Raw genomic sequence first — 111,504 nt, forward strand, 5'->3', positions numbered from 1 at the left:
CTACCCTGTCACTACCCTGCCACTCCTATTAATCCCCTTTGTTTCTCACAGTTTTTCAGTCTTACTTCCCTGTCATTTGCACATGTGTCACTCTATGTACCTACAAAGATTAGGATCAATAACTGAGAGAAAAAGTGAAACCTGTCTGATCCTGCCTTGATTTGTTGTGTACAGTGATCTCTACTTGCGCCTGTTTTCCTACAAACAATATAACTTTATTGGTCTTTATGGCTCAAAACATTGTATGTGTATGGGTGGTCCTTTCTTTATCCTTGATCTCAAGGCTTTACAAAGACTCCACTCTTAGTGAGCAAAACTAACACTTTCCAGGGTTTAACTGCACCCTGCCTGGCTTGACTTTCGGTTTCTGAGAGCAAAGGGTGGTTTAGTGGGAATCTGAAGATAAATGTGCCTGCTCGGCGTCAGTGCTGATATGAAAGGTGAGGAAGACAGTGGCAGGTGTTACCTAGAGCTGACCTTTACCCCAGGACTCCCACTTGGCCTGATCTCCTATGCCCAGCTGGCCAGCTCTGTATCTACCCCTTGCCCTCCTTCCACATCACACCCCCCTTCATGCCAGGTACAGGAGCCACCTCCCTCACTGGTGGTGGTGAAGGACAACCTCCCTTTTCTTTTGTTTAGCTCTGTTGCCTCGGAGATGCTTATAAACACTTGTTATCTGGCTGCGCTCTCTCTGCCTGGCTCAGGGACTTCATAAGGATGGTGGGCATAATTTCCTTCTTGGGAAGGGGATGTTGTGATGCTGTGTCTTCTGGGCTTTGGAGTGGGCTACTGGCTCCTCCTCCAGGAAGGTTTTAGTCCAGAGGTCCCATGGCCCAGCCTTCTCTGTACTTTCTAGCAGCCTTGCTGCCTGGAACACTCCAGGCTCCCCACCTGGCTTCCAAGTACTTGTATCAGCTGCTGCAGTAAGATCCTTTTTAATTGGAAGCATAGTCAATGATGAGCAGTGGCAGGAAACCCTGGGTTTCCTCTCCCATCCCTAGATTAATTACTCTTGGCCCAGGGCAAACGAGGTCCCTTTCTTATGCTTCCTGGTAAGCCTATTCAGCAGGAGATGTCCTGCTGAACATCAGGGCCTAAGCCCTAATTTCTGATAAGGCTCTAGCCATTTTATGCCAGGCATCCATCTTGGTACCCATCAGCTGTTTGTCTCTGACTCCAGTCCCTGGAAGATAAGTTCCCAGTAACTCAGACTCAATGACCCCTGCTCAAAACTGTACTGCCATGACTGTCTATTTGTTATGATAATAGGACTAGCTGCTTTTGTTTTTGTTTGTTTTTTTTGTTTTTTGTTTTGTTTTTTGTTTTTTTGTTTTGTTTTGTTTTTTGCTTCTGTACCTTTCTTACAGATACCCAAAGAGTGTTTTTGAGTTGCCTTGATCACTTAACTTGGCGGAAAAGAACAGTTTGTCCTTGCTTGCATAGATACTGAAGATTGTCCTATGGTTTTTCTTTTTAAAAGTCTTTCCTTTAGATATTGAAGATTGTCCTGTGGTTTTTCCCTATAAAAGTCCTTCCTCATACCCCTTCTTCATGGCAATCTCAAAGATAGCTCAGAGATTGTTGTCCTGCTAGCAATTAATAAACCTTTTCATTATAATTGGATTGAGTCTGTGTGTTTTTTCCCAGGGGTCACAAACTCCATAACACTTCATCTTGCTTGATGGCAGCCATGGCTTCCCATGCTTAGAGTAACATCATGCCTAGCACCATGGGGCACTGACGGATACATTCCCAAGGTCAGGGGAACATTCTAGAGCCCCTTGCTTTCCTGGCCATGCTATCGTGTGTTGCACAGCCAGACTTGAAGGTGATCAGGTAGGAACCAGGGGTATTTCTTCTAAGAAAGTTTGCCTACTGTGGCCAGCACCTCGCCAAGATACCAGATACAAAAACATCACTAAGAAGGAAGGAAAGTAAGAAGACCACGAGATCGCAGTGTTCAGCAATCGAGTCCATACAGTTTGGCAGTGCACAGTGATCCTCTGGAGAACATGGTACTAGGTGGAGATGTTTATACAAATGTGAACCTGTCATTACTAACCCTGTCACCTGCCTGCACTTGGTGTTGTCAGAAGCCCCACCCTTATGTTGGGTTTGTTCTCCCTTCCCTGGAAATGTCCTCTTTGGGACAGGAGCTGGACTCCTACTGAATCCAAAGGATGGAGTCAGGTCAGGGCAGGGATGGAAGCTTCTACTGTCTTTGCTGCTCACTCCGACTGGGCTGGGCCACCAACACTCTGCCTTCCCCCACTCCATCCCTCAGGATACAGTCTCTACTAGGAACAGGTGGGTGCTGAATAGGGAACAGATCTAGAGACACACAGAAAAAAAGAATATCTGGCAATGCACTCCAGTCTTCAAAAGGCTTAGCTTTGGTGTTCTGTGTTCCTCTCTTCCTACTCAATCGGCTGTAGACTCATGGCCACAGATTACTCTAGTGTTGATATTTAAAGTTACGCAGCATAACTGGGCTACATACTAAGAAATGTGTAACTGAGATATTGTCACTGACAAAGGAGATTTGGGGAGCTGGAGTTGTAAGATCAGAACAGCACAGTAGCTTGGAGAATAGGCAGCCCGGGTCCCTCTCAGGACTGCTCCCAAGAGGCAGACCACAAGAGGACATCTTCTTTCTCCTGAGAAATGTCTTTATCTGGGATATCAGGCAGAAGGTCACTTATGGTCCCAAGAATGAACACAGAACTGAGCTCTAGATGGAATAGGTGGGACCTCTCTGAAGCTAAATGTGTATTGATACACATCAAAAAGAGGGAGGCCTCTAGGTTTTTTCCATGCCTCACCTCTACTCTTCTTTAGCCTGGGAGGTTATCTGTAAGTGTTAGGATCTGAGGGGAAAGGTGTCCTGGCAATAAGGAGCCAAAGAATACCACAAAGTAACACAGCACAACAAGCCTTAAACAAGAGGAACGACACAAGAGGATGGCTACCTCTGCTTGGCAAGAAGCAGGAAGGAGCTGAGCAGAAGGCGGGGTTTATATAGGGTTGAGGGGGTGAAGGGCAGAGTTTCTAGGATGGCCTGGGATTTGGTGGTATTCAGTGACCTGATCTTGGGGCAAGCTCAGGGATTGGTGGGTTTTTTTTTTCATGAATTGGAGGTATTCTTTTCCTTGTCCCTGGTCTTGGGACAAGTCAGGGTTAGGGTGTTACTTCCTTGGTCCTTTTATCCAAAGTGCCCATTCAACTTCTGTTGTTTAATGTCCAAATTCTGCCATATGTAAGCAGTCCCTCTGAGACCTTGCCCTGGGAGAAGGAAGGTGCAAGAGTTTCTGTGGTGCTTGATAGATGAGAGCCGTGCTCCATCCCCCATGGATGAAGGACAGTGGCCTCAGCTTGCTGCTGTTCTGCTCAGCACTGTCCAAGCCAATGCATCAATGAGAAATGGCCATTGACCTGAAAGTCTGGCCTCTTGGCCCTGAGCCAACTCACAGTCACCAACCTTATCTCTATTCTCAGCTAATTAGGAGCTCACAGTCCAGTACTAGTTGCACAACTTGAAGCTTTTTAAGCTAAATCAATAGGGAACCATAAAATACAGTCTCCAGCTATGAATTTGACCCTGGGAGATGTGAGAGCAGGTGTGTGATAGGATGGAAGTGATGGAGGGCACATTATGAAATGCCACAAGGTGGCAATGCCAAGATTCTTCTTTGGAAGGCAAGACTCAAGCTGACTCTTTGAAAAGGCCTTCGTTCTATTTGGCGGGGGCAAGAGGGTATACAGCACATTTTGGCTGCTGTCTCATCATCTTGAGCAATTGAACAGGAATGGAGATAAGCTTCATCATTAGGGACCCATGATATCTTCACTCAGCATCTCCTGCGAGTGTGGCAAGTCTACTCTCAGCTCATGTTTCTATGACCCAGGAAATGTTTTGTCAACTTACTTTGAACACTGGAAGTTCCATCTGAGTCTCTGCTGGTCTCTGTAACTACAGATGCCCTTTCTCAGTTGGTCACCTCTATGACTGTTAGGTGTTCCTCCTAATTTCTTCCACACCCCAGCTTCTGAGGCACATGTACAACCCTGTTCCTTTCCTGTAACCCACACCTTCTTCAAAACTCTGCACACTGTCTTCCCTGGGAGGGGGAACTTGGCACCTGAACTTTGAAAGAATGTGTTTAAAATCTGGATGACTAGAGGAAGTGTGAGTCCTTCTAGCTTAGCCTTTCTCTCCACTGTAAATAAGAAGGCTGCTAAGCTATGCCCTAACAAGAGGCTGGCCTAAAAATAAATAGACGGTGTGTGTGTGTGTGTGTGTGTGTGTGTGTGTGTGTGTGTGTGTTAGGGGGAGTGAAATTACAGAGGGACACATCAGGTCCCTTCTAAGCAGAGAAGTTAATAGACTCTAGGGAGAAAGCAAAGGATGGGAGAGAGAATGATGCTGGGGATTTGCCCCAAGCAACAATGGAGGATGGTAGCCACACACTACAGGACAATTCCTATACTTTTTAACTTTCAAGTACTCTAAACTGTTCTGCAGCTTACCCCAGGCACAGCTGCATTACAAACTCCTTCCCTTCCTTTCCCTACCAACCAGAAGTTCAGGAAAAACTCTTCTCACAGTATCTCTCTCTAGAAGATCAGGAAGTGCAGTACACTTGACTTCATGCCAAGATACTATTTACAGTGTATTAATTGCCAGGCAATGGTCCTCTGGGCTATAAAAGTGACCGGGAGGCAGAGAAAGTCCTCCTTTCATCCTTTCTCTAGGTGAGATTGCTTCCTCTCCAGCTCAAGGCCATTCTTTCAGAAGAGCAGGGATTCTTCTTGGTGAGTATTTCTAGTGTGGGCTGTGACACCTGGTAGTGGAAGCCATCCATTAGGGGGAAGGTGACTTAGAAAGTGGTGAAGCCATGTCATTAGCTAAGGGTCTGATTGCTCTTGAGCACCATGGCCCAGAAATTTGTAGTACACACAGAACCTCCACCTGTTCTCCAGAGGAGTTGTTTCTTGACTTGGCCATGTCAACTGTGGAAGGGGATCTAGTGCCTTCCAGTCCCATGAAAGAATTCCTCCTAATTGAAAGTCCTTTCCTGGAATCCATCCCAATGCCCCATGCCTGGATAAAGGATATGGAGTCTTTTCCAGTTTTGCATCCTTCCAAATGGCCACATCTAGCATAAAACCAGTGTTTGATAAATTTGGGCTTTCAGAAAGGATGAATGAAGGGTGAATGATTGATTGATTGATTGATTGATTGAATACATGGACAAAGAACACAGTCTAGTATGTGGACTGCTGGATTACAAGTCTGAGCCCCATTCCTCTGATCCCATTGTTCTTACTTGCGTCTCCTGCAGTGTTCACAAGCTTCACCATGGGCTGGTCCTCCATCCTGAAGAGCCTCCTCACAGTTTTTGTCCTTAGCATCTTAGCTGTCTGCTCTGTAGGTAAGAGTAAACAAAGCAATGCAAAGGGGAGGTAAGCAGTCATGTACCTGGGGGAGGTAGCCAACCCCATGAGACTCCAGTAGTCTGTTTATCCTCCCATGGCTTCTTGACTCCTAAGCAACATCCACTACAAGGCTTTGGGATTCCCCTTTAAATGATGTGCATTTCCTCCTTACAGAGAGTTACACGTGTATAAAAGCTTCGTGTGAAAATGGAAATTGTCAAGGGGGTCCAAGTACCTGTTCAAACCCTTATAGCTGCTTCAGCCAAATACAGAAACTGGAAACACCATGTAAGCCAACCCTTGCTACCTTGAGCAACCTCCAATTCATCCTTGCCTCCTTTCCAGGATGAGACTAGGAGCTGGGTGGAGATGGAGCATGTGCTTGCTGTAGGCCCTAGACTCTACATGATCAGGACCATTTGGGAGTGACTGCACTCTTTTACTGTGTCAGGGATCAAACTCAGGGCATCATGCTTGCTAAGTGAGTACCTTACCACCAGTCACTCCCTTTGTAGCAAGTGGTCCATGCTCTGTTGGTTTGTTCTCGAGAGACCAGTGCAGAGAGACTCTTGAGAGAGTACAACACTCAAGAGAGGGAATGAAGGAACAGATTATTTACCACTAGTTTAGGAGGAAAATTTACTCGGTGGTTCAATTTTCTGCAGCTCCAGATACAAACCTAGTACTTGAGCAAAAAGGGTGTGCTTCGTATCAAAACCCATGTGCCTTGGAGTTTTCAGCAACACTGGGGAATCGACAGAAATTTAGATACAAGACCCAGTGCTGCACTGGTGAGCAGTGCAACAAAGAAATCCCCACTCGTGAGTATACCCCCTGTCTGTGTCCCAACACATGAACACAGCTCGGGTCTGTGCACCACCACCTGCTCAGGGTTCCTCTACCTTCCATGGGTCTATCTCTGTGCTTATGGGTGGCAGCAGTGATGCCTGTCCTTCACATTTTGCTTGACGCCTTTATTTGTAAGGGCCTGGGTTGGATATAAGCCCTGCTCTTGAGATATGTGTGCACACACTTGCGTTTGCAAACTGAGAGACAGCGAGGCAGCAAAAATTGGTCCGGGGTCTACGCTCTAAGTAGGTTCAGTGAATCTATAGGTTTAAGTGCTCTGCTCTGTTCTCTCTCCTCTCTCTGCTCTGCTCTGCTCTCTCTGCTCTGCTCTCTGCTCTGCCCTGCTCTACTCTGCTCTCTCTGCTCTGCTCTCTCTACTCTGCTCTCTCTGCTTTGCTCTCTCTACTCTGCTCTCTCTGCTCTGCTCTGCTCTGCTCTGCTCTGCTCTGCTCTCTGCTTCTCTCTGCTCTCTGCTCTCTGCTCTCCTCTGCTCTGCTCTCTGCTCTGCTCTCTGCTTCTCTCTGCTTCTCTCTGCTCTCTGCTCTCTGCTCTCTGCTCTCTGCTCTCTGCTCTCTGCTCTGCTCTGCTCTGCTCTGATCTGCTCTGATCTGATCTGCTCTGCTCTGATCTGATCTGATCTGCTCTGCTCTCTCTGCTCTGCTCTCTGCTTCTCTCTGCTCTGCTCTCTGCTCTGCTCTCTCTGCTCTGCTCTGCTCTGCTCTCTGCTCTCTCTGCCCTGCTCTCTCTGCTTTGCTCTCTCTGCTCTGCTCTCTGCTCTGCTCTCTCTGCTCTGCTCTGCTCTGCTCTCTGCTCTGCTCTCTGCTCTGTTCTGCTCTGCTCTCTCTGCTCTGCTCTCTGCTCTGCTCTCTCTGCTCTGCTCTCTCTACTCTGCTCTCTCTCTCTACTCTGCTCTCTCTCTCTGCTCTGCTCTGATCTCTCTGCTCTGCTCTCTGCTCCTCCTGTCAAGAGACTTTCCTCATCTACTTCATTACTCATCTTGGATTTTGTATTGTTGAAATGGAGTCTTGCTATGCATCCAGGCTTGCATTATATTACTGGGATGAAGTAATCCTCCTGCCTCAGCCTCCAAAGTTGCAGTAGCTGGGAGCACAAGTCTGTGTGGACCACAACTTGGTCATCTCTCACTCTTTGAACAGCATACTTTTAGAAAACAGATCCTCTCCTCTCCCATTATCTAGGACTTTTCCTCCAAGGCAGAGAGTAGAGTAACTGATGAAGGTGAGGATGGCTCTGAATTCCCATGAGGTCCTACCTGGCACTCACACCCCAGTGCCTTCTCCTGAGCCTCCTCCCAGCTCATCCTCACTGCAACGCTTTTTGGTAGAATCGTGGAAAAACCCTGTCTTAGATGAGCAGTAGATAGACATGTTCTCAGCTGTTTCTTCTTTCTATTTACCAAGATGAAAACGTTTTTCTCTCCATTCAGTGCCTCCATTATCTTCAGAAGTCAATGGTGTTGAATGTCCTGCCTGCTACAATAATAAAACCAATACGTGCTCCACAACAACTCCCCTAAAGTGCACAGGGGCAGAGAAAAGGTGTATTGAGGTTACCAGCAGAGGTATGAGTGTATTATTATTATTATTATTACTTGTTACTTTAAAATGTGGATGGTCTGTGTATCCAAAGCTTAGCAGCTAAAAAGTAGCAAATATGAATCCCAGTTTCTGCAGGTCTAGAATCTGAGCTCGTCACTGGCACTGGTTGTGGCTCAGGGTGTCTCCTAGGACTGTGTGAGCTGTCAGCAGGGGCTGAGGTCCTTCAGATGTGGGATCTACTTTCCACTTCCTTCCTGATTTGGGTAGTGTCAGCTCCTTTTCATGAAGTGGCCTCATGGTCTATCAGCTGACTTCCATCAGTACTAGTGATCAGATAGAGAGAGGCAGACTGATAGGGGGAGCTATAGGCTTTAATAGTCTAATCTCAAAAGTGACATCATTTCTGCTCCTGTTTTTTTTTTGTATATTTTTTATACATTTTTTAAAAGATTTATTTATTTATTATATGTAAGTACACTGTAGCTGTCTTCAGACACTCCAGAAGAGGGCGCCAGATCTCGTTACAGATGGTTGTGAGCCACCATGTGGTTGCTGGGATTTGAACTCTGGACCTTCGGAAGAGCAGTCGGGTGCTCTTACCCACTGAGCCATCTCACCAGCCCTTTTTTTGTATATTTTTAAATTAAAACTTCAAAGAACTTACAAACATCATAGCGTGAGAATATTCAGACCCAAAGATCATCCATCTCCAATCTGAAGAAGTAGAGATTGGGATTGAATTTTACACTTTCATTGTCAACTATAGTTTTATGCGCTTGTCCTCCATATAAGTATATGCACACACACACACACACACACACACACACACACACAGACACAACAAGCAAGCAAACAACAAAAACAAAATCCAGGGCAGAATCAAAACTAAGAATGCAATTAGTTCCTAATCCTCTCATGTCTTGCGTGTCCATTACTTCCACCCCATTCTTCCTCATCACCTAATGTGACAGACCCCGCTCAAGAGTCAAATCTCTCCCCTCATCTCTACTTCTGTCTCAATACAATCCTTATACAGTGAATCCTGATACAACATGAATAGGGCCTACAGAAAACCACTCGGCCAGTAGTTGGAGAGTGGGGGAGGGGTCCTCTTAGAAGGTAGTTTCCTCACAGAGCAAAGGGCAAGGTAGAGCCAAGCAAGCTCTTGATTATCTCTCCAAGATCTAGAGGGAGTCATTTGCTGACAGTTGAAGAGATGTGAATGTGTGTGTGTGTGTGTGTGTGTGTGTGTGTGTGTGTGTGAGTGTGTGTGGTGGATGTAGGGGGTAGTAAGGGAAAGAAATCTAAATGCTTGCACCTGCCTTGCTGTGATATCCTGCAATGGGGCCTTAGCTCATTGACAACACAGTAGGTGACTTCCTGCAATGGGGCCTTAGCTCATTGACAACACAGTAGGTGACTTCCTGCAATGGGGCCTTAGCTCATTGACAACACAGTAGGTGACTTCATTTCTGGATGTCACATAGGTGAGCACTTGAGCTTTTCATAGACCGCTGTGAATTTAGTAAAAGATTTATGATTTTTCCCTGAATGATCAGAACAATGTATTGTTGTATAGGGTGCATATATCACTCAGGTAGGAGCCAGAAAAGCAACTGTGGGATTTTCTCTGTGCACTATATAACGGGAGGGAGGCGGTGGCAACTCTTTTCTGATCAGGACCTGAAATACTTCATGGAATTCTGGAACTGAGAACTTGATTAGTTGAAGACAAGTCAGGCCTTATATCTGGAATCATCTTGAAGGATGGTCTAGTGTGCAGAGGGAAAGGATCTTCGTGGAGGAGGGTTAAGATGAACAGGGACAATGGGATGTCACATAGGATACAGAGGGTGGCTGAAGCCATCCACAGCAGGGCAGCCTTCTAGTTCAGTTTCCATGGGAAATGGAGACATGTATTTCCATAGTGGTGATTCCTCATGGAACTCAGAGGTCTTGAAAGAAGGCCTTGAGCGCCAGAGCATCGACAACATTTCCCTCCATCTTCCACAGTGAAGTTAGGATGGAGCACAGACACAATTTAAAATTTATCCAAACACTTGCAGTCTTTCAGCTAGTGTCCTTCTTGTGGATATTAAGTTCATTCCTTGTAATGAAAGAGTTCTGAACACTGATGTTGGTAAGCATGCCTTAAGCAGAGGCCCAGCCTATGCATGGAGCTGTTTGTATGTTTATCACCCAGAGACAGAGGTTACATAATTAAGATCATTCTGCGCACATTTCTTTCCCCAGAGACCATGGGTGAGGAAGAGTGGAGAAAACTAACTGCTGGCTCTTTCTTTCAACAGACCCATCTTCTAATATAGTACTGTATGGAAAAGGCTGTGCAACAGAAACTGCCTGTGCACTGGATATGACTGTCTTCAATTACGTACAAATTAAAACCTCGTGCATTTCGACCAATGGAAGCCCTGCCCTCAAATCCGCTGCATCACTCCCAGTTATTCTGCTTCTCCAGAAAATCTTTCTTTGATCACCCAGGCACCGGCAATCCCACAATCCTGTGTACATAGGCCCATTGGTACACTTGGATGGTTATTTCCAAAACATGGAACAAATAAAGACTGGTGATTACTTCTCTATTCTTTATGTAAAAACTTAAGGCCATTTTTTTTGTAGTATCAGGAAATTTACAGAGAGGACTATTTCTGCATGTCCCACTAGAAGTTCTAGCCAGAATAATTAAACCAATCAAAGCAGTAAGCAAGTAAAATTAAATCTGAAAGCAAGAATAAAGTGGCAAGCTGGGGCCTAGCAAACACAGAAGTGGATGCTCACAGTCAGCTATTGCATGGATCACAGGGCCCCCAATGGAGAAGCTAGAGAAACTAACCAAGGAGCTAAAGGGATCTGCAACCCTATAGGCAGAACAACAATATGAACTAACCAGTACCCCCTGGAGCTCGTGTCTCTAGCTGCATATGTATCAGAAGATGGCCTAGTCAGACTAGGCCATCAGTGAAAGAGAGGCCCATTGGTCATGCAAACTTTATATGCCTCAGTACAGGGGAACGCCGGGGCCAAGAAGTGGGAGTGGGAGGGTGGGGGAGTGTGTGGGGGAGCATGTGGGGGACTTTTGGGATAGCATTGGAAATGTAAATGAAATAAATACCTAATTTAAAAAAAAGGAAGGGGAAGGAAGTGAATGTATTCATATTGGAAAGAAATTTGTAAAACTACTAGAAGAAAACATTTGTGTGTGTATGCACATGTATGGATCTGGTGCTGGAAAGAACTTTTGAACATTGATCTAAGTATTATTCTACGTTGGTGTTTCTAACAACTCGGTGAGGAAAGGGTTTATTTCAGCTTACAACTCTCAAATCACACGCCATTACTTTTGCATAATTTGTATTAAAACTTTGGCTGACCAAAACGTGCTGGTTGTTTTGGTTTTGTTTTGTTTTGTTTTTTGTTGTTCTCAACTCAACCCAAACCTAGACATATGTGGAGAAAGGGAGTTTCAATGAGGAATTGTCTCTATCAGATTGGCCTGTAGACAGGACTGTGGGGTTATTTCTCTTGAATAATGTTTGATGAGGAGGAACGCCTCAGATTACTGAGGGCAGTGCCAGCCCTGGCAAGTGGTCATGGATGATGTAAGAAAGCAGGCTGAGCAAGCCACAGAGGGAATGTCAGGAAGCAATGTTCTTCTGCTTCACTTCTTGCCTTTATGTTCCTACTAAGATTCTTGCCCTGACTTCCTTCATTGGATCGTGGTACTGAAGAGTCAAGTGTTCTCTTAACGCTTAAAACCATGCACTGGTGCTAGCCTTCCATCTGGCTCGGCATCATTCTAGGACCCAATGCCACAGTCAGGAGGCAGATACGGAGCTTCTAAGAATAAGTCTCTATACATGAAAAGCACCCTAGATCATTCCGGAAAGGGCCAAGTCAAACTGACCCAAAGAGGCCACCTCTGGCCCTCCCCTTGGCCTTCTCACATGAATGCCTCTGTGCTCTTAGGACCTGGTGATGCTCTTTGCTGTCTCTAACGCTTCTCAGTCTTTTCCTCTCCAAAGGAGCAGAAGGGACCTGTGATGAAGACGCTAGAGAGCAAAACACTGGGAGCGAAGCACAAGAGTGGGGAGGCTCTACACTAGGGCCTTCATCCTACTCGGTAGTAGCCACGGAAACTGGCATAAAATGGCACAATGTTTGGTGCCGTGTACCTGCAGGTCCCATGGGAGCATGGGGCAGATGAGCTTCTGAGAGCAACAGAACCCTGCATAGCTCCTCACTGTCACACTGTATGGCCGATAGCCAGGAGTAGAGGAGATTAGGTGCGACTCAGGGGTTCTTCTCCTAAGAAGTTGACCAGCTGTGTAAGTGCCAATACCAAATGTGACTGAGAAGGAAGCACTTGAGGAGACCACGTATCATAGAGTCCTTATCTGTGACCATGACACAGCTCAGCAATGTTTGCTGAGTTTGGATGGCAGGTGTTGGGTGAGGATGTTTACTCCCGAGTTAGCCTGACATCATCAGCCTTCACCTGCCTGCACCTGCCCTTGCCAGAAGCCCCACCTTGATGTTGGGCTTATTCCCTGTGTCCTAAGGATCCGCAGCATCTGGTTACCAGGTCAGGAAGGGTGGTCTACTGTCTTTGCTGTATACTCTGACTGGGCTGGGTTTCATCCGTCTGCTTTCTCTCTTTCACCCACATCCTTTATGTAGTGACTGAGAAGGATCCTTCAGAAGATGGAGAAACATACAGGTAAACATGGCAGGACTGTATGAGGTCCTCACTGAGCAGCTCTGGGGAACCCAAATTGTGTGAGAGGAGACGAGTTTACCAGTAGCCTGAGGAACAGGCAGTGTGTTCCTCCAAGAACTGATCCCATGTGGAAGACTAACAGGAAGATGGTCACTCTGCCCCCAAGAAGGGATTTTATGGCACGTGTAGCAGGATATTGTTTCTGTCCTAAGAATGAAAAGAGAGTGGAATGCTCTCCAGAGGTCTTGTGGGACCAATATAAAGACAGATGTGTATGAGATACACATCAAGGAACAGGGACCCCTGACATCACCCCAAGTATTTTGGACATTGTTTTTTGACATCAGAAGGGTGTCCCACCAACAGGTTCTACCAGCTTCCCCAGAGAGACCCCAGGCTACTACATATCTGAATAGTTCTTCCCACGGAGCTTTTGCTGAGGCCTTGCCCCAGGAGCAGGAAATTGACAGAGACAAGTGACTTCCGTCCACCTGGGCCCATCCTCTGTTCTCTAGGGATGAGTGACAGCAACCAGCATTTTCTTCCTAAAGTGACATAACCTGTCCTAAAGTGACTCTGACCTGTTCTGCAGGCTCTAGGCCAGTGTCATCTGAGGGGAGAGCAACTGAGGTAATCTTGCCCCAGACTCTGCTATAAATATGACCTCTTGGATCTTGCACCTACTTTGCCAGGAACTCTCCTTATCTCGGACTCATTAATCACCTTGGAATTCATGGTCCAGTATCAATAGTACAAAGAGAGATGGGTTAGTTAGCTGAGCAGATAAGAGAACAGTGAAATGTACAGCCATGGACTGTGACTTTGAACCTTAGGAGAAGACGTGAAGGAAAGTGGGGTGGCATTGGGGTGCTGTGGGAACTCCCACAGGGTGGGAAGGCTGGCTTCCTTCCACTGTAAAGAGAAGTGTCCCCAGCCATGGTTGAGAGTAGCCTGGGTCTGTCTGCTCCAGGAACTGAGTTTTAGCTGTTCTCGTTTGTTTTTTACTTTGACTGGAAAAAGCAGAGGTAACAACAAAAAGCAGAAGCAGACAAGGGGAGGTTTTTGTTTGAAGGTCAGATGTCCTGCCCAGTAGAGGAAGCAGTGAACCAACAGACTATGGCATATTCTAGGCAGTGAGAGGGAAATCCTTGCAAAGTGTAGACTTGTGACAGGGTCACGACTCCCGACACGTCAGCTCGAAGGTGACAGTCTCCCTTTAGGCTGGACAAAAGGCCTGAACAACTTTTCACAGCAAGCAGACAGGGGGGACAAAGTACAGGAACACAGACTAAACAAGATCAACAGTGTGAACAGAAACTATGGACAAATCCCTGTGAGAGTCCAAGTCAGGTCTCTAAGTGTGATTGTGGGTGAGGAGAAAACACAGCCGACAGGTATCACCAAGAATGCTCAAAAAGGGGACTCATGCAAACTGTTGGTGGGAAAGCAAATAACTCAGATATTATGAAAAGAATAGGATCAACTCCTCAAACACCAAAAAGAAGAGTGTGAGGTTTGGGCTACTCAGGCCACACTCACGTCTCCTCTCTGTCCCATCACTAGAGAGAAATGGCAGGAGCCTCAGAATACAGTTTGCCTGTGAGTCCCCAAAGGAGGCTTACCCTAACTGACCAGGAGCTTCGAGTGGTTCATCCGCCATGATGTTACACACAGTAACTAAAGGGCTAAAACTTTGTCCTCCCTCTGCCATTCAGGAGTCAAAGAAAACCTGACTGCCAGCTCATTGTGTTGATAATAATGGACTGAGCCTCAGAACCTATAATCCAAGCCCAATTAAATGCTCTCCTTTCTAAGAGTTGCTTTGGTCATGGTGTCTCTTCACAGCAATGGAAACCCTAACTAAGACACCTGTCAAATCTAACTTCTAAAATTAAGAAAATATAATCATAAAATATTTTTTAAGATGAAAGAAGAAATATAAAAATATATATTTTGTGAGTGATGGAACATTAATGTTAAACCTAAAAATTGTGAAGCGAAGACAAAGCCCAAGATTGTCTAATTGAAGTAAGCTTTATTTTAGGGGTGTACCTGGGACTAGCCACCTATCTGTGTGTGTCTTACCCTAAGGTGAGATTTTTTAAGGTCCCTTTTGTTAGGTCTCAAACCTAACAAATGGCCTAGGCACTGATTTAACTTCTCAAAGTGAGCCTGGCCCTAGGTTTCCCAGCTCCCTCCATCTCCATCTGTTACAAGGTCCTTCTGGCTAGCACACCCCACTGGCTGCCCTAACCTTCTCTAGCCCAGGGGCTAGGCTGCCCTTCCCTATATAATCCAGATATAATTATGGTTACCTGATCTTTTGTCTACCCTTTACCCTTCTGGTCTCTTGGCCAGTCTCTAGGCCCAGGCCACCCCTCTTGGTTGGTGGCTTCCCTCCTCTCTTCCTCTCCTCACATGGCCCAGATCAGAGTCATGTCCACTCTGGACTCTCCCAGAAGTCTCTTTCTCTGGCTATGTTCTCGCATGCCTAGGAGCAGTCACGTTCTTTTCTTTTTCTTTCTGTTTTTATTCACCTTTTAATAGGGAGAAATAAAAAATTAGCAGCTCTAGGCATGCTTACAGGGGCAGGAGAATTGTCTGTTAAAGGTAGAAAACACAATGAAAGTGAAAGACAAGAATATATATTAAGTAAACATTATCACAACCTCCTGCAGAGAAGATAGGGTTGCCATTTCCTGGAACAGACAGTACAGGGCCATGTGTAGCTAAGGTTACGGGGTTTGGAGGGGGGAGGTACAGCCCAAACCTCAAGAAACAGGGGTTTAATCATAAACAGGAGTGAACCTAGTTTGTCTTTACTATAAAATGCCTTTTAAGCCTAAATGGAGGCAGGCTGGTTCTTCACTGTAGGATTGACACTGTAGCTGGCATGCCTTCAAGAAACAGGGACATTTCTTTAGTTGTAAACTCCATACACTTTTGTTTAAAGGATTTCGCATGGGATTCTCTCTCTGACCATTAAGGTCACTGAAGTTCAACATTCCTTTCTTTCTGTTTTCTTTTTTCTTAAGACAGATGATGAATCAGCCTGCCTTAACTGGAAATGGCTCTGTACTGCCTATTCCAGGAAACGCAACCTTGCCTTTGTCTCAAAGAGTTACTATGGATGCCTGTTGTCATGCCTACCTTCCAATCACATCTTTGTTTCAAGAAGTTGTAATGGCCATCTTGCAACTCTACCTTTGCCTCAAAATGTTGTTATGACTGCCTTGTTTTGACCACCTTGTTGCTTTCTGCTCCTGTAACCTTCTCTGTTTTGCCCTACAAATTCTCCATTTAAAAGTCCCTTACCCTGGAGCTATAAAAACCTTGTCTTCCTCACATCCAATGCTGACTTCTTGAATCCTGCATTAGAGGGAGGCAGCTCTCGTATAGGAATTAAAAGGCTGCTTTAACTGATTGCTTGTTTTGGTTAATTTGGCTGTCATGATTTGGCTGGGTGGTCTTTCTCCTCCCATCTTCTGGATTAACAGCAGGATATCTCTACATACACCTGACTGTTCTGAAACTCTCTGTAGACCAAACCAGCCTCACAGAAATCCACCGGCCTCTTTCTCCTGAAGCTGTGATTAAAGGCTTATATCGCTACACTCTGCTGAAAGTTCAAGATTCCTAAAGACAGCATTTTCTCAAAGAACTGATGTTCAATCCAAATCTGGCTGTTCTATCTGTTCAGAAGTCTTTGGTATCTAATTTCTTCAAACAATTTACTTGGGGAACTCATGAGTTCTGGTAGTTTCCTGCTAAAAGACTACATTTCCCAGCTTCCCCTGTGGATCACACAAGTCATCAGCCCCCCAATAAAAGACAGCATTCCACCTCCCCCTGTAGGTATTTCTGGCCAGTTTGTACCTGCAGGTGACAAAATGGTCCCACCTTGAGTAAACATGATCCCACCTACGGTCAGGCAGAGCCTCTCTTTCTTCCTCTCTTCTCTCTCTCTATAGCTGCTTTTATATGAACTAACAGGTTCAGCTCATATTCGTTCCTGACATGCCCAGCACAGTGTGGAATCGTATGCAAGAAGTGCTAGTGTTACATTGAAACAAGCAGGATCAACATCCCTTTGTGGTGTCTTATGAACCATGTTCCTTCTTGTTTGTACAAGAAACTCACACTGAACAGTGAGTGAGCTCTAGTGGCCTTCGTTCACCAGTTGAACAAAAACCCACACAGTTACCAGTTTGTTTTTTCACTGTGTATCCCTGGCTGGACTAGAACTGACTATGTAGACTAAGCTAGGTTCAAAGACACAGAAATCTGCCTGACTCTGCCTCCTCAGGGCTGTAATTAAATGAGTACACTACCCAGAGTGGGAGCATTCCTTAAATACTGTCTCTCACTCTGGCTATCTGGGCTGTTAAAACAAGACACCCTCAACAGCAAGGTCCCCATGTCTGACTTAGGCTCAGAAACAGCCTTCTGCAACATTGAGATTGGGGATGGTGCCCCAGACTGAAAAGATGGCCCAGTGGTTAATAGCATTTTCCTTCAAGTCTGACTACTTGAATTTGATTCCCAGGGCCCACATGGTGGAAAGAGAGAACTGACTCCTGAAAGTTGCCCTCAGAGCGCTCTCTCTCTCTCTCTCTCTCTCTCTCTCTCTCTCTCTCTCTCTCTCTCTCTCTCTGTCTCTCTCTCTCTCATAATAAAAATAAGTCTTAAAAAAACATTATGGTCTTTTTTTGTGTAATTCCATTAAGATTTCTGGGAAGATCATGCAATCATTACTTGAGTGGAAACTTTCTCCTAATTAATCCCCAGGAGAGTGAGTTCACTCTGCACCCTCTCATCAAGTCTCTCCGCGGTTTCTGTTCTGGTCCTTGTTTTCCACTACCGACCTGTTTGCTAAACTGATTAAGAATTTGTCTTCACATTTTGTCTCTAGCTAAATCCAAAACTTATTTTTGACATGGTACACTATTTGGTCTAAACAAACGTGATAATGAGTTAATTTTTATAGGATGAAGTACAAACTCCAGAACCTTCTCAAATGCATTAGCAGTCAATATAAGAATTTGAATTGATTTAGGGGCCAGAGCGTTGGCTCAGTGGTTAAGGGCACTGGCTGCTTCTGCAGAGGACCTGGGGTCAATTCTCAGCACCCACATTGTGGCTCACAGCCATCTGTAACTCCAGGCCCAGGAGATCTGATGTCTTCTTCTTCTCTCCATGACACCAGGCATGCACATGGTATGCAGACTTACAGGCAGGTAAAATACCCATGCCCATAAAATGAAAATAAATAAACCTTTTAGAAAAAAAGAATTTGAATTGGATTTTTGAATTGTTCTTTATTTGAAGTTAGGAAACTAAGAGGCACAGAGAACTGGAAAGCTGTTGAATCTGTGCTCTAAATGTTTGGCTCCATTGGAACAAAACAGGTTGACCCCTGAAGAACTCCACAAAAGAATCACTTGGGCTGAGCTCAGGCTGTGCCCTATTCTAAATTGCTTCACATTGTGTAAAACAGTGGTCTTTCCAGCTGCGCATTGCCCTAGGAGACTCCACTTTTTCCAGCTGTGCATGGCCTCATACCAACCTATCATCTGATACCTGTTGTGTGTCAGGAGCAGGGGGCTCCACAAATGCCCCTGGATCTTCCTGTTGGTTGGGTGCCTGCTATTGATGAGACTGCTTGACCTGCCTGCCAGCCCACCTGTTTGTCCACCTGGACCTGAGCCACTGTCCCCTGCTCCTGACATGCTTCCTGCTATGACCAGGTTTGGTATTTGGCTTCAAGCTGAACTGGGCAGAGTCTCCCTCAAATCTGACTCCGGCAGCTCTAGCAGCAGCCCCCTCTCAGCCCTGGTCTGACCCATCATCGTATGAACACAGACTCTGCCAACTTGTGAAATCCCACTAACTCTTAGCCTCTTTGCACTATACTTATTCTGTAACCCATAGCTGTACCCGTAGATATAGATATATTTACTGTGGAATTTAGGTGGAACAACAATATGAACTAACCAGTACCCCCAGAGCTCATGTCTCTAGCTGCATATGTAGCAGAAGATGGCCTAGTGATCTATCACTGGGAAGAGAGGCCCCTAGGTCTTGCAAACTTTATATGCCCCAGTATAGGGGAACCCCAGGGCCAAGAAGTGGAAGTGGGTGGGTAGGACAGCAGGGCTGGGGAGGGCATAGGGAACTTTCAGGATAGCATTTAAAATGTAAATAAAGAAAATATCTAATAAAGATTTTTTTAAAGGATGAACATAAATGTGTGTGTATGTGTGTGTGTGTGCCCGTGCGCGCGTGTGTGCGCATGTGGGCACGCACACACGTGTATATTCTTTTGAGACAGGACCTTACCACATAGCCCTGGTTGTCCTAGAACTCCTTATGTAGACTAGGCTAGCCTTGAGCTTGCATAAGTCCACCTGCCTCTGTCTCCAAGTTCTGGAAAGTGCCTCTGTCTCACTCCACTGTTGCCTTCTGTCTCTGTTTTTCTGTCACTGTACATAAAAATAGAACAAATACTCTCATACACACAAAGCAAGGCTCTTGGGTATTTTAGTCCTTGATCTCTTCCCAGAAAACTAAAGTCCATCCAGAAGGGAGATGCTGCCAGTTCACCACTGCAGGCATACAGTAGTCTCACTGGAGATACTGAGTTCCTTAGGCTTTGTATTTAACTACCGTGTGATAAGATCTCTCATTAATGCACTCCCAGCCTGTGAAAAGGACTACTCACTAGTGTGGAAGCACCAACAGCCAACAGCGACTAGTAAGTCAGTAGACAGGGGACAAGGCGACTTCAGAATGATAACAGCACATGTTTACCTTATAAAGGATATGCTCATCTGCACGGGTGCCCGCCTTCCTGAATTTTCAAATAGAAATCTTTGCACAAAGAGTTCCTAAGCCTGGAATTAACTGTACACTTCATCTCTAAAAGTAGCACCCTGACAATGCCTTTATATGGCCTTCTAAAGTGTGCACTTGTTAATGTACGTATATATAAGTAAATTAATAAAATTACTGTTATTTGTTTTTGTCCCACTGCCTGTCTCCTGGGGGTGCTATGGCTGCTCAGGGGAGGCAGAAGGGAGAAAGTGATAGGGGTCTCCAGGTGAAGCCCGTGAAGGGCAGGTAGCCAGGTCCTGGGTATCTCCCACTATGCCAGCAACAGTTTTCATTAGTTTTAATTCTCATAGAGCTGAGCTTTGCCTTTATTTTGAGTTCTTCAACGAAGTGCTGCCGATTAGGAACCAGGAGCCCAGCATTCGTCATGATCTGAGGTCTTATGACTGGATAGAAAGCCGAGGCAACTCCAAGTGTGGCAGCACTCAAGGTCAGCCTGAGCTACAAGGGTGGGCCAGTGTCTCACACAAAACCAAAATGGGGGGGGGAGGGAAAGGGACATGTGAGTTCACATATTCACATATACTCTTGGTTCTATTATCCCCATTTGATTGAGCTGACAGATGACATATTGACTCCTAATTAATACACATCAGTATTTACTCATAAAGACAACAAACATGAAAGAAAAATGTCTGTGTGTTAGGGGCAGTGGGGAGGAGTTCTGAGAAGTTGAAATTGTGACCAGGTTCATTTCTGGGTCTTCAATTCTATTCCATTGGTCTATTTGTCTGTCACTATACCAGTACCATGCAGTTTTTAATCACAATTGCTCTGTAGTAAAGCTTTAGGTCCGGCATGGTGATTCCACCAGAGGTTCTTTTATCCTTGAGAAGAGTTTTTGCTATCCTAGGTTTTTTGTTATTCCAGATGAATTTGCAGATTGCACTTTCTAATTCGTTGAAGAATTGATTTGGAATTTTGATGGGGATTGCATTGAATCTGTAGATTGCTTTTGGCAAGATAGCCATTTTTACAATGTTGATCCTGCCAATCCATGAGCATGGGAGATCTTTCCATCTTCTGAGATCTTCTATAATTTCTTTCTTCAGAGACTTGAAGTTTTTATTATACAGATCTTTCACTTCCTTAGTTAGAGTCACGCCAAGATATTTTATATTATTTGTGACTATTGAGAAGGGTGTTGTTTCCCTAATTTCTTTCTCAGCCTGTTTATTCTTTGTGTAGAGAAAGGCCATTGATTTGTTTGAGTTAATTTTATATCCAGCTACTTCACCGAAGCTGTTTATCAGGTTTAGGAGTTCTCTGGTGGAATTTTTAGGGTCACTTATATATACTATCATATCATCTGCAAAAAGTGATATTTTGACTTCATCTTTTCCAATTTGTATCCCTTTGATCTCCTTTTGTTGTCGAATTGCTCTGGCTAGGACTTCAAGTACAATGTTGAATAGGTATGGAGAAAGTGGACAGCCTTGTCTAGTCCCTGATTTTAGAGGGATTGCTTCAAGCTTCTCACCATTTACTTTGATGTTGGCTACTGGTTTGCTGTAGATTGCTTTTATCATGTTTAGGTATGGATGAAAGGATGGACCATTTAGAGACTGCCGTATCCAGGGATCCATCCCATAATCAGCTTCTAAACGCTGACACCATTGCATACACTAGCAAGATTTTGCTGAAAAGACCCAAATATAGCTGTCTCTTGTGAGACGATGCCGGGGCCTAGCAAACACAGGAGTGGATGCTCACAGTCAGCTATTGGATGTATCACAGGGCTCCCAATGGAGAAGCTAGAGAAAATACCCAAGGAGCTAAAGGGATCTGCAACCCTATTGTTGGAACAACATGATGTACTAACCAGAACCCCGGAGCTCTTGTCTCTAGCTGCATATGTATCGAAAGATGGCCTAGTCGGCCATCACTGGAAAGAGAGGCCCATTGGACTTGCAAACTTTATATGCCCCAATATAGGGGAATGCCAGGGCCAAAAGAATGGGAATGGGTGGGTAGGGAAGTGGGGGGCGCTATGGGGGACTTTTGGGATAGCATTGGAAATGTAATTGAGGAAAATATGTAATAAAAATATTAAAAATTTAAAAAAAAAGAAATTGTGACCAGGAAGGTTGAGTCTCACAGACTCTGGGCTTGAACCTGTTAAAATGTTGGTAAATGAATACAGGACTCAGCTGGAATCCTGAAGATTCTAGAAAGCAATTCTTGGGCTTTTCTTGTATCTCTCCACCACTCTCCTCACAGCGCCCTGCACTTCCTTGTTCCGCAGGCTGTAGATGAATGGATTCAGTGCAGGTCCGATGACCGCATAGAACACAGAGATCAGTTTGTCTCCCTCGGCGGAGTAAAGGGACTTGGGCCTCAAGTACCTGATCAGCCCCGTTCCGTAATAGATGGTCACCACAGCCAAGTGCGAAGCACAGGTTGAAAAGGCCTTCTTTCTCCCCTCAGCCGAGTCTATTCTTATCACTGTCACCAGGATGCGAAGGTAGGAGAGAGCAATCAGGAGGAAGGGAACCAGTACAGTGCCAGCCCCTCCAACGGCCATCATGGCCTCCTGCAGAGACGTATCTGCACAGAACAGGTGCAGAAGGATGGGCAGCTCGCAGAAAAGATAATCAACAATGTAAGGGCCACAGAGTGGGAGGATCATGAAGCAGAGAGGTATAACCGAGGCACAAAAGCCTGTGACCCACACGGCCACTGCCAGTGCTATGCACACTGCCCAGCTCATGATGAGAAGGTACCTCAGTGGGTAGCAGATGGCCACGTAGCGATCTATGGCCATCACGGCAAGGAGAAAGCACTCAGTCGACTCCAAGAACAGGGTGAGGTAGGTCTGAGCCAGGCAGAATGGGTAAGATATGACCTTCCTGCTTGCAAGGAAATTGAAGAGCATCTTTGGAGTCACAACCGTGCTGAAGAATCCATTGAGGAAAGCTAGGTGGCAGAGGAAGAAATACATGGGTGTCTGCAGAGAGACATCGAGAGCCACTAATATGACCACAGCTGTATTCCCCAAACAGCTGGCTAGGTAGACCAGAGAGAAGAAGATGAAGAGAGGAATCTCAGTCTGGGGTTGATCAGAAAACCCGACAAGGACTAGCTCGGTGATGGTGCTGGAATTCTCCGGGCTCAGGCCTGTGGCTGAGCCATACCTGTCCAAACGAGAAGAAATCAAAGGCCCCCACATGAAAACTCTTAGGTCAGATCAGCACCCCCGTCCTGCTTACAGTTGTTTTAATGCTGATGGTAACCGTACCCTAAATTTCAAGGTCTTGAGACCTTTTCAGACACATAGTTAATAACTCTGAGTGACTGTTTTTGGCGAATGACACCAGGTCTCATAGATTCACAGGAATAATTTTGCCATCCTCACATTATGTCAAACAGACAGAGGGCACTCCTCTGTGCTTTGCTAACTGCATGTTTTAATTATCTGTCTCTTAAAAGTGTGCTGTAACTCCAGTTTTAGAAAAAAATGACTTGTCTGACGTCACTAGTAAAAATATGAAATTTGAAATAATTGCATTCTGCTTCAACTAGGGTGGTCGTTGATATGACTGGGCTCATTTAACCGAACAAACTACTCAACATTCCCAGACCCTACAGGATAGACTGTTGGTCTCTCCAGGTGGAAAGAGACGGGTGGTATTTAAACTGATTAAACAAGTCAGCATTCTCAAAAGCAATGCAACTAAGTCACCCAGATTTCTGGCTTTCAGATTTCTGGTCATGGTCTCAGAGACTAGAACTGTTTTCAAAGCCAGCATTTTCTTATTATTTTTAAGTTAGCATGCAGTGAGATGTGTTTCACTAGGCATCTTCACACACCCTTTACTCCTACTCACTCCCTACCTCTCTCCCTCCTGTACACATAGTCCTGCTTTTGCCCATGTCACACAGAGCTCACTCTCCACCCCTCTCCCTTCTCCCTACACAGTCCTGCTTTTGCCTGGGTCCATTAGCCTCTCTTTTGCTCTCACTGCCTGAAGATCTCGTCTCCCCTTCTGCCACGGTCCATGGTCCCCTTTCTAGTTTCATAACCACATCTATAGACTATATACAACTTTAAACCAAAGGTCTGCACATGAAAGAATGTGTGTGGCATTTGTCTTTCAGAATCTCAACACCAAGATGTTTTTATTGTATTAAACAGAGTGTGAAACACTCTTCACAGCCCCCCCCCATACACACCTAGAAGCCTACACTTTAAGAAATTATGAATTACATTTTTGAATGTGCTGAAATGGCAGGTCTCGGCTGGCTCCATCACATGTAGAATATCACACACACAGATGCAAATACTAGCTTTTGTTGGCACAGCAACAAAACAATAAACAAAATCAAATGATGCTTTTGAGGATGTTTCCAACGTAGAGGTCTGTCAGTCATAAGACACAGAGCCCAGTCTCCAGTCAGCTACATCCTCCTACCTTAACACGGCCCCGGTCTCCATTAACTCCTGGGCACTGTCGCCTCTTCATCTAGTTAGAATTTCTGTTTTCTCATTTCCTTGTTTAATTCCACATAGAATACTTTTCTAGTTTTTATTTTTTAAAAAAATCACTCTCTCCTCAATGATTTTTTTTTGTCATTTAAACAATTTATATCAGTATATCAGTCAGTAACTAGAGTGTATGACACATAGTAATAGTAGGAGACAGGGAGAAGAGGAGGGAGAGGAAGACACACACACACACACAGAGAGAGAGAGAGAGAGAGAGAGAGAGAGAGAGAGAGAGAGAGAGAGAGGCAGTTGACAAACCTGCCCAGCTTCCTGATTCTGGGAAGCATCAGCTTGTGTTTGATACTGGTAAACTGTAAATGGATTTTCCTGAAAAGGACCAGTACCTTGACTCCATCTATAAAGAACGCAGCATCAGGACCACAGTCACTTGCCAGCATGGGAGCGCACACGTGACATCCCCGGCCTCTCTTCTCTCTTCATAGTGCACTGCTCAGCTGTGAACGCAAATGCACGAGTCTTGTTCCCGAGCTCCCGTGATTTCATCATGATGGCTCTCCACGTTCCCTAAACATTTCCATACTCATCTCAGCTTCATGCTTACCAGGATTTTCCTGAGATGAAAATAAATGATACTAGTGTCTAGATATAAATCCAGACTGGAGACTTTACTGAGTTTTGAAAAACCCCATTAAGGAAGCAAAGTTTTAGGTGGGTCCCAAGGGACCCAGTTAACTTCAAGCCTGAAAAACAAAAGTCAAAAATTAATTATTTTCCCACTTACTGTCAGTGTCTAAAAGTTCATTAATACAACTTATAATCTCCCATTCGTGGCGACATTAGGAAGCTGCACCACTTCTGTGAGAAAAGCATCTCAGCTTGGATGCTTAAGTGGAAAACAACTAAAAGTAATGTGTCTTGACACGCTCTTTTGCTTACTTATAATTTTGTTCTTACTGTACTTACTCAATTGTATTTCCTGCAGGGAATCTGTGGGTTTTACTGTGATCCGACCTGACATGCATACACTCTGCTGTGAACACAGACATCCTCTCCTGCCCTCTTTCTCCTTCCCTTCCCTTCATTCCTCTGGCCCCCTTTCACTTACTTAACCATCCATCTTCTATATTCAATGGGTCCACAGTTTCTAAGTCTAGCTCCCTTCACTGACAACTTCAATTACATCAAAATGTCTACATCTAAGATTTGACTCTTCATGGATGAATGGCCCACAGACTGTATATACACCACATGCCATTATCCATACATCAGCGGACAGACATCTAGTCTGGTTCCAAATGTCTATTGTGAGCAGTGCTGCGGTAATCACACATGTGTGCACCTTCATGCCTGTAGCTATGTCCCCAGGAGAGCTACAGCCTGATCAGAGGGTAGTTCTAGTTTCAGTGTTTACAGGAACCTTGACCTTACTGCTTGTTATATGATGGCTGCGCTGGTTCCTTCTGCCTTGTGGATGCTTATGTTCGGTCACTTCGTGTTCGCCAAGAGTTCTGGAGAGAGGCAGCCATGCTCACTATTTTCCCTCTTTAAAAATTTTACTTATTTTAGTATTTCAAATACCTTATTTAGTTGTGTGTGTTCGTGTGTGTGTGTGTATGTGTGTGTATGTGTGTATATATGTGTATATGTGTGTGTGTATGTGTGTATGTGTGTATATTGTGTGTGTGTGTGTGTGTGTGTGTGTGTGTGTGTGAAGAGGAAGGCATTAGATTCCCTGGAACTAGAGTTACAGGTAAGTTGTGAGATGCCTACTGTGCATGCTGGAAACAAGCTAGGATCTGGAAGAGCAGCAGTCGTCTTAGTATCTGGACCATCTCTCCTTTGTTGACCCCCCCACCCAACCCCGGTCCTTTACAGACATTTGAATGCACTATTTCCAGCCCTTTCCCTCTATCCTTGATATTCCTTCTTCTGCTTGGTCTTGGCAACTAGAAATGCGTCCCATTGTGTTTTATTTAGCTAATTAACTCATTTGTATTTATTTAATTTTCCCATATCTCTTTTTTTTTTCTGAGTTTCTAGTCATGGTGCTGACTTCATCATCTGAGATGCTGACTTCAGCATCAGTAGTCCTGACTTCGCCATCCTCGTGCCGTGTTGACTTCATCGGTGATGGTGACTCTCCTCATCTATGTTATGGCTTTTTCATGCGTTTCTGACTTTCTTCTCCAGACCCTGAACTGATTTCCTTACTCCATTCTTCATTTCATTGTATCCTCTATGGAATAACTGGCTAGTTTTTCATTTTCATGTGACTTTTGATTCTTCACCTGATATTTTACACACGTCAGTAATGAAAGAGTTAAGATGTTTTTGAGGAGTCCTGTTGTCTTGGTTTTTTGTTTGCTTGTTTGTTTCGTCTTTTTTGGTTTTGTTTGTTTGTTTCTTGTTTTCCTGTGTGATGGTTTGCATATATATTGGCTTTGTTATTTACAGATTTTGAGTAATTATGTTTTTTATCAAGGAGTCTCCTCTTAAGGTCTCAACTCTCAGGACCACCCAGAGAGGGAAAGCAAATGGCTACGACAGCAACAATGTCAAGCTGGACAGTGTATAAAAATCCACTGACAATTAATCCCTTCCCAGTAACACTGTAGAACTCAATAACTCTAGAGCTCAAATGGTGGACACGAATGAACGCGATTCTATGATGTTAGAAGCCGTGTAGGGTGAATGAAGAAACAGATGCAGGACTGAGAGTGTGGAGAAAGCACGGAGGGGCAAGGGAAAGGGCAGACGGTGGCTTTTATTTTTAAGTTTTATTTTATTAGGATGATTTTATGTTTTATTTTCTCCTTCCTAAAAGGAAGGGAAGAAGGAGAAAATAAGCAACAAGGAATAAAAATGAACAAAATCTCCAATAATAAGCCAAGGGCATAAGCAAAGCTAGATGCATGTAAGGAAGAGAATACATTTTAAAAACGAATTTTTAAAAATAAATCTTCCTTTAACAGATTAATATGGGGCCATAAGAATTGCTGACCCTATAAAGGAAATGCACTGGCTGCCAAGGCTGATTTCATGTGTTTGATTTCTGGGACCCACAAGTAGAAAGAGAACTGACTTCCACACATGTACTATGGCCCATACATGCACCATTCCCAGCACACAATAAATAATCACAAACCATTTAAAAATAAGATAAAATAAATATACTAGTAGAAGTATGACTGTGTATGGAAACCCATCGCCAATATGATCCTCAATGGCAGAAGACCGAAAACTTTTCTGGTAAGATCAGAAGCAAGATAAGACTCCAGATGGAAACAAATTAGGAACATCTCTGCCAGCAGCCAACTGAAATGAGATAAGCTGAATTAGCTATTTTTCTTGTTGCTTTACTCTGAAGTGAGAAAAACGTCCGACAAAAGCCACTGAAAATGAAGGATTTACTTTGCTTAAAGTCCAACGTGAGGCCGTCTCTCACATGGTAGACAGAGTACAGTCACAGGAACACTACAGAGTTGTTCATACTGCATCCCAAACCAGGAAGCCACAAACTGACAGGAAGTGGGTCAGCTGGACTGTCAAACTTCAAGGCCTGCCCCCAATGTCCCATTTCCTCCAGCAAGGCTCTACCTCTGCAAGGTTCCACAACAGCTATTTAGGATCCCTTAAGATGTCTTTCTTAGTTAGGGTTTCTATTGTTACAACAAAAACACCATGGCCAAAATGCAAGTTGGGAAAGAAATGGTTTATTTAGTTTATACTTCCATCTCACTGTTCATCACTGAAGGAAAGAAGTCAGCACAGGAACTCATGCAGGGGAGGGACCTGGAGGCAGGAGCTGATGCAGAGGCCATGCAGGAGTGCTGCTTACTGGCTTGCTTCCCATGGCTTGCTCAGCCTGCTCTCTTATAGAACCTGGGGCCACCATCCCAGGGATGGCGCCTCCCACAATGAACTAGGCTTTCTCATATTGATCATTAATTGAGAAAAATGCCTGACAACTAGATAATATGGAGTCAGTTTCTCAGTTGGCGTTCCCTCCTTTTAGATAACTCTAGTTCATGCGTCAGGCCAGCATAGACTAACCATCACAATGTCCATATGTGTTTTGGCATATATTTTTCTACTTCTGATAAACCCCACTGAGATTTTTACCAGGGATTTCATTACATGTTAGGTAGCACTGAGATTTAAACATAGCAACTCCTTCCTGAATAAGTACGGATGCTCATAATTGTCTGTTCTCTTTAACCTACATCCACAGTGTTATGTAGTTTTTGGTACAGAGTTCTTCCATTTCTTGGAGCTAATTGATCCCTAAGCATTTTATTTCTGTGTTGTCAAGGGCATTGTTTGCTTATTTTCTGCATTACTCATTGACAGAGTATGAAATCCTACCAATTACAATGTGTTAACTTTGTATCCTGCAGTTTTTCTGGATTTGTTGACGTTAAGAATTTGATGTGATTGCTAGTACACACTAGAAAACACAGAAGCCCTTATGATTTGACTGGGAATTCCATGGACTCATACTGGATCCTCAGCTAGTGGCTCTGTCTTGAAAAGTTGTGGAACCTTTAGGTTGCAGGAAATTGGGCTTTATTTATTAAGGTTTGCTTTGTGGCCTATAATGCCATCAATTGTGTAGAAGGTTCTAGGTGCCATTGATAAGAATGTATATTCCCTATCTCCTGGTATCTGTGTGAACTCTGTCCCCCTATCTGATATAACAGTAACCCTGTTATGATTAGTTTTAAAACCTTCTTTATCATATATAAGAATAGCTACCCCAGAGTGACTGTGGCCTCTCTTTGCCTATCTTAATTTCTAACCTTTGATTCTTGGTTTATAGATGCCATTCCTACCCGTGTGTGTTTCTTTTTTAATTAATTTATTTACTTTATATTCTGACCAAAGCTTTCCCTCTGTCTCCTTCCTCCCAGTCCCTCCCTCTCACCTTCCTGCTCCCTCCCCCTCTCTTTCTACTCAGCAAAGGGGAGGAGTCCTACGGTTATCAATCCACCTTGAAGTATCAAGTTGGATATTCCAACCTAAATAGGACTAGGTACATCTTTCCTTACTGAGGTTAGACAAGGCAGCCTACTTAGGGGATAGGGGTCCAAAAGCAGGCAACAGAGTCAGAGACAGTCCCTGCTCCAGTTATTAGGAGTCCCACATGAAGACCAAGTTGCAAACCTGTTACATATGTGTAGAGAGCCTAGGTTTGTCCCATGCATGCTCTTTGATTGGTGGTTCAGTTTCTGTGAGCTCCTCTGGTCCCAGGTTAGTTGACTCTGTAGGTCTTCTTGTGGTGCCCTTGACCCCTCTGGCTCCTGCAATCTTTCCTCCCCTCTTCCACATGATTCCCCAAGCTCTCCCTAATGTTTGGCTGTGGGTCTCTGCATCTGTTTCCATCAGCTGCTGGGTGGAGACTCTCAGAAGACATTTGTGCTTCCTTCTTCAAGCTTAGTAGAGTATTATCAATAGTGTCTGGGGTGGGCTCTCTCTCATGGCATGGGTCTCAAGTTGGGCCAGTCATTGCCACAGGTTTGTTTTTACCATATTTTGGGGGCTGGTTTATAGAAATTTTTATTTGTCATTTTCACAGAGAATTGTACTGTTGATTTCACAGAGAAGTTGATTACCACCATGGAAAATGGATCATGGGGAAGGACTGGGACCACACACTTGTACATTGTGGGTTAAACTAAAGGGACAACAAACTTCATTGAGATGGAAATGAACCCAATGTGATGCAGCCAAGATGCAGTCACTGCTAAGTCTGATAGATCCTGACAAGTTACAGAATGTTAGCAAATGTGTGTGTGTGTGTGTGTGTGTGTGTGTGTGTGTGTGTGTGTGTGTGTTGGGGGGACCCAAATGAAGACCAAGATGCACATCTGCTACATGCAGAGGGCTGTGCAGAGGGTCTAAGTCCAGCCCATGTGTGCTCTTTGACTGGTGGCTTAGTTTTTGAGAGCCCCCCAAATAGACCACATTGTTAAAATCCAATTAGTCTGCATCTTTTTATCAATCAGTTAAGTCTGTTTGCATCCGAGGCTGCAATTGAGAATGGCTTGCAAATGCTGGGATTTTACTGTTTGCTGTTCTGATTAATGGGTCCTTTTCTCCCATCCCTGGTAACTAATGTTGGTTGCCTTCTAGTCTGCAGTGTCAGATATAATTGGCTATTTTCCCATCTGCTCTTCTACTGCCGGCATGGGTTGCATTCTTCCCTGTGTTCTTATGTGAGAAACTTTCTCCCTCTTCCTCTATGGTCAGTATTCTTGTAAGAGTATTCTGCAGTGCTAGCTTGGTTCTCAGGAGTTCCCTTAACTTCTGCTTGTCTTAAACTAATTTTTACTTCTCTATCTATTTTAATACATAGGTTTGCCGGATAAACTTTCCATGATGGAAGTGACATTTAATCTGAACAGATACAGAGTACAAGAATTAAGCCTAAAGCCATTTGTTTAAAGACCTTAAAGATAAATCCCAAGTCTGGCTCTAATGACAATAGAATAATGTGACTTTATCATTAGAATTACTATTGTTATCTTCTTGTTATTGTTACATATCATATCTGTATCCATGTGTCTCCTACTTATATTTCAATGTGTAATAAAGTGTGAAATACTAAAGGGAGAAAACTGAAGACCCAGGCAAAAAGGCCCTGCTACCGGGTCAGAGAAGACATCACACAGCTGTGATTCCAAGTATGGCCAGCAGAGGGCAGAAATCCCCCCAAAAGGGGATCATGAAATCCACAGAGATGTCTCTCTTATTCATGTGACAAGGAAAGAATGAAAGGGGTGAGGACACTGTGGTTAGCGAAGAAGTCGATCAGGAGGGTCCCTTGGTGGAGGACACCCTTAGGACAGCGTAGCAGGAGGCTTGAGCTGTAAGATGTGTGCTATGCACAGGGAGCAAAGTAGATTTGCTCTGCTCCTGAATGTTCAGGCATGATCGGTCACTCACTAGTCTGCTGCTCTGCCCTGGGAGAGTAGAGGCTGGTGAGGCAGCCAGGAGTGGGAAAGCCTGATAACAACAGGCCTTGAGGTGTGGACTTAATCAGAGGTTTGTGGAAGGAAACAGACCTACCCCTAGGCAAGGTTTTAAACTAGGTCTGAACAGCACTAGGTTTTGTTTTGTTGTTGTTGTTGTTGTTTTTAAAGCAACATTGTATAAACAAAGCAAGAATGTAGGGTGAGTAGTGTGAAAACCCAGACTCGCCCCATTTCCTCCCTTCACCTCTGCTTGTTTTCTCTATGAGCCCCATGAGTCAAGCTTGATTTGTGACTGCCCCAATGGTCCATATATAGTAGTCTAACAAAACATTTGAGGGAACGGCCAACCAGTGACCAGCCTAACTGGAGAGAGACTTGACACTAGTAATGATGCTCCACTATGCTTGCAGACAGGAGCCCAGTAACTGTCTCCACAGAGGCTTCATCAAGCAGCCCATGGAAACAGACATAGAGACTCACAGCCAAACATCAGGTGGAGCTCAGGGAGCCTTGTGCAAGAGGCGGGGATAAGATGGAGGGAGCCAAGGAGCCAAGGATGCCACAAGATGATCTATAGAGTGAACTAACCTGGGCCCATGGGGGCTCACAGAGACTGAACTACCAACCAAAGGGCTTACAGGGGCTGGACCTAGCCCCCCTACACTTTTGTAGCAAATGCCCAGCTTGGTCTTTATGTGGGTTCCCTAACAATTGGAACTGGAGCTATCCTGACTCTGGTGCCTGCCATTGGATCGCCTTCCCCTACCTGGACGGCCTTGTTAGGTAGGCTGCAGTGGGAGAGGTTGTGCCTAGTCCCACTCTGACTTGTTGTCCCAGGCAGAGTGGAACCCAAGTGTGTGTGTGTGTGGGGGGGTCCTTCCCCTTCTCTGAGGATAAGAGGGAGTAATGGAAGGAGGGGCTAGTGAGGATGGGAGGCAGCAGTAGCAACCGACACGACAGGAAGAAGGGTTTGCAGGGCACATACCTCCATGCCTTCTACTTCCTCCCATAAGGTCCCCAGCCCATGTCAGAGTGCTGCCCACATTCCGGGGATTGTCCCACCCCGTTCCCAAGCTAGCATCTGTCATGTCAGCCTCTCATGGCCAGCATCTCAGCCTTTCACATTCTGAGAGTGAGTAACACATTGTGCATGTGTCAACAAACATCACACTGCCCGTGGCTCAAACAAAGCAATGGATATCCCAAGGTTCCCACATCTCACAACAGACAAGGAGGAGGAGGATCAATTCCAACTGCTCTGATCCGTGGGGACATCATGCATGTGCACTACAATACTGGCTATGAAGAGGGAGGGGATAGTTACAGTGGCCTCACACACTGAGACATTGATCACCCAGATCCCCTCATGCCAGCACAGTCTCCTCATGGATGTGTAGGGAAGAGTGAGGAGAGACATAGTCAATGGGGAGCAGGATGTAAATGGCTGAAGGAAGCAAGCAGCATGGGGGAAGCCACATCCTCCCCAGCCACAGTCCACTCCCTTGAGAAAGGTCCTCCCAAGTGGAACCCCGCCCACCCCACTTCAGCTCTCCTGTCCTATACCTCTTTGCTGGGAAGTAAATGCCTAATCCAGAGTTCATCGCTGATTTCATGGGCCCAGCTCAAAACTATTATGACTCAATCACATCCCTAGAGTGGACGGACTGACACATCAGTAGTGCATCTTGAAGTCATCACATCCTGGATTCCCATTGTCCTTCTGTGTTCCCCTGGCCTTCTTTCCATCCTCTGAGATCTGTGCCTCTCCCCGCAGAGCCTGGCTGAACCCCTGTGTCTACATCTGAACTCTTCCTTTCAGTCACACCATACTGGGATCAGGTGTCTAGCACAGTTTTTGCTGTGGCAACCACTCAGCAAGATTCTAGTTTCCAACATCTGGTTCCAGCCCTAGACTGCAGTCTGAAAGCATCATTGAAATTATAGTTGGTTTTGAGAATGTTCATTGTTGTAGTAATTTCCAATCCTAATAAGTCCGTATAAAAACACACACAATCTAGTTATTATATTTATAAGCTATAAGCCTTGATTGGGCAGGTCTAGTATTATACTAACTTATTCCCAAGATATAAGACTCTTTGATACTTGTGGTTTCACCTGGCCACATGGTTCTGATCCATCATGGCTTCTTCCTCCTTCTCTCCTTCCCTTCTCATTCTCCTCCAACTACCTTTCCTGCCCTCACTCTCCAAAAGAAGTCCCACCTTTCCCTTCCACTCCCCAATCACAGGCTTTAGACTTTATTGACCAGTTAGAATGGGAGAAGGTTCACATGAGGTCACCCGAATAAGTGACTGACTTTTCTTTATTGGGGGGTGCTCTTGAGAAAGTAGAATTAGCATCAGGGTACAACAGAATACAAACAGCATTGGGCAGTCCACAACAGTTCACAATTTGAAATGCCTCTATTTGCTAAATACCTATTTATCTAGTGAAGCTGCCCCTTTCCCTGCTCCCTTTGACAGGACAGTTTGATGACTCATTTAACCATTTTATTGTTGCTGTTAGGATCATGTTTCTATTCCTTCTGGACTCCATCTCAGTAGTTATCCAGGAATTTACTAAGTCCTGAGGTCACCAAGGAGCTGAGTTCTCATTTCTCACTCTAGAAGCAATGACGGAGAATGAGGGGTCTGAGACATAATCCAGTGCTCGTCTCTAGTAAATAATCGTTAAAAGTCACGACTAAAAAAAGTTATCAAGAGATAACAAACATAAAAAAATGGAAATTATGATGTCAAAATTGAAAATGGGGTACAGAGCTAAACAAAGAATTCTTAACTGCAGAATACCAAATGGCTAAGAAGCACCTCAATAAATGTTCAACATCCTTAATCATTGGGAAAATGCAAATCAAAACAACCCTGAGATTCCATGTCACATCAGTCAGAATGGCTAAGATCAAAAATTCAGGTGACAGCAGATGCTGGTGAGGATGTGGAGAAAGAAGAACACTCCTCCATTGCTGGTAGGGTTGCAAGTTGGTACAACCACTTTGGAAATCAGTCTGGCAGTTCCTCAGAAAATTGGACATAGTACTACCAGAAGATCCAGCAATACCTCTCCTGGGCATATACCCAGAAGAAGTTCTAACTTGTTATAAGGACACATGCTCCACTATGTTCATAGCAGCCTTATTTATAATAGCCAGAGGCTGGAAAGAACCCAGATGTCCCTCAACCAAGGAATGGATGCAGAAAATGTGGTACATTTACACAATGGAGTGTAGCTGCCTGCGGCCACATGAACTGGGCTCCTGAGTAGGAGGCCGGAGCTGTAAAGGAGGGAATGGAGAGAGAAGTAAAGAGACCAAGATGAATTTTCTGATCATGGCCCAATGTTTACTAAAAGTCTGTGCTTATATAGGGGGGAGACCCATCCCCTGCCACACCAGGCTTCTTGATGCTTTGTTGCTAAGTTGTCAGCATTTAGTCTGTCAGAGCTGTTGGCATTAGGTCACCAATTCCACAGGTTGTCAGCTATCTCAGGAATATCTCAGGAAGACAGGTTCAGCCTCTCATCTTGGAGAAGAGCAGCAGTAAGTGACAGAACAATAAAGCCATCTAGGTCAGAAGGCTCCACCCCAGGTGGTCTCATTCTCAGTGGCAGCAAGGTCCAAGACAGCCTACTCAAGACTTGGGGAGGCTACAATGGAGTATTATGCAGCTATTAAAAACAATGGATTTATGAAATTCTTGGGATGGATCTGAAGGATATCATCCTGAGTGAGGTAATCCAATCACAAAAGAACACACATGGTATGCACTCACTGATAAGTGAATATTAGCCCAGAAACTTAGAATACCCAAGATACAATTTGCAAAACTCAAGAAGAAGGAAAACCAAAGTGTGGATACTTCATTCCTTCTTAGAAGGGGGAACAAAATACCCATGGAAGGAGTTACAGAGGCATTTTCAGAGCTAAGACGGAAGGAAGGACGATCCAGAGACTATCCCACCTGGGGATCCATTCCATAAACAACTACCAAACCCAGACACAATAGCATATGCCAGCAAGATTTTGCGACAGGACCCTGATATAGCTATCTCTTGTGAGGCTCTTGGATGAAACACAGGGCCCCCAATGAAGGAGCTAGAGAAAGTACCCAAGGAGCTAAAGGGGTCTGCAACCCTATAGGAGGAACAACAATATGAACTAACCAGTACCCCCCAGAGCTTGTGTCTCTAGTTACATATGTAGCAGAGGACAGCCTAGTTCGCCATCAATGGGAGGAGAGGCCCTTGGTCTTGCAAAGATTATATCCCCCAGTACAGGGGAAATGCCAGGGCCAGAAAGCAGGAATGGGTAGATTGGGGAGCAGGGCAGGGGGAGGGTATAGGAGACTTTCAGAAAGGAAACTAGAAAAGGGGATAGCAGTTGAAATGTAAATGAAGAAAAAATCTAATAATATCATTTAAAAAATATTAACAAAAAATTGAAAATGTAGGGTAAGAGTTAACATTACATTTTACCTTTTGGGTTTGTGACTAAAATCATTCTCTTTAGAAAAATTACTTTCTGATAGGATTATTTCTTAGTCTCATGATAATCACAAATTAAAATGTTGTACGCAAACTAAAAACAAAAAGAAAAGGCTTTCAATAATATTACTAGAGGAAAGTCACCTAAGCACAAAAGCAGACAGTGAGAAGAGAGAAAAGAAGGAATGTACAAGCCAATTAGGAAATAGGAGCTGATGCAAGTGTGTGCTCCGCTCAGCATGGTGACCATGGCTGCTGTGGACGATGTTATCCCATTGGGACACACAGAGCCATGGATGGGTAAAAGACAAGGTCCAATATGATGACATAGCTCAGTTCCCAGCACTCACAGTGGGCAGCTCAAAACCCCCTGTAAATCAAGCTCCAGAGGGTCTGATAACCTCCTGTGACTTCTTGTCCACTGCACTCACACTCTCATGTATGCACACACACTCTCACACACAGATATAGATCTGCTCGTACTCCACATACTCACACACAGGTTCACATACATTTAAATCCACTCAGGCACAGACACACATCACACACATACACACAAACTTAAACAAAAACACAGACACAGAAAACACTCAAACACACTCACATGCATGCATACATATGCACAGAGTCACACCACAAACTCACACATAAATATGCACACACACGGACAAAATAATACACACATACATACAAACACAACAACTCACAGACACAGAGACAAAACAGACACACACAAGAACTCACATACATATAAACACAAACACACACACAAAAACACACATATCCTTCAAGATAGAAATCTTTGTTTTAAAGCCCAGCAAAATGGTTTAATTGCTGAATTTTAGTAAGTGTTACATGAATTATAACAAATCTCCCACTGTTCCAGAACATTAAGGGAGAGGAATACATTTCAGTCCTTCACAAAGGCTGATGCTGTTAGGCTACACATACGGCAAAGAATCACATAGAGAAAACCACGGACCACTTCCAAGATAAACATTTAGGCCAACTTCTTCCCAGAATACTGGCAAAGGATATTGAACAGTCCATTATTGCTCACTATGAACAAATGGGACATATCCCAGGAATATCAGCTTATATGATACACATAAGAAAGACAGTAATGGAACCCATATAATCCTGTCAGTACACATAGTAAGCCCATTTTCCTGAGTCAGCATCGATTTCTGATGAACTACCCTGGTAAACTAGACACAGGAAGTCCATATTGCTACAGAATAGAGGTCCTTGATGACAGACAGAAAGCATCATGCTATCAGGCATGACATGTGAGCAGCCTGCAGGTAACATCAGCATGACACCTGGAAAAACAGATGTGTACAGACAAGGAAAAGAAACTATTTTTTAAAAATGACTTACTTTAAAGATTCTTGAAAGAAGGGTTTCACACCCAATAGCTTCTTCATAGCCTCTGTGACATTCTTATTCCTAAAACTATAGATTAGTGGGTTCAACAGAGGGGTGACTATGGTGTAAAACACAGACACCACCATGTCCTTCTCAGGGGTGTGGAGGGAGGCAGGGAAAATGTAGGTATAGATAGCAGCGCCATAGAAGAGGATGACCACAGTCATGTGGGAGGAGCAGGTGGCAAGGGCCTTCTTTCTGCCCTCTGCTGAGTTCATCCTGAGAACAGTGAGGAGGATGGATGAATAGGAGCCTGAAATGACTGTCACAGGGATGATAATCATGAGCACACAGCACACATACATGAGGGTCTCATAGAGCCAGGTATCTGAGCAGGAGAGCTTTGTCACAGCAGGGGCCTCACAGAAGAAGTTATGGATCTCCCGAGATCCACAGAATGGGAAAGTCATGGTGATAGGGGTGAGCATGAAGCCATCCAAGGATCCCAGGACCCAACAGACAGACATCAGGAGGAGACAAACCCTGTGGTTCATAAGGACAGGATACCGGAGTGGATGGCAGATGGCCACATAGCGGTCATAGGACATGGCAGCCAGAAGCAAATATTCTGACCCTACTAGTGTCAGGTACAGGAACATCTGCATCCCACAGGCAGCAGCTGAGATCTTGTGGCTCCCCAGAACCTGGTCCATGAGCATCTTGGGAACAGTGACAGAAATGTACATCATGTCCATGAGGGACAGCTGGCTGATAAAAAAGTACATGGGTGTGTGGAGGTGGATGTCAAAGAGTATCAGCAGGGTCAGGAGGGCGTTCCCAGTCAAGGCCATCAGAAAAATCACAAATATGACCACAGCAAGCAGGGAAGGGTGTTTGGATTGACTGAAGAGTCCCACCAGGGTGAAATCTGACTGCCCAGTGTAGTTGTTCATCCAGGTGGTGAGGTCCATGGGTGTCTCCTAGGCAACGAAGAATGTTTTGGGGTTAATGTCATAGAAACAAGTGCTCAATGATTTATGCCTCAACCTGCCTGTGCTAAGTTCTCTGAGCCTGAAAATCTAAGGACTGCAAATTACACATAATTCAACCAGTTTTTTAAAGCTTGGAATTTACATCTTGGTCACAGGCATTGGGGATTCAGGGTAAATTTTCCATAATCCAAAGTCACAAACTTTCCTAATGACAGATAATGTCTTCTCTCAAGTAATACAAGGCTGAGAAATGCTGTCCCATGCTAACCCAATGGGGATTCAGTGACAAAAATATGCAAAATCAAAATTATTTGGTTTTAAAAATGAAATAAACCTTGGCCTTTATGGTTTGAGGATGCAATTGGTATCTCCAAGACTGAGGTATGTTTCATATAAAAATATTTTAAGGTAATAATTTAAAGGAGAAATTTCGACCAGGTGATCCTCCTCAGTCCCCAGGAGACTCTGAGAGTTTCTGTGCTGCCTGGAGGAAGCCTCACCTTCACACAAGAAGGACTGATGCTCAGAACCCTAAGAGGCTTGGGGCAAGGAACCACTAAGAGGCCAAATACTGCTACCAGTCCAGCCACTGTCACTCAACCTAGCAGTCCTCCATCTGCTCTACCTAAAATAATGCTACTGAAGATGATGGTGGTAGTGATGATGATGGCGATGATGACGATGATGATGGTGATAACTTTGCCTTCTGATCTGTCCAAGGTTAAATAAAGGAAAACAATATAAGTTTTTTTTTTTTTTTTTTTTTTTTTTTTTAGTATCCCAAGATAGCCATGCAGGAATACACACACATGCACACACACTGTTAGAGAGTTAAAAACTCACTATCCTGGATAGCCTTCTCATAGATGGCTATTATTACTGTATTGTATTTTTTTTTCTGCCGGGTTAAATATTGTTTAAGGATTTAGTTTCCAAGGAAATAAGAGAAAATCTTCAAATAAGAAATGTATAAGCCAAATTAAGAATTAGTATTTGAAACCTTCCTATGAGTTTATAGGTATGCTTATTTTCTATACATGTATAAAAACCTTAAATATTTGTTTAGATAAGCTTTTATATGAACACAGGAATTACAAGTATATGTATATATATATATATATCCTATTTATTCATTTAGCCCTGATTAGCATAGTTAGCAGGAAAGTTTGCATGTGTAAGGCTGGGCCTCTCCAAGTTCATCTCCTCACATCCCCACTGTATGCTCTAAATCTGCAGGATCAGAGGTGACTGTGGTTACCAGGCAAGGCTGTACTTATAGCATCACCTGCTTTGTTGCCCATCACAATCCTGATATCTTGGAATCCAAGAGGCAGAGAGAAGACTGGGTACCACTGAGATGCCTCTGGCACGAGCCACAGGCTCCCTGTGCTCTGTGCTGATAGCTGGAATCTGGGTTAGACTCTGAAAACATGCCAAGGAGACTTTAAACTCGATGGTGCTTAAAGAGGCTTCTGCCAGTCTATTCAAGGCAATATATAAAAATGAAAATAAAAAGGAATGTTTAAAGGGCTGCAGAAACATGAAAGAGACAGGTACAGGGTACACCTAGCCTTTCTGAAGTCAAATAAAGCGTATGCCATGATTCCTTAAACACATTGAATTTTTTCATACTACAAACTCTCCGACTTCTTTTTTATTTTAGTGTGTGTGTGTGGTTTTTTTTTTTTTTTTGGTGTTTGTTTGTTTGTTTTTTGGTCTGCTTGTATGTATGTGCCCTGCATGTGTCTCTGCTGCCCAAGGAGGAGAAGAGGATGCTCGATCCTTGTGAACAGGAGTTACAGGTGGCTGTGAGTTGTCATGTGGGTGCTGAGTGCAAATCGTGGGTCTGCTGCAAAGGCAACAAATGCTCTTAACCACACAGCCATCCCGCCAGCCCCACCCGCCAACTTGTAGCCAGCTCCCCCCCCCAACTTGCAGCCAGCTCCCCCTGCCAACTTGTAGCCAGCTCCCTCTGCCAACTTGTAGCCAGCTCCCCCTGCCAACTTGTAGCCAGCCCCCCCCGCCAACTTGTAGCCAGCCCCCCTGCCAACTTGTAGCCAGCTCCCCCCAACTTGTAGCCAGCTCCCCCTGCCAACTTGTAATGTTAATGCCAAATGGTCTCCCCGAGAATCATTTCGCTCTGGTTACAGGGCAGGGGAAATCCAGAAAAAGCTGCCAACTGCAGACACATTTTTACCACTGTGTGGGTTTTCTAAACTAATCCTGATACTCAGCTGCCAAAAAATCTAGTGTTGCACGATGTTAAATTGGAGTTTCTCACATTAAGACACCCAGGACAGAAGGACTGCACACATGGTGATTGCAGCCTGTTCAATCCTGTCCCCTGCTCTCTAGTTTGCATATCCTGTGGACAGCCAGATGCAACTTCACACTGGAGCTTATGAACAGGTAACCCCTGGAGTGACTGGTACAGTCACCCCAAGCTACTGGAGCCAGCAGCATCCGAGTCCGTTCTGAATCCCTCCTGCAGCACATCACCCCAGGAGCCTGCATCACCTACTGACCTTAATTTCTTCATTTACAGAGGGGAAACTCAGATTTCAGAGTGTGTGCCTAACAGGAAACAATCAACTGACCAACAGACGTACATTTTACTCTTTGTAGGGGACACAGGGCATGCTCCTGCCTCTGTTCTCTTGGAAACCCCTTTCCCCCCTGTAGTCTATAGCTCAGTCCAGACAAGGTCGTGCACCTGTCATTACAGAAAAGACACGAGGAGAACATAATTCTTAGTGTCACTGTGACCCTCGGTGAGCTTCCAGTCCCAAGACAGCTAATCCATGCCAATAAGATCAGTTAAGAAAGTGCGTGTTCTTCTGTTCCTAAATGGCTGTAAATAAAACATGTTAAATCTGTTTCATTTAATAAATAGTATTTGAAGTTTCTGGAAGAAAATGAATTTACTTCTCTGCAGGAAAAAAAAGTAGAGGGAAATCAAAGAAATATTGTCAAGAACTGATAGAAGATTCTGAAAGCAGATGCTAAATCAAAAGTAGTGACTCCCGCAGAATCTCCTGTCAGCTCCAACTCACCCCAGATGCTGCTGGCAGCCTTAGTCATGTGGACCAAGGGCAGGAGCTGCTTAAGTGCACAAAGGAGAAAAGTGATGTCACCCCTGGCTGGACTCTGCTCATTAAGGGATGGTATGGCAGGATTTTGTAAATAATGTTCCTTTGAGACTTAAGAAGATGTAATTAATAGAGCTAATAAAAGCTGACAGATATCTCCATTACCCAGCTGAGGTTTTATCTGTCTTTTTTTTCCTTCTAGATTTGTAAAAATGGAGTTGTAACCAGAGTTAACAACGATCTGAAATTTTGACATTGTCAATAGATCTCAAGTATGAAACACACAAATTAACTAATGCATGGTCAGAGGCTTGGCCACTTGTAAAGTTAGTTAGTGTTCTCTCTCTGTCTCTCTGTCTCTGTCTCTCTCTGTCTCTCTGTGTGCATGGAGGGGGGAGCACATGCATGTGTGTGTGAGTGCGTGTGTGTGTGTGTGTGTGTGTGTGTGTGTGTGTTTATGTGTTCATATAAACTTCCAGTAGTTTTCACAAATGTGGATGCCAAAGTTTGGAGTTGAGCTGCTCTGTCATAGGCACTGCCTCTTGGCCCCTCCATCACGTGCCACCTTCCCCTCTCCCCAGCCCATCATTTCTGTGCTCCAATGTCCATCACAAGCCATATTCTTCAAAGGTATTTGTTTCATTTTAAATAGTGACATGAAAATTACATACACTTTACAGAACTAAAGGCTTCAGTGAAAACATAAATATTTATATTACCATCACCTGACTAAATCCATAGTCTTAAGACACCAGACACTTTGGTCACAGGATATGGAGATGCCAAGCTGTACTCACCTGGACTCTTGCTCCCTGCAAACTAGCTTTCATGGGACCATGAGGGGTTGCACAGGCTTTGGGTGCAGATAACCAGCAGCATCTGCAAGGCAGCTTCTAATACTATGAACTAAAACTCTGGTCATTACTAACTTGATTTTTCCACATCTTCTGAGCAATGTGTGTGTTTCTTCAGCACTGAGGTTTTACCATCGAGTTTTAGAAGATAAGCAAGAGCAACAGCAATAGCCCGTGTTGGTTTGGAGTCTGCAGGACTTTGTCTCCCAACAAACAACTCAAAGTAAGATAACCCACACCCGGGCCTGGGTTATTTGGTGTCCAGCACTTCCGGCAGCTATATCACCTGAGTAGAGCACATACATCTTTATAAATTTGTAGAGAAGAATGGTAGACTTCTACTTGGCCTTTTCAAACATTCTCAGTATTAGGGGTTCCCATCTCTGTCCTCACTCTGTCATCCTCTTCCCCACTTCAAACTCCTTCCCAGTTATTCCTTTGTCCTTCATGCCACTATACCCTACTGTACCCTATCCCTTAAAATCTTTCTCTCCCTTCCCACCAATCAGAACTTCCCAGTTTCCAGTATTCAGCAGATTCTCCAAACTAAACGCACACATCAAAAGATTCAACAATAAGATCTACAGGTGAGTGATATCGTGTGATATTTGTTGAGAACAAAATTCATACACGTGTGAAAAGATGCTTCACTCTGAGAACTGGTCACATCTCCCAATCCAAGGACATTAACACAAACCCGTAAGGCAGTTCTTGAGGAAAGCGTGCTCATGAACTCTCTAATGCTTGTTGACTTGAATCTGTCAGTGTTCTGAGAGGACCCGTTAATTCATTTAAGTTTAGCCAAAAAAACAAAAACAAAACAAAACAAAAAAACAAAACAGTGAAAAGCTGTTCTCCTTTTAGGTAGAGCACAGAGAGGCCTGGATGCCCAAGAGATGGTCAGACCCACAGCTGGGTGTGGCCTGAGTGGGTCCTCCACCCATGTTCTTCCTGGTTACTCACTGGGAATTGCATGTGAGAGGAGGCTGCTCCACACAGCACAGAACCACTGTGTCACACAACTCTTAGGGTGAAGGTCCTTCAAGGGTCTCAGTTTCGTTTTGCCACATTATATTATATAATGTGTAATACATGTTATATATATTTTCTATGTAATCACTATACGGAATATAGCTCTGAGGTTTAAAAAAATACAAGTTTAATCCTTAATCCACAAAGATTCAGACTTAGTTCATACCTCATGTTAAAATAATCCTCAAAATAAGTTTAGATTTCCATTTGGGCACAGCGGTATATAATACTCCAGGGAAGTGAATCTACAGACTCTGGTCTGTTGGTTAAAGGACAGTGTTATGTGACGTAGGAGAGTTCATGGCTCTGAGATGCAACAGTTCCACTAGGAGTTATGATGGTGCTAACCACAGAAAAGAATTCTGTTTTAACATGGTCTTAAATTGCAGATAAGTAATGAACCTCAGATCTCCAAGCCCAGGGAACTTCTGTCAGCACAGTCAACTTGAGGCACTCACCACTGAGCAGTCCTTCCTACGGTCACATGACGCTAACCCAAAAGCATTCCTGGTTGCTGAGGAGACACTCATAGACATCACCACAATGTAGTTGCACAATGAGCAACTACACTACACAGTCAGATCTCACCCTGGTGGGACTCTTCAGTCAATCCAAACACCCTGCCCTGCTTGCTGTGGTCATATTTGTGGTTTTCCTGATGGCCTTGTCTGGGAACGCCCTCCTGATCCTGCTGATACTCTCTGACATCCACCTCCACACACCCATGTACTTTTTTATCAGCCAGCTGTCCCTCATGGACATGATGTACATTTCTGTCACTGTGCCCAAGATGCTCATGGACCAGGTCCTGGGGAGCCACAAGATCTCAGCTGCTGCCTGTGGGATGCAGATGTTCCTGTACCTGACACTAGCAGGGTCAGAATTTTTCCCTCTGGCTGCCACATCTTATGACTACTCCATGGCTACAGTTGCTGTTAGGTGTTTAAGAATACACTGAGAGCCAACACAAACATTTATTTTTCTGCTCAAGCTGTCATTTAGACTAGGCAGGAGCTCCCGGGTCTATTGGCCTTTTCTCTTTTTCTTTTTTTTAACCAGTTGTGCCATCTGTTGGGGATAGGTCAGGGTCTTCTTTGGAAGCATGTCCCTCCTCATTGACTCTCTTCTTTGTAGAATGTACACGGATTGGCATCCACCCTGGGGATCCTCAGCAGCCTCATTGTACAAGAGGACAGTGACTCAGTAGAACCATGGGATCTCAGTCCCTGAGAACCTAGATGACTTTGAAGGACTAGAGTAAGTATCACTACCCCTTTAGTCCCTCTGTCTACATCAATATAGGCCTCCAAGTACAGTTAATCCATACCCAGCACCTGTCTGGTACTGTTCACTATATTGTATGTTCAAATACTGTTTTAGAGGAGAAACACCCCCTTTTGCTTATTAAATCGGCCCTTAGAGAGGTTTCCAAGAGAAGACCAGGCACTTTAGAGGACTCTAACGATTTCAATCAGTGCTTGGTTGAACTTGGACCTTAAATTTTTGATTAACATCTCTTAATGATCTTTAAGGCTTATCTTCTACATACTCTACGTAAGTTACTCGGACCCTCTGTGACCTGTTTAGGCTTTCCAGCTTTGTATTTATTCTTTGAGTTCTGGAAGAATTTAGCCATCTTCATTTAGACATAAGTGTTATTGTATAGAAATCCTCCTCTTTCTGAAGAAAACTTTATTGCCATTTCCTTTTAACATTTGCTTCTCTGGAGACAAATGCATAGCAGAAGCTGAATTCCTATTTCCAGAGAGCCCGGTCCTGGGGACAGAAGTAATGATGGAAGAATACCTGAAGGGACTCAGGATTAGAACCAGCCATCATTTGGTTGCGGGAGCCGCCACTAAAGCTACAAATGTGACACTTGTGAACCTTACTAAACCCCTGAAGAGTCTTCCAAGACATTGAACACAAAGGAAGGAAGACTCCTGTCAAATTATCTTCAGAAGGGGGCAGGTGAGGTGCACAGATAGCAACAGCACATCTTCCCCAGAACAAGGGGCTACGTTTCCTGTGTCTGTGACAGATGGCACTGTGAACAACCTTCCATTATTTCCATTTCTGTTCTTATTGCATTTCTAGGATTCCTCCACATTGTAGCATGGGCGTTTCACTTTTTTATTATGTAGGATTTGATTGCATGATTGCACTTATTTTTGTTTATCTTCTCCAACAGAGATCTTCATGAATCACTTTCCAGAACTCTACAAAGCTTTCACCTTTCAAACTGGAGAAGTTCATGCAGGAGTGACAATCTGTAGGACAGGCTGGTGACATTGGGGTGGAAGGTTGTCTCCTTGGCAGCTGCATATACCCCTGGCTCTGCATTAGATGCTGGATACTCTGAACCTACCAGTGGCCTTGCCCTGACACCATGCAGCACCTGAGACAGTTGTGTCCTAACAATGTTGTCTCAGTTGTGTTAGGTGCTAGACACAACCTGGAGACTCACACAGCCTAAGTTACCCACATTCGATGCAGTTGCCCCAGCCCAGCAGCAACAGGAAAGCAAGCCATTGCTTTCCCCAACCCATGCCAATGTCCACACAGGGCTGCATTCATACTAAGCATGGAAGGAGCCAGGACATATTCCATCTGCAGGCTAACAGCACTGAGAGCCTGAGAAGGCTGAGTTCAGAGGTGTGGCTGGTAAACACAGGACAGTGTGTGACTAGAAGATGGAATGGAAACAGTACCATGTTGTTGGAAAGGGATCAGAAACCTTTAGCATTCAGACAAAGTTTGAAGCAATTTGGCTGTAGGATCAAGAGTGTGGAGTTGCCTCTACCTACCACTCTGTTTTATTCCAGCTTGGACCATACAGTGTACACATCACATCTTAAGGCCAGGTGTGAATTTATAAAGTGTGCCATTTGTTCTGCTGGCTGTAATATGAATATGTACATCTTTATCTTAGACATTTGTACTTGGAGAATATTCTGTAATTTTTTTTAGATCTCTATTGAAAAGGAAACTAACATTTAAACTGAAGACAGTTCTAAAGAATATGGTTTGTCACTCTGGAAATCAGTTTGGCAGTTCCTCAGAAAATTGGACATAGTACTACAGGAAGATCCAGCAATACCATTCCTGGGCATATACCCCAGAAGATGCTCGAACTTGTAATAAGGACGCATGCTCCACTATGTTCATAGCAGCCTTATTTATAATAGCCAGAAGCTGGAAAGAACCCAGATGTCCCTCAACAGAGGAATGGATACAGAAAATGAGGTACATTTACACAATGGAGTACTATGCAGCTATTAAAAACAATGAATTTATGAAATTCTTAGGGAAAATGGATAGATCTGGAGGATAGCATCCTGAATGAGGTAACCCAATCACAAAAGAATACACATGATATGCATTCACTGATAAGTGGATATTAGTCCAGAAACTTAGAATACCCAAGATACAATTTGCAAAACTTATGAAACTCAAGAAGAAGGAAAATCAAAGTGTGGATACTTCATTCCTTCTTAGAAGGGGGAACAAAATACCCATGGAAGGAGTTACAGAGGCAAAGTTCAGAACTGAGACTGAAGGGAGGACCATCCAGAGACTGTCCCACCTAGGGATCCATCCCATAAACAACCACCAAACCTAGACACTATTGCATATACCAACAAGATTATGTTGACAGGACCCTGATATAGCTGTCTCCTGTGAGGCTATGCTAATGCCTGGTAAATACAGACATGGATACTCACAGTCATCTATTGGATGGAACACAATGAGGAGCTAGAGAAAGTACTCAAGGAGCTGAAGGGAGTCTGCAGCCCTGTAGGAGGAACAACAATATGAACTAACCAATATCCCCAGAGCTCGTGTCTCTAGCTGCATATGTAGCAGAGGATGGCCTACCCGGCCATCAGTAGGAGGAGAGGCCCTTGGTCTTGCAAAGATTCTATGTTCCAGTATAGGGAAATGCCAGGGTCAGGAAGTGGGAGTGGGTGTGTTGGGGAGCAGGGAGAGGGGGGAAAGTTAGGGGATTTTCAGAGAGGAAACTAGGAAAGGGGATAGCATTTGAAATGTAAATGAAGAAAACATCTAATTAAAAAAGAAAAAAATGAAAAGAAAAAAGAAAAAAAGAATATGGTTTGTGACTGACAGCAGAACACGGGATGATGGGGTGAGGGAAGGACAAGATGGAGCATGAAGGATGAGGCCTCGTGTGGCTTACCATGAATTATAAGGTGCAGTATCTACCACACAGCAGCTGAACCCCAAGCTTCCGAGTCCGCACCTACGTAAAACATGTCACAAAAGTCACTGGAAGTTTATATGAACACATACCCAGAAGGAGAGAGAGGAGGAGGAGGAGAGAGTTCTGGGAGGGAGAGAATTCTGCACAGTGAACGAGAGCCTAGACATACAATAGCTGACTCGAGTTGGACCAGATTGTTATTTGTGATTGTAATATTCCAGGTTATTGTTAATGATGGCTGTGATTTTCTACTATAAAAAAAACCCACCACCACCACCAACAGAAGAGTAAATCGGGCTTAACAGAGGTTTCTGTTAGCGTCCATGGCTCTCTTAATTGCATTCGTCTTTAAAGTCCCAGATGGGAGATATTAACAGAAATCTTTACCTGGGAATGAGTAGAGTCCAGCCAGGGATGACGTAACTTGGCTCCTGTTCCTTCTGCACTTAACCAGGTGATGTTCCTTGGTTCATCCGGCTAAGGGTACAGCTGCATCTGCATCTGATGGTGAGTAAAACCGGACAGGAGAGTCAGCACGACACAGGGTGGTCACTTCACAGTCTGCTTGATATTTGTGGGGTTTGTTTGTAATCTTTTTTTCCAATTTTTTATTAGGTATTTTCTTCATTTACATTTCAAATGCTATCCCGAAAGTCCCCCCATACCCTCCCTGCCCCCTGCTCTCCTACCCACCCACTCCCACTTCTTGGCTCTGGTGTTCCCCTGTACTGGGGTTAATGTAGAGAAAAGAATCTCTGACTTTTTCGTTTTCCTTTTCTTTTTCTTTTCCCTTTTCTTTTTCTTTTTCTTTTCCTTTTTCTTTTTCTTCTTCTTCTTCTTCTTCTTCTTCTTCTTCTTCTTCTTCTTCTTCTTCTTCTTCTTCTTCTTTTTTTTTTTTTTGATTTTAAGATACAGTTTCTCTGTGTATACCTGGGTGCCCTGGCTTTCACTCATTCTGTAGATCAGGCAGGACTCTGACTGTGTCACCTGAGTTAGATGTCACATCATGTGGCAACACACCTGGCTTCTTCCTAAACTTTCCCTTTAGTATTTCCTTACTGAATTATTTTTAAAACTACTGAATTAGGTCAAATGTGTTCCTACTTTAACTAACATGTGTTTGGTGTTTTTCAGAGAAGGCATCTCCACTATCTGCCTGTCCTACACACACACACACACACACACACACACACACACAGACACACACAGACACACACTCACGCACACACACACACACACACACACAGACAGACACACACACACACACACACACACACCAGTCTTGCCTTGATAAGATTGGTAATCCCCCTGCCTCAGTGCCACAAGTACAAGGATTATACTAGGTATCTGCCAACACCCACCCTTCCTCCTCTATTTTTAAGTATTCATGTGACAATACATTAGTTTCCAAAACTGTGTCTTGTGTTGTTTGTTTAATTTCAAGTGTGGGCCCATTTTGAGGGTTGCAAAAATGTAAAGATAACCATCTCAATCTTATCATATGAAGCAGACAGTAGGTGACATAAATTCACACTGTACATTCCTGGGGAAGTACTGCTTCCCATAGAACAAAGGCAGGTGCCCACTCCGTGCTTATTCACAGGGCAAGCACTTGTTCTATCAATGGTTGTGTGAAGTGAGGCAGATGCCTGAGACACCAAGCTTCTCTTCTCTAAAAGAAGATGCTGAGTCCTATGGAAGCACCAGGGTGGCTCAGGGATGCTTCTGGTTTGGGATGCTGCTCTGTCATTTCTCTGCCTTCACTGTTAGTAATACAAAAGGTTAACGATGCACCAAGCTGTCCACAGGACATCAGATGGCACAGCATGGGTAAGGACAACACAGCTCCCAATCCCTTGCCTTCTGCAGACACCACATTCCTGATCTCACTGCTGCCTGGTGACAATGATGCCCGTGGTCCCCACTTAACAGAAGCTCTGACCTTCCCAGCACACCTCCTGCCCCTCACCTGCCTCCTGACCTCCACTCAGACAGCAGAAGGTGTTCAGGGCTTCTCATAGCCTGTGGCTTCCTCCCCGGTCTTTGTTCAGTGTTCACAAACATAAACTGAGTCAGCAGGTAAACAGAAGGTGAATGTCAGAAAGCTTTTTATAATTGAATAGATCTGAGTCTCCTTTCACAAATACAGCTTAGTAAAACAGAAATCTACCTTGTTTCTCTCTATCTCTCAGTCTATTTCCTGTCTGTATTATACCCATCTCGTCCTACAGGTCTCAGATCTGTCTGGTATTTATGGGAAGGCATCAAGAACCTCTCTGCTCCATCAGCATCTTGGGCACCGCATGGCTCTTTAAGACTTCAGTATCAGGTTTGCCTTTCGGTTTTTAATTTTAGAATCATGACAGAGATATAAAGTGTTGCTGAGACTTGTGACTGCTGTCCAAACAAGCCCTCCTTGAAGCAGCTGATAACATCTCAGAAAGAGATTTCATTTTCTTCCTATTGCTTTGAGCTACCAAAATGTAGTATCAACTACTTCAGAAATAAAAAAATAAAAAAAAACATTAAAAATCTCCTGTCTTAAAAGTACAAGTGGAAGAGGCATTTCTGAGTCTGGGTACATTCTATCTGACACTGTTTCTCACTCTGCTGTGCCTATTGAAGCCTTCAAGCTTAGTTCACATCCATGTGCTATTTTCCCAGCATAGCTGGACACTGACCTTGTTAGTGCACTCAAGGTTCATGTGTCCCTGGATTTCCCTCAGCATCTAACACAGAGACCGCCTGTGAGTGTGGGGTGGAAGGATCAGTGAACAGCTCTCTGGAGCAGCTCAGGACTGTGTTCCCTCTGCTTCTCAGACTCCATGAGGAAGTGGTTAAAGTGCACAGAGATACTGCTGCCACAGCCTGACCTGGCCACCAGCAGTGACTGCTAAACCCTCAGTCTGCTGCTGAAGCTTAGAGCAAATGGACAACCTGTGAGGAGATGGACTTGGAGAAGCAGAGGCCAAAAATGGTGATGCTTTCCACTGTCTAGCCAGCATGACTTAAATTTGCATAGTATGTGTATTTGTATATGGACACTTTCATATGAATATGTTTATATACATGAATGTTGAAAGAGCATTTATTTAACACATAGATGTGGGACTCTTCAAATTCAATATATTGTATGTGTTATTCAGTTAAATATTTTGCCATATTATTTTAAAAACAGTATTCTTGAATGAATACTAAACTGGAGAGTATATCCCATATTATCTTGACATTAGAGGCAGCTCTGCACTGGTTCTTAACAATAACTTGTGTATTCACTCATTTTCTTAATAATATGCTTGGTTGCTTGTTTGCACTTTACTTTCATTACCCTTTGCTTGCTTGTTTGGTCAGTAATTCACTCTTTTTATCAAGAGCATAAAAACATCCAGCAAATTTGAACAACTTGTTGAGAGACAACATTGTTTTTCATGAGAAGGATCGCCACCATGAACTGTGGTAGCTTTAATTTGAGTTGTTATGGCTCTAACCATATATGTGAATTCTTACTTTCTCAAATTTCTTAAATTTTACACAGATTATCTTTATCAGATCCACAATCCCAGAAAACCTTCTCAGGACAGTAGACTTTTGTGCTGATTGTTACGTAGTGACTACACCAAAGCATCTTAGTTGCCTAGGAGACACCCAGGGACAGAACAACCTGGATGAACAACTACACTGGACAGTCAGATTTCACCCTGGTGGGACTCTTCAGTCAATCTGAACACCCTGCCCTGCTTGCTGTGGTCATATTTGTGGTTTTCCTGATGGCCTTGTCTGGAAACGCCCTCCTGATCCTGCTGATACTCTCTGACATCCACCTCCACACACCCATGTACTTTTTTATCAGCCAGCTGTCCCTCATGGACATGATGTACATTTCTGTCACTGTGCCCAAGATGCTCATGGACCAGGTCCTGGGGAGCCACAAGATCTCAGCTGCTGCCTGTGGGGTGCAGATGTTCTTATACATGTCACTAGGAGGTTCAGAATTTTTGCTTCTGGCTGCTATGTCTTATGACCGCTATGTGGCCATCTGCCATCCACTTCGGTATCCTGTCCTCATGAACCATAGAGTGTGTCTCCTCCTGATATCAACCTGTTGGATCCTAGGATCCTTGGATGGCTTCATGTTCACCCCTGTCACCATGACCTTCCCATTCTGTGGATCCCGGAAGATCTATAACTTCTTCTGTGAGGTCCCTGCTGTGACAAAGCTCTCCTGCTCAGACACCTGGCTCTATGAGACCCTCATGTATGTGTGCTGTGTGCTCATGATTATCATCCCTGTGACAGTCATTTCAGGCTCCTATTCATCCATCCTCCTCACTGTTCTCAGGATGAACTCAGCAGAGGGCAGGAAGAAGGCACTTGCCACCTGCTCCTCCCACATGACTGTAGTCATCCTCTTCTATGGCGCTGCTATCTATACCTACATTTTCCCTGCCTCCCTCCACACCCCTGAGAAGGACATGGTGGTGTCTGTGTTTTACACCATACTCACCCCTCTGTTGAACCCACTAATCTATAGTCTTAGGAATAAGAATGTCACAGAGGCTATGAAGAAACTGTTGGGTGAAAACCCCTCTTTCCAGAAACAGTGAAGTAAACAATCAGGAGTGCATACTTACTTTTCTTTTTTGTTTGTTTGTTTTGTTTTGTTTTGTTTTTCGAGACAGGGTTTCTCTGTGTAGCCCTGGCTGTCCTGGAACTCACTCTATAGACCAGGCTGGCCTTGAACTCAGAAATCTGCCTGCCTCTGCCTCCGGAGTGCTGGGATTAAAGGTGTGTGCCACCACGCCCGGCTTGCATAGTTACTTTTCTTGTCTCTACACATCTGTTGTTCCAGGTCTCATGCTGATGCTTCATGTCTCATTCCATATGGATTCCTATGTGAAGAATTTTTTGTCTATTCCCCAAATCCCATCATTAACATACTTCTCCTCCATTCACAAACTCTACTTTTATTCTGTCTTTGTTACCTTTTGTGAAGTTAATAATGTCTACTTTTCTGTGGTACCATGGTCTTACCATTCAAAACTTATGTCCTATGGTGCAATAAATGGTCATAATGTGTTCAGCTGATAAAGCAAAGAGTGAGTTGTAAGAAACATGCTTAGTGATGTTAACAAGAAGTAAATTGAGATAAACGGTAAATTGATTTAATTCTGTGTATTTTATTGAAAATTTATGTAAATTTGAAATCGGGTTTAAAAAAGAGCAAGATATAATTTTCTCCCTTTAGCTCCTATATTATGATATAGAAAACATAAAGGTTAAGAGACATTCAAATCTGTATAGTACAATTCTCCCCAAGGGTTTCAAATTGTCAGTGTAGCCATATTTGCATATAAATATATCCCTCAAAACCAAACACAGCTTCTATTTAAGGAAATAGGAATCACTTACTCTTGAGCCAAATATGAAGGACCATGGCCCAGAAACATGGATTCAGGTTTCCCCAATGACTTTTTCCAAAGTCTCATAAAATGTTACAAAGCACAAACAAGTCATAAGTCATAACTCAAGGCATTTTCAACTACCCTTGTAGAAACAGCAGGACTGGGGTTGTAGCCAAGTGGGGAAATCTCTGCCATGGTTCTCAGCTGCTGTCTGGTCATAGGTAAAGCTTTTAGTGTCAGGGAAGCAAGCCTTCTGAGAAGCCAGTACACTCCAAAAGGTGTCACCTGATTGTCACAGGGATGCTGACAGAAACCACAGTGAGCAATGAATTAAGGACACTGTGGACAGCCTGGGGTAAGTGGGCTCTGTCTCTGTACTGTTCTAAAGCTCCATGTTCCCAGAAGTTCTAATCAGTTTGCCAAGTGCAGAGTCTTTAACGTGTGTTTGGCTTTGTCCTCTGAGAACCTCAGTGCATTGTCCCATGATTACCAAGCATAAACCTTGGTGCATGAGAAGGCCAAGTCCTGTTTTATGACCTGAGGTGAAGAGGCTCATTCCCAGGTGTCTGGAGAAGCAGGGCAGCATCTTTAGGAGAGGTATCTAGTGCAGCCATTCTAATCTTGGTCTGATTTGCTTCCACTCTCTGTCTCTGACACAGAATTTACACGTGACATGTTACAGGAATGTCTTACTTGAAGTTAAATTAGAGAAACAGCAGTGAGGTCAAGGAAAGTAAAAGCAACAAATGAGAGAAACAGGTTTCTAAATCCACAAGAACTAGAATTAAACCAGGCTGCCTGTCTGTTTAGAATATTTGACATGATTCAGAATCTTGTAAATTTGCTTTCTCTTCAGCAGTCTGGCTACATAGCTGTAATTTCATCTGCTCTGGCTACTGATGCCTCTCTCTCTGCCTAGGCTGTCTAACATGGGCCAGAGACCCCTATTCAGGAAAGAAGCCAAATCAGTCTTGCCACAATTTCATATCTCCAGTGGACTTTCTCAAAGATCTAAGAAAAATACCAACTGTTAATCTCCAGCAGTCACATGCACAAGAACACACGCACCCTCACATGCATGTGCCCAGTCAGATGTGCAAACACACATACATACCACACACACACATAAACAGGAAGAATAGAATTTAATGATCTACCATGTGACCACTTCTCACTACCTCCCTGCTGGCCTCTAAGTCAGCACAGCATAGAGTAAGTGTACATCAAGATTGTACCACAGTACTGTTCCCTGTGGCTCAGTCATAGACCAGCCTAGATGTCCGGCAACATGGAAATGGATAATAGAGAAAATGGTTTCTACATACACAAATGAAAACGTAAACCATACAAGAACAAAGTTATTTGAAAATATTGCATGGATACTATGTCACCTAAGTTGCTGTAGCTTTGAAAAAAAAAACAAGTGTATGCAGTGTGTGAATAGTGTCTGTCCTTTCTATTTGCACACCTTAGCTTTGTGGGGCTTGGTTTTGCCAACTAGAATTTCAAGGTGAAAATTAAGTTAACATGTACGTTGTGCTAAAAACTTAAGTGAGCAGTGAGTTTGCAATAATTTCAATAAATACTACAAAATTGCAGTTACATGTAGCCTCAGATGTCAGTTGAATTTTAAAAATGAAGTGGAATATGTATGTACCTCTAAAATCCAATTTTTTTAGAAGACCAAAACAAAAAACAAAATAAAGAAATCTAACTTTGTCATTATTAAATAAAAATATCAAACACTTAAGCCATTTTTAAACATGAAACAACAAATAGAAATCATAAAAATAGCTTGGACACAAACTTGGTGGACAGACCCATGGTCCCCAGCGGACTCTCCACATCCCAAGCACCCTAGCACACCCAGGATCCTAGGATCACCTGTAAGTAGAACACAACATATGATCTAACACCACCGGGAGTGACCGGGACCAGCAGGAACCAGGAATGCAGGATCCCTGCCCAACTGGTGGCTCGGGTTCTTTCAGGTCAGCACTAGCACTGGTCTACCTTGGTTGCAAACGCAGCGGACAGTCCCACAGCCCGCAAAGGAGATACCACTCCCAGGCCCTCTAACATGCCCAGGATCCAGGATCCCAGGTACTTGGTCACACCAGGATCTCAGGGTCTCAGAGGAAGCATGAATCCCAGGAACTCTGACACACCCAGAATCTCAGGATCACAGGATCCCAGAATCACAGGATCACAGAGAGATCTGGACCTGAGGAGTTCTGGCTCAACAGGGAATACAGGAAGGACAGGCTCCACTCAGATATAGTGAAGGCAGGGAGCACTTGAGATAATCAGATGGCAGGAGGCAAGCATAAGAAAAGAAGCAACAGAAACCAAGGTTTCTTGGCATCATCAGAACCCAATTCTCCCACCATAGCAAGTCCTGAATACACTGTCACACCAGAAAAGCAACATATGTATCTGAAGTCACTTCTCATGAGGATGATGGAGAACTTCAAGAAGGACATAAATAACTCCCTTAAAGAAATACAGGAGAACACAGGTAAACAGCTAGAAGCCCTTATAGAGGAAACACAAAAATCCCTTAAAGAATTGCAGGAAAACACATCCAAATAGGTGAAGGAATTGAACAAAACCATCCAGGATCGAGAAATGGAAGTAGAAACAATAAAGAAATCACAAGGGGAGACAACTCTGGAGATAGAAACCCAGTAAAGAAATCAGGAGTCATAGATTCAAGCATCACCAACAGAATACAAGAGATAGAAGAGAGAATCCCAGGTGCAGAAGATACCATAGAAAACATTGACACAACAATCAAAGAAGATGCAAAATGCAAAATGATCCTAACTCAAAACATACAGTAAATCCAGGACACGATGAGAAGACCAAATTTAAGGATAATGGGTCTAGAACAGAATGAAGATTTCCAACTTAAAGGGCCAGTAAATATTTTCAACAAAATTATAGAAGAAAACTTCCCTAACCTAAAGAAAGAGATGCCCATGAACATACATTCTTGTATACATTCTCGCCTACAGAACTCCAAATAGTTTGGGACAGAAAAGAAATTCCTCCTGTCATATAATAATCAAAACACCAAATGCACAAAACAAAGAAAGAAATTAAAAGCAGTAAGGGAAAAAGGTTAAATAACATATAAGGGCAGACCTATCAGAATTACACCAGACTTCTCACCAGAGACTAAGAAAGCCAGAGGATCCTAGGCAGATGTCATACAGACGCTAAGAGACCAAAAATGCCAGCCGAGGCTATTATACCCAGCAAAACTCTCAATTACCAAAGATGGAGAAACCAAAGTATTCCATGACAAAACCAAATTTACACAGTATCTTTCCACAAATCCAGCCCTTCAAAGGATAATAAAGGGAAAACTCCAACACAAGGAGGGAAACCACACCCTAGAAAAAGCAAGAAAGTAATCTTTCAACAAACCTAAAAGAAAATAGCCACATGAACTGAATTCCACTTCTAACAACAACAACAAAAAAAATAAGAAGCAAAAATTACTTTTCCTTAATATCTCTTAATATCAATGGACTCAATTCCCCAATAAAAAGACATAGACTAACAGATTGGTTACATAAACAGGACCCAGCATTTTGCTGCAAACAGGAAACATACCTCAGTGACAAAGACAGACACTACCTCAGAGTAAAAGGCTGGAAAACAATTTTCCAAGCAAATGGTCCCAATCAACAAGCTGGAGTAGTCATTCTAATATCCACTTTCAACCTAAAGTTATCAAAAAAGATAAGTAGGGACACTTCATACTCATCAAGGTAAAATCTACCAAGATGAACTCTCAATTCTGAACATCTGTGCTCCAAATGCAAGGGCATCTACATTCATACAAGAAACTTTACTAAAGCTCAAAGCACACATTGAACTACACACAATAATAGTGGGAGACTTCAACACCCCACTCTCATCAATGGACAGAACATAGAAACAGAAACTGAATGGAGACACACTGAAACTAACAGAAGTTATGAAACAAATAGATTTAAAAGATATCTACACAACATTTTATCCTAAAACAAAAGGATATACCTTCTTCTCAGCACCTCATGGTACCGTCTCATGCAATCTATTAGATCACATGGACTAAGGCTGATCTTCAATGACAACATAAATAATAGAAAACCCACATCTACATGGAAGCTGAACAACTCTATACTCAATGATAACTTGGGCAAAGAAGAAAGAAAGAAAGAAATTGAAGACTTTTTAGAGTTTGATGAAAATGAAGCCACAACATACCCAAACTTATGGGACACAATGAAAGCATTTGTAAGAGGAAAAGTCATAACTCTGAGTGCCTCCACAAAGAAACTGGAAAGAGAATGCAGTAGCAGCTTGACAGCACACCTGAAAGCTTTAGAACAAAAAGAAGCAAATTCACCCAAGAGGAGTAGACTGCAAGAAATAATCAAACTCAGGGCTGAGATCAACCAAGTGAAAACAAAAAGAACTAAACAAACAAACAAACAAACAAACAAAAATCAACCAAACCAGAAGCTGGTTCTTTGAGAAAATCAACAAAATACATAAACCCTTAGCCAGGCTAACTAGAGGGCAAAGGGATAGTATCCTAATTAACAAAATCACAATTGAAAAGGGAGACATAACAAACAGAAACCAAGGAAATCCAAAAAATCATCAGATCCTACAACAAAAGCCTATATTCAACAAAACTGAAAAACCTCGATGAAATGGACAATTTTCTAGGTAAATATGAGGTACCAAAGTTAAATCAGGATCAGATCAACAATCTAAACAGTCCCATGTCCCCCAAAAGAAATAGAAACAATCATTAATAGTCTCCTGACCAAAAAAAGGGGCAGGACCAGATGGGTTTAGTGCAGAATTCTATCAGGCCTTCAAAGAAGGCCTAATACCAATACTGATCAAACTATTCCACAAAATAGAAACAGAAGGTACTCTACCCAATTCATTCTACAAAGTCACAATTACTCTGATACTTAAACCACACAAAGACCCAACAAGGAAAAAGAACTATAGACCAATTTTCCTTATGAATATCGATGCAAAATTACTCAATAAAATTCTGGCAAACGGAATCCAAAAACACATCAAAATGATCATCCATCATGGTCAAGTAGGCTTCATCTTAGGGATGCAAGGATGGTTCAATATACAGAAATCCATCAACATAATCCACTATATAAACAAACTCAAAGAAAAAACAACATATGGTCATCTCATTAGATGCTGAGAAAGCATTTGACAAAATTCAGTACCCGTTCATGGTAAAAGTCTTGGAAAAGATCAGGAATTCAAGGCTCATACCTAAACACAGTAAAGAAATTTAGAGCAAACCAGTAGCCAACATCAAACTAAGTGGAGAGAAACTTGAAACAATCCCACCAAAATCAGGGAATAGGCAAGGGGCTGCCCATTCTCTCCCTACCTATTAAATATAGTGCTTGAAGTCCTAGCCAGAGCAACTAGACAACAAAAGGAGATCAAAGGGATACAAATTGGGAAGGAAGAAATCAAAATACCACTACTTGCAGATGATATGATAGTACACTTAAGTGACCCAAAAAATTCCACCACAGAACTCTTAAGCCTGATAAACAACTTAAGTGAAGTAACTGGATATAAAATTAACTCAAACAAATCAGTAGCCTTCCTCTACTGAAAGGATAAACAGACTGAGAAAGAAATTAGGAAAACTACACCCTTCACAATAGTCACAAATAATATAAAATACCTTGGTGTGACTCTAACCAAGAAAATGAAATATCTTTGTGACAAGAACTTCAAGTCTATGAAGAAAGAAATCGGAGAAGATCTCACAAGATGAAAAGAGCTCCCATGCTCATGGATTGGCAGGATTAATATAGTAAAAATGGCCATCTTGCCGAAAGCAATCTACAGATCCAATGCAATCCCCATCAAAATTCCAACTCAATTTTTCACAGAGTTAGAATTAGCAATTTGCAAATTCATCTGGAATAACAACAGCAACAACAAAAAACTAGGATAGCAAGAACTATTCTCAACAATAAAAGAACCTCTGGTGGAATCACCATCCCTGACCTCAAGCTGTACTACACAGCAATTGTGATAAAAATGGCATGGTACTGGTACAGCGACAGACAGACAAATCAATGGAATAGAATTGAAGACCCAGAAATGAACCCACACACCTATGATCACTTGATCTTTGACAAGAGAGGTAAAACCATCCAGTGGAAAAAAGACAGCATTTTCAACAAATGGTGCTGGCTCAGCTAGCGGTTAGCATGTAGAAGAATGCGAATTGATCCATTCTTATCTCCTTGTACAAAGCTCAAGTCTACGTGGATCAAGGACCTTCACATAAAACCGAAGACACTGAAACTTATAGAGGAGAAAGTGGGGAAAAGCCTCAAAGATATGGACACAGGGTGAAAATTACTGAACAGAACAGCAATGGCTTGTGCTGTAAGATCAAAAATTGACAAATGGAACCTCATAAAATTGCAAAACTTCTGAAAGGCAAAAGACACTGTCAATAAGACAAAAAGGCAACCAACAGACTGGGAAAGGATCTTTACCTATCCTAAATCAGATAGGGGACTAATATCCAGTATATACAAAGAACTCAAGAAGGTGGACTCCAGAAAATCAAATAACCCTATTTTAAAAAGGGATACAGAGCTAAACAAAGAATTCTCAACTGAGGAATACAGAAGGGCTGAGAAGCACCTAAAAATTGTTCAACGTTCTTAGTCATCAGAGAAATGCAAATCAAAACAACCCTGAGATTCCACCTCACACCAGACAGAATGGCTAAGATAAAAAATTCAGGTGACAGAAGATGCTGGCAAAGATGTGGAGAAAGAGGAACACTCTTCCATTGTTGGTGGAATTGCAAGCTGGTACAACCACTCTGGAAATCAGTTGGGCGGTTCCTCAGAAAATTGGACATAGTACTACTGGAGGATCCAGCAATACCACTCCTGGGCATATACCCAGAAGATGTTCCAATTGTAATAAGGACACATGTTCCACTATGTTCATAGAACCCTTATTTATAATAGCCAGGAGCTGGAAAAAACCCAAAGTCCCTCAACAGAGGAATGGATACAGAAAATGTGGTACATTTACACAATGGAGTACTATGTAGCTATTAAAAACAATGAATTTATGAAATTCTTAGACAAATGGATGGATCTGAAGGATATCATCCTGAGTGAGGTAACCCAATCACAAAAGAACACACATGGTATGCACTCACTGATAAGAAACTTGGAATACCCAAGATACAATTTGCAAAACACGGGAATCTCAAGAAGAAGGAAAACCAAAGTGTGGATACTTTGTTCCTTCCTAGAAGGGGGAACAAAATACCCATGGAAGGATTTACACAGACAAAGTTCAGAGCTGAGACTGAAGGAAGGACCATCCAGAGACTGCCCCACCTGGGGATCCATCCCATAAACAACCACTAAAATGAGACACTGTTGTGGATACCAACAAGAGCTTACTAACAGGAGCCTGATATAGCTGTCTCCTGAGAGGCTCTTCCTCTGGCTGACAAATACAGAAGTGAATTCTCACAGTCACCCATTGGATGGAGCACCAGGTCCCCAATGAAGGAGCCAGAGAAATACCCAGGGAGCTGAACGGGACTGAAGCCCCATAGAAGGAACATCCAATATAAACTAACCAGTATCCCCAGAGCTCCCTGGAACTAAACCACCAACCAAAGAAAACACATGGTGGAACTCATGGCTCTAGCTATATATATTTAGCAGAGGATGGCCTAGTCAGTCATCAATGGGAGGAGAGGCCCTTGGTCCTGTGAAGGCTCTGTGCCCCAGTATAAGGGAATGCCAGTGTCAGCAAAAGGGAGTGGGTGGGTTTGTGTGCCTGGGGAGGATTGATAGGGGGTTTTCACATGGGAAACTAGGAAAGGGGTTAACATTTGAAATGTAAATAAAGAATATATCTAATAAAAATAAAGAAAATTGGAAATAGTTCTACCCCAAGACCCAGCTATACCACTCCTGGGCATATACCCAAAAGATGCCCAACTGTACTATAGGGACACTTGCTCAACTATGTTCATAGCAGCTTTCTCCATAATTGCCAACAACTGGAAAGAACCTACATGTCCTTCAACTGAAGAAAGGATAAAGAAAATGTGGTACATTTACACAATGGAACACTATTCTGCTATTAAAAACAAAGGCATCATGAAATGTACAGGCAAATGAATGGAACTAAAAAATATCATCCCGAGTGAAATAACCCTGACACAGAAGACACACATGGTGTATGTACTCCCTTATAAGTGGACATTAGCCATAAAGTATAGGGTAACCATGCTACAATACACAGACCCAAAGAAACTAAGTAGTAAGGTGAGCCCAAAGGAGAATGTTTGAATCTCATTCAGAGGGGGAAATAAAATAGACATTGGAGGTGGATGGATAGAGGAAATGATAGGAGAGGGTGATGAGGGAACAGGGATGGCAATCAGGTGTCGTGAGGTGGGACAAGCAAGGGCTGAGAAATTGATGGGGCATCTCTGGGACAGAAATCTGGGCCAGGGGAGACTCCCTTGAGTATATGGGGGTGACCCTCGCACTGCCTCCTAGTAGCCAGAAATATGACTAAAGGGGACACCTCCTGAAGCCAGGTGGGACTTCCAGTGGAGAGAAAGAGACAACCCACCCACAAAACTTTCAACCCAAAATTTATTCTGCCCACAAGATGCACAGGAATAAAGATGGAGCAGAGATTGAGGGTACGAATGGCCAACCAATGACTGGCCCAAATTGAGACCCATCCCATGGGAGAGAGCCAACCCCGTCACTATTAGTGATATTCTGTGATGAATGCAAGCAGGAGGCTAACATAATTGTCTCCTGAGAGGCTTCATCCTGCAGCTGATGGAAACAGATGCAGAGACCCACAGCCAAACAGCAGGCCAAGCTCCAGGAGCCTTGTGAAAGAGTAGGGGGATAGTATTGAGCGAGCTAGATGATCAAGGATGCCAGAAGAAGACCTACAAAGTAAACTAACCTGTGCCCATGAGGGCTCACGGAGATTGGACCAACAACCAAAGATCATGCAGGATCTGGACCTAGGTCCCCTACACATTTTCAGCAGATGTGCAGCTTAGTGTTCATGTGGGTCCCCTAACAATTGGTGTAGGGGTTGTCTCTGACTCAGTTGTCTATCATTGAATCTCCTCTTTTAGCTGTGCTGCCTTGCCAGGCCTTAGTGGGAGAGGATGTGCCTAGTCCTGCTGTGACTTGATGTCCCAAGGTGGAATGGTACCCAAGGGAGGGGATTTCCCTTCACTGGGGAGAAGAAGTGGGGATAGTGTAGGGAGGGACTTCTGATGATGGGTCTGGGAGAAGAAGATGAGGGTTGCTGTGATCAAAAAGTAAATTGAGTAAATAAATATATTAATGAAAAAAAGAGTCAGTGTTTACAACATAGCAGCTGAGCCCCAAGCTTCTGAGTCAACACATATGAAAAAGAAGGAAAAAAATGTCATAAAACTACTGGAATTTATAGAACACACACACATACAGAAAGAGACAGAGACAGAGAGACAGAGAGAGAGACAGAGGGAGGAAGGGTAGGAGAAGGAGAGAATTATGTACAATGAACTATAACTCAGACATGTAATAACTGACATACAATCATCATGTTGTGCCTAGCTTTTACTTATGATGATGATATTCCAAGTTATTGTGAATACTGGCTATGATTTTTAATTTCAGCAAATCTAAAGAGTAAAAATCAGCCTGTGGCAGAGGATACTGTTACCATCCCTGACTTTCTTGTGTATACCCTTCTTTAAAGTCCCAGAGCGGAGATATTAACAAAAATCTTTATCTGGGAATGAGTGGAGTCCAGCCAAGAATGACGTCACTTGGCTCCTGTTCCTTGTGCATATAACCAGCTACTGTCCCTTGGTCCAGACAGCCCAGGCTACAGCTGCACCTGCATCTGATGGTGAGTAGGACTGAACAGGAGAGTCTGTATGGCACAGGGTGGTCACTCTACAGTCTATTCTTTCTTTACAGGCCTAGGTTATCCTTTATTCTTTACTGCCTTATTTATTATAGGGAGGAAAGAAATTTTGTCACCTTTCCTTCTGTCTTCCTCTTCCTCCTCCTTCTTTTCCTCCACCTCCTCCTACACTTCTCCTTATCCTTCTCTTCTTCTTCCTCCTTCTCCTTCTTCTTGGCTTTTGGATTTTCCTGTATATTCCTGGCTGTCCTTCAACGTCCTCTATAGAGCAGACTGGCCTAAAACTCAGATATCTACATGCCTCTGCTTCTCTAGTGCTGGCATTAAAATTATGCACTACCATACCCAGCATTTTCCTAAAGTTTCTCTTTACGGGAACTGTGACTTTTTTCTAACTAATAAGTGAAGCAATGTGTTTCACACACACACACACACACACACACACACACACACACACACACACACACCACCACCACCACCACCACCACCACCACCACCACCACCACACAGCAGACTTCGCTTTATTTGATTGATGATCTCCCTGCCTTGATCTCATGAGTGCTAGCATTCTGGTTGACATCTACCACCACACCCACCCTTCCTTCTGTGTTTTCAAGAGTTCCTATGACAGCATTAATCTTCCATTTCTTTGTGGTTTAATTTCAACTGTGGTCCATTCTTGAAAGTTATAATAATGTAAAATAACTACCTTAATCTTATCATATGAAACAGACAGTGGGTTATCTAAAATCAACCTGTACATTCCTGGGGAAATGATGTTTCCCATAGAACCCAGGCAGGTGCCCACTCTGTGCCTACTCATCGGTACATACTGATTCTGTCAGTGGCTGTGTGACATGAGGCAGAAGCCTGAGACTGAGTTTCACTTCTATTTGCATCCCATGGAAGCACCAGGTGGCTCAGGGATGCTGCTGGCTTGGGATGCTGCTCTGTCATTGTTCTGCCTTCACAAAAGGTTAACAAGGCACCAAGCTGTTCACAAGACATCAAAAGGCACAGCATGGGTAAGGACAACACAGCTCCCAATCCCTTGCCTTCTGCAGACACCACATTCCTGATCTCACTGCTGACTGAGGACACTAATGCCAGTGATCCCTACATTACAGAGGGCTCTGACCTTCCCAGCACACCCCCTGCCCCTCACCTGCCTCCTGACCTCCACTCAGCCAGCAGAAAATGTTCAGGGCTTCTCATAGCCTGTGGCTTCCTGCCTGGTCTTTGTTCACTGTGTTCACAAACATAAATTGAGTCAGCAGGTAAACAGAAGGTGAATGTTGGAAAGCTTACATTTTAAAAATATATCAAAGTGCCTCTCATGAATATGCTTTGTAAAATGGAAATCTGTCTTGTTTCACCCAATCTCTCAATCTATTTCCTTGCTATGACCTGCCCATCTCCTCCCATAGGTATCAGATCTGTCTGGCAAGCATTTGTAGACATCTAGAATATTGAGTATTCTCTGCACCATCAGCAGCTCGAGCATAACATGGTGATTTAAGGACTTCAGTATCAGGTTTGCTTTTCTGTTTTTATTTTTAGAATCATGATATAGATATAAAATGTTGCTAAGACTTGTGACTGCTGTTCCAACAATCCTTGCCTTGAAACAACTGCTAATGTCTCAGAAAAAAAAATGTCATCTCCTTCCTAATGCTGAGAGATATCAAATGTAATATCTACTAATTTTCAAACAAAAAAATTTAAATCTCTTGTCTTAAAAGTACAAATGGAAGAGGCATTTCTGAGTCTGGGTACATTCTATCTGACACTGTTTCTCACTCTGCTATGCCTATTGAAACCTTCAAGCTTAGTTCACATCCATGTGCTATTTTCCCAGCATAGCTGGACACTGACCTTGTTTAGTGCACTCAAGGTTCATGTGTCCCTGGACTTCCCTCAGAATCTAACACAAAGGCCTCCTGGGAGTGTGGAGTGGTGGTAACAGTGAATGACTCTCAGGAGCAACTTAGGGCTGTCTGTGTTCCCTCTGCTTCTCAGACTCCATGAGGAAGTGGCTGAAGTCCACACAGATGCTGCTGCCACAGCCTGACCTGGCCACCAGCAGTGACTGCTAAACCCTCAGTCTGCTGCTGAAGCTTAGAGCAAATGGAGAGCCTGTGAGGAGATGAACTTTGAGAGGCAGAGACCAGAAAAGGTGGGACTTTCAGTTAACTCTGTCTAACCAATGTTAGATGAGAAAACACGTTACTTGTATTGTTACATCTATATTTTCATATTAATATGTTTATATGAATGTATATTTAAAGAGCATTTATCTATCAAAACAAAGAATTATAGGACAGTTCAAATTCAATTTTAAGTAGACTGGATGCATTACTCAGCTAAGATCTTGGACCATATTATTTTAAAACCACATTCTTCAGTGAATGCTAAACTGGAGTATGTCCCATATTGTGTTAATATCAAAAGCAGTTCTGCAATGGCTCTGAAGAATAATTTGCATATTCATTAATATTCTGAATAATGTGTTTGATTAATTGTTTGCATTTCACTTTCACTGGTTTTTGTTTATTTTCACTATTTTTGTTAATAATGAAAAATTCATTATGCAAATTTGAAGAACTTGTTGAACTTGAGAACACGTTTGTCATCAGGAAAGATCATGGCCGTGAACTACAGCAGCTCTACTCTGAGGGGTGATGACCACACATGTAAATTCTTACTTTATTAAGTTCCTTGTATTGTAGGAAGATTATCATTCTCAGATACAGGAGCTGAGACTTTTCACCATAGTATACTTGTGCACTTATCAATAGGCAGTCACTAACCTAAAAGCTTCTTGGTTGCCTAGGAGACATCCAGGGACATCACCACCTGGATGAGCAACTATACTGGACAATTTTCAGATTTCACCCTGGTGGGATTCTTCAGTCAATCCAAACACCCTGCCCTGCTTGCTGTGGTCATATTTGTGGTTTTCCTGATGGCCTTGTCTGGGAACGCCCTCCTGATCCTGCTGATACTCTCTGACACCCACCTCCACACACCCATGTACTTTTTTATCAGCCAGCTGTCCCTCATGGACATGATGTACATTTCTGTCACTGTGCCCAAGATGCTCATGGACCAGGTTCTGGGGAGCCACAAGATCTCAGCTACTGCCTGTGGGATGCAGATGTTCCTGTACCTGTCAATAGGAGGGTCAGAATTTTTGCTTCTGGCTGCTATGTCTTATGACCGCTATGTGGCCATCTGCTGTCCACTCCGGTATCCTGTCCTTATGAACCACAGGGTTTGTCTCCTCCTGATGTCTGTATGTTGGGTCCTGGGATCTTTGGATGGCTTTATGCTCACCCCTGTCACCATGACCTTCCCATTCTGTGGATCCCGGGAGATCCATCACTTCTTCTGTGAGGTCCCTGCTGTGACAAAGCTCTCCTGCTCAGACACCTGGCTCTATGAGACCCTCATGTATGTGTGCTGTGTGCTCATGATTCTCATCCCTGTGACAGTCATTTCAGGCTCCTATTCATCCATCCTCCTCACTGTTCTCAGGATGAACTCAGCAGAGGGCAGGAAGAAGGCCCTTGCCACCTGCTCCTCCCACATGACTGTGGTCACCCTCTTCTATGGCGCTGCTGTCTATACCTACATGCTCCCTGGCTCCCTCCACACCCCTGAGAAGGACATGGTGGTGTCTGTGTTTTACACCATACTCACCCCTCTGTTGAACCCACTAATCTATAGTTTTAGGAATAAGAATGTCACAGAGGCTATGAAGAAATTGTTGGGTGTGAGCACCCCACAATAGATAAGTAATCTGGAATGCATCTTTCTTTTCCTTGTTTCTACACATTTGTTGATCCAGGTCTCATGCTCAGTTTATTCTTGACCCATCATGTCCCATTTCATAGACATGATGAAGAACTATTTTTTTGAAGAACTATTTCTCTAATCTGACATTTTCTTCATTTGATATACTTTTTGTGTATTCAAACTCTTTATATGTAGTTTGTAAATATTACATTTTATGAAGTCGGTAATGGCCATTTAATTTTGTGTGTCAATAATGTCATCATTCAAAAGTCATGTCATTGTGCATATGATGTGTGAAACGGATAAAATATAGAGAGTTGAAAGAAAGGTTGTTAACAAAATTATCAAGGGATGAGTTGACATAATTGGCCTATTGAAATAATTTTGCGTACTTTCTTGATAATTTATGTGAATTTGAAATTGGATAAAAATAAAGAACACGATACAGTTTTCTCTCTTCAGCTTCTCTATTGTGTTATAGTAAAAATAGAGGTTAAAAGAAAGTTAAATCTGGATATGTCATGCAGCCCTGAAAGTTTTAGATTGTTGATGTACCTGTGTTTGCATATAAGTGAATCCCTCAAAGTGCAACACATCTCTCACTTCAAAGAAAATTAGTAATCACTTATTCTTGAGCCACAAATGGGTGACCATTTTTGATATTTGCCCTGTACCAGATGTGAGCTTAGTGAAAATCTTTTCCCATTCCAAAGCCTGCTGTTTTGTCCTACAGATGGTGTCCTTTCCTTACAGAAGCTTTTGAGTTTCATGAGGTCCCATTTATTAATTGTTGATTTAAGTGTGTACACTCTCTATGTTCTGTTTATGATGTTGTCTCCTGTGTAAATGCGTTCAAGGATATTCTCTACTTTCTCTTCTATGAAGTTCAATGTATCTGGTTTTATGTTGAAGTCTTTGATCCACTTGGACTTTAGTTTTGTTCAGGATGATACATATTGATCTATTTGTGTTTTCTGCATACAGACACAAAGTTAGACTAGCACCATTTGTCAAAGATGTGTCTCTCTGGCTTCTGTATCAAAAAATCAGTTGTCCATAGGTGTGTGAATTTATATCTGGGTCTTCGATTTGATTCTATTAATCAATATGTCTGCTGTTATACCAATACCAGGTAGGTTTGATGACCATAGCTCTGTAGTAGAGCTTCCAATCAGGGATGATGATTCCTTTAAAAGTTCTCATAGTGTTCAGATTGTTCTCCTGATCCTGTGGTGTTTGTTTGTTAGCTTTTGGTTTTCATTTGAAGTTGAGTACTTTTGTTTCGTGGTCTACAAAACTTATGTTGATATTTTGACGTGTATTGCTTGTGGATCTGTAGGCTGCTTTTGGTAGCACGGCCATTTTCACTGTGTTGATTCTACTTGTCCATGAGAGTAGGAGATCTTTCCATCTTCTAGTGTCTTCTCCAATTTCTTTCTTCAAAGGGTTGAAGTTTTATCATAAGCCTTTCATTTGCTTGATCAGGGTTACCCCCAAGATATTTTATATTATTTGTGGCTATTGTGAAAGGTGTTTCCCTGCCTCCTTTCTCATCCCCTTTATTGTTTATATACAGGAGGGTTACTGGGTTTTTTTGAGTTAATCTTTTATCCAGCCTTTGCTAAAGGGGTTTATCAGTTGTAGGAGTTCCCTGATAGAAATTTTGAGGTCACTTATAGCAATACTTTGACTTCTTCCTTTCCAATTTGTATCCTCTTAATCTCCTTTAGCTGTCTTATTGTTCTAGCTAGAATTTTAAGTACTATATTGAAAACATGTGGAGAGAGTAGACAGCCTTGTTTTGTTCTCAATTTTAGTAGTATTGTTTTGAGTTTATCTCCATTTAGTTTGACAATAGTTATAGGCTTGTTGCTGTAAATGGCCTTTATTATATTGAGGTATGTCCCTTAAATCCCCAATCTCTACAATACTTTTGTCATGGCAGGGTGTTGGATTTTTCAAAAGCTCTTTTGGCATCTAGTAAGATGATCATGTGGGTTTTATTCTCTCAGTTTGTTTATTTCATGAATTACATTAACTGATTTTCTAATGTTGAACCATCCTAGTATCTCTGGGATGAAGCCTACGTGGCCATGGTGTGTAATGGTTCTTTTGTTCTGGAATTGAGTTTGCATGCATTTTATTGAGTATTTTTATATTTATGTTCATAAGGGAAATTAATCAATAATTCATTTTCTTTGTTGAATCTTTGTGCGGTTTGAGTGTCAGGGTGATCATGGCCTCATTAAATTTTGTGGGATATAGTCTCTCAGCTGTTCTCTCTGGTTTTACACAGACTGGGGACCTCTGTTCAGGTACTTCTGATTTTAAGAATCTCCATTGAGAAGTCAGATGTAATTCTAATAAGTTTCTCTTCATATGTTACTTGGTCTTTTTTCCCTTGCAGCTTTTAATATCATCTGTTTGTTCTGTCTATTTGGTATATTGGTTATTTATCTTCAATCCTGAGATTCTCTCTTGCATCTCTTGTATTCTGTTGGTGATGCCTGCATCTATAGTTCCTGTCACAAATACCTCTGTTTGTGTTTTCTATATTGCTTCAAGTTCCATTCTCAGGTCTTGAACAGTTTTATTCATATGTTTGGTTTGTTTCTTTGACTATCTTGACTTTTCTAATGGTATTTACTCATTCTCTCTTTAAAGACCTATATCAACTTCATAAAGTTTGTTTTAAGGACTTTTCCTTGAGCCTCACCTGCATTAGAATAGTCAGGCCTGCTGTAGTAATATACCTGGGCCCTGGTGGTGACATATTGCCCTCAAAGTTTCTGCTGTGCTCTTGTGCTGGCATCTAGACATCCACATTTGGAGTAATTATAGTTTGTGGTGCAGATTTCTGATTAAGTGGATATAAACTTGACCCTTTTGATATTAGACTAACCTTTTGTGATGGTTTGAATGTCCTAGGCTCAGGAAGTGGCACTACTAACAGGTGTGGCCTTGTTGGAGGGAATTTGTCATTGTGAGAAAGGGCTTTAAGACCTTCATCCTAGCTCCCTGAAAGCCAATCTTCTGTTTGCCTTAGGAATAAGATGTAGAACTCCCAGCTCTTCCTACATCATGCATGTGTGGATGTTGCCATGCCCCTGCCTTGATGATAGTGGACTAAATCAGACCCAATTGCATGGTCCTTATAAGAGTTGCTTCAGTCATGATGTCTGTTCACAGCAGTAAAACCCTAAGACTTTTTTAAAAGCCCAGGTTATCAGGACTGCCTTTTAGGTCTGGATGAGTGATACTCAGACATTGATCACCCAAACCTCATACCAACACACTCTCCACATTGTGGCTCCTATGGCATTGCCCAGAGTCTCTTGCAAAAGCTCTGAGCTCCCCTTGTGACTGGTGACATAGATTTGTTATTTCCACTAACTACTGGTTCACCCTGTGTATTTGTGGGGAGATTGTGTTGTGTATAGGCTTCTATTATATCCATTTCTGTTTGTATTACATTTCTATGACTTATCTGTACTATAGCATGGGTTTATCATTTCTTATTACATAATATTTGATTGTTTAATTGCACTAATTTTTGCCATTTTCCAAAAGAGATCCCCATGAGTCAGTTTCTAGGACTCTACAAAGCCTTCCTGTTTCAAGCTGAAGAATTTTGTGCACAGAATGGGCAGTGTCACTGGTGACACTGAGATGGAGTACTATCACCTTGGTAGCTGCATATGCTCCTCACTATGCATTAGATGCTGGGTAGTCAGAAACTATTGGTGGTCCCGCCCTGACACCCTGCAGAACCTGAGACATCTGTGTCCTAACAACAGCTAATCAGCTGTCTTAAGTACTGGATACAGCCTGGAGTCCCACAGAGCCTCTGTCAACGAAACTTGATGCAGCTGCCCAAGACCAGCAGCTATAGGGAAGGAACCCATTTCTTTCCACATCCCCTGCCAATGTCCACCCAGGGTTGCACTTAAACCAAGTGTAAAAGGAGTCAAGACACTGTTCCATCTGTAGGCTAAATTCTTGGGTGCCTGTGAGGGCTGAGTTCAGAAGGTGGCCAGCGGGCTTGATAAATATTGGACACTGTGTGACCAGAGGATGGAATGGGAACAGTGCCGTGGTATTGGAAAGTGATCAGAAACCTTTAGCATTCAGAAACAGTTCGTAACAATTTGGCTGCAGGTCAAGAGTGCAGAGTTGGCTCTGTTTTCCACCCTGTGTATTCTAGCTCCGGCTACATAGTGTGTGTCACTGTGTCTGCACAACTGTCTGCAGATTATGGAAGGCTATGATTTTTAAAGTGTGGTTTTTGCTCAGCTGTGTGTAATATCAAAATTTACATTTCCATTTAAGCCATTTGTATTTATAGATTATTCTATAACTTTCAGGTCTCTATTTAAGTTGAAAAGAAAACATTTAAACTGAAGGCAGCTCTAAAGAATATGGTTTGTGATCCGGCCGGATCAGCACTGGGGTAGCGGGAGCGCAGGGTTGCCTGACACCCACCAGCTACCCACGACCCCCGCCGCAGGATTTTGGGACTGCTGGTGAGTGGAACACAGCTTCTGCTCCAATCCAATTGCGCGGGACCTGAGACTGCATTAGTTAGGGAAGCAGAAACCGGCCTGAGTAGGGCCACAGGCCTCATCCGGCCAGATCAGCGCCGGGGTAGCAGGAGCGCAGGGTTGCCTGACACCCGCCAGCTACCCACGATCCCCGCCGCAGGATTTTGGGACTGCTGGGGAGTGGAACACAGCTTCTGCTCCAATCCAATTGCGCGGGACCTGAGACTGCATTAGTTAGGGAAGCAGAAACCGGCCTGAGTAGGGCCACAGGCCTCATCCGGCCGGATCAGCGCCGGGGTAGCAGGAGCGGAGGGTTGCCTGACACCCGCCAGCTACCCACGACCCCCGCCGCAGGATTTTGGGACTGCTGGTGAGTGGAACACAGCTTCTGTTCCAGTCCAATCACGCGGGACCTGAGACTGCTCTGGTTGGGGAGAGAGAAATCCGGCCTACATAGGGCCACAACCCTCTTCCGGTCAGAAAAGCACCGGGGCAGCTGGGGCGCAGGGTCGGCTGACACTCACTAGCTACCCACAACACCCACCACAGGATCTTAAGACTTCTGGAGAGTGGAACACAGCTTCTGCTCCAATCCAATTGCACGCGGGACCAGAGACTGCATTAGTTAGGGAAGCAGAAAAACGGCCTGTGTAGGACCACAGGCCTCTTCCTGCTGGACCAGCACCGGGGTACCGTCAGCTACCCACGACCCCCGCCGCAGGATTTAGAGACTGCTGGTGAGTGGAACACAGCTTCTGCTCCAATCTTTAAACAGTGACAACTATAACAACTAACCCCAGAGATTACCAGATGGCGAAAGGTAAACGTAATAATCTTACTAACAGAAACCAAGACCACTCACCATCATCAGAACCCAGCACCCCCACTTCGCCCAGTCCAGGGCACCTCAACACACCGGAAAAGCTAGACACGGATTTAAAAGCATATCTCCTGATGATGATAGAGAACTTCAAGAAGGACTTTAATAACACACTTAAAGAAATGCAGGAGAACACTGCTAAACAGGCAGAAGACAATAAAGAGAAAGCACAAAAATCCCTTAAAGAATTGCAGGAGAACACTGCTAAAGAGTTACAGATCCTTAAAGAAAAACACGATAACATAATCAAACAGGTAGAAGTCCTTACAGAAAAACAGGAAAACACATCCAAACAGATGATGGAAATGAACAAAACCATACTAGACCTAAAAAGGGAAGTAGACACAATAAAGAAAACCCAAAATGAGGCAACACTGGAGATAGAAACCCTAGGAAAGAAATCTGGAACCATAGATAAGAGCATCAGCAACAGAATACAAGAGATGGAAGAGAGAATCTCAGGTGCAGAAGATTCCATAGAGAACATCGGCACAACAATCAAGGAAAATGTAAAATGCAAAAAGATCCTAACTCAAAACATCCAAGAAATACAGGACGCAATGAGAAGACCAAACCTACGGATAATAGGAGTGGATGAGAATGAAGATTTTCAACTCAAAGGACCAGCAAACATCTTCAACAAAATTATAGAAGAAAACTTCCCAAATCTAAAGAAAGAGATGCCCATGAACATACAAGAAGCCTACAGAACTCCAAATAGACTGGACCAGAAAAGAAATACCTCCCGACACATAATAATCAGAGCAACAAATGCTCTAAATAAAGATAGAATACTAAAAGCAGTAAGAGAAAAAGGCCAAGTAACATATAAAGGCAAGCCTATCAGAATTACACCAGATTTTTCACCAGAGACTATGAAAGCCAGAAGATCCTGGACGGATGTTATACAGACACTAAAAGAACACAAATTCCAGCCCAGACTACTATACCCAGCCAAACTCTCAATTAACATAGATGGAGAAACCAAAGTATTCCACGACAAAACCAAATTCACACATTATCTTTCCACGAATCCAGCCCTTCAAAGGATAATAACAGAAAAAAACCAATACAAGGACAGGAACCACGCCCTAGAAACAACAAGAAGGTAATCCCTCAACAAACCTAAAAGAAGACAGCCACAAGAACAAAATGCCAACTTTAACAACAAAAATAACAGGAAACAACAATTACTTTTCCTTAATATCTCTTAATATCAATGGACTCAACTCCCCGATAAAAAGACATAGACTAACAAACTGGCTACACAAACAAGACCCAACATTTTGCTGCTTACAGGAAACTCATCTCAGAGAAAAGGATAGACACTACCTCAGAATGAAAGGCTGGAAAACAATTTTCCAAGCAAATGGCATGAAGAAACAAGCTGGAGTAGCCATTCTAATATCTGATAAGATTGACTTCCAACCCAAAGTCATTAAAAAAGACAGGGAGGGACACTTCATACTCATCAAAGGTAAAATCCTCCAAGAGGAACTATCAATCCTGAATATCTATGCTCCAAATACAAAGGCAGCCACATTCATTAAAGAAACTTTAGTAAAGCTCAAAGCACACATTGCACCTCATACAATAATAGTGGGAGACTTCAACACACCACTTTCACCAATGGACAGATCATGGAAACAGAAACTAAACAGGGACACAGTGAAACTAACAGAAATTATGAATCAAATGGATCTGGCAGATATCTACAGAACATTCTATCCTAAAACAAAAGGATATACCTTCTTCTCAGCACCTCATGGTACCTTCTCCAAAATTGACCACATAATTGGTCACAAAGCAGGCCTCAACAGATATAAAAATATTGAAATTGTCCCATGCATCCTATCAGATCACCATGGACTAAGGCTGATCTTCAATAACAAAATAAATAATAGAAAGCCAACCTTCACGTGGAAACTGAACAACACTCTTCTCAATGATACCTTGGTCAAGGAAGGAATAAAGAAAGAAATTAAGGACTTTTTAGAGTTCAATGAAAATGAAGCCACAACATACCCAAACTTATGGGATGCAATGAAAGCATTTCTAAGAGGAAAACTCATAGCTATGAGTGCCTCCAAAAGGAAACTAGAGAGAGCACACATTAGCAGCTTGACAACACACCTAAAAGCACTAGAACAAAAGGAAGCAAATTCACCCAAGAGGAGTAGACTGCAGGAAATAATCAAACTCAGGGGTGAAATCAACCAAGTGGAAACAAGAAAAACTATTCAAAGAATCAACCAATCAAGGAGCTGGTTCTTTGAGAAAATCAACAAGATAGATAAACCCTTAGCCAGACTCACTAGAGGGCACAGGGAAAGCATCCTAATTAACAAAATCAGAAATGAAAAAGGAGACATAACAACAGATCCTGAAGACATCCAAAACACCATCAGATCCTTCTACCAAAGGCTATACTCAACAAAACTGGAGAACCTGGATGAAATGGAGAAGTTCCTAGACAGATACCAGGTACCAAAGTTGAATCAAGATCAGGTTAATGATCTAAACAGCCCTATATCCCCCAAAGAAATAGAAGCAGTCATTAATAGTCTCCCAACTAAAAAAAGCCCAGGACCAGATGGGTTTAGTGCAGAGTTCTATCAGACCTTCAAAGAAGATCTAATCCCAGTTCTTCACAAACTATTCCACAAAATAGAAACAGAAGGTACTCTACCCAACTCATTCTATGAAGCCACAATTACTCTGATACCTAAACCACAAAAAGACCCAACAAAGATAGAAAACTTCAGACCAATATCCCTTATGAATATTGATGCAAAAATCCTCAATAAAGTTCTTGCTAACCGAATCCAAGAACACATCAAAACAATCATCCATCCTGACCAAGTAGGTTTCATCCCAGGGATGCAGGGATGGTTCAATATACGGAAATCCATCAACGTAATCCAGTATATAAACAAACTCAAAGACAAAAACCACATGGTCATCTCCTTAGATGCGGAAAAAGCATTTGACAAGATCCAACACCCATTCATGATAAAAGTCTTGGAAAGATCAGGAATTCAAGGCCCATACCTAAACATGATAAAAGCAATCTACAGCAAACCAGTAGCCAACATCAAAGTAAATGGTGAGAAGCTTGAAGCAATCCCTCTAAAATCAGGGACTAGACAAGGCTGTCCACTTTCTCCATACCTATTCAACATTGTACTTGAAGTCCTAGCCAGAGCAATTCGACAACAAAAGGAGATCAAAGGGATACAAATTGGAAAAGATGAAGTCAAAATATCACTTTTTGCAGATGATATGATAGTATATATAAGTGACCCTAAAAATTCCACCAGAGAACTCCTAAACCTGATAAACAGCTTTGGTGAAGTAGCTGGATATAAAATTAACTCAAACAAATCAATGGCCTTTCTCTACACAAAGAATAAACAGGCTGAGAAAGAAATTAGGGAAACAACACCCTTCTCAATAGTCACAAATAATATAAAATATCTTGGCGTGACTCTAACTAAGGAAGTGAAAGATCTGTATAATAAAAACTTCAAGTCTCTGAAGAAAGAAATTATAGAAGATCTCAGAAGATGGAAAGATCTCCCATGCTCATGGATTGGCAGGATCAACATTGTAAAAATGGCTATCTTGCCAAAAGCAATCTACAGATTCAATGCAATCCCCATCAAAATTCCAACTCAATTCTTCAACGAATTAGAAAGTGCAATCTGCAAATTCATCTGGAATAACAAAAAACCTAGGATAGCAAAAACTCTTCTCAAGGATAAAAGAACCTCTGGTGGAATCACCATGCCGGACCTAAAGCTCTACTACAGAGCAATTGTGATAAAAACTGCATGGTACTGGTATAGTGACAGACAAATAGACCAATGGAATAGAATTGAAGACCCAGAAATGAACCCACACACCTATGGTCACTTGATCTTCGACAAGGGAGCTAAAAACATCCAGTGGAAGAAAGACAGCATTTTCAACAAATGGTGCTGGCACAACTGGTTGTTAACATGTAGAAGAATGCGAATCGATCCATTCCTATCTCCTTGTACTAAGGTCAAGTCTAAGTGGATCAAGGAACTTCACATAAAACCAGAGACACTGAAACTTATAGAGGAGAAAGTGGGGAAAAGCCTTGAAGATATGGGCACAGGGGAAAAATTCCTGAATAGAACAGTAATGGCTTGTGCTGTAAGATCGAGAATTGACAAGTGGGACCTCATGAAACTACAAAGCTTCTGCAAGGCTAAAGACACCATCAATAAGACAAAAAATCCACCAACAGATTGGGAAAGGATCTTCACCTATCCTAAATCAGATAAGGGACTAATATCCAATATATATAACGAACTCAAGAAGGTGGACTCCAGAAAGTCAAATAACCCCATTAAAAAATGGGGCTCAGAACTGAACAAAGAATTCTCACCTGAGGAATACCGAATGGCAGAGAAGCACCTGAAAAAATGTTCAACATCCTTAATCATCAGGGAAATGCAAATCAAAACAACCCTGAGATTCCACCTCACACCAGTCAGAATGGCTAAGATCAAAAACTCAGGTGACAGCAGATGCTGGCGAGGATGTGGAGAAAGAGGAACACTCCTCCATTGTTGGTGGGATTGCAAGCTTGTACAACCACTCTGGAAATCAGTCTGGCGGTTCCTCAGAAAATTGGACATAGTACTACCGGAGGATCCAGCAATACCTCTCCTGGGCATATATCCAGAAGATGTCCCAACCATTAAAAAGGACACATGCTCCACTATGTTCATAGCAGCCCTATTTATAATAGCCAGAAGCTGGAAAGAACCCAGATGTCCCTCAACAGAGGAATGGATACAGAAATTATGGTACATTTACACAATGGAGTACTACTCAGCTATTAAAAAGAATGAATTTATGAAATTCCTAGCCAAATGGATGGACCTGGAGGGCATCATCTTGAGTGAAGTAACACAATCACAAAAGAACTCACACAATATGTATTCATTGATAAGTGGATATTAGCCCAAAACTTAGGATACCCAAGATATAAGATACAATTTGATAAACGCATGAAACTCAAGAAGAATGAAGACCAAAGTGTGGACACTGTGCACCTTCTTAGAATTGGGAACAAAACACCCAGGGAAGGAGTTACAGAGACAAAGTTCGTAGCTGTGATGAAAGGATGGACCATTTAGAGACTGCTGTATCCAGGGATCCGTCCCATAATCAGCTTCTAAACGCTGACACCATTGCATACACTAGCAAGATTTTGCTGAAAGGACCCAAATATAGCTGTCTCTTGTGAGACGATGCCGGGGCCTAGCAAACACAGGAGTGGATGTTCACAGTCAGCTATTGGATGTATCACAGGGCTCCCAATGGAGAAGCTAGAGAAAGTACCCAAGGAGCTAAAGGGATCTGCAACCCTATTGTTGGAACAACATGATGTACTAACCAGAACCCTGGAGCTCTTGTCTCTAGCTGCATATGTATCGAAAGATGGCCTAGTCGGCCATCAATGGAAAGAGAGGCCCATTGGACTTGCAAACTTTATATGACCCAATATAGGGGAATGCCAGGGCCAAAAGAATGGGAATGGGTGGGTAGGGAAGTGGGGGGCGCTATGGGGGACTTTTGGGATAGTATTGGAAATGTAATTGAGGAAAATATGTAATAAAAATAAAAAAATTTAAAAAAAGAAAAAAAAATAAAACAAAACTGAATATAGAAAATAAAAAAAAAAAAAAAGAATATGGTTTGTGACTGACAGCAGGACCCAGGGATGATGGAGTGAGGGAGGAGAAGATGGCACAAGAGGGATGAGGGCTTGTGGTTAGCCTGCTATGCACTGTAAGGGCCAATATTTACAGCCTAGTAGCTGAACCCCAAGCTTTCAAATCCACATCTATGAAAGATAATACGTCACAAAGGCTACTGAAAGATTATATAAATATACAGAAAGAGTAATTGGGTTGAGGGGAGAGAATTCTGCACAGTGAACAAAGTCCCAGACATACAATACCTGATTCATGTTGGTACTGATTTGTATTTATGATGATGATATTTAGGGTTACTGTTAATACTAGCTATGATTTTCCAATGTAACAAAATTGAAGGGCAAATCCGGCTTAGTGGAGGTGTCTGTTAGCAGTCCTGGCTCTTACATTCTCCTTTAAAGTCCCAGAAGGGAGTTATTAACAAAATCTCTATCTGGGAATGAGCAGAGTCCAGCCAGGGATGACATCACTTGGCTCTAGTTCCTTGTGCACTTAATCAGCTTCTGTCCCTTGATCCATATGGCTCACGGCACAGCTGCAGCTGCATCTTATGGTGAGTAGGACCAGACAGAAGAGTCTGCATGGCACAGGGTGGTCACCACATAGTCTATTCTTTCTTTACAAAAACTCATTTATCCTTTATTCTTTAGTGTCTTATTTATTATCAGAAGGAAAGAAATTCAGCCTCTTCGCTCTCTTCTTCTTTCTTCTTCCTCTTCTTCTTCCTCCTCTTTCTCTTCATCTTACTTTATTTTTTTGAGCCCTGACTGTCCTGTAACTCACTCTGTAGACCAGGCTGACCTTGAACTCACATCTACATGCCTCTGCCTGCAAGTGCTGGGATTAAAGGTGTTCACTACCACACCCAGCCTCTTCCTAAGGATTTGCTTCAATCCTTCCTTATTGAAAATTTTTCTATGATATGAGTGAAGGGATATGAACTCTAAACACACACAACACACACACACACAAGACATGCTTTGACTACATTGTTAATCCCTCTGCCGCAGACTCACAAATGCTAGGATTGTTGAAGTAATCTGGCACCACAGTCAGCCTTCCTCATTTTTAATTATTCATATGACAAGGCATTCATTTTCAAAACTGACTTTTGGATAGTTTATTTAATTTCAAGTGTGGGTAATTTTTGAGGGTTACAATAATGCAAAAATGTCTTAATTTTATACATGTTCCATCATATGAAGCAGACAATGGGTAACATGAATACAAAGTATACTTTCTTGGAGAAGTAGTGTTTCTCATAGAATCCAGGCAGATGCCCACTCTGTGCAAATTCACAGGATAAGGACTCATTCTGTCAGATGTAATCTGAACTGAGGCAGAAGCCTGAGACCCTGAGCTTCGCCTATGAAAAAGAAGAAGACATAGTGAGTCCTTTGGAAGCACCAGGGTGGCTCAGGGATGCTGCTGGCTTGGGATGCTGCTCTGTAATTTCACTGCTCTGTCATTTCTATGCCTTCACTCTTGTAATATAAGGGGTTAACAATGCACCAAGCTATTCACAGGACATCAAATGGCACAGCATGGGTAAGGACAACACAGCCCTCAATCCCTTGCCTTCTGCAGGCACCACATTCCTGATCTCACTGCTGTCTGGGGACAATGATGCCAGTGGTCCCCACTTAACAGAGGACTCTGACCTTCCCAGCACACTGCCTGCCCCTCACCTGCCTCCTGACCTCCACTCAGCCAACAGAAGGTGTTCAGGGTTTCTCATAGCCTGTGCCTCCCTCCCTGGTCTATGTTCCCTATGTCAACAACTATAAACTGGGTCAGCAGGAAAACATGAAATGAACATTGGAAGGGTTAAACTTCTAATAGATCTAAGTTTCTTTTCATGAATACCCCTTTTTATAATGGAAATCTGTCTTTTTCTTCCAATCTCTCAGTTGATTTTCTGTCTCTGTCTCTCCCATTTCCTCCCATAGGTCTCAGATCTGTCTGGCATTTATATGAAGGCATCAAGAACCTTGCTGTGTTCTCTGCATCAGCTGCAGCTTGGGCAGAACATGGCACTATAAGGGCTTCAGGAACAGGTTTGCTTTTGTGCATTTGTTATGTAAAATGTTCCAGAGACCTATGACTGCTGTCTCACAGCCCCTTCCTTGTAACTATTGATAACATCTCAGAAAGAGGAGATTTCATTTTCTTCCTATTACTTAGGTAAATCAAAGTGTAATGTTACTAGTTTAGATTTTTTTCTTTAAAAAAACTTTTAAAATCTCTCTTCTTTAAGAATTACATTTGGAAGAGGCATTTCTGAGTCTGGGTACATTCTGTCTGACACTGTTTCTCATTCTGCTGTGCCTATTGAAACCTTCAAGCTTAGTTCACATCCATGTGCTATTTTCCAGCATAGCTGGACACTGACCTTGTTTAGTGCACTCAAGGTTCATGTGTCCCTTGACTTCCCTCAGCATCTAACACAGAGGCCGCCTGTGAGTGTGGGGTGGAGAGAACAGTGAACAGCTCTTAGGTGCCAGCTCTCAGGAGGAGCTCAGGGCTGTCTGTGTTCCCTCTGCTTCTCAGACTCCATGAGGAAGTGACTGAAGTCCACACAGATGCTGCTGCCACAGCCTGACCTGGCCACCAGCAGTGACTGCTAAACCCTCAGTCTGCTGCTGAAGCTTACAACAAATGGAGAGCCTGTGAGGAGATGAACTTGGAGAAGCAGAGACCAGAAAAGGTGGGACTTTCAATTAACTCTGTCTAACCAATGTTAGATGAGAAAGTATGTTACATCTATATTTTCATATTAATATGTTTATATGAATGTATATTTAAAGAGCATTTATCTATCAAAACAAAAAAGTATAGGACAGTTCAAATTCAATTTTAAATAGACTAGATGCATTACTCAACTAAGATCTTGGACCATATTATTTTAAAACCACATTCTTCAGTGAATGCTAAACTGGAGAGTATGTCCCATATTGTGTTAATATCAAAAGCAGTTCTGCAATGGTTCTGAAAAATAACTTGCATATTCATTAATGTTCTGAATAATGTGTTTGTTTGTTTACTTGCTTGCATTTCACTTTCACTGGTTTTTGTTTATTTTCACTATTTTTTGTTAATAATGAAAAAAATCATTATGCAAATTTGAAGAACTTGTTGATAGAGAACACGTTTGTCATCAGGAAAGACCATGGCCCTGAACTGTGGCAGCTCTACTCTGAGTGGTGAGGGATCTAACCACACTTTGTTAAGTTCCTTAAATTATAGGAAGATCATCATTCTCAGATACAGGGGCTAGGGGACTTTTCAGCATAGTACACTTGTGCACTTATCAATAAGCAGTCACTAAGTCCAAAGCTTCTTGGTTGCCTAGGAGACAAACATGGATCTCACCACCTGGATGAACAACTACACTGGACAGTCAGATTTCACCCTGGTGGGACTCTTCAGTCAATCCAAACATCCTGCCCTGCTTGCTGTGGTCATATTTGTGGTTTTCCTGATGGCCTTGTCTGGGAACGCCCTCCTGATCCTACTGATACTCTCTGACATCCACCTCCACACACCCATGTACTTTTTTATCAGCCAGCTGTCCCTAATGGACATGATGTACATTTCTGTCACTGTGCCCAAGATGCTCATGGACCAGGTCCTGGGAAGCCACAAGATCTCAGCTGCTGCCTGTGGGATGCAGATGTTCCTCTACCTGACACTAGTAGGGTCAGAATTTTTTCTTCTTGCTGCCATGTCTTATGACCGCTATGTGGCCATTTGTTATCCACTCCGGTATCCTGTCCTTATGAACCACAGGGTTTGTCTCCTCCTGATGTCTGTATGTTGGGTCCTGGGATCCTTGGATGGCTTTATGCTCACCCCTGTCACCATGACCTTCCCATTCTGTGGATCCCGGGAGATCCATCACTTCTTCTGTGAGGTCCCTGCTGTGACAAAGCTCTCCTGCTCAGACACCTGGCTCTATGAGACCCTCATGTATGTGTGCTGTGTGCTTATGCTTCTCATTCCTGTGACAGTCATTTCAGGCTCCTATTCATCCATCCTCCTCACTGTTCTCAGGATGAACTCAGCAGAGGGCAGGAAGAAGGCCCTTGCCACCTGCTCCTCCCACATGACTGTGGTCACCCTCTTCTATGGCGCTGCTGTCTATACCTACATGCTCCCTGCCTCCCTCCACACCCCTGAGAAGGACATGGTGGTGTCTGTGTTTTACACCATACTCACCCCTCTTTTGAACCCACTAATCTATAGTCTTAGGAATAAGAATGTCACAGAGGCTATGAAGAAACTGTTGGGTGAAAACCCCTCTTTCCAGAAACAGTGAAGTAAACAATTAGGAATGCATCTTTCTTTTCCGTGTCTCTACACATCTGTTGATACAGGACTCATGCTGCACTTATTCCTCATCCTCATGTCTCTTTTCATATCATCCCTTTTTGAAGAATCATTGTCTATTCCTATAATTTCCTCATTAACATTCTTCTCCTCAATTCACAAGCTCTATTTGTAATCTGTCCATTTTGCATTTTGTGAAGTTAATAATGACTATTTTATTTTGTGGTTCTATGGTCTTAACATTCAAATTTTATGACTTATTGAGAATAATTAGTCATGATGTGTTCAACTTTTAAAACATAGAATGAGTTGAAAAAATTTGCTCAGCTATGTTAACAAGAGGTAAATTGAGATAAATGGCATATTGAATTATTTCTGTGTATTTCCTGATAATTTATGTAAATTTGAAATTAGGTAAAAATAAATAGCAAGATAGAGTTTTGTCCCTTCAGCTCCTGTATTATGATATAGTAAAAAATATTGATTAAAAGAGATTTAAATCTTGATAGTACAACTTGCCCCAAGGGTTTCAAATTGTCAGTGTAGCTGTATTTGCATATAAATATGCAAATACAAAACCTAACACAGCTTCTATTTAAGGACATGAAGAATCACATATCTTGAGCCAAATATGAATGGCCATGGCCCAGAAACATGGGTTCAGGTTTCCCCCAATGACAGGTTCCAAAGTCTCATAAACTGCTACAAAGCACAAACAAGTCACAAGTCATAACTCAAGGCATTTTCAACTATACTTGTAGAAACAGCAGGACTGGGGTCGTAGCCAAGTGGGGAAATCTCTGCCGTGGTTCTCAGATGCTGTCTGGTCATAGGTAAAGCTTTTAGCGTCAGGGAAGCAAGCATTCTGAGAAGCCAATACACTCCAAAAGGTGTCACCTGATTGTCACAGGGATGCTGACAGAAACTACAGTGAGCAAAGAATTAAGGACACTGTGGGCAGCCTGGGGTAAGTGGGCTCTGTCTCTGTACTGTTCTTAAGCTCCATGTTCACAGGAGTTCTAATCAGTTTGCCAAGTGCAGAGTCTTTAACGTGTGCTTGGCTTTGTCCTCTGAGAGCCTCAGTGCAGTGTCCCATGTTTGCGAAGCATAAACCTCAGTGCATAAGGAGACCAAGTCCTGTTTTATGACCTGTGATGACCTGGACAATACATGTTACAGCTAGCTTTCTTAAGACTAACCAATTTTCTTTGGATTACCTCCCAAAACAGAAAATGAGACCCCCAGACAGCAGGAAGCAAATTCAAGAGATCAGTGCCCCCATTCCAAAGATGTGGGGTGAGGGATTTTTGGTCGTTCAGTGTATGTTTGTAGTCATTTAAGGGGAGGGGTATGTTTACAAGTTGCTATGGTCTTGGGCAGGGAGGAAACAAACTAAGGGAGGTCAGATTCAGGGATTTCTCTTTCCCTTTCTTTTTCTTTCCTCTATCCTTCTTTCTCTCCTCTCTGGTGTTAGGGGAAAGGACAGGAACATAGGAAAAATACAGGAATATAGAATAAAAGAGTAGATTATTAAATCTACTTTCAGATAAAAATATAAACAAAACTAATATCTTATATTAGTATGGAATTTATATATTGATGCAGATTTAGGATTATATTTCTCCTACAATATACTCTGTGTATATATAGGTCATCTCTTTGTTAAGGTGTTGTACCTAATCAATGTGAAGTTCTAGTTCTTTTAAAGAGCTGCTATCTCTTTAAGCTCTCACCTTTCTTACTCTCTAGCCCTCCTGATCTCTCTCCCTTCCCCCCTCTCTCCACCTGGCCATGACCGTCCTCTCTCCCTCTTTCTACCTTCTCTCTCTCTCTTTGCCTTTCTATAGTAAACTCTAAAACCATAAAAAGAAGCTGCTATTATAAATTCTTTATAATAATTAAGAAATGCAACTTAGTAGTCAGACAACCAAATTCAAGCTCAAATTAGATACCAGTTTAGTTACTTACAGAAATATGCTTCCTAGGTTGAACATACAATAAATTGCTAGAAACAAACAATTCAAATATATTAGAGAGAGACAGAGACACAGAGGGGGTGGGTAGATAGATAGATAGATAGATAGATAGATAGATAGATAGATAGATAGATAGATAGATAGACAGACAGATAGTCTTTTAAAAACTTCACAGCTCTTCTACAGAATATAGTATTTAAACTGTTTTATTCATTTAAGACCTTTTTGACAATGAGACAGGTATGGTCCTGGCAGAAACCCCATTGTACTTCAAATAATATGAAGAGCATTAAAGAATCTCCTTGTAGAATTTGGCTCAAATGAGGCAACCTAGCAACCAGGACAAAAGTTTCTCTTGCCTCAACTGCAGATAGCATGCTGTGCAAAGTGGACACATAGGATGCAGGGAAATTGACTGGTTCGTTTTTGTCTGTTGCCACCAGTATTTTCCTGTTTATTTTTCGCCTTGATGACCGGGCTGTAGGTGAGCACTAGGCATTGAAGTCTTCCACCATCAGTATGTGAGGATCAATGTGAAATTTGAAAGATCCTTTTGATGGTTTTTTTTCCATTGACGAATGTTAAGTGTTCTTCCCTGTCTCCTTTGATTAACTTTGGTTTGATATCTATATTGTTACATATTCAATTTTCCTGTTTCTGCATCCATTCTGTTAGTCTGTACCTATTATTGGGGAATTAAATACATTGATATTAAAAGATATCAATGACCAATGATTCTTGTTTTCTGTTCTTGTTTGTGGTGGTGATCGTAATCATGGGGCTGGTAGTGATGGTGGTGGTGGTGGTAGAGGAGGCAGTGGTAGTGATGTGTCTGATCTTCCATTATTTTGGTTTTATTGGTGTGAGATTATTTATTTCTTGTGTTTTCATGCATGTAGGTAACCTTGGGTTGGATTTTTCCTTCTAGTACAGCTGGATTTGTAAATAGATGTTGTTTAAATTAGACCTTATTATGGAATACTTTATTTTCTCCATCTATAGTGATTAAAAATTTTGCTGGGCATAGTCTCTCAGCTGGAGTATCACTGGTTTCATAGAGACTGGGAGGGCGTCTGATTTTGAGAATCTCCATTGGAAGTCAGGTGTAATTCTATTAAGTCTACCTGAATATATTACTTGGTATTTTTACTTTGTAGCTTTTAATATCATCTCTTAGTTCTGTCTGTTTAATGTTTGAATATAATATGAAAATGGAAATTTCTTTTTTGGTCTAATTCATTTGGTGTTCTGTAAGGTTCTTGTACCTTTACAGACACTTTCTTCTTTAGGTGCTTCTCAGTTGAAAGTTCTTTGTTTAGCTCTGTACCACATTTTTTTATTAGAATCATTTAACCTTTCTCTTTTTTATTGTATATCTTCTTTATTTACATTCCAAATGTTTTTACCTTTCCAGGTCTCCCCTTCTGAAGCCCCCTATCCCATCCTCCCTCCCCCTACCTCTATGAAGGTGCTCCCCCAACCACCCAATCCCGTCTTCCCACTGTGGCATTCCTCTACACTGGGGTATCAAACACCCTCAGGCCCAAGTAACTCTCCTCCCACTGATGCCAACAAGGCCATCCTCTACCACATATAGGGCCAGAACCATGGGTCCCTCCATGAGTACTCATTGGTTGGTGTGTACCCCATTTTTAATAGGGTTATTTGATTCTCTGGAATCTAACCTCTTGACTTATTTGTATAGATTTCATATTAGCCCTCTATCGGATGTAGGGTTGGTAAAGATCTTTTCCCAATCTATTGGTTGCCATTTTGTCCTATTGACAGTGTCTTTTGCCTTACAGAAGCTTTGCAATTTTATGAGGTCCCATTTGTCAATTCTTGATCTTAGAGCAAAAGTCATTGGTGTTCTGGTCAGGAAATTTTCCCCTGTGCCCATGAGTTAGAGGCTCTTCCCCAATTTCTCTTCTGTTAGTTTCAGTGTGTGTGGTTTTGTGTGAAGATCCCTGATCCACTTGGACTTGAGCTTTGTACAGGGAGATAAGAATGGATCAATTTGCATTCTTCTACATGTTGATTGCCAGTTGCATTTGTTTAAAATGATGTCTTTCTCCCACTGGATGGCTTTAGATCTTTGTCCAAGATCAAGTGATCACAGGTCTGTGGGTTTATTTCTGGGTTTTCAATTCTATTTCATTGATCTTCCTGCATGTCACTATACAAATACCATGCAGTTTTTATCACTATAGCTCTGTAATACAGCTTGAGGTCAGGGATGTTGATTCCCCAAGAAGTTCTTTTATTGTTGAGAATAGTTTTTCATATCCTAGGTTTTTTTGGTTATTTCAGATGAATTTGAAAATTGCTAATTCTAACTCTATGAAGAATTGAGTTGGAATTTTGATGGGGATTACATTGAATTTGTAGATTGCTTTCGGCAAGATAGCAATTTTTACTATATTAATCATGACAATCCATGAGCATGGGAGATCTTTTCATCTTCTGAGATCTTCTTCAATTTCTTTCTTCATAGACTTGAAGTTCTTGTCATACAGATCTTTCACATGCTTGGTTAGAGTCACACCAAGGTATTTTATATTATTTGTGACTATTGTGAAGGGTGTAGTTTGCCTAATTTCTTTCTCAGTCTGTTTATCCCTTCAGTAGAGGAAGGCTACTGATTTGTTTGAGTTAATTATGTAACCAGCCAATTTTCTGAAGTTGTTTAGCAGATTTAAGAGTTCTCTGGTGGAATTTCTGGGGTCACTAAAGTATACTATCATATCATGTGAAAATTATTACTTCTTCCTTTCCAATTTGTATCCCCTTGACCTCATTTTGTTGTCTAATTGCTCTGGCTAGAACTTGGAGTACTATATTGAGTAGGTAGGGAGAGAGTGGGCAACCTTGTCTAGTCTCTGATTTAAGTGGGATTGTTTCAAGTTTCTCTCCATTTAGTTTGATGTTGGCTACTGGTTTGCTGTATATTGCTTTTACTATGTTCAGGTATGGGCCTTGAATTCCTGATCTTTCCAAGATTTTTCCCATGAACTTTGTTGAATTTTGTCAAATACTTTCTCAGCATCTAATGAGATGAGCATGTGGAGTTTTATTCCTTTGAGTTTGTTTATATAGTGGATTATGTTGATGGATTTCCATATATTGAACCGTCCCTGCATCCCTGGGATGAAACCTACTGGACCATGAGGGATGATTGGTTTGATGTGTTCTTGGATTTGATTTCTGAGAATTGTATTGAGTATTTTTGTATTGATACTCATTAGGAAAATTGGTCTGAAGTTCTCTTTCTTGGAAAATTCTAACACAAAGAAGGAAACTACACCCTAGAAAAAGCAAGAAAGCAATCTTCTTTCAACAAACCCAAAAGAAGATAGCCACACATACATAATTCCTCCTCTAACAACAAAAATAAGGAAGCAACAATCACTTTTCCTTAATATCTCTTAACATCAATGGACTCAACTCCCCCTATAAAAAGACATAGACTAACAGACTGGATACATAAACAGGACCCAGCATTTCGCTGCATACAGGAAATCACCTCAGTGACTCTGAGACACTACCTCAGAGTAAAAGGTTGGAAAATAATTCTCCAAGCAAATGGTCCCAAGAGACAAGCTGGAGTAGCCATTCTAATATTAAATAAAATCAACTTCCAACTCAAAGTTATCAAAAAAAAGATAAGGAAGGACACCATACTGGTCAAAGGAAAATCTACCAAGATGAACTCTCAATTCTGAACATCTTTGCTCCAAATGCAAGGGCACCCAAATGTATATAAGAAATTTTACTAAAACTCAAAGCACACAATAATAGTGGGAGACTTCAACACCCCACTCTCAGCAATGGACAGATCATTGAAACAGAATCTAAACAGAGACACAGTGAAACTAACAGAAGTTAGAGCATTTCATTCTAAAGCAAAAGAATATACGTTCCTCTCAGCACCTCATGGTGCCTTCTTCAAAATTGACCATATAATTGGCCACAAAACAGGCCTCAACAGATACAAGAAGATTGGAATAATCCCATGTATCCTATCAGATCATCACAGACTAAGGCTGCTCTTAAATACCAACAAAAACAATGGAAAGTACACACACACATGGAAGCTTAATAATGCTCTAAGCAATGATAACTTGGTCAAGAAGAAATTAAGAAAGAAATTAAAGGATTTAGACTTTAGTGAAAATAAAGGCACATCATGCCAAAACTTATGAGACCCAATGAAAGCAGTGGTAAGAGGAAAACTCATAGCTCTGAGTGCCTCCAAAAAGAAACTGGAGAGAGCATGCACTTAGCAGCTTAACAGCACATCTGAAAGTTCTAGAACAAAAAGAAGCAAATACACACAAGAGGAGTAGATGGCAGAAAATGATCAAACTCAGGGCTGAAATCAACCAAATTAAAAAAAAAAACTATACAAAGAATCAACAAAACTAGGAGCTTGTTCTTTGAGAAAATTAACAAGATTGATAAACCTTTAACCAGACTAACCAGAGGGCACAGAGAAAGTATCCAAATGAATAAAATCAGAAATGAAAAGGGAGAAATAACAGGGGAAGCTGAGGAAATTCAAAAAATCATTAGATCCTACTACAAAAGCCTATCCTCAACAAAGCTGGAAAATCTGGTTGAACTGGACAATTTTCTAGACAGATAGCAGGTGCCAAAGTTAAATCAGAAACAGATAAACCATGCAAACAGTGTCCTAACCCCTAAGAAATAACAGCAGTCATTAAAAGCCTCTCAATGACCAGATGGGTTTAGTGCAGAATTCTATCAGACCTTCAAGGAAGACTTACTGACAAAAAATCGTCAAACTCTTTCACAAAAGAGAAACAGAAGGAATACTACCCAATTTGTTCTATGAAGCTACAGTTATGGTTGTACCTAAACGACACAAAGGGTGTGACTTTTGTTCAGCTGGATAGTAATATCAAACTTTACATTTTCATTTAAGCCATTTGCATTTATAGATTGTTCTGTAACTTACAGGTCTCTGATTAAAATGAAACAAACAATTACACTGATGACAGCTCTAAAGAATATGGTTTGTGACTGACAGCAGGACCCAGGAATGATGGGGTGGGGAGAGGACAAGATGGCACAGCAGGGATGAGTGCTCCTGGTTAGCCTGTGTTTATAATATAGTAACTGAAACCCAAGCTTCCAAGTGCATGCCTATGAAGGCAGCTGGAAGTTTAGATGAACACAGAGAGAAGAGGGTAGAGAGAGAGAGAGAGATACAGAGAGAGACAGAGACAGAGACAGAGACAGAGAGAGAGTTGTGTAGTGAACAAAGTCATGGACATACAATAACTGACTCATGTTGGGGCTAATTATTATTTATGATGCTGATATTCATGGATATTTTTAATATTGGTTATGATTTTTCCATTATAACAACACTGAAAGGTAAATAAATCTATAGCAGAGGTTTCTCTTAGGATCCCTAACTCTCCTAGTTACATTAATTTTTAAAATCCCAGAAGGGAGTTATCAAAAAAAATCTTAACCTGATAATGAGCAGAGTTCAGCCAGGGATGATGTAACCTGCCTCTTGTTCCTTGTGCACTTAAGCAGCTAATGCCTCTTGCCCAGTGTGTCCCAGACTGCAGCTGCATCTGAAGGTGAGTCGACTTTACAGGAGAGTCTGCACAGGACAGGGTGGTCACTAGAAGGTCTGTTCCTTCCTTACACAATCTCTTTTATCCTTTATTCTTTGCTGCCTTATTTATTATTGAGAGAAAAGAAATTTGGCCTCCTCCTCTTCATTCTTGGGTTTTTAAGACAGGGTTTCTCTGTGTAGCCCTAGCTGTCTTGGAACTCAGTCTGCAGACCAGGCTGGCTTCAAACATAGAGATCTCCATGCCTTTGCCTCCCAGTGCTGGGGTTAAAGCTGTGCACTAGCACACCCAGGATCTTCCTAAAGTTTCCCCTTCCTGCTTCCTTACTGAGAATCTTTTCCATGTTATGAATAAAGAAATATGTATTCCATACACACACACACACACAGTCTTGCCTAGATTATATTGGTAATCCTGCCTCACTCTCACAAGTACTAGGATTGTTTTAGTCCATTGCACCACACCCAAACTTCCATCTGCATTTTTAAGTATTTGTAGGATAATGTATTTGTTTCAAAATTGTCTTTTCAGTGGTTTATTTAATTTCAAGTGTGGGTAATTTTGAGGGTTACAATAATGCAAAAACAGTTGACTTAATTGTATTCATGTTTCGTCATATGAAGCACACAATGAGTGATCAAAAATAAAACTATACCTTTCTGCAGAAGTAATGTTTCCCATAAAACCCAGGCAGGTGCCCACTCTGTGCTCATTCACAGGGCAAGCACTCATTCTGTCAATGGTTCTGTGAAGTGAGGCAGATGCCTGAGACCCCAAGCTTCTCTTCTCTAAAAGAAGAAAAGATGCTGAGTCCTATGGAAGCACCAGGGTGGCTCAGGGATGCTTCTCACTTGGGATGTTGCTCTGTCATTTCTCTGCCTTCACTGTTAGTAATACAAAAGGTTAACGATGCACCAAGCTGTTCACAGGACATCAGATGGCACAGCATGGGTAAGGACAACACAGCTCCCAATCCCTTGCCTTCTGCAGACACCACATTTCTGATCTCAGTGCTGCCTGGGGACAGTGATGCCAGTGGTCCCCACTTAACAGAGGCTCTGACCTTCCCAACACACCTCCTGCCCCTCACCTGCCTCCTGACCTCCACTCAGACAGCAGAAGTTGTTGGTGGCTGTGGCTTCCTACCAGGTCTTTGTTCACTGTGTCAAAACTACAAACTAGGTCAGCAGAAAACATTAGATGAACTTAAAAAGATTTAAATTTTTAACAAAACTAAGTTTTCTTCATACTCCTTTGTAAAATAGAAGTGTACCTTGTTTCTTCCTATCTCCCAGTCTATTTTCTGTAGCTGTCAATCCCATCTCCTCCCATAGGTCTCAGATCTGTCTGGCATTTATATGAAAGCAAGAAGAACCTTGCTGTGTTCTCTGCTCCATCAGCAACTTGGGTAGTATATGACATTTTAAGGACCTCAGTCTCAGGTTTTCTTTGGTGTTTTTATTTTTAGAGTCTTGGTGTTGATGTAAAACCTTCCTAAGAGTTGTGATTTCTGTCCCAACAATCCCTAGTTAAAAATATTGCTAACAACTCAGAAAGCAGAAATTTCATTTCCTTCCTACTGCTTATACATACCAAAATGTACTATCTGCTAGTTCAGAAATGATAAGTAAATAAATAAACAAACAAATAAATAAATAGAGACCCCTTTAAAATTCTCTCTTCTAAGTGATTTGGGGGCTAAAACTCAAAATGGTGTTTACAGTGCTATAAATCACACCAATGGGAGCTTTGGAAGTAATTTTGTAACTGCTCACATACAGACCAGTTTTAGGACTGGTAATCCAACTGGGATTTACCAGAACTGTTACAATAGCACTCAGCAACATGGAAGTAATATTGCAAATATGCACAATGGTATGCACTGACAGGCATCTGCATATCCTGCTACTGCGGCTGCTACACCTATGACTGCTATCCCATGCCAACAGGGTATTCTCGATAAGACTTTAGAGGTATATATGTACATGTCTGTTTTTCACATTTACTCTTTATATTGTGTGTAATCAGACAGGATAGTTCTTGAAGAAACATGGGAAATGCAGAAATGGCTGCAGGCTGCAGTAACTATGGTTCATTTACTTCACTATTTAAGTTGGATATTTCTCCACATTCCTGAAGCAATGTTTAGGATTATTTTGTAGTATTAAATGCAGACAGTGTTTCCACAAAAGTAACTGTACAGTGATTGCAAATACAATAAATGAAGGCAATGCATGACCTTCCAATAAAGATATTGGAAGACTTAATTAAGGGAAAATGTACTGTATTTTACATACATAATGTCATGTAAAACTCTGCTGAGATAGTACGTTTCAGTGTTTATCTCTTTACACAAGGAAAGTTGACTCCTTCCCATTCCTGGATTTAGGAGAGGAACTCAGAAGGCCTTAGGATGATCTGTTTGTATGCGAAGATGTTAGAGACAGTGAATTTTATAATTCCAGGTTAATTGCATAAAAGATTTGCCAGTAGTTTTCAGCAACAGGGAAGTAGAGGTCACTTAATAGCCATTTTCCTTAAGAGTAAACTACATGACAGGGACTCTATAAATAACATGGTGACTTTGCAAAACAGTTTTAAGTGATGACACATTTTGCTTTATCTAAATTTTATTCCATTTCTTGGCCTTATTGTCAACTGCCAAAATGCACAAAGCTAAAAGACTGTTAACCCAAGAGCTGTGTACTGTGTCCTTGGTGCGGGTGACCTTGTAGGTTCCTAGTTCTCACAGACTTGCTGGGTGCTTATAGCCACACCTGGTTATACGTCAGGAATGTCTCCACATCATTTCAGGGGACACGAGGGGTCTTGAAACTGTAGGCTAGTCACAAGGAATAAAACCTCAAAATTAACCATTAGTGAGGTAACCTAACCAAAAGCACAGTTAAAGGTTTTTCGGGTTAGGTTCAGCATCGCTTACAGCTAGAAAGATGGGGAAAGCTTTAGAGTTAAGTGGGATTACCAGCATACAGCTTTATTTCAGAATGGCTAAAAGTAGGTCTAAATATCTTGCCAGAAAATGGTGTGGTTTTGCCCAGGACAAAACTCTTAAAGGAAGTTCGTTTAATTTTTGGTTTTTAAAATGGGCTTTATTGTTAATGTCTTATTTATAAAATGTTACAACAAATTGGAATGTGCTGGGGGTGGAAGCTGGGCTTGTTTTCCATGGTGATAACATTGAAAACTGGTTCATCCTCTAGTACTCTGAGTGACTTTCAATGCCATGGCTAGTCAGATTCATGATTTTTATCTATAGGTGACAACTGGATCATTCATTACATATTTTACATTCAATGTCTTAATGTGGACCTTCTACTTTGTAAATAATTATGGAAATGATTGCGAGGCTTGAAAAAATTACCTCTGAATATTTAAAAGATAGTCCACCTTTTAGAATGTGTGTTATAGCCAGCCTATGGTTGTCTTAACTAGTAAATGTGATTTTTCTCCCCAACCCCCCCCCAAAAAAAAAATCTCTGAGACTGGTCAGAAAGGATGGAAACATTCTGTGGGACACTGTTTCTTACTGTGTTGTACCTACTGAAATCATCCAACTTAATTTGCATTCACCTATTTTCCAGCATAGCTGGACACTGATCTTGTTTAGTGCACTCAAGGTTGTTCATGTGTCCCTGGACTTCTCTCAGCATCTAACACAGAGGCCGCCTGTGAGTGTGGGGTGGAGGGAACAATACTGTAATATTAGCCATCTCTGAGATGTCTATCCAGGGTAGTGAGTTTTTTACTCTCTAACAGTGTGTGTGTGTGTGTGTGTGTGTGCGTGCGTGCGTGCGTGCGTGCGTGCGTGCGTGCGTGCGTGCGTGCGTGCGCGCGCGAGCAGGCGTGCATGCGTGCACCCGCGCAAACATGCTCCTCCATTTTTATCTTGGGATATTGAAAAAACTTATATATTTTTTGCTTTATTTAACCTTGGCAAAATCAGAAAGCAAAGTTATCACCATCATCATCATCGCCGTCATCATCACTACCACCATCATCTTCAGTAGCATTATTTTAGGTAGAGCAGATAGAGGACTGCTAGGTTGAATGACAGTGGATGGACTGGTAGGAGTATTTGGCCTCTTAGTGGTTCCTTGCCCCCAAGCCTCTTAGGGTTCTGAGCATCAGTCCTTCTTGTGTGAAGGTGAGGCTTCCTCCAGGCAGCACAGAATCTCTCAGAGTCTCCTGGGGACTGAGGAGGATCACCTGGTTGAAATTTCTCTTTTAAATTATTACCTTAAAATATTTTTATATGAAATATACCTCAGTCTTGAAGATTCCAGTTGCATCCTCAAACCATAAAGGCCAAAGTTATTTCATATTTTAAAACCAAATTTTCAAAATAATTTTGATTTTGCATTGTTTTTTGTCACTGAATCCCCATTGGGTTAGCATGGGACAGCATTTCTCAGGCTTCTAGTACTTGAAAGAAGACATAATCTGTCATTAGGAAAGTTCATGACTTTGGACTATGGAAAATTTACCCTAAATCCCCAATGCCTCTGACCAAGATGTGAATTCTAAGATTTAAAATAAAAATTGGTTGGATTATGTGTAATTTGCAGTTCTTAGATTTTTCAGGCCCAGAGAACATAGCACAGGCAGGTTGAGACATAAATCACTCAGCACAAAACATTCTTGGTTGCCTAGGAGACACCCATGGACCTCACCACCTGGATGAACAACTACACTGGACAGTCAGATTTCACCCTGGTGGGAATCTTCAGTCAATCCAAACACCCTGCCCTGCTTGCTGTGGTCATATTTGTGGTTTTCCTGATGGCATTGTCTGGGAACGCCCTCCTAATCCTGCTGATACTCTCTGACATCCACCTCCACATACCAATGTACTTTTTTATCAGCCAGCTGTCCCTCATGGACATGATGTACATTTCTGTCACTGTGCCCAAGATGCTCATGGACCAGGTCCTGGGGAGCCACAAGATCTCAGCTGCTGCCTGTGGGATGCAGATGTTCCTCTATGTGACACTAGCAGGTTCAGAATGTTTCCTTCTGGCTGCCATGTCCTATGACCGCTATGTGGCCATCTGCCATCCACTCCAGTATCCTGTCCTCATGAACCACAGGGTTTGTCTCCTGCTGATGTCTGTATGTTGGGTCCTGGGATCCTTGGATGGCTTCATGTTCACCCCTGTCACCATGACCTTCCCATTCTGTGGATCTCGGGAGATCCATCACTTCTTCTGTGAGGTCCCTGCTGTGACAAAGCTCTCCTGCTCAGACACCTGGCTCTATGAGACCCTCATGTATGTGTGCTGTGTGCTTATGCTTCTCATTCCTGTGACAGTCATTTCAGGCTCCTATTCATCCATCCTCCTCACTGTTCTCAGGATGAACTCAGTAGAAGGCAGGAAGAAGGCCCTTGCCACCTGCTCCTCCCACATGACTGTAGTCATCCTCTTCTATGGCGCTGCTGTCTATACCTACATGCTCCCTGCCTCCCTCCATACCCCTGAGAAGGATGTGGTGGCATCTGTTTTTTACACCATAGTCACCCCTCTGTTGAACCCACTAATCTACAGTTTTAGGAATAAGAATGTCACAGAGGCTATTAAGAAACTGTTAGGTGTGAGCACCATCTTCCAAGAAACAGTAAAGTAAGCTGTAATGCATATTTCTCTTCCTTGACTCTACACATCTGTTGATCCAAGTCTCAGGCTGATGTTATTGCTGATCCATCATGCCTCATTTCATATTCATTCCTTTTTGCAGAACTATTTCTCTAATCTGAAAATTTCTTCATTGATATACTTCTTGTCCATTCATAAATCTTATTTGCATTCTGCCACTGTTACATTTTATGAAGTTGATAATGACTGTTTAATTTCATGGTACAAAGGTCTTATCATTTGAAATTACATCATATGGAGCAATAAATGGTCATGATCTGTTCAACTGATAAAGCATAGAGAGAGATGTAAGAAGAGTAGTTGACAACATTAACCAGAGGTGACTAGAGATCAAGATGCAGTTTTCTCCCTTCAGCTCCCATCTTATGATATAGTAAAAATAAGGGTTAAAAGATATTTGGATCTGAATAGTACAATTAACCCCAAGGTTTCCAAATTGTCAGTGTAGCTGTATTTGCATATAAATATATCCCTCAAAACCTAACACAGCTTCTATTTAAGGACATGAGGAATCACTTATTCTTGAGCCAAATATGAATGACCATGGCTCAGGAACATGGGTTCAGGTTTCTCCCAATGACATCTTCCAAAGTCTCATGGGTTGTTACAAAGCACAAACAAGTCATAAATCATTGGGGCATTGTTCTCTTAAAATTGCTTCCTGAGGGTGATGTTCTTTTGGGGGGCCCTACGAAAACTAGGATATTGGCCAAGTCCTAGAACTAACTGCATCATTTGCTGTTCAGTCTCTCTGTGCTGGTAAAGTGTAGTGTTGAAGTCCTGAGTGGAACAGTTTCTGATGCTGGAATAGCTAGCTAGCTCTATTAACTAACGTTGATGCAGATTCTGGAGGAAACAGCATTTGAGGCCATTTGTAAGGTCGGATCACCTGAGTTACTTGTCTTGTTTTCTTTGGTGCCTGATCCTTTCACTCTGCAAACATATAAACTTTCAAATATAACATATATCTCTGCATTATGTATGGGACACGTGGTGTGCACAAATCATCTACAGGTGACTCTTTGCTCTGTGTTCAAGCAGGAAAAATAAATCAAACTTTATAAGTCTATTTGGACAATATGTTCAATATGTAATAAAAGTTTCCATCCATGCCATAGGAAAGGCTGGCATGCTAAGTCTTGAGGGTTCTATACTATATTTATTGGCTATACAGAGACACTTTCATGTCTCAGCAATCTCAGAGCTGTTCCCACGTAGATGGATCAGCATATACTTTACCTATTTTGTTGTTCTTGATTTCTTCCCTCATGTCTGCTGCCAAGATTTTCAGAAGGTCTCCCCACTCAAATCTAATCTTTATTAATTTTGATGCAATACATAGTTTCTTTCTCTTGTGGAAACAAGGGCAACCTCTTCCACAACACATTTCCCTCCTTCCATTCTGAAGTTAAGGCAAGCTGATCTAATCATCAGTCCTTTCAAAAATTCAGTGTATTTCAGCAACTGTCTCATTGACATTTAAAATTGTTAAAGTCAATAATCTATCTAATCTATCTATTTAATCTATCTCTGGGAGATTACTTTTGTTCTATGAGCATTTCCTGTAAAGTGTAGTTGATCTTTTTACATTTGATTGACCTGAAGGATTGTAAAATACATCTGTAAGATGTTCTATGACATAATGTCTAAAAAGTTGTCGAATTCTAATGGATACATATTTTGAAGCATTATCAGCTTCAGTCTTTAAAGGCATCTCCAAGATAGCCATCACCTCCAGAAAATGTGCAATATCAGAATCATACTTTTCAGAGTTCAAGGCAGAAGCCCCTTGGCACTCTGAATGTGCATCAACTGTATGACATTTTAAATTTTCAAACTCTACAAAATGAAACACATAAGCTATTGTATGGCATTGCACTAAGGTGACTTCATTAAATATAATGTATGTTCTTAATTCAGCATACAGACCCTCATTTAGTAATTGGTCCTTGACAATATCCATACGTCTAGTCTGATTTTGTTGGTTTATAGCTGGAGCCTCTTCATTTAGTATTTCTATGGACTGCCATTTTGTAATTTCAGCACAAGGTGGTGCCATAGACTCCGGATTGGATTCCTATGACGATCCTTCGTTCTGAGTCACGATTTTCCAATCTCTTTTCTATTGCCTCCATTTCAGTATTTAATTTTTCAGTCTTTTCCTTCTCTAAGTTTGCTTTATTCTCATCTCTCCTACAAAAAGGATATATAAAATTGCAATCATTATTTTACATATGTTTTTTATGCTGATAATTGTAGCAAAATTATATGAGACCCTTTTGCATGGTGTCAAGTTTTCCAATTTTTTAAATACAGAAAGTATTTTTCTTTTTAATTTCTAACTTTGTCCTTAAGGAGTCCCCAAGTGTCATATCAAATCTTCTGAGTTCTCAGCTTTACCCATCATTTCTACATTTCTGTAGCAGGCTTCTGCCAAGTCTCTCTGCTACTCAAGCAGGCTGCCAACCCAGGCTCCGTCCCCCTCTGGTCAGAACCCCTCTCTCCCCAACTCCAGAGGGCTGCAGGTTTTCACCGGCTAGTAGTTCCGGGCTCACATGACCTGCCACATCGGGCTGGGCCTGTCTCCAACCTCTGCCCATTCTGGGAAAGTGGTTTCAGGCCACAGTATGCCACTGCCTGTTGTGGCTCCAAGTCATTGCAGGCTTTTTCCTCAGGCTAATGGGCCCAGGCAGCTCAGTCTCAATGCCCTGCCTGGGAAACGTGCTAAAACTCCTTGCCAGAGAAACTGAGGCATGGCTCCAACACCATGCCAGCTGAGTTAACTAATGGTCCTCCTCTTAAAAGACTCTTGCCTCTGACATGCACTGTGGCTTTTGGTTTGCTCTCTCTTGAAGGGATTTAGCCTTCCCACTCCAACGCCCCATGCCCACCACCACCCCACTCCACCCCACCTTAGAAAACTACTTTTGGCTCTGGGAAATGCCTGTTCCCTGCCTTTCCACCCAGGGCTTTTTCTCAGGTTCTAAGCTTGGATTTTAAAAAACGCTTACATTTTTATACCATTTGTAGCTGAGGGCTTTTCCATCCATGCCCCAATTCCCGAATGACTCAGAGGCTCATATTTTATCAATAAATGCCTAGCCTTTAAGCTAGGTTTGTTCTCCATATCGCTCCTAACTTAATTAACCTGTTTAAACTAGTCTGTCTGCCACATGGCTGGTTATCTCTCCTTAGTTTCATCTGTCAGACTTGCTCAGCATTTGGGTACCAGAGCAGGAGTAGGGTGGGGTGGGTTCGGGGAGTCCCCGGCATTTCTCTCTTGGTTCTCTCTTGAAAGTAAGCATATGTGGGAGAGCATCGACAGGAGTAAGACTTGGTCTTAAGGGATATTTAGAGCTGCTGTATGATAATAAAACATTCACCTCTCTTGAGGCTAAAGCGCTTTGCTTCTGTAGCTGACATGCCTGTCTGAGTTGCTCCTGAGGCCAGAAGCTGCAGTCTCCGGCTTAACACCTCATAGTAAAACAGAGGGGGGTTAAGAAATGCGGCCTCCACTCCAGAACCGGGGTGCCTTGCCAGCGGAGCCTGGATACCTGCAAGGACCCACACAGGATTCTCCACGGGATCCTAAGACCTCTGGTGAGTAGAACACAGCATCTGTTCCAATCCAATCGCGCGGGACCTGAGACTGCATTAACTAGGGAAGCAGACAACCTGGCCTGAGCAGGGGCACAAGTTCCTTCCGATCCACTCCAGCACCGGGGTGCCTTGCCAGAGGAGTCTCTGGACACCCGCAAGGACCCACACAGGATTCCCCATGGGATCCTAAGGCCTCTGGTGAGTTGAACACAGCGTCTGCTCCAATCAAATCGCGTGGAACCTGAGACTGCATTAACTAGGGAAGCAGATAACCCGGCCTGAGCTGGGGCACAAGTCCCTTCCGATCCACTCCAGCACTGGGGTGCCTTGCCAGCAGAATCTCCGGACACCCCCAAGGACCAACACAGGAATCCCCATGGGATCCTAAGACTTCTGGTGAGTGGAACACAACTTCTGCCAGGAGGCAGGTTTGAACACCAGATATCTGGGCACCTTCCCTGCAAGAAGAGAGCTTGCCTGCAGAGAATACTCTGACCACTGAAACTAAGGACAGAGCTAGCCTCCCAGGTCTGCTGATAGAGGCTAACAGAGTCACCTGAGGAACAAGCTCGAACTAGAGACAACTATAACAGATAGCTTCAGAGATTACCAGATGGCGAAAGGCAAACGTAAGAATCCTACTAACAGAAATCAAGACCACTCACCATCATCAGAACTCAGTACTCCCACCCCACCTAGTCCTGGGCACCCCAACACAACCGAAATTCTAGACCCGGATTTAAAAGCATATCTCATGATGATGGTAGAGGACATCAAGAAGGACTTTAATAACTCACTTAAAGAAATACAGGAGAACACTGCTAAAGAGTTACAAGTCCTTAAAGGAAAACAGGAAAACACAACCAATCGGGTAGAAGTCCTTAAAGGAAAACAGGAAAACACATCCAAACAGGTGATGGAAATGAACAAAACCATACTAGACCTAAAAAGGGAAGTAGACACAATAAAGAAAACCCAAAGTGAGGCAACGCTGGAGATAGAAACCTTAGGAAAGAAATCTGGAACCATAGATTCGATCATCAGCAACAGAATACAAGAGATGGAAGAGAGAATCTCAGGTGCAGAAGATTTAATAGAGAACATCGGCACAACAATCAAAGAAAATACAAAATGCAAAAGGATCCTAACTCAAAACATCCAGGAAATACAGGACACAAGGAGAAGACCAAACCTACGGATAATAGGAGTTGATGAGAATGAAGATTTTCAACTTAAAGGGGCAGAAAATATCTTCAACAAATTAATAGAAGAAAACGACCCAAACCGAAAGAAAGACATGCCCATGATCATACAAGAAGCCTACAGAACTCCAAATAGACTGGACCAGAAAAGAAATTCCTCACGACACACAATAATCAGAAAAACAAATACACTAAATAAAGAGAGAATATTAAAAGCAGTAAAGGAGAAAGGTCAAGTAACATATAAAGGCAGGCCTATCAGAATTACACCAGACTTTTCACCAGAGGCTATGAAAGCCAGAAGAGCCTGGAAAGATGTTATACAGACACTAAGAGAACACAAATGCCAGCCCAGGCTACTATACCCGGCCAAACTCTCAATTACCATAGATGGAGAAACCAAAGTATTCCACGACAAAACCAAATTCACACATTATCTTTCCATGAATCCAGCCCTTCAAAGGATCATAACAGAAAAAAACCAATACAAGGACGGAAATCACGCCCTAGAAAAAGCAAGAAAGTAATCCCTCAACAAACCAAAAAGAAGACAGCCACAAGAACAGAATGCCAACTCTAACAACAAAAATAAAAGGAAGCAACAATTACTTTTCCTTAATGTCTCTTAATATCAATGGACTCAATTCCCCAATAAAAAGACATAGACTAACAGACTGGCTACACAAACAGGACCCAACATTCTGCTGCTTACAGGAAACCCATCTCAGGGAAAAAGACAGACACTACCTCAGAGTGAAAGGCTGGAAAACAATTTTCCAAGCAAATAGTCTGAAGAAACAAGCTGGAGTAGCCATTCTATTATCAAATAAAATCGACTTCCAACCCAAAGTTATCAAAAAAGACAAGGAGGGACACTTGATACTCATCAAATGTAAAATCCTCCGAGAGGAACTCTCAATTCTGAATATCTATGCTCCAAATGTAAGGGCAGCCACATTCATTAAAGACACTTTAGTAAAGCACAAAGCACACATTGCACCTCACACAATAATACTGGCAGACTTCAACACACCACTTTCATCAATGGACAGATCGTGGAAACAGAAACTAAACAGGGACACAGTGAAACTAACAGAAGTTATGAAACAAATGGACTTAACAGATATCTACAGAACATTTTATCCTAAAACAAAAGGATATACCTTCTTCTCAGCACCTCACGGGACCTTCTCCAAAATTGACCATATAATTGGTCACAAAACAGGCCTCAACAGATACAAAAATATTGAAATTGTCCCATGCATCCTATCAGACCACCATAGACTAAGGCTGATCTTCAAAAACAACATAAATAATGGAAAGCCAACATTCACGTGGAAACTAAACAACACTCTTCTCAATGATACCTTGGTCAAGGAAGGAATAAAGAAAGAAATTAAAGACTTTTTAGAGTTTAATGAAAATGAAGCCACAACATACCCAAACCTATGGGACACAATGAAAACATTTCTAAGACGGAAACTCATAGCTCTGAGTGCCTCCAAAAAGAAACTGGAGAGAGCACACACTAGCAGCTTAACAACACATCTAAAAGCTCTAGAAAAAAAGGAAGAAAATTCACCCAAGAGGAGTAGATGGCAGGAAATAATCAAACTCAGGGGTGAAATCAAGCAAGTGAAAACAAGAAGAACTATTCAAAGAATTAACCAAACGAGGAGTTGGTTCTTTGAGAAAATCAACAAGATAGATAAACCCTTAGCTAGACTCACTAGAGGGCACAGGGACAACATCCTAATTAACAAAATCAGAAATGAAAAGGGAGACATAACAACAGATCCTGAAGAAATCCAAAACACCATCAGAACCTTCTACAAAAGGCTATACTCAACAAAACTGGAAAACTCAACAAAACTGGACGAAATGGAAAAATTTCTAGACAGATACCAGGTACCAAAGTTAAATCAGGATCAAGTTAAGGATCTAAACAGTCCCATATCCCGTAAAGAAATAGAAGCGAGGGCCACAGGCCTCTTCCGGCCGGACCAGCACCGGGGTAGCTAGAGCCCAGGGTCGGCTGACACCGCCAGCTACCCACGACCCCCGCCACAGGATTTTGAGACTGCTGGTGAGTGGAACACCCCTTCTGCTCCAGTCCAATCACGCGGGACCTGAGACTGCTTTGGTTGGGGAGGCAGAAATCCGGCCTGAGTAGGGCCACAAGCCTCTTCCGGTCAGAAAAGCACAGGGATAGCTAGGGCGCATGGTCGGCTGACACTCGCCAGCTACCCACAACACCCGCCACAGGATCTTAAGACTTCTGGTGAGTGGAACACAGCTTCTGCTCCAATCCAATTGCGTGCGGGACCTGAGACTGCATTAGTTAGGGAAGCAGAAAACCGGCCTGAGTAGGACCACAGGCTCTTCTGGCCGGACCAGCACTGGGGTAGCTAGAGCACAGGGTCGACTGACACCCGCCAGCTACCCACGACCCCCTCCACAGGATTTTGAGACTGCTGGTGAGTGGAACACAGCTTCTGCTCCAATCTTTAAACAGTGACAACGACAACAACTAACCCCAGAGATTACCAGATGGCGAAAGGTAAACGTAATAATCTTACTAACAGAAACCAAGACCACTCACCATCATCAGAACCCAACACTCCCACTTCGCCCAGTCCAGGGCACCCCAACACACCGGAAAAGCTAGACACGGATCTAAAAGCATATCTCATGATGATGGTAGAGGACTTCAAGAAGGACTTTAATAACACACTTAAAGAAATACAAAGGAACACTGGTAAACAGGTAGAAGACAGTAAAGAGGAAACACAAAAATCCCTTAAAGAATTGCAGGAGAACACTGCTAAAGAGTTACAAATCCTTAAAGAAAAACAGGATAACATAATCAAACAGGTAGAAGTCCTTAAAGAAAAACAGGAAAACACATCCAAACAGGTGATGGAAATGAACAAAACCATACTAGACCTAAAAAGGGAAGTAGACACAATAAAGAAAACCCAAAGTGAGGCAACGCTGGAGATAGAAACCTTAGGAAAGAAATCTGGAACCATAGATTCGATCATCAGCAACAGAATACAAGAGATGGAAGAGAGAATCTCAGGTGCAGAAGATTCCATAGAGAACATCAGCACAACAATCGAAGAAAATGTAAAATGCAAAAAGATCCTAACTCAAAACATCCAAGAAATACAGGACAGAATGAGAAGACCAAACCTACGGATAATAGGAGTGAATGAGAATGAAGATTTTCAACTCAAAGGACCAGCAAACATCTTCAACAAAATTATAGAAGAAAACTTCCCAAATCTAAAGAAAGAGATGCCCGTGAACATACAAGAAGCCTACAGAACTCCAAATAGACTGGACCAGAAAAGAAATACCTCCCGAGACATAATTATCAGAACAACAAATGCTCTAAATAAAGATAGAATACTAAAAGCAGTAAGAGAAAAAGGCCAAGTAACATATAAAGGCAAGCCTATCAGAATTACACCAGATTTTTCACCAGAGACTATGAAAGCCAGAAGATCCTGGACAGATGTTATACAGACACTAAAAGAACACAAATTCCAGCCCAGGCTACTATACCCAGCCAAACTCTCAATTAACATAGATGGAGAAACCAAAGTATTCCACGACAAAACCAAATTCACACATTATCTCTCCACGAATCCAGCCCTTCAAAGGATAATAACAGAAAAAAAAACAATACAAGGATAGGAACCACGCCCTAGAAACAACAAGAAGGTAATCCCTCAACAAACCTAAAAGAAGACAGCCACAAGAACAGAATGCCAACTTTAACAACAAAAATAACAGTAAACAACAATTACTTTTCCTTAATATCTCTTAATATCAATGGACTCAACTCCCCGATAAAAAGACATAGACTAACAAACTGGCTACACAAACAAGACCCAACATGTTGCTGCTTACAGGAAAATCATCTCAGAGAAAAAGATAGACACTACCTCAGAATGAAAGGCTGGAAAACAATTTTCCAAGCAAATGGCATGAAGAAACAAGCTGGAGTAGCCATTCGAATATCTGATAATATTGACTTCCAACCCAAAGTCATTAAAAAGACAGGGAGGGACACTTCATACTCATCAAAGGTAAAATCCTCCAAGAGGAACTATCAATCCTGAATATCTATGCTCCAAATACAAAGGCAGCCACATTCATTAAAGAAACTTTAGTAAATCTCAAAGCACACATTGCACCTCATACAATAATAGTGGGAGACTTCAACACACCACTTTCACCAATGGACAGATCATGGAAACAGAAACTAAAGAGGGACACAGTGAAACTAACAGAAATTATGAATCAAATGGATCTGGCAGATAGCTACAGAACATTCTATCCTAAAACAAAAGGATATACCTTCTTCTCAGCACTTCATGGTACCTTCTCCAAAATTGACCACATAATTGGTCACAAAACAGGCCTCAACAGATACAAAAATATTGAAATTGTCCCATGCATCCTATCAGATCACCATGGACTAAGGCTGATCTTCAATAACAAAATAAATAATAGAAAGCCAACCTTCACGTGGAAACTGAACAACACTCTTCTCAATGATACCTTGGTCAAGGAAGGAATAAAGAAAGAAACTAAGGACTTTTTAGAGTTCAATGAAAATGAAGCCACAACATACCCAAACTTATGGGACGCAATGAAAGCATTTCTAAGAGGAAAACTCATAGCTCTGAGTGCCTCCAAAAGGAAACTAGAGAGAGCACACATTAGCAGCTTGACAACATACCTAAAAGCACTAGAACAAAACGAAGCAAATTCACCCAAGAGGAGTAGACGGCAGGAAATAATCAAACTCAGGGGGGAAATCAACCAAGTGGAAACAAGAAAAACTATTCAAAGAATCAACCAATCAAGGAGCTGGTTCTTTGAGAAAATCAACAAGATAGATAAACCCTTAGCCAGACTCACTAGAGGGCACAGGGAAAGCATCCTAATTAACAAAATCAGAAATGAAAAAGGAGACATAACAACAGATCCTGAAGACATCCAAAATGCCATCAGATCCTTCTACCAAAGGCTATACTCAACAAAACTGGAGAACCTGGATGAAATGGAGAAGTTCCTAGACAGATACCAGGTACCAAAGTTGAATCAAGATCAGGTTAATGATCTAAACAGCCCTATATCCCCCAAAGAAATAGAAGCAGTCATTAATAGTCTCCCAACTAAAAAAAGCCCAGGACCAGATGGGTTTAGTGCAGAGTTCTATCAGACCTTCAAAGAAGATCTAATCCCAGTTCTTCACAAACTATTCCACAAATTAGAAACAGAAGGTACTCTACCCAACTCATTCTATGAAGCCACAATTACTCTGATACCTAAACCACAAAAAGACCCAACAAAGATAGAAAACTTCAGACCAATATTCCTTATGAATATTGATGCAAAAATCCTCAATAAAGTTCTTGCTAACCGAATCCAAGAACACATCGAAACAATCATCCATCCTGACCAAGTAGGTTTCATCCCAGGGATGCAGGGATGGTTCAATATACGGAAATCCATCAACGTAATCCAGTATATAAACAAACTCAAAGACAAAAACCACATGGTCATCTCGTTAGATGCCGAAAAAGCATTTGACAAGATCCAACACCCATTCATGATAAAAGTCTTGGAAAGATCAGGAATTCAAGGCCCATACCTAAACATGATAAAAGCAATCTACAGCAAACCAGTAGCCAACATCAAAGTAAATGGTCAGAAGCTTGAAGCAATCCCTCTAAAATCAGGGACTAGACAAGGCTGTCCACTTTCTCCATACCTATTCAACATTGTACTTGAAGTCCTAGCCAGAGCAATTCGACAACAAAAGGAGATCAAAGGGATACAAATTGGAAAAGATGAAGTCAAAATATCACTTTTTGCAGATGATATGATAGTATATATAAGTGACCCTAAAAATTCCACCAGAGAACTCCTAAGCCTGATAAACAGCTTCGGTGAAGTAGCTGGATATAAAATTAACTCAAACAAATCAATGGCCTTTCTCTACACAAAGAATAAACAGGCTGAGAAAGAAATTAGGGAAACAACACCCTTCTCAATAGTCACAAATAATATAAAATATCTTGGCGTGACTCTAACTAAGGAAGTGAAAGATCTGTATGATAAAAACTTCAAGTCTCTGAAGAAAGAAATTATAGAAGATCTCAGAAGATGGAAAGATCTCCCATGCTCATGGATTGGCAGGATCAACATTGTAAAAATGGCTATCTTGCCCAAAGCAATCTACAGATTCAATGCAATCCCCATCAAAATTCCAAATCAATTCTTCAACGAATTAGAAAGTGCAATCTGCAAATTCATCTGGAATAACAAAAAACCTAGGATAGCAAAAACTCTTCTCAAGGATAAAAGAACCTCTGGTGGAATCACCATGCTGGACCTAAAGCTTTACTACAGAGCAATTGTGATAAAAACTGCATGGTACTGGTATAGTGACAGACAAATAGACCAATGGAATAGAATTGAAGACCCAGAAATGAACCCACACACCTACGTTCACTTGATCTTCGACAAGGGAGCTAAAAACATCCAATGGAAGAAAGAAAGCATTTTCAACAAATGGTGCTGGCACAACTGGTTGTTAACATGTAGAAGAATGCGAATCGATCCATCCCTATGTCCTTGTACTAAGGTCAAGTCTAAGTGGATCAAGGAACTTCACATAAAACCAGAGACACTGAAACTTATAGAGGAGAAAGTGGGGAAAAGCCTTGAAGATATGGGCACAGGGGAAAAATTCCTGAATAGAACAGTAATGGCTTGTGCTGTAAGAACGAGATTTGACAAGTGAGACCTCATGAAACTGCAAAGCTTCTGCAAAGCTAAAGACACCATCAATAAGACAAAAAAAAACACCAACAGATTGGGAAAGGATCTTCACCTATCCTAAATCAGATAAGGGACTAATATCCAACATATATAAAGAACTCAAGAAGGTGGACTCCAGAAAGTCAAATAAACCCATTAAAAAATGGGGCTCAGAACTGAACAAAGAATTCTCACCTAAGGAATACCGAATGGCAGAGAAGCACCTGAAAAAATGTTCAACATCCTTAATCATCAGGGAAATGCAAATCAAAACAACCCTGAGATTCCACCTCACACCAGTCAGAATGGCTAAGATCAAAAATTCAGGTGACAGCAGATGCTGGCGAGGATGTGGAGAAAGAGGAACACTCCTCCATTGTTGGTGGGATTGCAAGCTTGTACAACCACTCTGGAAATCAGTCTGGCGGTTCCTCAGAAAATTGGACATAGTACTACCGGAGGATCCAGCAATACCTCTCCTGGGCATATATCCAGAAGATGTCCCAACCGGTAAGAAGGACACATGCTCCACTATGTTCATAGCAGCCCTATTTATAATAGCCAGAAGCTGGAATGAACCCAGATGTCCCTCAACAGAGGAATGGATACAGAAATTATGGTACATTTACACAATGGAGTACTACTCAGCTATTAAAAAGAATGAATTTATGAAATTCCTAGCCAAATGGATGGACCTGGAAGGCATCATCTTGAGTGAAGTAACACAATCACAAAAGAACTCACACAATATGTATTCACTGATAAGTGGATATTAGCCCAAAACTTAGGATACCCAAGATATAAGATACAATTTGCTAAACGCATGAAACTCAAGAAGAATGAAGACCAAAGTGTGGACACTGTGCCCCTTCTTAGAATTGGGAACAAAACACCCAGGGAAGGAGTTACAGAGACAAAGTTTGTAGCTGTGATGAAAGGATGGACCATTTAGAGACTGCCGTATCCAGGGATCCATCCCATAATCAGCCTCTAAACGCTGACACCATTGCATACACTAGCAAGATTTTGCTGAAAGGACCCAAATATAGCTGTCTCTTGTGAGACGATGCCGGGGCCTAGCAAACACAGGAGTGGATGTTCACAGTCAGCTATTGGATGTATCACAGGGCTCCCAATGGAGAAGCTAGAGAAAGTACCCATGGAGTTAAGGGATCTGCAACCCTATTGTTGGAACAACATGATGTACTAACCAGAACCCCGGAGCTCTTGTCTCTAGCTGCATATGTATCGAAAGATGGCCTAGTCGGCCATCAATGGAAAGAGAGGCCCATTGGACTTGCAAACTTTATATGCCCCAATATAGGGGAATGCCAGGGCCAAAAGAATGGGAATGGGTGGGTAGGGAAGTGGGGGGCGCTATGGGTGACTTTTGGGATAGCATTGGAAATGTAATTGAGGAAAATATGTAATAAAAATATTAAAACTTAAATAACAAAGTTCTTTGTTTAGCTCTGTATCACATTTTTTTATTAGAATCATTTAACCTTTCTCTTTTTTTTTATTGGGTATTTTCTTTATTTACATTCCAAATGTTTTCCCTTTCCAGGTCTCCCCTTCTGAAGCCCCCTATCCCATCCTCCCTCCCCCTACCTCTATGAAGGTGCTCCTCCACCCACCCAATCCCATCTTCCCACTGTGGCATTCCTCTACACTGGGGCGTCAAACACCCTCAGGCCCAAGTAACTCTCCTCCCACTGATGCCAACAAGGCCATCCTCTACCACATATAGGGCCAGAACCATGGGTCCCTCCATGAGTACTCATTGGTTGGTGTGTACCCCATTTTTAATAGGGTTATTTGATTCTCTGGAATCTAACTTCTTGACTTCTTTGTATATATTGGATATTAGCCCTCCATCAGATGTAGGGTTGGTAAAGATCTTTTCCCAATCTATTGGTTGCCATTTTGTCCTATTGACAGTGTCTTTTGCCTTACAGAAACTTTGCAATTTTATGAGGTCCCATTTGTCAATTCTTGATCTTAGAGCAAAAGTCATTGGTGTTCTGGTCAGGAAAATTTCCCCTGTGCCCATGAGTTAGAGACTCTTCCCCACTTTCTCTTCTGTTAGTTTCAGTGTATGTGGTTTTGTGTGAAGGTCCTTGATCCATTTGGACTTGAGCTTTGTACAGGGAGATAAGAATGGATCAATTTGCATTCTTCTACATGTTGATTGCCAGTTGCATTTGTTTAAAATGCTGTCTTTCTCCCACTGGATGGCTTTAGATCCGTCCAAGATCAAGTGATCACAGGTCTGTGGGTTCATTTCTGGGTCTTCAATTCTATTTCATTGATCTTCCTGCATGTCACTATACAAATACCATGCAGTTTTTATCACTATAGCTCTGCAATACAGCTTGAGGTCAGGGATGTTGATTCCCCAAGAAGTTCTTTTATTGTTGAGAATAGTTTTTCATATCCTAGGTTTTTTTTGTTATTTCAGATGAATTTGAAAATTGCTAATTCTAACTCTATGAAGAATTGAGTTGGAATTTTGATGGGGATTACATTGAATTTGTAGATTGCTTTCGGCAAGATAGCAATTTTTACTATATTAATCATGACAATCCATGAGCATGGGAGATCTTTTCATCTTGTGAGATCTTCTTCAATTTCTTTCTTCATAGACTTGAAGTTCTTGTCATACAGATCTTTCACATGCATGGTTAGAGTCACACCAAGGTATTTTATATTATTTGTGACTATTGTGAAGGGTGTAGTTTCCCTAATTTCTTTCTCAGTCTGTTTATCCTTTCAGTAGAGGAAGGCTACTGATTTGTTTGAGTTAATTTTATAACCAGCCAATTTGCTGAAGTTGTTTAGCAGGTTTAAGAGTTCTGTGGTGGAATTTCTGGGGTCACTTAAGTATACTATCATATCATGTGAAAATTATTACTTCTTCCTTTCCAATTTGTATCCCCTTGACCTCCTTTTGTTGTCTAATTGCTCTGGCTAGACCGTCAAGTACTATACTGAGTAGGTAGGGAGAGAGTGGGCCACCTTGTCTAGTCCCTGATTTTAGTGGGATTGCTTCAAGTTTCTCTCCATTTAGTTTGATGTTGGCTACTGGTTTGCTGTATATTGCTTTTACTATGTTCAGGTATGGGCCTTGAATTCCTGATCTTTCCAAGATTTTTCCCATGAACTTTGTTGAATTTTGTCAAATACTTTCTCGGCATCTAATGAGATGAACATGTGGAGTTTTATTCCTTTGAGTTTGTTTATATAGTGGATTCTGTTGATGGATTTCCATATATTGAACCATCCCTGAATCCCTGGGATGAAACCTACTGGACCATGAGGGATGATTGGTTTGATGTGTTCTTGGATTTGATTTCTGAGAATTGTATTGAGTATTTTTGTATTGATATTCATTAGGGAAATTGGTCTGAAGTTCTCTTTCTTGGAAAATTCTAACACAAGGAAGGAAACTACACCATAGAAAAAGCAAGAAAGCAATCTTCTTTCAACAAACCCAAAAGAAGATAGCCACACATACATAATTCCTCCTCTAACAACAAAAAAAAAGGAAGCAACAATCACTTTTCCTTAACATCAATGGACTCAAGTCCCCCTATAAAAAGACATAGACTAACAGACTGGATACATAAACAGGACCCAGCATTTCGCTGCATACAGGAAATCACCTCAGTGACAAAGACAGACACTACCTCAGAGTAAAAGGTTGGAAAATAATTCTCCAAGCAAATGGTCCCAAGAGACAAGCTGGAGTAGCCATTCTAATATTGAATAAAATCAACTTCCAACCCAAAGTTATCAAAAAAAGATAAGGAAGGACACACCATACTGGTCAAAGGAAAATCTACCAAGATGAACTCTCAATTCTGAACATCTATGCTCCAAATGCAAGGGCACCCAAATGAATATAAGAAATTTTACTAAAACTCAAAGCACACAATAATAGTGGGAGACTTCAACACCCCACTCTCAGCAATGGACAGATCATTGAAACAGAATCTAAACAGAGACACAGTGAAACTAACAGAAGTTATGAAACAAATGGATTTAACAGATATCTACAGAACATTTCATTCTAAAGCAAAAGAATATACGTTCTTCTCAGCACCTCATGGTACCTTCTTCAAAATTGACCATATAATTGGCCACAAAGGAGGCCTCAACAATTACAAGAAGATTGGAATAATCCCATGTATCCTATCAGATCATCACAGACTAAGGCTGCTCTTAAATACCAACAAAAACAACGGAAAGTACACACACACACATGGAAGCTGAATAACACTCTAAGCAATGATAACTTGGTCAAGAAGAAATTAAGAAAGAAATTAAAGGCTTTAGACTTTAGTGAAAATAAAGGCGCATCATACCAAAACTTATGGGACCCATTGAAAGCAGTGGTAAGAGGAAAACTCATAGCTCTGAGTGCCTCCAAAAAGAAACTGGAGAGAGCATGCACTTAGCAGCTTAACAGCACATCTGAAAGTTCTAGAACAAAAAGAAGCAAATACACACAAGAGGAGTAGATGGCAGAAAATGATCAAACTCAGGGCTGAAATCAACCAAATTAAAAAAAAAAAAACTATACAAAGAATCAACAAAACCAGGAGCTTGTTCTTTGAGAAAATTAACAAGATAGATAAACCTTTAACCAGACTAACCAGAGGGCACAGAGAAAGTATCCAAATGAATAAAATCAGAAATGAAAAGGGAGAAATAACAGGGGAAGCTGAGGAAATTCAAAAAATCATTAGATCCTACTACAAAAGCCTATCCTCAACAAAGCTGGAAAATCTGGTTGAAATGGACAATTTTCTAGACAGATAGCAGGTGCCAAAGTTAAATCAGAAACAGATAAACCATGCAAACAGTGTCCTAACCCCTAAGAAATAACAGCAGTCATTAAAAGCCTCTCAATGACCAGATGGGATTAGTGC

At 42.2% G+C, this 111,504-nt stretch overlaps 8 protein-coding genes across 8 annotated transcripts; 6 read left to right on the forward strand and 2 right to left on the reverse strand.

Annotated features, from left to right (window-relative positions):
- The first annotated feature begins 4,526 nt into the window (after positions 1 to 4,526).
- On the forward strand, positions 4,527 to 10,450 carry LOC110305455 (protein RoBo-1-like). The gene is made up of 6 exons (XM_021177444.2): positions 4,527 to 4,815; positions 5,346 to 5,435; positions 5,614 to 5,727; positions 6,105 to 6,260; positions 7,736 to 7,870; positions 10,157 to 10,450. Exons 2-6 carry the CDS (start codon positions 5,363 to 5,365, stop codon positions 10,339 to 10,341), a joined length of 663 nt encoding a protein of 220 aa, XP_021033103.1. The 5' UTR covers positions 4,527 to 4,815; positions 5,346 to 5,362; the 3' UTR covers positions 10,342 to 10,450.
- An 11,193-nt stretch (positions 10,451 to 21,643) lies between these two features.
- On the reverse strand, positions 21,644 to 22,645 carry LOC110305437 (olfactory receptor 10A7-like). Its single transcript, XM_021177428.2, has one exon. The coding sequence runs from the start codon at positions 22,643 to 22,645 to the stop codon at positions 21,644 to 21,646; it is 1,002 nt and encodes a 333-aa protein (XP_021033087.1).
- A 14,128-nt stretch (positions 22,646 to 36,773) lies between these two features.
- On the reverse strand, positions 36,774 to 37,736 carry LOC110305459 (olfactory receptor 2T29-like). The gene has a single exon (XM_021177449.2). The coding sequence runs from the start codon at positions 37,734 to 37,736 to the stop codon at positions 36,774 to 36,776; it is 963 nt and encodes a 320-aa protein (XP_021033108.1).
- A 5,552-nt stretch (positions 37,737 to 43,288) lies between these two features.
- Positions 43,289 to 43,690, forward strand: LOC147001511 (olfactory receptor 2T29-like). Its single transcript, XM_085829326.1, has one exon. The coding sequence runs from the start codon at positions 43,289 to 43,291 to the stop codon at positions 43,688 to 43,690; it is 402 nt and encodes a 133-aa protein (XP_085685452.1).
- Positions 43,691 to 49,901: 6,211 nt separating this feature from the next.
- Positions 49,902 to 51,558, forward strand: LOC110305451 (olfactory receptor 2T29-like). Its single transcript, XM_085829992.1, has 2 exons — positions 49,902 to 49,931; positions 50,593 to 51,558. The coding sequence occupies exons 1-2, from the start codon at positions 49,902 to 49,904 to the stop codon at positions 51,556 to 51,558; spliced, it is 996 nt and encodes a 331-aa protein (XP_085686118.1).
- Positions 51,559 to 64,507: 12,949 nt separating this feature from the next.
- LOC110305441 (olfactory receptor 2T29-like) lies at positions 64,508 to 66,154 on the forward strand. Its single transcript, XM_029483956.2, has 2 exons — positions 64,508 to 64,537; positions 65,195 to 66,154. Exons 1-2 carry the CDS (start codon positions 64,508 to 64,510, stop codon positions 66,152 to 66,154), a joined length of 990 nt encoding a protein of 329 aa, XP_029339816.2.
- A 14,540-nt stretch (positions 66,155 to 80,694) lies between these two features.
- On the forward strand, positions 80,695 to 81,654 carry LOC110287753 (olfactory receptor 2T29-like). The gene has a single exon (XM_085829996.1). It carries the CDS (start codon positions 80,698 to 80,700, stop codon positions 81,652 to 81,654), a length of 957 nt encoding a protein of 318 aa, XP_085686122.1. The 5' UTR covers positions 80,695 to 80,697.
- Positions 81,655 to 93,930: 12,276 nt separating this feature from the next.
- On the forward strand, positions 93,931 to 94,896 carry LOC147001512 (olfactory receptor 2T29-like). Its single transcript, XM_085829995.1, has one exon. The coding sequence runs from the start codon at positions 93,934 to 93,936 to the stop codon at positions 94,894 to 94,896; it is 963 nt and encodes a 320-aa protein (XP_085686121.1). The 5' UTR covers positions 93,931 to 93,933.
- The last annotated feature ends 16,608 nt before the right edge of the window (positions 94,897 to 111,504 follow it).

This window comes from Mus caroli, unplaced genomic scaffold (genome assembly GCF_978045245.1).
Source record: "Mus caroli unplaced genomic scaffold, Mus_caroli_1 scaffold_13, whole genome shotgun sequence".
Classification (NCBI taxonomy): domain Eukaryota; kingdom Metazoa; phylum Chordata; class Mammalia; order Rodentia; family Muridae; genus Mus; species Mus caroli.

Excerpts from the sequence above, each read along its gene's own strand:
- LOC110305451 (XM_085829992.1), top strand. The coding sequence starts at position 49,902 with ATGGACTTGGAGAAGCAGAGGCCAAAAATG. Across the intron at positions 49,932-50,592 it reads AGAAGCAGAGGCCAAAAATG|GAGACACCCAGGGACAGAAC; the intron begins GTGATGCTTTCC and ends TTAGTTGCCTAG.
- LOC147001512 (XM_085829995.1), top strand. The coding sequence starts at position 93,934 with ATGGACCTCACCACCTGGATGAACAACTACACTGGACAGTCAGATTTC.
- LOC147001511 (XM_085829326.1), top strand. The coding sequence starts at position 43,289 with ATGAGCAACTACACTACACAGTCAGATCTCACCCTGGTGGGACTCTTC.
- LOC110305441 (XM_029483956.2), top strand. The coding sequence starts at position 64,508 with ATGAACTTTGAGAGGCAGAGACCAGAAAAG. Across the intron at positions 64,538-65,194 it reads AGAGGCAGAGACCAGAAAAG|GAGACATCCAGGGACATCAC; the intron begins GTGGGACTTTCA and ends TTGGTTGCCTAG.
- LOC110287753 (XM_085829996.1), top strand. The coding sequence starts at position 80,698 with ATGGATCTCACCACCTGGATGAACAACTACACTGGACAGTCAGATTTC.
- LOC110305455 (XM_021177444.2), top strand. The coding sequence starts at position 5,363 with ATGGGCTGGTCCTCCATCCTGAAGAGCCTCCTCACAGTTTTTGTCCTT. Across the intron at positions 5,436-5,613 it reads CTTAGCTGTCTGCTCTGTAG|AGAGTTACACGTGTATAAAA; the intron begins GTAAGAGTAAAC and ends TCCTCCTTACAG. Across the intron at positions 7,871-10,156 it reads TATTGAGGTTACCAGCAGAG|ACCCATCTTCTAATATAGTA; the intron begins GTATGAGTGTAT and ends TTCTTTCAACAG.
- LOC110305459 (XM_021177449.2), bottom strand. The coding sequence starts at position 37,736 with ATGGACCTCACCACCTGGATGAACAACTACACTGGGCAGTCAGATTTC.
- LOC110305437 (XM_021177428.2), bottom strand. The coding sequence starts at position 22,645 with ATGTGGGGGCCTTTGATTTCTTCTCGTTTGGACAGGTATGGCTCAGCC.